Source organism: Rhamphochromis longiceps, linkage group LG7 (genome assembly GCF_057381845.1).
Source record: "Rhamphochromis longiceps isolate RC_006_pf linkage group LG7, R_longiceps_female_GT1.1, whole genome shotgun sequence".
NCBI classification, from domain to species: Eukaryota; Metazoa; Chordata; class Actinopteri; order Cichliformes; family Cichlidae; genus Rhamphochromis; species Rhamphochromis longiceps.
This window is the reverse complement of record NC_140563.1, coordinates 41,196,772-41,318,667: the sequence shown is the minus strand read 5'-3', so window position 1 is coordinate 41,318,667 and position 121,896 is coordinate 41,196,772. Positions and strand designations below refer to the sequence as shown.

The window sequence follows — 121,896 nt, the reverse complement described above, 5'->3', positions numbered from 1 at the left end:
TTTGTTCTTTCGGTTACTGACAGTGTTCTTGATAGCAGTGGTAATTTTTGCAGCATGGCAATTGCTGTAGTCTTCATGTTTGTGATCCCTGAGATTTGTATTCAACCAAAAACAAAAATCTTGAAGTCATAGGATACCTTTACTGCTTTTACAGTTGCTATGAGAGGTAAAAAAAAAACAAAAAAACAAAAAATAACACCAGTTAATGCGCCCCCCCCCCCCCCCCCCCCCCATAAAAGATATCAGAAGTTGGATAAAACACAAAGGAAATATACAAAACACACACACACACACACACACACACACACACACACACACACACACACACACACACACACAGACAAAAACAAAAGTAATGTTTCTCGGGTGACAGTAACGTGACTGAACAGCTGTGGAATTGATATAACCACAATATGTGAATGCTTGCAGTAAAACATGCTTAAAAAAGTGGAGCCTTCGCATAAAGTCACAGTACTACCTCAGTGACAACTTATTTTGTAAAGAAACGTCTCTGCAGCATGTTAAAAATTTGTACAACTGGATGGTCCGATGTCAGGCTGGACGAGTGGTCTACACACCCTGGAGGTGTGGATTTGAATCCCATTGTTGACATCATAAAGCTGGAAGGCTCTCAAAAGGAAACATGGAATAATAAAGATGGAGGACTACCTCTCCATTCTTCAATGTGGAACTTGAAAAGCTGGACACAACTGGATCCAACAGGACAGTGATCCAAAGTACACACATTCGTGCTGGTGTAGCTCTATCTATACTATTCATTTATCTTTGTGATTGGTCAGTGTAGAACGACGTGGCTGCTTTGCCTGAAACACAAGAAAGAGAAAGAGGAAAAGAGCTTTCAATCTTTATTTGCACAAAGTAAAGCTGTTCTCCATCCTAACTAGCAGTAACACTGACCTTTGAAGTTACCCACATATTGTAGGGCAATACATACTTTTGTTTGGATGGCAGTGTTTTCACTGTTGCTAAATTGTATTTGTACTTCCAGTGATTTCAAATTAGGAAACTGTGTTACCATTCATGCAATGATATTAATGTGGTGTAAATGTTAGGTGAAGTGAGGCCTCAGTATCCACTATGTCCTCCTTTTTCAGGAGCTTTTCAGAATCCATGCTCCCAATAAAAGTTTTTTTTCCAGTGCAATGTTTGCCAGCATCCGGTAGAAGGCCATCTCTGTACAATTTATTTTCTTTTTTCTTTTAAGCGTAACATATGACATGTACAGTGCTGACTCTGTGAAGAAATGAGCACATTGCACTTAGTTTTCCTACAAGAAGGGGTTAAATGTCAGACTTCTTTACACTGAAAGAAAGGGACACATTTGAAGAGCTTTGCACTGGTTGTTAGCTGTAGTTGTAATGGATGAAGCTGAGCTGTATTTGGCTCACAACCTAAAACAAATCTGACACCCATAAATTATAATATGATCATGACATGTGGAATGTAACTCTGGACTTACGGAATGTTGTGGACAGGAACCCAAGTCAGAAAATGGTTTTGTATTTGTGAAGTGAATTAGCAATAAGCTCATGCCTGAACTAATCTTAGTCTATTCTCTCGGTTAAGTTGTTTTGACATCTCTTCTTTTTTACCAGCAGAGGGTAGCACAATACAATAATAGGTGGAAGATTTTCAGGAAATCCTACAGCAGGTATCACTTAATTTCTATATCTTTTCTTTTAGACAGCTGAAAAAATAGAAGTTCTCTCACAAGCATTTGTATTGCTTATTCAGCTTTAAAACATGAATACACACACACACACACACACACACACACACACACACACACACACACACACACACACACACACACACACACACACACACACACACACATATATAAAATTAGGGAGACTTGACTGAGATGCAATGTTGGAAACAAACAGACAAGCAGAATTATGCGATCCTTATTTTTTATGTGATCTTTTTCTTTTAGTTTAGGAATAATTTGAAATAATAGTGTCAATATTACACACGTTTATATTTATTTTCCCTCATTGTGTTGCAATTACAGTAAAGGCTGTAATTCATAGATCACATAATGACAAGAGCATAGCTTCTGCAAAGATACACAACGCACATTTAGCACATTTCCAGCACCAATCTGGTCGTAGCCTCATTTTAGACTTCAAACTAACTGACTGACTGAGCTCAACCTACGGGGCCACAGTCAGTGTAAACAGGTGCAAACACCTTCTAGTGTCATTTCCAATAAAGATAACCCTCCATGGCCACCAAAAGAGTATCTTAGATATTTAAATACACAGTTAATGCTCATCATTTTGTCCAGCTTGCTGAGGGCGTGACAGAGATAGATATTAGGATTTGCAATTCATGAATCTTTCATGGTCATTTAAATCCAGACTGTATGTGCTGAATCTGTCTAAGGGGTTTTATCCTTTATAAAGGCTGTTACCAGTTCAAATGCCTTCCATGCAGATTTCCATTGTGGTTCCAAAGCAACTGCCTAGGCATTCCATTACCTTGTACCATCTCCAGTGACTCAGATGTTGTTCCCTGTCAGGTGTTTAGAGGTCTGTGTTGTGTATTCAGCACCTGTGCCTGATTCAGTGGCCCTGCTCTGAGCTCTTTGATGTGTGTGTGTGTGTGTGTGTGTGTGTGTGTGTGTGTGTGTGTGTGTGTGCGTGTGTGTGTGTGTGTGAGAGAGAGGACAGGCGAAATGCAAAATGGACAGCCCCAGGCCATTTTGCTGCTCCTCTTCCCCATGACCACCACCTCTGAGTCCACAGAGGGCTATCCTGAAAGCTAAAAACCTTCACACACACACACACACACACACACACACACACACACACACACACACACACACACACACACACACACACACACAGAAATAAGCACAAGCACATTTCTGTGTGGGCTTAGTCAAAAGCCGCTGGTAGGAGCCTGGCGGAGAATTTATAGTGAATAAGATTTCACACACTCTCCTCTCACACACTCAAATTAAACTCATAAAAAACAAAAAAACTTGCTTCACAATGCCCTTTTCTCCTTGCGGCATCTTGTCATAGATCTAACAACCAGCATCTCTTTGAACACAACCACCTATAGTTTTGAGGATGCCATTTAGAAATTGTGATTTTACAGGATGTTTCTTGTTGATTAGTACTTGGATCTTTTTGTTATGGGAGCATCATGAAAAAGAAGCTAAAAGGAGCAAAGAAAACACAAGAAATATGAGCAGTAAGAAGGAAGATGGTTAAAATCCCCAAACTCTCTGTTGTCAACATCTATTATAGTTCCCAGCTCCAGTTCTAAATTACAGAGTCACGATAGCTGTGCGTGCATAATTTTGCTGTCTGATGAGGGATTGTTGCCAGCATTGTAGATGCATCATAAACTGTATAAACGCTGAATGTAGCCCCTCATGTCAAAAACATACAGTCTATCGTCTGAAAAATGAAGCCAGTGTGAATATGCCCTAAATCTGTATTAATTTCTGAGGCCAGCAGGGGGCGACTCATCTATGAGATGACAACACGACTTCTCCTGGAACTCTTTCTGGCTGTTTGTTTGTCTGCAAACTCTTCCACCAGCATCAGGAGTTGGGCAACCAAGCTTGGCACACAGGTACATCTTAGGCCCCTGAAGGTTCTTATCTATATCAGATATTATGACCTCATCATGATCCCCAGCAACCACCTAGCAACTGGCTAAAATTACCTGCTTTTAATATTGATGTATCTACAACACAGAATTCTGTTGTTTTAATTTCACAACAGTAACATTTCATCTAACGCCACAAAAGCTGAATTATGAGATGATATATTACAACACATCATGTTGCCCAGCAACCACTTAGCAACAGGTTAAAGTGACCCATCTTTGGTACATAAACAACATCTGCCCTACGTGTTTGTGGTATGAATCACTAGTGTCAAGTCCTCTTCTGTACACATATTGTTAATTACACTTCCTTTTAAAACACAGCAGATTATAATGCAGGGTATGTTTGAGGCTTAGCTACAATGTGATTGAAATGGTGATATCACATGGGTGCTCCATAATTTGCTGTACCCTTTGCTCCTGACAGCAAGATTGCAATGGCCAAAATCCTAAAGACAAGTCTTCAAAGCAGGAGTACACAAATATCGCAGTAGCTACATACATTTTTTTTCATAAAGTCTGAGACGCACTCATTTTAGGTTTCACCTTCAACTTTTTAGAAAAATCGTCCATTGTTTAGATAAAATAGTTGAACACCTGGTTTATCACTCCTTTGTTTGTGAAATGAAAATAAAAAATTAGGCCCAAGTAGTAATTAACAGAATTGTGCTGCTTCTATGAACGACTACTGATGCAGATTATGTGCTAAATCGCTTCCTTATCTTTGCCATTGCCCCTCTGGATTTTAATTTTTCTCCCCATCTTAACATCTCTTTGTCTTTTCCTGTGTTTGTTGGTGATTATGATGTTTTTTCTGGGTGTCAGTTTGCCCTTTTCTAACCACTTTATCAGTCAACTACAGCAATCTGTCTCCACATGTTTCTCTTTTTACTGTATGTGCTCTTCCTGTAAATCAGACCGCTGCCAGGTCTCAGCTTTGCAAGCAGTTCATCCAGTCTTGAATATTTTAGTTACAGGGTTATTGATTGGTTCTGCCGGGCCCATCTGGAAGCTTAAGCAGTGAAAGTGCCATATCTCAACGGTAGAAGACGCTGCGTGGACGATAACTCCTAAGTTTTTTTAAACAACCATATTCCAATAATACTAAATCAAATACATCTGAATAGCCACTTTCATTGTTATCAGCCCAAATGGGACACACACACACACACACACACACACACACACACACACACACACACACACACACACACACACACACACACACAAAGTGACCCATCCCTGCTGCATTTGCCTGTGGGTGCAGGTGCTCTCCTAGTGGCTGGTGAGCCACACCAGTTAATTAATACCACTGGAGTGTGTCAAGAGAAGGGAAGGAAAAATGCTGTTGTTGGCAGAAAAGTGAATGAGTGACTTTTTAAACTTTTAAACTTCATTTTACCTCAAAACAGACTAAAAGTTACGGGTCTGCATTCTTTGGGGTTGGACTGCATCCGTAGCCTTTGGGGGGAATACACAAACAAACATTCATACAAATGGAAACCCTAACACAGGCGTGGATGTTTGAGCCTGCGTACTGTATGATGAGGATGCTGGTGAAATGCATGTACGTGTATGCGTGTGAGTCTTTCAGGACTAGACAGACTTGACATCCTGTTGACTTTGATCTCTTCGCTCGAAGTATCTGAGGTGGTAAATATTTTCGGATTTGTGACATTTTCTTCCTCTGATACTCTTTCCTCAAGAAACACGGATATACTGCGTAATCCTCTGTGCCAGCAGATCTCTTTATAAACCCATTTGGCGTAAGTGTGAGGTGTGATTTGTTTTCCTGATGAACAGCACTGACCATTACAAGAGAAGACACATTTAAGAACATCAGACAGAGGGGGAGCAGCTCCCAGTTGGTGTCTGCAAGCTGTCATGTTACCATCGTCTGTCTTCAAGCCTGGGCTTTCCTTCAAAAACACAAAAATAATTACACACTCGGTCCACACAGTAGCAGAAATAAGCACTCAAAATAACACAGGGCACTCGTGTGACAAGAAAAAAAAAGAAGTCATTCACAGATATGTTTTTTATTTTCCTATAAAAATATTTTACAATAGAAAACACAGCTTAAAATATACACAGTCCACTTAGTGATGCAACAGCTGCAGAACCCTTCAACTCAAATATATCAGTCTATAGGTAAATATATCTTTACAGCAAGAATAAATTCAGCGGGGCTACAGGGAACTGTCAGTCACCAAAAAAACCACTCTTTGAACTCTATGAGCTGATCAAAGTAATGTAAAAGATACTGAATTATAAACTGATTTCAATAGTAGATACAACTAAACTGAGTGGAAGGAATGCTTATAACCCAGAGGTGAAAATGAGCAGCTGTTCCTCACTTAGTCCGATGATTCAGGCATGGAAACTGGTCCGTCCACCTACTCATCCATGCATCCGTCTACCTCTCACAGCAGGAGTAGGAGCATTCAAACATTAATGCTCGTTGCAAGCACACGAGAGCACAGGATGTTCGTATGTGTGCACGCAGTGGGGTTTATTAAAAGGTCGGTTCCACAAATAAAAAAAAAAATCATGTTTACCTCTGGTGCTATGCTGCCTTGCAGGTAGTTTTGGTTTTATCTCTCCAGTTTGAGTAAAATAGAGATGAATGGAAAGCAGCAGTGCTTGTGAACACGCAGAAAAATGACTTACTTGCAAATTCAACAGTAGTGTATCTTTTCAGAAAGTGTTCCTTTTATTCTGAATAATTTACAGGTCTTGTTGCAAACTGGAACTAATTTTTAACACCAGAAAATCACTGTGAGTTCTGTAGGTGGTCAGAGCAACACCACCATTATTATTTTGGCATAGAAAATGTATTGTGGTACTAAAATCTGTGTGTGTGATGTTTGTTTTTGTCTCTCTGTGTATGGACAGACTGCTGCATTGTCCCCAATTTCCCATTGGGGACAATAAAGTTAGCAAAATCAATCCATGTACATAGCTGGTTATAATCTGAGTTTGAATATAAAAAGAAAACATGGTTTAGGTTATTTAAAACAAATTTTGGGCTGATAATGGATCAGTGCTCCTTTTTATAATGGGTGTATTCCTTTGCACTTGCCTTCAAGTCAAAATAAACTTAGTATGTTTGTCATGTGATGATTTGCTGCTGTAAACTTAAAAAACATTTCTATTCACTTACAATTTTTCCTTTGCAGAGATTTGGCCGTTAATCATTTGCTGAAGCTGTTTTCACACATGCACTGTGGCCCTGAACTGAGCACAAGCATTTTACATGGATCAGACAATAAACAGTCTGTACCCAGCCAGCTCACTAAAACAAAGTCCATGCGATGTCTGATTAGGTGCATGTGAGAATAGTACATGTAACTGACCAGTGGATTACAGTTAGTTGGCTTTATGTGTCCTGCTCCCTTTCCAAAAGCAGAGTACCTGAAGTATCTGTTTGCTGCATGAAGAAAAATTATGACAATGCACCGGATGAATCTCCTCACTTCTTCTCTTGTGCATGTATGAAAACAGCTTGTAAAGCACTGAAAGCTGGGTGATGCCCATAAGAATGACTGCTTGATGGCAGTGCCCCTTGAAAGTCATGATAAATAAATAACAGCAAATTTAGAGCAAAAAGATACTAAATTATATAAGAAGAATATTTTCCAGTTGTTGGTTTGTTCACTGGCCCTCTGTCCCATGCTTTAGCATCATAGCAGTTCAAAGCGGAGAGCCAGCGAGAGCGTCCAGAGAGGCGGCAGCAGCCAAACGAGGGACGGGGATGGGCGGACGCCTAAAGGCGAGGCGGTGTCAGAGGTGCAGGAGCACACCTCGTATCCGTTCTCTGCGTGGTCTGGGTGGCGGTGCACGTTGACTCTCGTCTCTGTGCTTTTGGGCTGTGTGTCCGGAGAGTCCGACTGCATCTCTGTGCACAACAGCCAGTCCGTTGCGATGAGGCGGGGGTATCCTGCCTCCACCTCCATGTCGCTGCCTGGCACTCGCCAGTACTCCTTCCCCTTAAAGAAATAGGACGAGCCTTCGGAGACACAGATTAGAAGGTGGGGATTAGTGTGTGTGTGCATGAACTACAGATAAAAGAATACAATACTAGACTTTATACTAATGGCAGTTCAGAATTGTCTTTGCTCTTCGCTCAAAGCTCAATAAGCAGAGAACACATTAAACACCAAGGGCTATAATTTGTACCCAGCGTGCTAAGTGTTTATGTTTAGCATTTTCACTTATTACCTTGCCCCACAGTACATCTGTTTGATAAACCAGAATGTGTGTGAACCAGGTGTCTACATCCATCATGGAAAATTATATCATTTAATTTAATATAACAGCTGCGTTTTCCACCAGTGTGCCTTGGAGAGGAAACTCCGCTGCAGTTTACAAACTTGCATGGACCGTAGCACAAAAACTATAAACCTGTCTCAGAAAAAATGACATTTATATACAAACTAAATGACCACAGCAAAAAACTGTGGAAAGAAATGCAAATTTGCTTGATTTTAACAAAAATATCCATGTGATATGAAAGACGGCATGCTTATTTATGCAAGTTGTCTCCTGGAAACTCTGGTGGTCATACTCCAGCCATCGCTCCGATTACCTTTGTCAGCACTGAAGTAACTGGTGAAACAGGTAATTTTTTAAATGTACTTTCATTTCAAATTTTATTTAAGAGTCATGAATCAAACCAGTAAAAATGGGACTCATTAAAATATACATGGAAAGTATATAAGGCAAAAACAGAGTTTGTATAATTCTAATGAAAGTCAAATATTGAAAATTTATATTTGGCATGACCACTTTTACTCTTCAACACACCCTGAAATATCTTAGGCAGCTTCATTCAGAGCTCTTCTCTGGATGCTGACTGCCTTTTCTTTCTTTCAAGATGATCCTATATAGCTACAATAAGAGATCTGGGGGTGTGGGGAGGCCAATCCATGACTGACAGTGTGTGTTTTTCTATCCAGGTATGCTTTTACTGTTGTAGCAGTATGCTTGGGATCATTTTCATGCTGAAAAATGAAGCTGTCAATGTGCCAATCAGATTCTCTCTACATGGTATTGCATGGTGGATCAAAATCTGATGGTACTTTTCTGGATTCATAACTCCAACACATTTGATCATCACTGTTGTACCTTTCTGTCCTCCTTCTGTAGATAATCATTAAGATTTGAACCAGTAATTACAAATTTGGATTCATCATTCCAAACGACCTGTTGCCACTGATTTCCAGCGCACTTTTTGCATAATTTGTCACACCTCAGTTTTTTCCTGCCTTCATTAAGAATGGCTTCTTTACAGCCAACCTTCCAATCTTCTATTTTTGATGAGGCTTTAGCAAACAGTACATGGATCAACAGAGGGGTCAGATGAATCACTCAGGTCCTCAGTCAGGTCTTTGATGGATTTACTGTTTCTTGGAGACTTTCGTTTACTGTTCATCTGCAGTAAAAACTCTGAAAGAGCTTCAGAAATCCTGGAGAACTGCTGCTCAAGATCACTATAAAAAAATTACAAGAATGCCTGGTTCCTTGCACGCAAACTATGTACTATACTTTCATATTAGATATTAACATGTGATCCTTTTGAAGAAATAATTAAGTAAAACTGACATGCACTGGGTATGTAGTATAAAGTGGATTTTGTATTTGCCTTTGCTGTTCAGACCATAGCAATGCCTTATGGGTGCTCTTGACATAATAATTGAACTGTCAGTTGATTGCTACTGATATACCCACCACTGTGCTTGTCTATTCACTACAAGGCACTTAAGTTAATTAGAGTCACCAGAATACCAAATGGGCATTGGCACTGTGCTTCTGATGTAAATGCCACTTTGCTGAGTGCCATTATGACAAATATTTTCAGGGTTTATCAGATGTGGTATTATGAATGATAATAACATACAAAGTTTGTGGGCAATATTTTCCTCGCACGTTCTTTTTTCTTGCTCTATTTCTGATGCGGCTATAGTGAATGCACTCATTGAAATTGTGTTCATTTGAGACAAAAAAAATTGAATTACAGAATTAAATGAAAAACTTAACACCTCCGAATGAATGCATTAATATGTGCTTAACGTTTGTAGTTTACAAACTCATAATAAGCTTCCTGATCTCCCACAGACTGAATTCGTTATCGTGAAGGCGCCCACCTCCTCCAAGGCTGTTCACCTGATTCCTATGAATTTTTTTTATTAACCAGTGACTATGACAAACAAGCAGAGGGAAGTAAACATGTGATAATGGTGTGGCTCATTAATAAGTAAGTGGCAAGAGATAAACAAGTGAAGGAGTTTGAGCAAAGTGAAAAATGTTTTCCCATTGTTAATGGCCTTGGAGCTCGCCAAGTGCAGAAGAGCTCCAAGAGCTATAGCTTCATAACTCCGGAGTGAATAGTGTTTGTCTGTGAATGCTTATTCAGACGTATATATACCTAAACCGCATCTTATTCTATCACAGTGTGTGAGGAAGTGTTGGAGGAAGTGGGGAAATGAGAAGAAAGACAATAACAACAAAAGATAAGGACTTATTAAGGCATATAGGACCTGTAGCCATAATAGAAAATGCTTGATATTGTCTTCAGAACTGCTTTAATTATTTGTGGCATAAAGAGAAAGTGCCAGAAACATTCTTCAGAGATTTGGGTCCATATTGACATGATAGCATCACACAGTTGCTGCAGATTTTTCAGCTGCATATTCATAATGTAATCTCTCGTTCCTTCACATCCCAAAGGTGCTCTACTGGATTGAGATCTGATAGCTGTGGAGGCCATTTTACTTCAGAGAACTCATTGTCATAATTGAGAAATCAATTTGAGATGATTTGAGCTTTGTGACATGGTGTGTTATCACCTCAGGGAACAGGTACGCTGTGCTCACAAAGGGATGGGCATGGTCAGCAACAATACTCAGGTAGGCTGTGCCATTCAAACGATGCTCAGTTGGTCCTAAAGGGTTTAAAGTGTGCCAAGACCATATCCCTCACAGGATTACATCACCAGGAGCAGCCTAAAAAAGGCAGGAATTTATCCATATTTTCATCTTGTCGATAACAAATCCAAACTAAAATTCACCAGTCAAGCTTCTTTCAATTTCCTAATGTCCAATTTTGGTAAGCCTGTCTTGGCCGACACGAGTGTGGTGTCGTGCTGCTGTAGTCCATCTGCTTCAAGGTTCGACGCATTTTCTGCATAACTTGGTTGTATTACTGTTGCTCCTGTTTTTATGCGTATACTCATTTTGAACGTCAGCAGCTCGTGTTGAACATGTACTGTGTTGTTGCCATGTGATTTGTTCATTAGATATTTGTGTTAATAAGCAGCTGAATAGGTGTACCTAAAAAAGTAGCCAGTGAGTGTATATCTGAAGTAATGTACTGCCTGCATTGCTGTCACTTACTGTATGTTTTTGGTTATTGCACTAATGTTCATATCCATGCATTGTCCTTAAAAATGCATGCCAAACAGCTTTCATGTCAAACACAATTTCTGAAGTGAAATAAAAGGATGAGTGTCTGTACTCCCAGGACGCTTTGCCTCCATTTTCTACATTTTCTCAGGTCGAAACCTAGATGGAAAAATGTGGCAAGACCCACAGCTTTTACAAGAAATCCTCATTCTTATAATAGTGCTGCTCCTGAAATAAATGCTTTTGCTTTGTAGTTTGTGTTTGTGTTGGGTAATGAGAACAATTAAAATGCCTAAAAAGTGCAACGCAAGTTGATGTGGCAGCTGTGCTGGTCTAGCAGTTTTCCTCTAAGTGGGTGAAGGCTCACAGCACCTAGTAATCCTTTTCCTGTGCATAATCATGAGGATGTATTCACACTTAGCTGCAGCATAGTACAATAAAGAGCCCAAGATGCACTATCGTGCATGGAAACACACCTATGGAGTTTAATTCTTCTGAGTACTCCCAATCTTTACCCTACCTACACAGCCAAATTACAATCCTAAAGCAGCTCTCTGTTTGCAAAAAGCGTAGGCAACAGGGTCTTCACCTTTCAAACATGTCCTCACTTTCTAACTTTAAGTATCATTTTGATCTTCACAAAGAGAATATAGTACACATTCTACTTTCTCCTCTGTCACAGTTATTGGAAGATCAAACTTGTACAGTAGGGCTTAATGTCACTTTGTCTTTTTCAACTTGTTCTTTCTTTCCCTCAGAGATCAAGCGTCCTACAGCTGTCAGAATCTGGAGAATACACTTCATGTCACTGAGTTCTGGCTAATAATACAGCTTCTTTGACTGAAGATGAGTCATGAGCTGTGCAGAACAAATAAAGTTCATGAAGACAGTGAACCCTTTAAGTTTCATCCACCGTTATAGGTTATATAAGCTTGTGACTCTATGCAGACTCGTAGTAATTTTCACCTATATAAAGGGTGTAAACTAATTAGGTGATTTATATGATATGTTATGCCAGTAACTTATCTTGAAGGACATCTTCTGAAATATGTGAATCAAAGGATGACGCTGTTATACTTTTGTAATTAAATCGTGTAAAAAGATGAAAACCCACAACACATTCCTCAAGCTTCCCAGTGAGTCTCTCGCCCCCAAGGCCATTAATGCTCACTAGGCATGTAATTTCTTTTATTAATCAATTAAAAATACTTTAACTTCCTTTGTGCTGCTTAGCAAATCTTTTCTGAAACAGGAATAAATAGTAATATTTATTCACAACCATTTTTTGCTGTGTATTAAAACACACTAATCGGCACTTGTGTACCTTCATAGTGTCGGTGAGGTTGATTAAAGATGGACTGCCCTGCCAAAGTTCATGATAATGATAGTGCACGTAATGGTGTGGCTCTCAATTAAAAACAATTAAAACAGCTCCATGGACCAAAGGAATGAAGCATGTCAGAGTGTCTTCACAGTTAACACCTTTAGCTACTATTGTTTCATTAGTTTTGGCCTTTTCATTAACAACAACAACAACAAAATAAATAAATAATGCATGTCTGACATTATGCAATGAACTGGCAAAACTGAACACAAATATAATTGGTCTCATTGGTCTCATATTTACCCTAATGACTGCTCTTGAGTAAATGCTGCTTTTAGTCACTGCAATTCTTGGCTGTGTAATAATCCACACTTATCAGCATTTATGTACCATGATAGTTTTGGTGAGGCTGAAAAAATAAAGACTGCCCTGCCAAAGTTCATACTCATATTCCCCTGATTGGCAAATGGTTAGTTACTTGGTGAAACTGCTTGTTAAGAGGTAGATGGGGTTCCATCAAAAGGCTCAGAGACAGCATGCAACACACCGACTTGTCCCTAAACACTTGCCGACTGTCTGTGAAGCCTGAAAGTTGAAAAGCGCACAACAAAGCAGAAACAGATCATTCGATAGTGACCACATAACAAGGCTTTTGATGAGCTGTTCAACAACAGCTGGGGAAAAGACAATTTTACTTATCCAGTGGTCTCTAGGCCTGTGCGACTAAGGCCTTAACTCAAGTTGATATTTTGACTCTACTAATTTGACAGTACTGCAGATATAGTGTTAGCTGGTTTCTGAGAACTTGAGTCTAAGATCAAATCCATAAAAGGCAAGACTATTCCTGAGTGCTGTACTGATGTCAGCAGCTATGATTGTTTTTAGAATTACAGAAGTATTTATAGACTTTATGTCCTCTTTCCCTCCATTTTTCAACCATTTTCTATGGTTTTACTGTCATTACCTGTTTTTTTAAAATTCGTATCACGTGAATGAATCTATATTTCTAACAACTTTAATATCTTTGTCCTGAAGTCTTATATTCTCTATTACTTACACATTCTTCGAGTATTTCTAAATAATTTTTATGGCAAGATGTCACCACGTGTCCTCTTTCCTCTTTGGTGTCGTATCACTCTCTTTCCCTTTGTCTGTTTCAATCTCTATTTCCTGTCTATTCACACTGAGATGGTGAAACAAACCGAGAACAGGCTTTGATGTGGCTTCAATTCCCAGGTCCCATGGTTTGTATATGTGCATTTAGGCAAATGGGTTTCCAACTTGACTGCTTTTATCTCAAAACGATAAAAACAACAACAACAACAACAACAACAACAACAACAACAACAACAACAACAACAACAACAACAACAACAACAACAACAAAAAACCCCTCCAAAACAATCTTCATCCAAGCAAGTGCTTTAGCACCATTTAAGAATTATGAAAATTGATCAAGGCACACTACTGCGACTATAAAAGCAAAAACCAAAATGGATTTAAATTTGGCAATTTTTGCAAAGATAGTTGGATCTTCTCCCCTGTGTCAGCCTTTCAACTTGAGTTTCAATTTTAGTAAAAGGAAATCAGAGAGAGCCAAATCTGCCAAGTAGGGTGGGTGGCAACCTGTAGATGCTTCACAAGGAGACAGCATCGAAGAGTATGGTCTGTTTTAGGTTCATAACCACCCCGTAAACTCTATCTAGACTAACCTGTTTACACGTGTGAACACCTTTCATTCACAAGTGTTCTTTCATGTAAACTGCACTTGCATGGGGTGGTGTAACAGGGAGCAGAAGGTTTGTTTCTTGTTGAAAATTCTGCAGAGGAAGAACAAGTACCCTTATGTGTACACACACACACACACACACACACACACACACACACACACACACACACACACACACACACACACACACACACAAATATACAAACATGTGGGTAAACTCATCAAAGAGCTCAGAGACCTCCGAGTCTACAAGCTTGGAAGACAGAACACAGACCACTGACAGGGAAAAGAGCTTTGCTGTATTTACATGCGCTGCAGGGTTGGTTAGAGACATCCTGGCTTCCACTGAGCATTCTCAAATTTTAAAAATAAGTGTCTGCTTTTTTGATGGATTTTCAAAATCCAAAAACACTCTCAAGCACCATCCAGAGCCTAATACACTGACAGAAAAGAACTGCTGCTTTTGTTTGAACACATGGTGTTCAGGCGATTTTACAACTCTTAACCAAGATGCAGGAGTGATGTGTTGTGACCTTGAGTCAGCTGGTACAGTGGAGCTATACAAAGTGATTACACTGGGCAAGCTCCAAGGTTTGACACTGCGAATATGAAGCAGTGTTGGCAGACAAGACCATGTGTGCAACGTCAATAACAGATAAAGGTTAAAAAAACAAACAAACTCCCAACCCTCTATTGACACATGAAAAAAATTAAACAAATTAATAAACAAATGCAAATGTTCTTCTAATCTGTATCCTACAGCCACACCAAAACAATCATGGATGCATCCAAGGAATGCCAAATATAAATAAACTAAAATCAAATAGGAGCAAATGGTGGAACAAAATGCATTGCGTGAATAATGAAAACTCTTAAAGGACACGTATTAGGCTTTTGATTTGTCTCGGAATCTGAACACTGAATCCCCAGAACATGCTTAAATTTTTAAATCCATGGAACATGCTTCACTTATTCTGAAAGATCCATGACAGAAATAATAGATCACAAATTGCACCGCAGGTTACAGGAGTCAGCTGGACAAAAAACAGCCTGGATGTTACAACATGACTGGCTGTGAGTACTCCAGAGGGCAGTCTTACATTATTCATGTAAGAATGAAGCATACATTTTAAGACTGAAGAATAAGCAAAACAAAAGGTTTTGGTAAAATAACCATATTCTGCCAAACGACACTTAAATTCAACGACAGTGTTGGCAGATGGCTGCCCCTCCCTGACTCTGGTTCTGCTCGAGGTTCTTTCCTGTTAAAAGGGAATTCTTTCTTCCCACTGTCACCAAGTGTTTGGCGTATTCTCTTTATTATTGTAGGGTCATTGTCAAACAATACTAAGTGTTCTGTCGTGGGATGGAACCATCTAAATAAAATGTAACTGAAATTGAATAGAATTGGTAATGCACACTTGCAGGTAGTTATTTATGTAAAATATAAAGATAATGAGGAATTTGAAGCTGATGAGGTGAGCTTGGAAACATTATTTGGGAAGGGTAAATTAAAAAAGTCACAGCAATTTGTCTACATTTGACTTAAAATGATAAATGTTAACATTTATAATGCAAAAGAAGAAGGTAAGACAGGACCAAAATCACAAGGATACTCTCTCTGTGAACTACAAAGCTGTACATTTGATTTTATAGCAATCTATAATATCTCTACAGTATTTTTTAAAAATTAAACAATGTGGTTTTTGCCTTCAGACAGTTCTTTGGGGTACAAATCCAACATGGGGCTAGAAACATACCTCAGAGATTTAGGTCCATATTGACATGATAGCATCACACAGCTGCTCCAGATTTTTTCAGCGCCATGATGCAAAATTCCCATTCCACCACATCCCAAAGGTGTCCTATTAATGGCTACGGAGGCCATTTGAGTAAAGTGAACTCAATGTCAAATTCAAGAAACCAGTCTGACATAATTTAAGCTTTATGACATTGCATGTTATTCTGCTGGAATCAGCTATAAAACAAATACCTACACTGCGTGTAAAGGGTATATGCTCAGTTGATATTAAGTGTCCCTAAGTGTGACAAGACATAAAAAAAAAAACATTACACCACTACCAGTCTGAATCATTGCTACAAAGCTGGATGGCTCCATGCTTTCATGTTGTTTGCACCAAATCCTGACCCTGCCATCTGACAGATCAGGATTTACTGAGGCTCATGACACTTTTTTTTGTTACATAGTTGTATTGAAGGCAATGCTAACGTGTTAAGAGTTTGCTTTTTGCATATGTTAAAGAAAAGTAAAGGGCTCCTAATAGAGGGAATCAACTAGGAACCACAACATTGCGTAAAAAAATCCCACGACGAACTATTCAGTGACATTTCAAGACATACTTCTGAATGGAAGTGGTGGAGTGACTGGCTCAGTGAATGACACTGCCATCCTTATGCCAATAGCAAGGCCTAAAATTTCATCCAAGACTTGAAGCTGCATTCCTAACTTGCCTAATTGTTCTGTTGTCTCATATTCTTCTCAAACTTTATTCCGGTCTAAGGACTTCCCCTGAGAACGGTGTTGCATAGTCTTGCCTTAGGCTTAGAAAATAGCACAGCAGACTACTGGTTTGATGCTGTGGTGGAGTGTTACGACTCTATTTTTCTCAGAGAAATGTAATCATTTTTCACTGAAAGAAACTGACAGGCAATTCATCATTTATATGTTGAATCTAATCAATCAGAGTGTCTTTATAATCAATCAATCAATCAATTTTTAATCAAGACAGAAGCGGTCAAAAATATGTCACTGGCTTTACTCTGAGGACATTCTGACTCTGGGTGATTGATTAAGGTTGTCAGGGTCCTGGGACTGGGCGACCCAGGATCCCTGAGCAGTCATGTATTATATTATTATTATTATTATTGCTGTGTATTTTGGTGTTGCTCCCCCTTCCCTGTGCTTGTGTATATGTGTGTGTGTGTGGGTGGCTGAGCACTTGTTTATAGGCGGCGTCAGGCCTGGAGGGTGTGGCCCTGCAAGGGGACTGGCCACACCCGAAGCCACACACCTGCTGCTGATCAGGCCTCGTCGGGGGAGCTACTTAAGAGAGTCTTGGAGCTCCCACCGACGCGGGATCATTTGCTTGAGACTCCACGTTAGTCGTCCCATTGAATTGAGTTAATGTGTGTAAGTGTATGCCCGCGGTTATTTGTGTCCTGACGGCTGCGTCTATTGTTTCCCGCAGGAGGAGCGTGGAAGGCACGAAGAGCAGCGAGCACCGGGGGGTGCTGACACGGGAGCGGAGAGCACAGAGACACGAACTATTCACGCAGAGACACGGCACGGGAGTCTGGGAGAACACGGGGATTTATTGTTGTTTTTGTTCCACTCTGTAAATAAACACACTGCTTGAACTTTGAGCTCCGCGCCTGGGTCCTCCTTCCCCACCTCCCCACGGTCTGCCAGCCATACCGTGACAAAGGTGTAGTTTTGATCATTTTTTTTGAGGATGATGTAAACAATTTGCTTTGCAGATTTATTATCAAACATATGGTTATTTCCTTAAAGGAAATAAACTCTTTAGTGTTTTTCTTAAATTTCAAATTATCATCACTCACTGTAAAGCACTGCAGAAAGAAATTTTAGGTTCTGCGTCTTCTACCTCTAGCTCTGTCTTAGAGCACACAACACTTCAGTGTCTAAAACAAAGTGCTCAGCTGACTTTGTTTTAGTTGAAACTCTTGGATAAGGACAAGATGTCCATGTCAAATTTCACAGTAAAGTAAATGGTTAACCAACTGGTATGCATACTGTGCTATGCAATTCTAATCAAAGTCACATCATTATTCTGTACATGCAATCCGCTATCTATCAAGGACATGCACTCACATGCACCCACACATACAACAGTGCATCCATCAGGGAAGGTCTGGGGTTCAGTATCTTGCCCAAGGACACAACTGTGCCAGTGTCAACTTTGCCTCTCTTTTTCATCATTTTATGCACATAAGATGGGCGGGCAAAACTGTGTAAAAAAAAAAAAGATTACTTACCATCAGACCACCTCATGGCATCATCAAGTTGTGATGGCAGCCCTTTCCAGAGGTTGCTGTCCTTAGGGTAGCCCAGGTCCATTCGTCTCAGGTGGTCATCGTATCGCCAATAGCGGTTGTCCTTAAAGAAGTAGGTTTTGTCGTTGTGTAGCCAAACAAAGGCAGCGTCCACACCCTCCAACGGTAGGCCAAAGTCACTGATGGGACGAGGGTAACCTTCCTCCACAATATTGTCTTTAAATACCCAGTATTTTAAACCTAAAGAAAGTTAAACATAACGAGTTAAAACCTACTTACCAATATGATGTTTTATAAAGAAAAGACATCTGAGAGGATACATTTGAAAAGAAAATAATGAAAGGAAATAATTAAATTAAAAAAAAAACAAAACGCACACATATGTTTTTTTGTGTAGTTTTTTTGTGTAGTCTTAACCACAGTGGTAGCTCAAAAGTTGTAGCTTGTTTATGTCCTTCTTTTCAATACTTTAAATGTCATTGCCTAACTCCTCTCCTACTCACATAGACTTACAAAATACACAATTTCCTTAAAAATCCCACCTGCTCTCTTCCAATGTTTTTGATACTGTACCTTTAAAAAATACAATTTTGTGGTCCCCAGGCCTCTCGTACACTGCGTCCACACTATCCAGATTGGTTGGGAGGCCCCGCCAGAAGCGATGGATCTGAGCAGGACGCAGAGACACCAGGTGCTTCTCTCTTGTTAGTCGCCAGAAGTATTTCCCTATGAAGAACAGGTTCAAAATAAGAGGAACAACACTATTACTTCTGCTCTAAATGTCCTTCCAGATTTAATCATGTAAAGTGTACAAGAAACACAACAAGCAATGACCTACAAGTGACAAGGAGCAGCCCTAGTTTGAAAGGTTTGATATTTGTGGCAGGAAGACATAATACAATTATTAAAGGCTGCTAAGAGCTACAGATAAATCTAAATATTCTATTAATTATCTACAAACGTTCCATGTCCTTGATTTTAAAGTGTGACAACAAAAACAAATTATATTAAAAAGTTCTATAAAAACATCGTTAAAATTCAGTAGACTTTACTAACACTGCTACTGCAGAAGGTATGCAAGTCTGTTTCTTGTTTCCGTTGTCAGTGGGAGGCTAGGGGTCATTCCTCCAGAGGGCAAGCATGAAAGGGTGATGTAATTTTTATACTGAAGTCTCTCAGCAGGGCTCAACTGGCTCAGTCGGGTATCTACAACTACCACCTCGCTCTCATTCTCTTTCCCTTTCTCACTTCTTTCATTTGACTCTTTCTCCACTGCTGCTCTTTTGGCTAATTTCTCGTTTCTTTTCTTTTTTGTTTTGGGTTATTTTCCCTCCCCTCATAGCTCTGCAGCTTTGCATATCTCTTTCACTGTTTGTGCTGTTGTACCTTTGAAAAAGAAGGCCTCTCCTCGTATCTGGGCCACTGCATCAAAGTGACTGGTGCATCTGTCTGGGGTATCTCGTGCCAGCCTGAGAGAGATGGGAAGAAAGTAAGAAGGGAAAAACAGCGTAAAATGAGCGATAACAAGGATCTGCTGGATTCTAAACTGGACATTTATAAAGCTTTAGACCTCTAGCCACCACAGAAAATGTTGTATCTCGGTTCTAATGACTCACCTCTCATTTGCAAAAATTTCCTCAGTTGTGAAAAGTGAAAAAATTATTTGACCGATTATATTGCGTAGCTTTTTACTGACATGCGTCGACCCCTTCTGAGAAATTTTGCACAAGCTGTTCCTGATATCCTCTCAGGTGCCTGTGCGTGAATCACTGAAACCATGCTAAAAGAAGTGAGGTAGCTATCAGGCTGACATGGTGAAATCCCTCGGTGTGTTTATCCCCAAGGTTTTTAAGTGATTTAAATCACTGACGTGGCCTGCATGCCAATGATGAAGCCATTAGCACCACAGGGCTGAGAGTGAGAGCCTGCCAGGCCTTATATTACCAACAAAGGTCTCTATTCAGAACTCTATTAGCGCTACACCACAGTGCAGTGGTCAGTATTGGTGCCCTTGTCGGGCCCAATCTAGCTTTTTCCACACATCATGACCTGACCAAGGCAGCAGGAAACAATTAATGAAGCTAGTGGACGTCTGAAACTGGCGAGCAAACGCTGCTAAATGTTCATCTGTGGTGTTTTAGCATTACCTCACTGTGTGTAGTTGTATTTGTACCTCCACCCATCTGAAACTAACTAAACTCTTTAGACCTTCAGACTAAAGTTTCTTCAGGTTTGCTTTGTTTTTGGGGGCTACCCCAGGCTGGGGTTGAGTGGTTAGGTTGTGTGTGTGATGTGTGCGAGAGAGTGTATGTACTCTCAAAATGTATAAATGGACAAAATGCAGTCTAATTAAGCTTGATAACCTAAAGAAACTACAGGTTGATAGCTGCCCAACTGTCTTCTGAGAATTGCTTAATTTGATGGGCAAGGTCCCATGCTCACTCTTGGCTAATTTGCTTTTTGGTACCTTACAAGTTCTATCAAGTCTCCCCCTCCCCGCAAGAAAATTCTTTTTTACAATGAATGTAAGCCTGCATAGATTCATTACACTACATCTCAGTGGAAGTAACAAAAACCTGATACAATTATAAAACAATCACAATGCAATTATGTACAAGGAATCATCCCAAAAACTGAAATCTCTTTGTAATGTGATTCAATCCAGTGAAATAAAACAAATGAATACCACCTGCATGAGGCCTGTGGATGTAAATTCATTTATTGTCATGACTTTAATAACACCATTTTTCCACAACTACTGTATATAAATAGACAGAATGCACATTGAGAAGATGGTTTATTTGCTTCTGCTGAGGCTTGTTTTCACTTCAATCAAAAAGCATTTCAATAAGTTGTGTCCTGAGATGAACTGTGCTTTGAGTTTTATTGACACAGACCCTCTGGCCATCATGCCTGCTTTACTAAATTTATGAAATTAAGATGAAATGAATACTGAAATTGGCTTTCCTTCTTCCAAACAATGCAGCTAATTTAGGTAAAAGAGACCTTAAAACAACTACTAAGGAATTAAGTGATTTTTATGGACTGCATTATTATTAGAGTGCCAGATCTATTTCTGTTGCATTTAAAAGATAACAGATACCTTTTATACTTCTACTTACATGACCGTGGACCTGTTTTCAGGAAGATCTAGCAGGACAGGAGGCTCGGCTGTCTGAGACGAACTGCCTGGTTGATTTGTGTGGGACACTGAGTCTCTAACACCTGGGAAAACAAGACAAACATATGTAATAACAATAAATCCCTTATACTATTTTTGATAATTTATTTAGTTTCTTTTGTTCTCCATTTGTGTCTTACATTTCATATGACACATTTTCAGTCCCATTGCCACAGGATCATAATGGCTTAATGCCATGGTGACCATATTTTGATTTCCAAAAAAGAGGACACTTGCACCAGTCATGAAGAACTTTAATAAAACTGTTTACTTAAAGAAAACTTTAACGTATTTAAACTATGCCTTCTCTGTGCAGTTAATGAATGGTGAAATAAAAAATGTCATATAGGCTTTTACAAGTCAGCAAGTGCAAAAAAAGAGGACGGTTGGTCACCCTATTAATGCCAATAATTTGGCATTAACATCAGCACAAAAATTGTGCACCGGGAACTTCGTGGCATGGGTTTCCAAGCACTTCCTGTGCAAGTGTGTGCAGGGATAGACAATTAGGTAACTAGATAGAAACAAAAGAAGACTCATCACTCAAAGTGAATTAAAACTGCCCTGAGGGCAACCTATGTGGTCTCATACTATTCTAGAGGACAGTTTAAAATTGTAAGATGTAGAAAAAGAATAGAGCCCTTGAGTTCAGTTTGCACTACTGAACTCTATGCCATCAGCTTGATGGTTGCAGCTCTTACTGCAGTACAGAATGTGGATCACAATGGATTTTTTCTTCTTGTTCCAGGTACTCATAGGTAGAACACAGTCTGAACAAAACGGGTTAGCTTTGATTTTAATGACAGAAAAAAGTTGCCAAATCATTCAACAATGGAGGAGTCAAAAGTATGTATGACTAAAATAAATATGTGAGGTTACAGTGCTATCAGTGCGGACAGAAAGATATTTGTAGGACTGGTCATTGGTTGGTTAGGAATAACCACGGGGGTTGTGATCACCAACATTTTTTTGGATCCAAAGTCATCTCAAAATGAGGTAGTTTGATCATTTCAACGTATCACAATATTCCCCTTCAGCAGGATTCAGCAATTCAAATCACACGCCACCATTATTTATCCCCGCACTTGATTGTGTTTTTCTAAAAGTCATCATTTTCTTTCTTTCTTGTCTCACTGTCACTTCCTGGATCAGGGAAAGGTTTGATGAAGTCACATGGCATAATGAGGTCCAATTAACTCCATCCATGTTTTCATTAAATCAATAACCTTGCTCTGCAGAGCTCATAAATTGGTGCCCCCTGCATGAGATGAGGCTGCTGTATCTTCAGTCTCCTGAGCTGTCACAGCCACTAGTTTACTGCGAGACAAACATAATTACAGCCAAGGATCATGACTCACGGCCAGCAGAGAAGGATTCTATGAAGGGTCGGAGACTTCACAGCATTGATCATGTTTGACACTGCTTGTTACTAATGATGATTCATCAGGTAAGCAGATAATTTTGTGAGTATTTACTGCAGCACATATTTCATATTAATGATGGGAAAAAGGAATCAAAGTAATTTACTTTTCTGGCTCATCTCCCTGACACACACACACACACACACACACACACACACACACACACACACACACACACACACACACACACACACACACAGGCGCCTTTTACATACCATAAAGCTGCCAAACTCTGACTTTGTCTTCATAGGGTAGATCATATTTTAGAGGGTCTCCAACAGGGCCCTGGTAGTACGGTCTCATGATGGACTCCATTGCAGAGGTGTGGACCAGACCGATGGCATGACCAAACTCATGGACTGCGACTGCAAACAGATCCATGCCGTGAGAGTCTGAAAGAGACAGAAAGGAGATTACACAAAAAATGAAAGTAAGCGCACTGTTAAAAGCCTCGTTTAGTGAAACATAAAGAAGAAAAAGCAAACCTCTTTAGAAATGCACTCTAAAGGTCAAAGGTCACTATACACAACACAAGTAATGCTCTGTAAAATTGCTACTATTATGACTATAGTCCCTGTATTTCGTGCATGGTTATAGCCATTATTTAAATAATATACAAACCACATTTTTCTATATGTAAGAACTCGCTTTATCGTGCTCAAACTATTAGTTAATTTTTGTAACAGTTGACTAAAATAATAATAGACCACTCCCATTTGTTTTTCAAGTACATTTGTGGAAGGATTTACTGCTGCTTTGCATTTGATTTTATGACGAGATAATCAATTAATGTGTAATGTCACAGCTTGCAGATTGCTATAAAGAAGTTGTTCTAGGTCTTCAGCTGCAGACACTGATCATGTGTAAATGGATAATCTGCTTCTTCCTCCATGGCCAACAGACTGTTTTGATTGGTCACACATGTTCAATTAGCATTAGCATTCAGTGACAGAGAAGGTGGCATGAAAGACTTTTTGGTAAATTGCTTTGGAGAGATCCACAGCGATGGTCGCCAATGTGACCTTTCTGCTATGGGTCTGCACCCTTAATTGACCCTTTTCTTTTTTTTTTGTCCAACTTGTGGTGCAAATTGAGAGGCATGACAGACAGCTCAGGAAGCTCTGAGTGTTGCAGGTGTGTGGTATAGTGAGATAACTATGGTAATACTGCCTGAGTCCCTGGGCCGCCAATCAAAATCTTAGTGCGGAAAGACACCTAAAGAGGCTGCAGGCTATTAAAGCACCTTCCCTCCATCTTCAGCTAAAACATAAAAAGAAAAATCCTCCCAAACCCCTTGTCTGACTCTGTGAAGCAAGACAGAACCTGGGGCTTAGAGATTTAGATTTCCAAAAATATGAAGAGGTACCGTGTCAAACCAAGCTAGCTCAGAGTTCCTTGGTGGCTATGTGCGCAAGTCTGCATTCAGTAAACCATAGGTCGGCCACGGCCTGGGACACGCACTCGTGCTTACAGTATTCACCTGGGGTGGTCAGGAGGCAAATGCCAACTCTAATCTACAGAAGCACATGTTGCAGGTGAACAATAGGAAGGAAAGAAAGGGAGAGAGAGTGAGGGAGAAAGGGAGAACAGGGACTCAGAGCACAGTATGTACCATGTCATCGCATTTAAGGTCCACGTGAAGCAGACATAATAGACATAATGACTGAGGACAAAGTCAGAGAGGCAAGGATTGTGTGAATGCACCAAATTATTTTAGAAAAGCAGAGACTGAGACACATAGAGAGAGAGAGAGAGAGAGAGAGAGAGAGAGAGAGAGAGAGAGAGAGAGTATTCAGTATGGCTCTTCAGACTGTTACATTCTTAGGGATTCAATCTTTGTTCTTCCAGATTCACCACTGACCCATTAAGCAGCTTTTTTATCAGTCCAAATGCTTTCATGGCATGGAGCTGAGAATAGAAATTAATAGCTTCATTTGGTAGACCTTTCAACCCTCTCCTGACTGTCAGTTCTCCAGTCCACAAAGATGAGGATCACAGGACTCTGTTGCTTTGATCTTGGTCAAGAAGATCCATAAAAAACATCACAGCTCCTTAGTGGATGCCCTAAAGTCAGCCTATGTCAATAGCATGAATATCTATAATCAGTACTTCCTGCTGTCTTTGCAACTAGTCACAAATCCCTCACTCAAGATTTAGTAATTAAGCTAATTTTACTCTTTTAATGACCAAAAATAGCTTGTAATAACTCAATCATTGTCACTCATAGCATAAATACAACTATTTGTAACTGGACTATATGAATGCACATAGGAGACGTGTTTGCCACAAAACAGTATGCAGTTTTAGGGTTAGCATAAAATACTCAGTGCTATTCTAGCTGGGTTTACTTTGATACGATCCTCTTCCCATCTTTTGCTAATTTAAACACGGTGAAGCTTATGCATAAGTTTAGTAATGAAAACGTGTAATCACTCACTTGCCTGCTTTCCTGGTTGTTCGACTGCTAGTCTGTTCTTTACACCACTTCCACTTTCCCACACTGTCAAAGTCAATACCGACATCATTACTCTAGCCCAATCATCCTCTTGCCCGCCTTCAGCGAGCCAATCAGCCTCCAACAAGTGTGCTTTAAATCTCAGTGCTCTTCTGTCACTATGAAAAGAATAATCTTAGAGATTCATTAATTTCTGTATCACAATAAATGTTATCTTTAAATACAGTTGACAATGTTTCCCCTTAACTTATCCATTTTATTAAGTGTCAGGTCAGTCTTTAGAGTTCAAACTGATTAGTTACATCTGGAAGTTGGGTAAATACCCTGAAACAACTTATTTTTGGAAAAGAACTAACTCATGTGTTAGCTACCTGTAACTAGTTGTTAACATCAACACAACTATCTAATCAGCACACACACAACAGCTCGATGCATGTCGACATGCAGACACAGTCGAGATGACTTGCTGAAGTTCAAAGTGAACAAGGTGATTTAGGGAAGAAAGGCAATTTAAGTGACTTTGACTGTGGCATGGTTATTGGTGCCAGACAGGCTGGTCTGAATAGTTCAGAAAGTGCTGATCTACTGGGATTTTTCCACAGAGCCATTGTAAGGTTCACAAAAAAGAGAAAATATCCAGTGCATTGCAGCTCTCCAGATGAAAATGCCTCGTTGATGCCAGAGGTGACAGGACAATGGCCAGGTTGCTTTGAGCTGAAAGGCAACTCAAATAACAACTCATTACAACCAAAGAAGGACAAAGAGCATCTCTGAATGCATGACATGCTGAACCTTGCAGCAGATGGGCTACAGCAGAGGAAGACCACTGGGTGCCACTCCTGTTAGCTAAGAACTGGAAACTGAGGTTACATTTCTCACAGGCTTTAAATTTTTTTTTAAAAACTGTTGTAATTATTGCTGTCACATTCAGATGGTAGGATCAGAATTTGGTGTAGACAAAGTAAAAGCGTGGCACACTTTGGGCCAATAGAAGCAGTTGAGCGTTATTAAATGCTACAGCCTGCCTGAGTACTGTTGCTGACCATGTTCATCCCTTTATGACCACAGTGTATCCATTTCCCTGTGGGTGATAAAGCACCATGTCACAAAGCTGTTTTGTTGAAAATGAAAATGACTTTGCTGGAGCAAAATGCCCTCCACAGCTACCAGATCTCAATCCAATAGAGCATGTTAGAGATGTGAAGGAGAGATTTGCATGATGGATGTGCAGCTGACAAATCTGCAGCAACTTTGTGATGATATCATGTCAATATACACCAAAATCTCTGAGAAATGTTTCAATCTTGTTGAATCTGTGCCATGAAGAAAAGGGGCCCAAGCTGCTTCTACAAAGTGTACCTAACAAAGTAGCATATCTGTATATGCCCCTCCCCCCCTCAACGCTTCCGTCATTTCCATGTTTTGCCTCGTGTTCTGTCAGTATGTTTTATTTCCCATCATTAAATTTCTAATATTGTGCTCCTAGGAAGTACAATCCTCTCTGAGGTTACTGACTTAATCACTAAAAAGGTTTTGCGAGGATGCACTTCATGCTCAGGACTTCCACACTGTCTGTAATGGTATTAGCTCACAGCCAAAATTCAGTCCACCCAGGCAAAATGCTACGCTTTCCCTTGTTTGGGCCACACCAGAAGAAAAAAATATCTCTCTAGCAGAGGTCAGAACGTTCTTCCAAATATCTGCTGCTCCTCAAGCTGACATCCATCACTGTAATCACACAGTGACATCACATTTAGCACAGAACACTGTAATCCCTTAATGACCTCCAATACGATCGGTGAGCCCCGAAAGCCCCGTCCACTGCTCCAGTTATTCAAACCGAGTTGTTAGTAACCAGACAAACTGAACACTCAGATAAGAGACACAACCACACGCAGAATGAAACGCTTTCTCGTGTGTTTTCCTTCTTTATATTGGTATGTTTTCTATGACACATTGAATTCTGATACAAATACATATATGAAGTGAAGCGGCTGCTTTAGAGAAGATTTTTAGTTATATTTTGTTGACTCTAAAGGAAAAAATAAATAGTGCAATACAATACTCCAGTGGACAAAGTTTATAATTGCTGAACTCTTTCACACCATCCCACTGTTACGTGTACCTGTTCTAACTTTATCGTTTGTTTATTGTCTGTGGAATTTGATCCTGTTTGTATTTCCCGGCACTGAATTGTTCCGCAGCATTGTTTGGTGGGTTTTTTCCATTTTCTTTTCAGTATTTTACTTCAGTAACATGTTATTGTTAACATACATCAGTCTGGAAATGTGGTTTGAAAACCAGGGCACAGATAAGGCACGCTGTAATGTAAAGAGCAGGTTTAAAGAAAAAAAACCCTTTAAATTGCAGTTTCAAATAATGCTCTATGAATGTAATAGCACAATGTAGCCGAGAGAGACTAGAGTTTGATATTTTCAATGATTCTTTCATGTTTTCTGTTCTCTTGGAGCTTGTAAAGTATACACTTCCCCTCCTCTCTGCTGCCAACAAAACAATAGGAGGACGGGTAAAATAAAGTGTAACGATCATTGGAAAAGACACAACAAAAATAGGGTAACATGCCCAATATGCCAACCATTCCTCATACAGAAACATAAACAGTACACAGAATGTGTGCATGTATTCCCAACACACAAACACACACACACAGAAAAAAAAATTGAATGTCATGAAAAATTCACCTGCCTAATGATGCTTTTGTTTTAGTCAGGGTAATCAGTTTGTAGAAGCAGATTGCTGGCTGAGTGATAATTAATACAAGCAATCTGCTGCCTGTCAAAGCAAAAACAGCACTTCCAGACCTCCGCTTATTTGATCTCACCGAGATTCCACCTCTCACGACTCCTAATGGATGCCAGAACCATCCATCTACACAGCAGGGGTGAACTGGCCTGTTAAATGTGGTGCTTAATTTCCACTATTCAGCAGCATCATACACATTAGGAATTGGCCTTAGCAGACCCAGATTTAGGGTCCCGCTGAGAACAATGCACCGGGAGATGGGGGAAAGGAATTAGCAAAGGCAATTACTCAGATACGGATTTGTCTGATAATGTTCATTTTTCTGAAGACAATTACATAGCTCCACAATCTGCTGAAGCGCCAACACTCATTTTTTACCTTGTGGGCTGACCTAACACGCTTAGATCTTCCCAAGGGATTATCACGCCTCTGAAAAAGTTGCTAAGAGCAACAATTTATGATTCTGATAGCTTTGCCTGTTGTCTTACAAGCAGACGGATATGTAGTTCAGCAGTGATACCGGCATCAGCTAAGCAATGCCTTGGAGACAAGCTAGGCAAGCTGATGACGCTAGAGCGGGATGCAAGATAGCAGCAAGGGGGAGACTGGCAGAGTGTGACGTGAAGAAATTAAGAGCTTTTTAATTAACTTTTTTCCCTGAGCCTCACAACACCAGCCTGGCCGCTTCAATGTGTTAGAGAAGGCAATTTTAACAGCTAAACAAAACATTAAAATCTGGACGTGAGCTGAACTGTGCACCCAGCACCACAGAAGAAAAGAGAATTCATCGACTCTGACTTTCTTTGGGGAGCTGATTAGAGACATTCAGGAAGAGTTTCCTCTTTAGATGCTTAAAAAAAGTAGTTTGTTGCTTTACAGATGAAAAATCTTAATGCACTAGATGCAAAGTTTGCTCTTGAGGAAATTCATCACAGTGCAGGAAAAAGGCCATTTTCTGTACACAATAATCCTCTCTGAATTATTTATTACAGGCAAAAATCAACGGCATTCCCAACATTAGCACGTAAAATATATTGTAATGCATATTTTATATATATATATATATATATATATATATATATATATATATATATATATATATATATATATATATATATATATATATATATATATATATTTATTTAATTTTTTTTACTGTTAACACCATTATGCTTTTTAACCAAATGGATAGTTTTTTGGAGGCAGGTTATGAGTGAATTTGAGTCATAAAGGTGAGGCCCCACTGCTGACCTCTCCTCCTGTTAACCAAACCTACATCTACGCAGCTGCTGATGCCTCTGCCATCATTCCACACACACATTCAAACACACGCTCAAGCCACACTACCAGCATCGTCTGCTTGCCTTGCCATTGCAACAGCCTGGTGGGAGGTCTAATTGGAGCAGATTGAGCTGCTGTCCTGCAACATATGGTTCGCAGCCCTGACAGCAGAAAACAAAGGAGGGACATCCACAGAGGTCCTGGCCCCATCACAGACTCACCAGCTGGGTTAGACAGCCTCACACACCAATCAAATCACCATTTAAAGCCTCCAGGCTGAGGTCAAAATGCATCCCGAGGGTGCTGAATCTTTTTGTTCTTCTTCTTTCTTGTGGACGACAGTTATGAGAATGAAAATATGTTAACCCAGCATTATGGGTGAAATAAAAAAACACTCCAGTATCTAAGTTCAGATTTATGATGTGTACGATTCAGTTCGTGCTTTTATGCAAGTCTTGCCAATGAATACAGCTTAATAAATTTCATATGGAAGCACAGTTATAACCCTCGTTCTCCAAACAACTTTTACTCAGACTTCCAAAACATCACAATTTTAGCCTTTAGCATCAGTCGCAAGTGATCTGGGAAGAGTCATTATTCCCTAGCAACTGGTATTTGCCAGGGCGATGCCAACTGCTTTCTAGGCCTGTGTGGCCAGGGCCTTATTTCTTAATTCACAACTACCGCAGTTAGTATGGGTTTGTGGACCACACAATGTAATGTACTGTAATGTAATTCAGTGCAATTTTTTAAACAGTTTAAAATTTCCATTGTGAATGCTCAAAAAAAAAAAAAAAGAGCACTTTTGGACGAATGAGTATCTGAAGTTAGATACAATTTATCCACCATTATATAACAAGTCATCTGACAGGGGAAGGTACACACTGCTAATGTGATCCTAAATGCGTGGACCAATTTTTGTGCTTAAATCAACAACTGCTTTCAGCTCCCTAATGGGTTCAGGGGTGCACATTTCATTATTTTTGACACTTATTATTCAGTCTAGAAGTTCACTCTCAGTATAAATGATGTCTAAACACACACTGAATTTTTGGACTCTCAACAATCTGCCATGACATTTGGAGCTTCAGTACAGTTTCTTATTTGGTTTAATAATATACCAAACATAGGAGTATGTTTGCATTGTGTATCTTTGATGTTTAATGGAAAACCTGAACACAATGTAAATGAGCAAGAGGTTATTTATGGAACAATTACAAACAATACTATCTAAATTAGTCAAGCACTTTTTATTAGTGCTATTGATTATAAGTACAAAGTGATTATTTTTGTGCTTGCAGACTGCTTGTTCCCAGGCAACAGCCCATAGGAGCTACCCGCATAGTGAAGCATCTTCACATAAAGTATTGGTTTGTCATGTGCATATAGTATAACTAACATTTTCTGTACAGTGCATTTCACAAGATAATGTATACATAACCCCGAGAAGCACACTGATCGCATCATTATCTCTATGCGGCAAAATCGCTCCTATTGTGAGGGCAGGTGCTTCATAAATTCTGTTTGCTTACACTATTTTGCTTCCAGCCTTGGAAGAGGTTTTCATGTCAAAGTTTGTCATGAATTCATCTTTCATCCAGCAGATACTCTATTTGGGAATGCTGAGGGTAAGGTGATAAAAAGTTAGAATAGGTAGAGGCTGCCAAGTTGTGTGATTCTGTTTCTCCTGGAAGGGAAAAGGCTTCACTTGGAATTAGAGGAGGAATAATAGCATCCTCACACATCAAAAAACTTTTGGCACTCTATCTATTGGCCTCAGGGACGTTTTAGCAGATGGTGGTATACACAGCATGGCAGTAACAATTACTCTTCCCCTGCTGAGGAACTATTTGCAATTTTATTAGAAACAAAAGACTAAATACAGACATCAAATACCCACAAGGAGCAGATATAATTAGACAAATCAAAGTTAATTTGATTCCTAACATTTCGCTGGAACAAGTGAGGGAACACGAGTCTTCAATAACACAATTTGATGGGAGATAGATCTGTGACGAACTAAACTTTTTACCACCTGGAAACCGCATTTCATTTAAGGTGACTGACAAGACTGGTGGATAATTCTTTATGTCATCACAAACACTTATAGAATTGCAGAGACTACACGCCAAAACAAAGCTGACAATTCAACATGCACTACCACTTTACACAGTAAGTGCGAGTTTGCAGGTGTGAAATAAGGTCATATTTGATTTTCTCATTAACTTCTTTTTTTCTCAATCTTTACACAGCTACTTCCGTGTAACACTGTGCCTTCACCAGAAAGTATGCACTGGTTGCTCCCATTTATACTTTTTATTAAGTGAACTACATTCAGCATTGTCCCTGAAGGCATCCTGTATATACATAGACACAGCACTAAAGCTGGTGCAGTACAAATGCATTGCTGTCACTACATCGCCTGTGTAGACATTGTATAATAGTTTCTATGTCAAAACAGCCTGTTCTCATTCCTGCGATGTCAAATAATGCTGCTTTGTCAAAGCTGCTTGCGTGTTTCAGTTACGCACAACTTGTCCTTCGGCAGCCGTGCATGAGTCAATGGATTATGGCATTAGTAAAATAGATCTGTCAATCCCAGCTCGTCATTTTTCAACTTGAAGGGTTTCTGTTTTGAAAAAGCATGTTTTAACCCAAACAATAATCTTCCCCTTACATTAAATAAGTAGTGGTTTAAGTGTAGTAAACAAGTAAATGAAAAGAAATTAATCTGCAAGTGGAAAAAAGCAAAACTATGTGCAAAACGCAAAGCTCTAGATGGGATGGATCTGGTTGAGAAAACTGTGCCACACCTTCAGCTACCTGACTTTAGCGGTCTCTAAAACGCTACACTGAAAAACAGACTTGTGTAACGAAGACACACGGGTGGCATTTGACAAAAAACCAGCATGTGATGCCCGAGGTAGCGAAAGTATTGGTCAAGAAGTTGAGAGCTTGTTTAAACCTAGACAATTACTAGATTTAGGGAATTTTTCCTCATCCCAAGACAATAGACACCAGTTGTGGTGAGTGACCATTGGAGAGTGCAACCAATTTCACCCAGTGACGACTGGCAAAGAGGGTAGTGCATCAAACTGCCAAATGGCCATTGGTAAATAACCACAGCAGCCCATAATTTTCATGGAAGATGCTGACTTGTCTGCAAACATTTGCCAACTGCTCACCAAGAGGAACCAACAATCAGTATTTTGAGTTTTGTGAGTTGATTTGTGTTTAAGTTCTGTTTAATCCTTTGTCATATTGTTTCCCAGTGCTTCTGAGTTTACTTTTGCTTTTGTTCCTCATTAGATTATATAATATTTAGCTGTCATCTTTTGAGATCCCTGTTTCACCAGTCAAATCCCTGTGTCTGTCTAGTCCCTCTGTGTTCTCTCTCCATGGCCTTTATTTAGTTCTGTCGAGTTTGCATGTCTTATTCCATGTCTCAGTGTTTGCTACTTCCTGCTTTATTTTGATAATCTTTTATTTTGGGTGTGTTATGTTCAGGCTTGCTTCCCTTATTTCATTAATTCAATTCAATTTAATTATATAGTCTCACATTAACATTTGCCTCAAGCCCCTTTATATTGTAAAGTAGAGAGTCTACAATGATAGGCATTAGTTAGATTCAGGCTACGTCCACACAAACACAGGTATTTTTGAAAGGCAACTTTTTCTGTGTGTTGGGTATGGAAGAGGATTAGGGCCACTGGGAAAAAAAGGGCATGTCTTTTTTTTCTTCTTTTCCAGAATTCTGAGAAAAAACTTACTTTAATCTTAGATTCTGAGATTAAAGTCAGAATTCTGATTTTTTTTCCTCATAATTCTGACTTTAATCTCAGAATTCTGAGAAAAAAGAATTCTGAGAAAAAAGTCAGAATTCTGACTTTTTTTCCTCAGAATTGTGGAAAAGATATTGATATTGAAGAATGATTCCACCTCACTGTCTGTCCACACGTAGGACTCATTTCTGTTTCTATGCGCCATCTTTGTTTACTCTTTCCCTCCCAGGCTTCTAGACTTCTGATTGGCGAACATTTCTACACGGTCAAGTCATTTTGGAGGATTGTGTGAAGCAATTGTGCCAAATATTTATCACATGTTTGCTACCCCCCCTTCTCATCAGTTTTTACTGTCCATTCATCTTTCATAAAGAAGGGACAGATGCAGGCATAGAGTAAAGGAGAGAGGAAGGTCATTTTAAGTTCAGTCATGCAGATGAAAGGACGAATAAAGAAAGCAAGTCAGAGAAAAGGAGAGTTAATGATTTATGCTGTCATTCGTGTGACCGTGCTGGGACAGTCCCTGCCTGATGATGCATTCAGTGGACTTGATTGCTCCATCCGCTTATTTCATCCAGATGAGAGGTCCTTTAATGCTTTCCCACTTGCCAACCTGATCTACTTTCTGTTTTTTTTTCTTTTTCTTTTTTTTTCAAGCTAAGGACGTTGGACGTAAAATGAGGATGATGCTAAGTGACTGGCATGTTTAGGGAACTTGACCTTGTGGCGACTATTTTGAAAAAAATAGTACACACAAATATTTAATTTGTGAGGGGACACACACACACACACACACACACACACACACACACACACACACACACACACACACACACACACACACACACACACACACAGCATAGAGTCTGAGGTTTACACATATTCATAACACAACAAAGACACATATGGTTCAGCAAAAGTGCAACAAGAAGAAAGGTGAATGAATGAACATATGAGTGAATAATGAAAAAGTGAATGTAAGTGGTTTTGAGACAAAACACTGGGCGAGATTTTCCAGAGCTGTCTAAGAATGACGGATATCTCTAATATGAGCTCATTTATTTTTGATTGGCAAAGCTGATTGAATTCCATTCAGAGCCACTGTCAACATGTCCTCATTTCAAACTCCCACATCTCCCTTGGCGGGTAATCAAGCACTTTGAAAACTGTTTGATGAAAGAAATTTGGCCAGATCATTCAAGAGGACACTGCATAAACAAATCTATTAAACCACACAATTCAGAGCAAGAAACACACTGGATGAACATGTTTCACTGGCTAAATGTGTGGTGGTGACAGTATTAACACATCGGAAAACAGCTAATAATCAATGTGACTCAGGTTAATAATCCATTTTGATAATGACTTAAATAGGGAGTGAACTGAAACAGGACAAACAAACAAATAAATAATGATGAAACACGATATACAGCCAGTAAATAATAGAGTGCCATTTTCTTTTCCTTTGAACTGAGGTGAATGCAGAAGTGTCAGAGTTCAAACAGCCAGTAATAAGCAAATTAGTTTGATGTTGATTTCTAGAAGGTTTACAATAACCAGCAAATTGCTAATCAGTTTGGCAATTATAAACAAGTGGCAACATCCAGAGCCCTGTACTACAATTTGATTTCAGTATACACAGGATGTCTTCTGCTATTTGGCTTCACTTACCCTAACATTGGCAATTAGGATAAGTGGTCACACAAAGCTGGTTATCAACTTGCTAAGTCAGTTGCTAAGTTTATTGGCAGGAGAGCAACTGTATAATATAGCGTTAAAAGGGTGCACTTTAAGCACCATGTTTGCTAAAACGGCTACTATGTTAATAAAGTTTAGCCTGTTTGAAGGAGAGTTTTAGTTGGTGCTCTTTCAGATGTAGCCTCAGTAGTGTTTAATGGTGTGAGAGCAATGATTAAATATAGACTTCAAATGTTGGGTTAATCTACAGCAACTTGAATATAGGTATCTTGCTTTATGATCATATATTAATGCATATAGGACAACAAAATATCTGTAAAATTGTTTTCTGCCTACAGAATAAATAAATATTGGAGTAAGGTTGTGTGTAAGAATCTATATTTAATAATGATGGTTATCAGGGGAACAAAGAGACATTAAAAACTCTACTGTGCAGAGAGATCCGTGTGGTCTTCCAGGAATTGTGACCTTGTTTTCCAGATAATTGATTGGTCAGTAGGTTCATAGTAAGAAGTGATCCACCTACGTAGTAGAGATTACATAGCGCTATCCCTCAAACTACTCAGATAACATGAAATCAAGGAAATAGAAAGTGGCAAGAATACCTCATACTGCCACTTACCCAGTGCTTTGTGTTAACCCCTTACAGAAGAAATAAAAACATTTAGGCCTGGTACAAAAACTGTTTTTTGACATCAAAGTAATTCCACAGTTTGGAACCTGCAAACACTGGTCACCTATGTTTGGCAGTCAAGATCTTGTAATAACCAGCAGAGATCGAATAACCAATGAAAGTAGACACCCAGGCACTGAAGGGGCCCTTGACGTACAGTACTTTGGCAATTTAAAGTAATGAGCAAGAGTACGATTTTAAAAATCAATAAAGTATTTAACAGGCAGGCAATGCAAACTGAATAGATAGATTTTTTAAAAAAAAGATCTATAAGTAATGAATTGTTTGCCTGAAAAGCCCCTTTTAAAATTCAAACATTAAACTAATTTTGAACATTAAAAAAGGAAATTAAAGTGTCTTATTTTGTGTTGCTGGCACCAAATAGTTTATAAATATAGCAGATGCCGCAATTTAAAATAGCATACTGCAACTTCACTTACCTGGAGATCTGAAGGTCCAGGCTTCGTCATCATCAAAGTGCGTATCTCCAGCCGTAAACCTCTCTCCAGGGAAAAATGCATGTGCCACTGTGCCCCCCGGCCCATCAAAGGGGTATCCATCATTGTGGTCAGCCTTGGTGAAGTCGATCTGAATGTCTGCATTACTTCCAGCCACCTCGTGAAAGTTAAGTGGTGCAATGTCGCTCCAGACCTTCAAGGCGTAGTACATGAGGGCTCGAACAGTGTCCCTGCCCAATAAGGCAGAATCCTTAGGGAAAGTCCGCACTCTGAGAGAGAGAGAGAGAGAGCGAGAGAGAGAGAGAGAGAGAGAGAGAGAGAGAGAGAGAGAGAAAGTGGAGAAAAGAAGTATATCAAATATAATGAAGGAGAGGGAGAAGAACTGTGTGAAAAAGGAGTTGAGGTGACTAATGAAGAAAATGGATGGGATGCTGACAAAAAAAGTTGATAATGGACAGGGTAACTGTGAGAAGGAAAAGACTAGACCTAGCCACAGCTATGTATATACTGATACAAGGGTGGATCCTCATTGGTACAAGTCATGCCTGTGAGCTAAAAGGTCAACCTTTTATTACTCTTGGGTGTTCATGACATATAGATGGGAGAGCCCTAATTAGGTAATCTCACACACATTTCTAGCTTTACACACAGTAACCTGCCCACCAGCTGTTCAAACCTTCAGTTTATGAGGGGCTACCAATCAAAACAAAGCTGCCTTTAAGGGAAAAGTGAGGTTGTTTCACTGGCTCCACTGAAATGCTGCATTGAGCTGTGACTCATAAAAAGCTACTCTAATGGAGTTCAGCATAAAAATACAAAACTAGAAACTAGCATAATAGGCCCCTTTTGAATTAAAACTAACAATCTTGTTTGAGATGGTATCCTCAGAAGTAAAATGAATAAAGGACTGGTGAGTAGGTGATTAAGCACACGAGGAAAATTCGAAAAAGGAAAAAGAAGCACAAGATGTAGGGAGCTCTGGACTGCCTAAGAGCATGAAGATCGACTAAATAATGTCTGCCACCTGCACAAAAAAATCCTGATTCTGTGATTTCACTGGAGTGCGTGTGTGTGTGTTTTAAACTTAATAAATAAATAAATATATATATCATGGTTAGATGCTGCTGCCACTTATTACGTCCCAATATCTGGAGAATACAATGTGCATTCGCGACATTGGCATCAGCTGTTGGGAACACCTTACAAGCCTTACCCTGTTCTTACATTTCTCTATTCTTCATTTACCAATCAGTATAACATCTCTGAAGTCATTCCTTTCTGATAGCTACAGTAGAAACAGCACAGAAATGAACAGAAAACCACTCAAATGTCAAACTAAGTTTGCCCACCTCCTCTCCACCCATTTCCCCTTTCCTCTTCATTCTCTCATTGTCTCTACGATCTCTTTTCTTTTCTTTCCATCCATCAGCCTTCGCCCCCTCCTTCATCTCTGCTTCTACATGATGCACTTACCCTCTTTGTCCCTACAAGCGCACTTTGTCTAAATACAAGAAGCCATTTTGCCATTGCAGGCTGCTCTAGGAAATTTAATCAGCGTGTGATACTGACAGAGTATAAGAAGAGTGAATGCCACCTTATCCTCCCATTACAACTAGCTTCAGACTAGTATCATGGATAAGTAAAGGAATAACATGCCAATACATTATTTATTTATTTATTTTTATTTGTGTGTGTGTTACTGCTGCATGTATTTTCTCTTACATCATTGTGGAGAAATTATGGCACATTCCTGTTACCATCCTCGACGCCCACAGCTTATGCACAGCTCTCTTAAGGTCCCGCCACAACATTTCAATCAGCACGGTGGTGCAGTGGTTAGTACAGCAAGAAGGTCCTGAGTTCAATTCCACTATCAGGCCAGGGTCTTTCTGTGTAGAGTTTGCGTGGCTTCTCTTTGAGTACCCCGACTTCCTCCCACAATCCAAAGACATGCAATTAGTGGGGTTAGGTTAATCGGCGATTCTAAATTGCCTATAGTTATGAATGTGAGTGCGAATGGTTGTCTATCTCTATGTGTTAACCCTGCAACAGACTTGTTGACCTGTCCAGGCTGTACCCTGCCTCTTGCCCTAAGACAGCTGGGATAGGCTCTAGCCCCCCCGCGACCCTGAATTGGATAAGTGGACTTTCTGTTGTAGATTTGCTGCTGTCCCTGGAACCCAGTTGAAGCTAAATTTTAGCTGTCAGGCAGATTGCCTTACATTTAACTCTTTAATACTTTGCACGACCATGAGCTACTCTGTATACAAAGTCAAGAGGTCCTGTGGCTGTAAAACTCCAAATCATCATCCCTTCAGAGTCCATGTGCTTTTTTGTGTGTGTTTGTTTTTGTTGTTTTTTTTTTTTCAGAGAAGAGGTTTTCTGTTGGCAAAAATTCGAAACAGGCCATAGAACAGCTCATGATCCAAAGCATACCACATCGTCTATAAAATACAGTGGAGGCAGACAATGGCTTGGGCATAAACATGTTATTGATTTCATTGACAGCGTTTATTGATGATGTGACACAGGACAGAAGCAGTAGTCAGTCACCTGATCTTAACTCAATTGAGCATGCATTTCACTTGAAGACTAAACTTTGGACACGAAGGCCCACAAACAACAGCAACTGAAAGCCGCTGAAGTAAAGGCCTGGCAGAGCATTAAAAAGGAGGAAACCCAGCATCTGGTGATGTCCATGAGTTCAAGACTTCAGGCTGTCATTGTCAGCAAAGGGTTTTCTGTCATGGTCCCTGTGCCTGCCCAGCCAGCCCAGTGTGGCCACAAATGTTTTTGGTCTGTTTTTTCCATCCCCTCTCTTGCTCGCCTCGGTTCCTCTCTCCTGTCTCTCTGTCCTGGCGGAGCTCAGATTGAGCTCCCGCCTGTGGCCCACACACCTGCAGCTAATCACCTGTGATTCCACATTTGTTTGCCATCTCTTCTTAAGGCAGGGGCACTGAGCTGTACGTCGCTGGAATATTGAGGCACTCTAGTTAGTATTGCCCGGTTCTGCAGAATGCAGTCGTTTCTTGTGCTTGCTGTGGAGTAACCCTCGTCTCTGTGAATAGGTTTCCCGGGTCTATCTCGTACCGTGACCCCTGGACCCCTGAGCGTGAGAGGAACTGCCTGGTGTGTAGGGATGGGTACCGGTATCATGATGGCACCGGTTCTGACATAAACGGTAGTAACCAGACCGAAAAGCAGCGCACATTTTGGTGCTTTATTTCGGTGCTTTTTTTTCCTGAGCTGTGATACACTTTAGATTCTTGCCAATCATTTTAGATTTCCGAGGATAGTAGGCGGGGCCAGGTACGTACGTTCTTGTAGAGCAGAGCTACAGATTAAAAATGCCCAAGGCAAAGCGGTCAAAAGTCTGGCTGTACTTCACAGCAAAATATGCAAACTCAGCAGCCTGCAACAAGTGCTTAAAGCCGCTCTTCTCTGCGTGAGTAGCTTAATATTGTTCGTGTGTAATTCACGTTGAGTAGGCTAACCACGTTATTACATTAATGCATGTAAGGTGAACTAGCAAACATCATCATAGCTACATGCGGCTGTCTTCTTGTTTGATGGCAGATACTCCCTTCACCCTGGCCAAAAAGGCTAAAATGACCAAAGAAAAAGTGGAAAACAGCTAAACATGAGAGGTTTTTGGACAAAGTTTGTGTTAATTTATTTATTTATTTTTTTCCCATTGTTTAAGCACTGCTTCCAGCCAAGAGTGATACCATATCTGCCCTATAGCTGCAGAAAAGGCTAACATTGTTATCTTTTTACAAAAAACAGCTAAACATGAGAGGTTTTTGGACCAATTGTCTGTTCTCCATTCTTTAAGCACAGGTTTGAGCACCGTTTAAGCACCGGCACCGTTTCAAAAGTACCGGTTTGGCACCGGTATTGGATAAAACCTAAACGATACCCATCCCTACTGGTGTGGAGTTGGTGTTGACAAGGAGCGGAGCGAATGTGAAGCCTTTGTGTTTCCCAGACCCTGTGGACTTTGAACCACAGTGTTTATAGGGCACCCGGTGTGGAGAAATAAAGAACTGTTTAAATCGCATCTCTCAGTCTGTGTATTAAAAAAGAACATTTTATTTTCAGTTATTTAATTTGTCGAATTACTTTTGAGCCCCTGAAATTTAAGGGATTGTTTAAAAAGGAAAAAAAATGCCTTAGTTCCTCACATTTTTATGCAATCTTTTTGTTCAAACCACTGAATTAAAGCTAAAAGTCTGCACTTCAACTGCATCTGAGTTGTTTCATTTAAAATTGGGGGAAAAAAAAGTAAAATTAGAAAAAATATTTAAACACCTAACTGTATTATTTTAGATAGACCTCTTGAATAGTTTTATATAATAAAGTCCCAGTTTTCCATGCTGGGAATTTCCTTGAGGCAGGAATGACATGTTAAAGAAGACGATTTGAAAATGCAGATAGGCACACATCGTCGTGTGAGACAAGCTCTGGGTAACACAACTTTTACACGTACCTGCGCCAAAGCAAAAATGACCATCTGTCAGACCACCTGCATTGCATTCATTTGTGCTGCAATTTACATGAAAGAGGAAACAGAACCCATAAAAAGGCAAATGTGGGTAAATATAAACCATGCCGGGGAAGTTGAAGGTGAACACCTTTAGAGTGAGCTGAACTTCAGCGGAGCTGTGGCTTTTCATTAAATCCTGGATAAACTGGCTTACAAATTAATTCTCCTTTACTCAAGGGACACCACACTGTTTTTCTGTTTGGATGATGTTTTAATCCACTCATAAAAAAAATCTCCACCACAGATTTAAGAAAATAGGCTCAACTGGTCCTATGAGGCATGAAATTAAAATTGCTTCTACATCACATACTATAGATTTGATCAACACGAAATGTCCACATAGGCAAGAGATAGGCAGGTGACAGGGTGCACAGCGAGGGAACCTACTTTACTGGCATTATGAGGGGAAAAATTTTTTTTAATTAAAATCAAAGCATTAGTCAGTTTGTTTAAGCTATATACTTATACTCTAGTTTTTCTTTTAATTTATTTCTGACAAAGTGGTTGCTCAAGAAAATGTCCGTCCAGACCAGCCTTGCTGTTAGTGCCAGTTATCTGGACTGCTGCAAGACACATAAAGGCTTAAATCTACAGGATTACAACTGTTCTTTTCCAGAATCTCAGTGTGTTACTTGCCCCTCTTGGCCTCGTCTGCCCTTTATGCTGCAAAAATCTAGCTCCACAACAAAATCCTTGGTATGTATGAACAGCTTAGACAAGCTGATCCAGTTATCGGCCTGCCAAACTCACAATGTGACAATCACTGTAAACATTTAGGTCACAAATAAATTCAGAGATGGAGCTTCTGTCACTACAAACAATTCCAAGAAAGAAAAAAAAACCCCTCTATTGTCATTCCCATCTCTTCTTTTGTTGAATTTGTCACCTTAAAAGCCAAATCTCCTGTCAAGCAAACCTTCTGTTTGACATTTGTTTCAGTTCATACTTGAATTCTTTATGATTAAGGACTTGCTGATCGATGATGACTCATTCCTCCGACTGAATCGTTTCCCCTTTGTTTTGCTATTCAAGAACGGATGAAGAACAGTGGTTCATTATGATCATTTTAAAAAGTTCATTCATTTTTCTTGTTTTTCTTTTCTCTACATTCTGGGAGCTCCTGGGGCAGTTTGTTCTGGCAAGTCCTTCGTAGCCACACTTTTCTAGTGATAATGGGCTTCTGGCATATGGCATTTTCTCACATTTAGTGATTTCAACAGCTTTGTCTACTGTCCATTTCAAGTATATCTCAGTCTCATTCAGCCTTGCTTTTAAATTCTGTAATTGCTACACCAAATAAAAGGCCTGCGGTGCTCTGAGCCCTGTGAATTAGAAAGACACATACTGTTTGTCCTCTTGTCTGAGCACTGAGGCTGCTGTGTGAATTCTTGCCAAACCTGACAGCTTATCACAGAAGTTTGAACGTTAATACATACCCTCTACAAATAAAGTTGTAATTCAGGTGAGCAATGCTGACTAGCAGCGTGTTTGCCAATGTGCAATGGGAGTTGGACAAAGACACTGCTCTTGTCTCCAAAAGTAAAACGTGTGCTTGTGGACTAAACTTTGTTAAGCATTAAACAACTTAAAAATACAATTCTACATTTTGTTTTTAGTAATTTCACAAAGTGACAAACTATTTTATTTCAGAAGTACACACTGTCCAATCTTCAAACAAAAGATACGATAGTGAACAGGATGAAGGGAGGGAGTGGATAGATGATCATCATCATAAGAAAAAACAGACACAAACTATAAGGGAGAGTGAGCAAAAGGGAGCATAACAAGCAAAAACACAGCAACTCTCCTATTACAGAAATATTTCTGACAACTCCCTGTGGCTTCATCTTCCACAGTTCTAACTTTAGTCAGAGTCAAGCAGCCTATTCTCTATGAGAATGACGAGTTCCTTATGTTTCAGCGTTTCTCGGGGCTACTACACTCAGAGGGATCAGTGATCACATAGACACATTTCCATCTCTGACAGAGATGTCTCCTTTCCTCATCCACCAAAAAATGTTCCTCACTACAAAAGCTTTTTAAAAGCTGCTTCTGTTGCAGGCTTGTAAGGCAGCACGGAGGTGCACGAGAGAGGGAGCGTGCATGAAAGAGAGCGAAAGGGAGGAAGCAGATTAGATACTATCCTCTTAATGCCGGCGATACATGGGTGTGAACTGAGGAGTAGAAAATTAGAGGTTTGAGGATGTTTCTTTTCTTTAGCTGGCAGTTACACCAACTTAGCACAAAATAATGAAGTCGTCACTGATAAATGGAAATATTTAAGAAAAAAAATGGTTCATGTTAATGTCTTTGTAATCTTGCAAAAATGACATTTACATTAACTGAGAACTGATGGTGAAATGCGAGTTCTGCACAGAGCAGACGCGAGCTCCACAACTGGCCCCACACCCTGCAAAATTAAACCCATTTTTAAATTATTTCCCTTTGAGGAACTGGCTAGTTCCTCAAAGCATTCAGAGAATAATGATGATAATCAATGAACCAAATTTAAATAAGGTAATCTTCCCTGGCATGTTCATACTACAGATGTCATGCTGCCAGACATTTAGTAGCTGGTCACAGTACACAGTAGACTTACATGGTTCTTCATATCCAATTCAATACCAAAACAAAATGATCATCCCATGTACTCAAACATAAACTCCTTTATTAAAAACTCATTGACATGATGGCAAGACAATTACTATAGTTGTTAACATTATATTTAGTTGAAAAGACAGAGTGAAATTTTAATGATTATGACTGGAAACATTTTATCCAATGGTTAAAATGTTGATTTCACAACGGCAGTGCCAGCTGTAGCAAACATTGGAGGATAACGTGAGAAGGAAAATATTTTGAATGTTGTTTCTGAGAACGGATACTTAGTCAACTTGAATTCTTTAAACACATCTGGATGGTGGTCTTCTAAGTGCTTCACTAAATTGGAATATTTTTCTCAGTTAGTCCAAGAAACGCAGTAACATCATTTGTACATTGCCTTTTGCAAATCAATTTTCACACCCTAGTTACCCCCACCTCAAATGCAAAATACTTCCATATCCAACTCTGGCTTTCTTATCAGCTGTACTAGCTGCCATCTTCCAGATGTAGTTTGTGCTGCGCCATTTGTTGTTTTTCTTTGTACAACGTTAGATTAGAGTACGTATGTTCACATTTTGGACAGAGAGGACAGATGGTTTGAAAGAGGAGTGAAAGAAGCCATCTATGTCCACTGTGAGCGACCATCTTTGAACAGAGGCGGGGGTTTACGACACCAACTCTCTGCCATCTATAATCCAGTTTTGAGATCCCGTCCCAGACGCCTTAACGCCCACTCACATCCTGGGCCATCTGACCTCAGGAATTCGCATGATAAGGTGGGGCCAGGTTTCACAATGAACACACCCGAAACTCTGGCTGATTGGGACCCACGCCCAGTTTCCCACCTTGGCTCAGGCGATTAGAGGATCATCAGGGGGTCCTTTTGTCCCTCTGTGGGGGGTCACTCCCACTAGGTTTATATCTGGGACTCTCCACCATTTGACCTTAGAACTGAAGAAGCTTTTCGGATGAGAGGTGAAACGTCTTCAAGCAACTTAAAGAAGTCCAGACGCTTTTCTTTGCAAGCTCCTTTGACTACGATGACCTGGATGACTGAGAACCTTCACAGACAGTACGTATGTAACAACTCTTTAGTTCCATGTATTGTTTGTTATTGTGTCTGATTGGCAAATTCCAGTTAGGTTATATTGCCACCTATTGACAGCTTGACAGCTCTTCAAAATTAAGTGGAAAATCTCTATTTTACAAAAATACTTTTGTACATCCAGACATGCAGTATCCTCTGCAAGCGCCGCTCTGACCACCCACATTGCACGCCCCGCAATTTCACTACAAGTATGTGCATTAACAGCAACTTCTGTATCAACTGGCTAAGATTTCACGTGGAGGACCATCTTCAGTGATGACAGCTGGTCTGTGGCTAAAATCGAGCAGTTTGCAGCAATTTTCTATTGAAGAGTCCATAGTTTCCAAGCCAGAAGGCAGTGTGTCAAATGTGGAGACTAGGAAGGTGCTCATCGGTTGCGCACTGTGAATTGCTGGCCACAGGGAGAGACTGTCAACGCGTTCTCACGTAGCAACCTGAGGCGTCTGAGGGAGAACATTCAGCAGAAACAACTACAACTGCTTTCCATCCTGCCATTGCGTGCCTGCACAAAGCACATTGAAAATGCAGGAGTTTTTTTTTAAGTTTTTTTTTAAGGACATCAGCACATACAGTAACTTAAATTTCTTTTTTTGGACTTTGTCCACTAGCAGTAAATTAAAAATAAGGTGGACAAAAGCAGGGGCCAGGTACTGCCTCTTTTTAACTTGGTAACCTGGGAGATTCATGGCCAAAGACTGGCCCATGTCATTTTCTCATGGTAGAGAAATGTATTTAATTTTTTTTTAACAGTTTCTATCATAATAGTTCACAGTTTATTTGTGCTGCACAATATAGGTAATTTGTCTTAATAGGCTAAAATTAGGCTGACTTATGAAATGACTTAATTCTGTAAAGACTGTCCCTTTACTCATGGCCTCTTTTTATCGGGATCAGAAGCATTGTGCGGGCATATCAGCAGCACTGATGCTCCAAAAACATGCCATTAAAAGTTGTTATGCAATATTACACAGATCATACTGGGACCTTAAAACAATGTTTTCCTCTTAATATCTCTGATTCATTGGTAGAACCCATCTGATCGACTGTGATGCAGGGGTTGCACTGCTAGAAGAATTGAAATTGTGAAGAAAATAAAGTAATTGTCAAAATAATTTTTCCCCACCAAACTGGCCCAAGAGAGAGGAGAACGTGAACCGGCCCATCAAAAATCTGACTGACTGTCCCGATTACTCTCCTGTCCCTGGATCAAAGTGTTGAAACACAGGAAAAGATTGTAAAATAGCAGCCATGGTGACGATCAGGGCAATCGTGGCTCAAGAGTTGGGAGTTTGCCTTGTAATCGGAAGATTGCCGGTTCGAGCCCCGGCTTGGACAGTCTCGGTCGTTGTGTCCTTGGGCAAGACACTTCACCTGTTGCCTGGTGGTCAGAGGGCCCGGTGGCGCCAGTGTCCGGCAGCCTTGCCTCTATCAGTGTGCCCTAGGGTGGCTGTGGCTACAATGCAGCTTGCCAGTGCGTGGATGACTGGATGTGTGAAGCGCTTTGGGGTCCTTAGGGACTAGTAAAAGCGCTATACACATACAGGCCATTTACAAGGGTGGACGAAAAAAAAAAAGAGATATTAAAAAACCAAAAATGGATGGAAAATCAGGTTAGGTTTTTGATTTTTAGAGGCTGATTTCCTGAACCTTTTGATCACACCTCCTCCTTTTTGATAATTCAACATAAGCCACAGGTTATTGGAAGTTTCCGGATTACTGGACTGTGGACTTTTAAGTCTCTAAGGTGGTGGAAGAAGATAAAGGAATTGGGACCAGAAGGAGCACATTGTGCTTATTGCAACGAATTAGGAATACCTGATTAAGGCTTTGAAATTTGTTGGATGGACAGAAGGCTGATTAAGTTGAGTTAACTTTCATGACTAGGTTAATTTCATGGCATAATTTGGACCTCCATTTGACAAATAAGTAAGCGCAAACTAGACTTTGTGCAGGGAGGTGTGTATCTGTGTCCATGCTGTGTGTGTTAACCCAAACTGATACAGGCAGGCGCGCGCGCGGGCACACACACACACACACACACACACACACACACACACACACACACACACACACACACACACACACACACACACACACACACTCTTATTACATTTCACCTGTTTGACTTTTAATTTCCGCATATTTCTTAAAGACCTTTGCAGGCAAAAACACAGAGTGATGATTCAGTTGAGGACAGGCAGGGAGGAAAGTGGAGCGCGATGGCAAAATGCAGAGTGAGGGAGAGAAAAACATGAAGAAACCTCTAACGCTCTTTTGCTGTCCCCCGCCTTCAGCCTCTCAGCAGGCTTTTACCTCCTGTGGTTTTGCTGCTCCACAGAGACATGAGCTGACATCAAAAGTGATGCTAAAAAGTACATGTGCACGCAAACACACAGGCACACACACCTAATATTCACCTCCTGTGCTCCACTACCCTCCGTAGACATAAGCTGATTACCCTGCAAATTGAAAGCTCATATAGCAGATGGTGATTCATATGCATTTTAGATGCACACATGTATAATGTGGCTCAAACACTGAGACACAGACTCACAAAAACGGGAAAATATTCCACAGACAGACTCAGACTGTGTATTAAACCAAAAAATTCTTAGATATATATCTCTTACACACACACACACACACACACACACACACACACACACACACACACACACACACACACACACACACACACACACACACACACACACACACACACACACACACACACACACCATGTCATTTAGGCTGAAGATGAAAGTCACTAAATTAAAAGGCTCTGCGTGAGTCTACCCTCTTCCAAATATATCGGTCTCTCCCCCTTTCAGTCTGCATCTCCCTCTTTTCTCATTCTCTTTCTTTCCTGTTTGTTGCAGTCACCGACTCTACGATGCTGATGTGAAATCTCAGTCCCTAATAGGATAACGGTGTTATAGTTATTCTTAAGGATCTACCAAGCAATTTCACAGGTTAGTGGCCTCAAATGCCAGGAGAGGGAAACAATTTCAGAGAACTTCGCAGTGCCAGAATTATGGCAGGTTATAGCTTTCAGTGTTGTGATTTCTTTCAGTCTCTTTTAACCAGCTTTTAGTCTAGATTCGATCAAGCTCTTTTCTATAATCATCATTATTACTGATGCTTTTAATCCTGTTTTTATTCTTTGTCATTTCCATGTTTATCTTTTCAATTTATTTTTTATTTCATTCTTTGGTTTGTGCGTCTTGTGTCCTGTGACCATTCATCAGTGAAGCCCTTTGAACTGTGCTAACCCGTATGACAGGTGCAATAGAAATAGAATTTTATTGATTCATTTGTTCTGGGAGGCACGTTTGCTCTACAGTATAGGCATTTCTCATATATGTATATATAAGACCAATGCAAGGTGCATTCTGCCTGGGCTGAGAAGACAGTTTATTACTGATGGCATTCATTCCGTCCAGCAGAGTAAACCTGTGTTTGTGCAAACACCATGTACAAACCCCCCTCCCAAAAAACTTTGTTTTAAATTGAGATTTAATTTATATGTCTTCTCGTCTCATACAGACTATCCGTGAATTGTGGTATGGGTGATCTGTGTGGGAAGAGAGAACGGTCTTGGATCATCATGCGATGAGTTCAGAGATCTTTAAGGATGCTTAAAATTGCTTAAGAAGTTTAAAGAGCCTTAAACTCCCACCTAACAGATTGCATGTCATGTTTTAATAATTTTCTGATAATTTATACATAGTTATATATATATATATATATATATATAAACTAAACTATAAAAACTATCTTATCTTATCTTAGTTTTTATAGTTTAGTTTATATATAGTTTCTAGCAACCAACCGCTTCTAGGAGGTCAGTGACCAGTCTCTAGGTCTGCGAGTCTGCAATCGATTTCACAGTGACTGCCAGCAATCTCCAGTAACCACTGACAACCAGTCAGGAAATAAACATTTTTCCCTAGCAACCACTGGTTATTAGTTGGTGACCTACTGACCTACTCCAAACCTGTGCTACTGGGGTCTTAATATGTAGAATGGAATTAAGTTTGCACATATTTCTCGCATCTTTGTCACTTTCCTCCAGTGCCACCACTGTTTGGAATCTCTTTTGTTTTTTTTCCATTCTCATGATGAGTACTGCCGATGAACAGTAGCATTATATGTGCAGATTTCTTTTTTTTTCTTCTTCTGGTTCCATTTATTAAAAGAAATAAAGATTTACTGCTGGCTGAGTTGTGAAGGGTGTCCGAGGTAGTTATATTTAGATGAGGAGGAATTCAACAGCATGGTGTCCTAAAAATATGGAGCTTTTCAATGCTTGTAATGTTAGTGAAAGCAAATCCTGTCCTTTTCTTTAATATTTCGAAGCTGAAATCCAACCACATCTTTATCTTGTATCTATCTTTTAAAAACACAGCTCTAAGAATCAAACAAGCTCTGTCCAGACTAGTGTTTTAGCACAATGTCAGGAATAATCTCTGTCTCTGAAAAGATCACAAGATCATTCACATGCACTGGGTATGCTGGTGCAAGAAAGCAGATGACTGGTTGACCAGATGTTGGTTTGCTTGATTTGGCATCATGGAAAACGTAGGTTAGGAGTCATAGCAAAGCAAATAGGGTGAGATTATCTACTGGCAGAGGAAGGCTAGGAATGGGAAACTGATCACCCCGAAGGAAGAGGAAAATCAGTAAAAGTATGTGAGAATAATTAGTGTATTTTAGCTATGAGACCCATTAAGGAAAAGTGAATGTGGGTGTCAGCATTTTCACTAGATCAGCACTGTTTCTAAAAGTCTTTATTTGGATGCTAGGCGTAAATGTATAAAAAGTTACACATTTTAAAACTAAAACAAATTAGTATGGCTGTACCCCAAGAGGACATAAATATAATGATGATACATCGCAATACGTAAAGAGAATGATGCCATTGTGGACCTACATTCATTTTTGTGGTCATTAAGGCTGTGTTTGGGCTCCTACGCCGCTCGTTCTTGTACTCTGTTCATTTACTTGATTAGAAAGATGATAGTGCAAGTCTAAAGAGATGGATGGGAGTTGGTGACTTTGCAATCCAATAAAATCTAGCTCCATGATTTAATGAATGTAGAGGGGGAAAAAATGCAATCTTGCTCTTCATGTTTGCCTCTTCTCTTCTTTGTTATTCTCATCATCCTCCCCATTTAGTTTTTTGTTTTTTTCTTAGCTCTGCTCAGCTCGCTACACCTATCTGTTTGAGTTATCAGTGGGACTGCTAATGACTGCCTGGCTGTCTGCTGTGATAATGGGCTAACAATATGAGGTAATGAGCTAACAGTGAGCTGTTACACAACTAGGCCGTTGATGTCTATAACATACTTGGGTTGAGTGAAGCGTGGTGTGTCGCCGTGTGTGCAACAGAAAAAGGAAAGAGGTAAGCAGGAGTTAAATTGGGATTAAGGGCTCACGCTTAGCAAAGAGGCTCTCAAAGGAAAAAAAAACACATAGCCAAAATCACTTACTCATTTCTATTGTGGAAAAATGCATTCTTTAATTCTAAGAGGCTAAAATAAATAGCCTAGCCCCTTATCTTTATTCCTTTGCATGAAGTATCTGACACCCACCTCTCATCACCTACTCCTAGCACATTTCCAGAACATAATGATGTGAATGATGTGTGTGAACAAGCAGGGGAGACTGTGAAGTGCCAGTCAATCAGATGCCGTCAATGTGCTGAGGTGAGCTAAATCAGGAGCGAGTGGGTGAGTCTCTGCTTCTCACTGTAACTTAATGTGACGTTTTAATTAAAGAGTCCATATATAACGGTGAAGACCTTAGCTTGATGAGGGACCCCGAAAGAGTCACAAATGAAATGCTGCATATAATGAACGTGTATGTCTATGAACACCAGTAGAAAAACCAAAGTTCTGTTTAAGCATTAACCGTGATTCCTTCGTTAAAACTTGAAAGGATGTGATTAATATTAATATAGTCTTCAGTAGAAACAGATACTGCACAATCATTGTTAACCAAGCTTATGATTTTGCAGAACATGAAACTCCTGGACATATCTCAGTCGTGGAACTTAAAAGCTATAACCATTTATCAAAACCATTTCTTTCTGTATGGTGATTTTTACTGTTTGTATATCAGCAATATCAATAATAACAATAATAATAATAATATTTATTTATTGATGTTCTGTTGCTATTACAAGCAGTTATTTCTTGCTTTTGCATATTGTATGACAAAGACAAAACTGAACCATTACAGTCTTAATGCAAGTACGGTAACTGTGCATTAAATATGGCAAACTTTACTATATTGTGAATCACTTTTAATTTAATTAAACAAAAAAAGCTATATCCACGCAGGAAAAAAATTCACAGCAATGTGGCGACTAGAGACTCTTTAAAAAAGAGAGAGAGAGAAAAAAAAAACAGAATCAGCATTGAGTGACTAAAGAATAAGGATCCCATATCCTGGGAAGGATACTGTTGACTAACATATAACCTGGTTGTAAATAAATTAGAAGGTTACCTAGGTAACTAGATCACGGAATGCCCAATTACGACCAGTCATCAGCAACAAAGTTATTTGTGGCTTAAGGAGGTACACACCCCAGCCTATCTGTTCAGTGTGTGACAGCTTTGGACCCGTCAAGAGGGTTCGTTTGAGTACTGTGATCGCTGGGTGCTGTCTCCTGGTGTTAAGTGAACTGTTTCCTGACCACTACTGAACCCTAATCTACAACTGCCTGGGTAAAAATCTCTTTATCAAGACCATCCATCCATTTTATTCTACTTATATAATTGAGGGGGCGACTGGAGCCCATCCCAGCTGTCATGGTACACTTTGCCAAGGTTATAGATTGTCACAGGTAGAAACAGCCATACACACAATTACAGTAAACTTAATCCCCTGCATGCCTTTGCATATTCTCCCCTGTGTCCCCACTTCCTCCCATATTCCAAACTCCACAAAGAAAGGCTGCAGACTGGATTCAAATCTAGGACCTTCTTGCCGTGAAGTGACACCACTTCATCCATACACCACAGTACTGGCTATTGTTAATGCCAAATATGTGAGATGGACCAGTGCTTCATAAAATAAACCCCAAAATGCGAGTATGAGAGAGGAGCTGAGCTGCGGGGACAAATTGATCCTGCTGATTACTAAGTGCAGTGCGAGCACAGGCCAGCGGGTCAGTGGTGAGGGGGGTATAGCCGTGACTGGTGTGGGTACAGGCTAATTTAAGCTTTCTCCTGAGGTAGCTGTACAATGGACCATAACATTTTGAGTTACTGAGGTAAGCCAAAGGAATTTTATAAAATATTATGTAATATTATCACTTTTATTTTATAATTGTACTGTTTTGTTTCAACTCATTGTTTGAAGTCCCTTAGACTCCAAAGCTGTATGTTTTATTTAATGATCAGGTTTTTTATTTATTTATATTTTCCCTTCAGATATCTTCACCTTTACTTTCTTCTTGCTTTATTGAAATGGAATATGTAAGAAGAACCACTTTGCCAAAAACACGATGTTCTTCTTCTAGGTTATTTTGACTTCTTGTGAGCAATGTGTATATTTATCCTCTTTATTTTTAGTCATCTGTGTGGTTAGCATTTTGTTGTTTGCTCTGCTCAGATTAATGTAACATCAATAAAGATTTCGCCCATACACAGTGACATTCTCACTGCATGATGAAATAATTCAAATTAACACTGCATGCTGCAACATGTAAATTTCAGATATATAAATATTATTCTTTCTTATTTCTTCTGTTCTTCTTGGCAAATAAACATTTTATATGACTGTCACATTACATCCAACCCATTAGCTGATAGCCACACATTCTGTTATTCACTCATGAAATCTAATAAAGCAGAGGTACAACAAATAATGTGATAAAAAAAACCCAACAATTTTCTAAACCAAGCAGACAGGATATTTCTGTGCAAGCATTACAGCTTCAACCGAAAACACCCAATAGAGGGCAGTTTACGCAGAATTTCAATACTTTGTTATGATAAATTACTAAAAATCTGCACCTTAAAATCTCTCTGGATCTGCACTGACTGCTGTGAATACAAAGGTGTTTTATGGGCTGAAGTCGAGGCTCTTATTTCTGAGTAGAGTGAGCTGATGTTTGATTGACAGAGGTGCAAAGAAGAGGCAAAAAGAAGAAAAAGACAGTTAAAGCCCACCAGGAGAGAGACATGCACATACACCTGTGAGTATGTGCATATTTTGTATTTTGTCTATGCTTGTGTGCTGGCTTTCCGTGTTTCAAATTTCATGTGTGTATTTCATATTATGCACACACACTTTCCCACACAAGAGATTATGGCAGCTCAATGTTGAATGAACGCTGATAGTGTGGGTAAATCACAGACCAACCATATGTTTCACTGCTTCCTCCTACACGGTCTAACAGTATTCTCTGGTTCCTCACATGGTCACGGATGACCAGACCAACTTTATTCAAAGGCAGCCTAAAGAAATACTCTCCTCTTTGCTTTCTTTACCAGTTCTAGGGTTATTGTTTATTTATTGGGTGGCTTGCAAGTAGGGATGGGTATTGATAAGATTTTAACGATTCCGATTCCATTTTCGATTCTGTTTAACGATTCGATTCCTTATCGATTCTCTTATCGATTCTCTTATCGATTCTCTTATCGATTCTTTTTTTTTAAAAAAGGAGAACACTAAAGTCGATTAGCTTAGAACTGTGTTTTATATCTTCTCTTTGAACAAGATAGAAATTTAGGAGTAACATGGCCTTACAAACCCAACAGTGAGATCTTAAGAGATCCAGCCTACGGCTCTTCAATGGGGTGTCACAGGGTCCCCAGGAAAAAAATGTATATGTAAAATAATAAAATAAATATTCTCCTGTAGCAATAACAAAGTTTAACATAAATTATTCTGTAGCAATTACACAAGAATATCCAGTAATGTCCCTGCCTACAATTAAACACATTCACTTACCAAAGTGAAATCGGGGGCATCTGCTGTGGCAAATGGGTGCAAGCCTTTGACCACAAACTTAGACACTGCTGGGTGACATTCGTCTATCCTGGCCTGAAAGGAGACGCTACCGGTAGACTGCAGCGAGAACTGCCAGCATCTGAGCCAGCCAGACTCTGTCTCTCTCATCATGGTTATCTAAATGCAACGCACAGTAATAGCAGGTTTTGTAATAAGGTAAATCGCGCTAACATAATATGCAATGCTAATTGATTAGTTACCTGCAGTATTAACGGGAGAGGACGTGGAAACGCTACCGCTGCTGCTGGGTTGAGCTTCGCTAGTCCGGAGCGGATCAAAAACACGACATTCGTTGAAAGCAATCGCGTGTTTTTTGAGCAAATGCTTTTGCATATTCGTAGTGTTTCCTCCCTTTGATGAAATCTCTACTTTGCAAGTATTGCACGTTGCCCTGTTGTCATCCTTTCTCATAAAGTGTAACCAAACTTTTGAGCGTTTGTGCCGCTCAGGCGCCGTGTTTCCTACTGGGTAAAAGACGCTACTCAACGTGATGACGTCATTCGGGGCGACTGGAATCGATAAGGGAATCGTTTTTAAAAGTGGCAAACGATTCCAAGGAATTGAAACAGTGGGAACCGGTTCTCAACAAGAACCGGTTTTCGATACCCATCCCTACTTGCAAGAACCCTAGCAAGACTCTGATGGGAGGTGTTATGAATTGTATTGCATTGATTTGGGACCCACAATGCAGACTTGAAGATTAACTTAAAGTGAACAAAAAGCAACCCTTTACTGAGGCTAAAGATAGCAAAAACCTACCAACAGAACACACACATCCAGACAACAATACAACATAACAAAGAACAAAGGCAAAATCAGGCTCCAAATGGAATCACATGGGTCACACCACGGTAATGATACACAGCTGAAACTAATCCCAAAAAACAAGACGGGAGAAGCAAAACAGAAACATTTGGTGTACGCAACACACGGTTACCAAAATAAAAGAGGATGTAATAAGACAAAGAAACACCTAACACAGAAAGAAAGATTTGGGGGAAACAAATAAAACAAGAAACGAAATACAAACTGTGAACATAACCCACATAACTAAAACTAATTAACAAAATAAGAGTCTAACTGAAAATGTTAAGTAACAGACATTGAAAGTCCAAACTCAACACTGAGTCAAAGACACAGGACCATGACAGCAGGTCAATGGTTACTGTTATCCTCAAAGCATTTGAAGTATTTCTGTTGACTGAAACCAGCATAGCTCATCACTTCTCCCATCTATAGCCATCCAAGTAAGGTTCCACTGCAGCTAGTAATTCAGTGAAAGTCACTCATAGGGTTTTTGACTTAAGATTTGCTCTTATTTACAACATTAAAAAAAAATCTAAAGGCTACATTGATCAGGTTCATTATGTTTCAAAACATTATTAGAAACCACTTCAATACCTTTTGGACTCAACACAAAAAAGCATCACAATTTAAACTACAGAATTTTTTTTTAAAGCACACCTAGGGCATTATCCACTCTTGTTGGATGGCATCTTCAAACAATTTTCAGTTTCCTGTTTACCTAAATACAATACTTTATAAAACCTCATAATTCATGACAACACAGGGAACGCCTGAATTTAGCAACAGTTAAAGGGAGACTTATTGAGCTTATTTCTAGAGTAGTCGGAGTGCAAAGGTTTGGTATGCCTAAAGCGATGACCATGATGAGGTAAGCACATAACTTAGGAAATCAAGTGTTCAGAGTAGTTTGAAGCATACACTTTTGGCTACTAACATTTCCATTTCTAAATATACTTTGGTTTCCTTGTTATTTTGAAAAAAAAGAACAGCAATTATACACTGACCAGCCACTTTATCACATAATTAACAAATCACACTGCAGCAACTCATTGTATTTAAACTTAACCTAACCCAGACCTTCCCAAAGTGTGGGGCCCGCCGCAGAGCCATGGCACCGTATGAAAAGGAAAAAAACAAAACGCTTGGACACTGCTAGCACAGGGCGCCCACAGAAATGCAAAGCAGGAGATGAAGCATAGCTGAATAGGTTTCCAAACCAATTTCATTCTAGCCAAAGACTAGAAAATATGGTGAAGCATATCTTCCCTTTGGTTTCACCTGCACAAGTGCCGAGGTAGGTCTCCACTGCAGAATTGGTTTTCCCTTGGCTCTTCAAATCACGGACAAACAGTATCCCACAGTTGTTTATGTTTTTAAACCCATTTTGTACAGAGAGGCATTTTTAAAAAAAATGTATTGATAGCAATGTTGAATATTATTACACAGGAAAACAAACAAACAACTACACGTAAAATAATCACACCGTGATGCCTCTGCCTTTGTAAATGGAGGGACAGTAACTGCGTGTAAAACCTGAACACAGCCAGATTAACAGTAACAGTATTTTGTCTCTATCTGCCATTCTGCAATTCATCTCATGTAAACAAAAGCACAGCGTGACGTGAAAAAAGGCACATACCTTTGACGTTGCCTGACGAACTCTGTATTCCTCGTCCACACGTAAATGCAAAAAATGAGTTTAAAAAAAAAAAATCGCAGTTTTCGGTGATTCCAAACGCTGTTCACGTGTGGACGAAACAGCTGCGTTTTCAAAAATACCCGTGTAGGTGTGGATGTAGCGTAAAAGAGTTAGTAGTTTATTTTCTTTCTACCTGTAAGTTATTGCAGATTACTTGTATTTGCATAATTGTTTACTAAATGTTTGAGGTGTGAAATAAACCGCAATGGAGCAGAATATGGGTGTGTGTGGTTGGCGGATGTGTTAGTGAGTGGGGGGTGGGGGGTGCGAACATTTTTCATGTAAAACAAAGGGGGGCCCAGCAAAAAAAGTTTGGGAACCACTGACCTAACCTAATTAAACACTCACACTCAGATGTATGCAGCGGTGGAAACTCACTATCTTGGCCAAGGACACTTCAACATGCAGGCTGAAGGAGCCAGGGATAAAACCCACCAACATTATGTTTGGTAGATCGCCCACTCTACTTCCTGTCACACAGCCCAGATCATCTCATACCAGTTTCTTGAACATGACAATGAGTTTGAGATCTGGTGACGCTGGAGGCCTTTTGAATACGATCTAATAGAGCACCTCTTAGATGTGGTGGAACAAGAGATGTCCATCATGGATCATGCCAGTATGGACTAAAATCCTTAGGAATATTTCCAGCACCTTGTTTAATCTATACCATGAAGAATTTGGCCAATTCTGAAGGCAAAAGTGGTTCCAACTGAGTACAAATAACGTGGTAAGTTTGGATTTCCTACAATTTGGTTCTGAAATTTCTGTGGTTTTAACTAATTAATTAATTTGCAGTGACTCTTGATCACATTTAAATCCACATAACTAAGTCTAACTACAGTTAGACAGATATAAGACAGATTTTCAATGGAAAACTCATTTAATTAGAGCAGCACTACACGGTTAGACCATTTAATGTTCTCTTAGTGGAGTTTAGTGTCTGTATATACAATTTTTATATTAACTTGTGGTATCTTGGTGCAATACTGAGAAAACACTTTAATTGAAACATCTCATGACAAATTCTGAGGAATATGTGTGCATCTTCTGAGAGGACAGGCTTGTTTGATGTTGGTTCAAGGTCTCTAATAAGAATGTTTTACAAAATGAATGTGCCTTCAACTAAATTTAATCTAAAGTGTAGAAGCCTTTAGATCACAAGAAGCGTCCTGTAATCTATCAAAAGATGCACAGATGGAAGAAAATGTTTTTTCCCTAATGTAGCCTAATACTAAACACTTGGTCACCCATCTATGTATGAATGTGTGCATAGTACCTTGTATCGCTATAATAATAATAATTTTGATGACCCTTACCTCCAGGACAAATGTCTCTTATTCCATTTATTCTGAGGAGTCAGGCTTCGTTTCCTGCGCCCCATTGTGCCCTCAGCTTCAGACACATCTGGGAGAGAACATCTGGGTGTTTTCATTAGGCCCAGGGTGGCTTGGTCTAAAAACAAATAGAGAGAGAAAGAGAGAGAAGGGAGAGAGAAAGGAGTTTGATTGCATCAGAGAGGTGCTGATTAGGGCTGGGCCATATTATACCGTTCACGGTAATACCGGTATAATGTTAGGCAACGATAGGAAAATGAAATATCGCGATAGAATGGGAGTAAAACGCGCATGCGCAGTGCCTTTGTTTTCATACGCACATGGCCGATTGTTGAGTGAAACAGATGAACCAGAATTGGTTTGTAAAAATGGTGCAACTTCCGTGATGTGGAACTGGTTTGGTGTTTGTCCGTCAGATACACAACAAAGCACATTTTTTTGCAGAACATGCAAGCGGCCGTTGTTATTGTCGTATTTGTCGGACTAAGATGCTCTTAAATCTGGGAGTAATCTGGGTCCTAAACTCCGTATATTCAGGTCAAACAACACTGCAGCATCACTTAGAGTTAAAAACTGTCTAAATTCTTTCATCTTTAATAAAACGATCAGCATTGCTGCTTTACCAGGTGTAACTATAAAGTTTAACTTCCAGGCATCCATGAAAACAAAAGTTATTACATTTAACGGAGTTAGAAGTTAGCAGGAAGCTAGCGGAAGTTAGCTCGCTAGTTTCGCTAGTTACCCAAGCATGATATTGCATGTTCTGACTGAGAGATTTCTGAAAAAATTCAAACGTACAGCTCTGCTATCACTTCCAACATAAATGAAGACAGGAAACTAAACAGCAGTGACGTTTGTAGGGTTACTGAAGTTGGGCTAGCTGGTATATAATGATGTGATACGTGATCGCTAGCGACACAGCTATGTTAGCATAACATAAACAGTGAAGCTGGAGGACGAACACTAACACTTTTCCACTTATAAAAGTTAACGTGAAGGTTCTTCATGGTTAGAAACAAATGCAATCGCATGGCAGGATGCTGTAAACGGACCAAACTTCAGTCAGGAGAACAACTGAGATAATCCATCCACAATACGAGGTTAGTCATTAATATACTGCAACAACATGGGAATAGAGCAGCTGCCAGAGAATTCAACATTAATGAATCAATGGTACAGAAGTGGAGGAAGCAAGAAGAATGAGTTTAATAAAGTTTGATTTATCTGACTGCTTTGTTTCGCTTAATGTGCCTTATAATCCCGTGCACCTTATGGTCCGAAAAATACGTACTGCACACTGCAGTTTAATGTTGCAAAGCACCTCTTTTTAACTTCAGTGGATATTATACATGGTTATGCTCAGGACATGTCAGCCCATTTCTACTGGAAATGCCTTTTGGTTAAACTTTCAGCAAGGAATTTGCATTTGCACTGTTACATTTTTATAAAGCTTTAATGTACATAAAAACCAGCTTCTTGTTTAAGTGAAAATAAATGGAAGGTTGTCTTTTTGCGCTAGTAATGTTGTGGAGTTGTATTTTGTCTCGCATCAATTATATCGTCGGTTATATCGTTATCGCAAATTTTCAAATATATATCGTGATAAATATTTTTGGCCATATCGCCCTGCTCTAGTGCTGATTCAACTATATGAAAAATTCTGTGGTTTTCTTGATTGGATTGCATTACAGGATGTCATTAGTTATTCAGTGCATGCTGCCTCCATCCAGCAAATGTGACAGATTTCACACAGCCGCTTCAAACAAACACAGCATCATACCCAACACTCCAGTCTCTCTTAGCCCTCCAAATTTCTGCATGGCTTTGATAGCGTTGGTCAGGGCCTCCTTGGTCTGAAGCTGGCCAGTCACGGGATCAGGTGGCGGGAGGTACCCAAACTTACTCAGCCAGTCCTGGAAGGGAAACAGAATACATCTGAATACAGGGTACATCGGGTCAATAGAGTTTACTCCAGATACTTCACAGATATTAAGTATCCTAAAGCTGCTATGAAGGTTGGAGGCTCTTTGGGTTTTCTGCTTTAGATATTGCACTTTGATATACAATCCTACCTGGACAATTGTTTTGCATAAGTTATTTTTTTGTTCCTCCATGAGCATGTATATGTTTTGGTAAACACTGATCAGTGAAAGTCTAATATGAGCAAAAAACTGATCCACTTTCTCAACCATTCACCATTGTGCTTTAAAGATGTTGAAATATGATGGAGTCATTACGATATACCTCTAATTATTTATTACATACTTGTTGCAGTCCTCTATATTTTGCAGTAATGGAACTGAGTAAGACTATCATAATCACAACATGTTATGATAGTCTGTATCAGTGAGCTGCATATTGATTTTGATGTAGCTGAACAGTTTCATCAGCAACTATAGTCAAAATATAATATATACATATATACTAAAATTTATGTATAAGGACATAATAAACAAAACATCTGGTCCATAACAGGTCTTAAAATTAGCCAAATAAACCTGAGATATACAATAATACAACATATTACACCGTGTCATTATTTATTTGAGAAAATTATGCCCGTGTGTGAAATATTATGTACACCCTTATTGCTTCCATATGAATTAAGAGGTTAAGTAACAGTCAGGTGCTGCTTTAATCAAATGCACTTGATTAACTGATCATTAGGAAGTGTTTACAAAAGCAGTTTGCTGGTCTGGAGCAATCAGGTGTGTTTTATTACAATGCCAAGCAGGAAAAACACCTCAGCAACGATCCTAAAGAAGCAGTTGTCAGTGCCTATAAATCTGGGAAATGTTATGAGGGAATTTCCAAGCAATTTGGAGTCCATCATTTTAAAGTGAGAAAGATTATTCAAATGTTGAAAACAAAACAAAAAAGTAATGGACATCCAAGCATATTCACCCCAAGCAAATTCCCAACTATAAGACTTCTGGAACGGATGAGAGTCAGATGTTTAATCATGATGCACAGAACCACATTGGGTAAAAACCAAACATAATATATCAGCAGAAACACTCCATACTCTATCAGATATATTGGTGGAGGGGTGATGATTTAGCCTGCCACAGGAGCGGGGGACCTTGAGCGTTTCTATGCATCATAGTATTCAATAGTCAAAAGTGAAACTATCTGTATGACAGCTAAAGCTTTGACCTAAATTGTGTCACACAACAGGACAATAATCCCAAGAACAGCAGTAAACCTCCAACAGAACGACTGAAAAAGAAAAGAATCAATATGTTTTAATGGCTCTTTCAGTGTCTAGACCTAAGCTGTGGTGGGACTTTTATAGAGCTTTGCATAAATAAAACCACAAACCACAATGACCTGATACAACATTGTAAAAAACACAAAAACACAAAAACAAAAGACCAGAATCCCTCCAGAATGATATGAGAGACTAATAAAGTCAAACAGAAAACAATTACTTCAAGTTATTGCTGATAAAACGGTTACAAGCAACTGACACTGGGGTGTACTTAATTATCCACACACTTTCTGCATTTTGGCTAATTCTTGTTAATGCATCTCTATTTATCTTGGGGACCAGTGAAGTGGCTGCCAATCAGCGCACTCCAGTCAATTTGAATAGATTTGAAACATCTAAGATGTGACAGATGAAAGCATCCGAGCTACAACTTGAGTACTCCTCTATTCCCTTCTCTTTCGCTTACTTTCCCACCAGAGCTCTTTTGTTGTCTTGGCACCTTGATTTTTTTTTAAATTATTATTTTCCTTTCTTTTGTCTTATCTCCACTAACGCCTCCTCCTCCATTCTTCTGTCCGGACATACAATAAGAGATGGCAGATTTGAAATAGGTTTTTGATCAGCACTCATCAGAGGTGAGTGACAGAGATCGATAGCGAGGTATCTTTTCTGTACCGACAACACTGGGAAAATCCCATTAACTGAATGACTTCGCTTTAGTGAAGCACTTTGCTCCCTGATTACTTCCCTCCTCATCCTTGGCTTTGCTTTCTGTCCAGAGGACTTGGAAAAAGTTTACAGGGGAATTGAGCTGACCCTCAACAACAGTGCAGAAGATAAGAAACAATAACAATTTCCCGAAAGGATGTAATGTCATGGGTAAGTGGAAGAGGTCAAAGAATTTAAAATAGTTAAATTGACTGTGTGACTCAAGAGACAATATCAGTGGTGATTTTCTCCCATAAAAAAAAATCAACCCCATAGGTCTTTAGTGCAATCAGCTTATGATTGCCTATAGTTACCTTTTATTTCCAGTGGCCTTGTGCGAGGCAGGATGAGTCACTTCTACAATTGCCCCAGAATAAAATAAACGTATTTATGTTCAAGTGACAAAGCCCCCTAAGGGCCACGGTAATTATGATGGGGCAAAGAAAGTAGCAGAAGGCGAGGAGAGGTTTCTGGAACAATTTCACCTTCATCTCATGTGCAGCGAGAGGAGGATAAAATCTAAAGGGGTTAAAGCTCCAGGAAAACTTGTGATAAATAGAATAAATTTATAACATGACCAAAAAATTTTGGTTTGTGGCCTTTTTTATGACCATGAAGGGCAAAGAAGGTACTCAGATGCAGTAGACAACTGTTCACTTTCAGTTTCAGATGAAAAGTCAGCATTTTGTGATTTAACCACGACAGTAACCTATTATAACCTTAAAATAACTATTAAAATTAAATTTAAATTAATAAATGTTTGGTTAACTGACAACACAACCTTTCCCTAAACACAAGCCGACTAGTTTGTGCTTAAAACCAGCTAGATTTATAAACACACTGTTTTAACTGCCAAATTATCTGTAGCACATCTGTTGTCATCACATGAGTCCTATCAGGGGGTGTGAACAAGCAGTTCTTACCTCCAGTTGAAATATATATCCAAAACAAAACCTGCCAAAAGCTACAGATTCTTTAATTTGTCAAGGCTCACACCAAAAGAAACAAAATCCCCAAAAGAACCACCGAGCTACAGCTTTTAATGACAGCTGTATTCCAAGTAAAAGACACAAAGAGTTCAATTGCTCATTTGCAGTTTCTTGTGTAATTCTTGCATTAAGCCTGTTTTATGTTGATAATATCCTCCCAAGTGGTACCAAATAAATGATTTGCTAAAATTGCAATGTAGTTAGTCCTCGCCTTAGCCGATAGGGCTTACGGCAATCTTCCAGATGTCTCAATAAGGCAAATAATTTTAAAAAGAATAAATAGTAATCAGTAAATAATAAATAAATATGTTACAATGTACAGGTTTTAAAGGTTTTACAGGATTTAAAACTCTTGACAGGTTAATTCAACTTTATTTCAGAAAGAAAATTCAGATAGTTGGTATTGACCTTAAGTGCAAGCGACAAAAATGTTTTACGCTTTTGTTATATACTAGACACCAAGAAGTTGAATAATAAGCATATTTAAAGCGACAAAAAAAGGGTAAAACTCAAATTCAGCAGTATCCATAGTACTCCACAGCTCTAAAGCTAGACACAACAGGAATAAATTCATGTAAATTGTGGCAAGTGGTGGGACATCTCTTTGCAAACAATGCAAAACTACATACCAGCAAAAATCTATTCATAGCATAAACCTTGGGGATACTTTTTTTTCTTTTGATTGGCCAAATGCTTCAAGCATATTTTGCACCCAAATGTTCTACTGTAAATGACTGTGAGTGTGCAGAACACTTACTCTTCTCACTGTTAATAAACTAATATACATCTTCTAAATAGTTGTGTACTGTAAATACACTCTTGAAGGTTGCACCTAACCTGTCCAAGTTACCTGTCCAAACAACAACAATGACAACAAAAAAAGACACACACAAAATGAAACTGTGTAAGGACTGGATAACAACTTTTGCATACAGAAAAAGAAAATATTCAAAGCTAAAAGATGCAATTGCAGCTGTAAAAACAATGAAGGAAGACAGAGAACAGCTTAATTAATTTAAAACACATTTCAAATTTAATATACTGAAAAAACAATCACGCTACTTCAGCCTTAAAATAAAGAATCAAGTGTGGGAGAATAAGGGAGAATCTGCCATGCTCTCCAAATCTCTGATTAACTCTAAAAGGACAGATGACCCTTTTCTTTAATATCTAATGAAGCTTATGCACAAGTTCAATAAGGAAGATCTCTAATCACTCATCCGCCTGCTTTCCTGGGTGTTCAGCGGCTAGTCTATTCTTTACATTGCTTCCATTTTCCCACGCTGTCAAACTTAGCGATGACACCAATGAAATAGTCCAATTATCTTCTTGCCTGCCTTCTCCGTTACATTCTGCGGACTTTAAATTTCAGTGCTTTTCTGCCATTCTGACTCTCATTTGTTCCACTCGCATACTGCCCATTTCCACCTCGTCCTGGTCACTGAGAGCTCCATCCAAGCCTCCATCATCTTCACCACCACCAGCGTATAGACTCCAAGCAGTCCTGCCCTGATTCAAGACAGCTGGGATTCTGTTCAGCTGTGGTTGGTCGTCTAATTGACAGTTTAAGAGAACTTGGTATCCCAAATAAATCATCTGCAATTCTTCCAAATGATCTCTCCTATTAAAATGAAGTTGAACATAACATATTGCACCTTATTTATGATGCAAACAAGGTGATTACAAATGAAAACAGGAGGTGTGATCTTGTTTTGCATCTTTTTGATGAACAACACAGAAGAGCACTTGCACTGGTGGAAACTGCCACATTACAAGGTAAAAACAGCAACAACGGTGCTACCCACACTATGTCACTGCCCAGGCAATCTTGGTATTGTAGTCCTTGTAACAACCCATCTTAGCTACACCCTCAATTCTGAAGACTGGCAACACTATTAGTTTTAAGCCTAATTTAGCATCAGATTTGACAATTGCAATTATGACAATTATTGATCTTGCAAGCAATCGTAACATCACCTCACCCTCAACTTCTTATCATTACTTAAAAAGTAATGATAAAGGTTATATTACCGTACTATACCAGCGTTGAATATAGACCTGCAGTCTTGGGTGGTCTCATTATTTGTCCAGCTAATGCAGTATGCTTTGAATTCTTGCATTTGTGAGTTCTACCTCTGAGAAACTTTCACCATCATTTCCATTTCAGGTGTCCTCTGGTTCTGACAATTCCTCTTCTTGTTCCATGGCACTGTCAAAGTCTATGGTTTCCTCAGGGATATCCCTGTACTTTGTTCTGTCAGATCTCAACTATTTTATTCTACAACACGCTCCCGCTTGTGTAATGATGTTATAGGATCTTGGTTCCTCTCGGACTCTCACAAATAGAATGCCATATGTTGACTGTTCCCATGAATACTTTAATGCATACCTACCTCTCTGAAGAGAAAGCACCAAAGCTGTTTTATTGAAGCACCATTTCTGCTGTGCCTGTCTGCTCATCTGAATTTGATGGGACCACTGGTGTAAGTGTAACTCTGGACCACAGAACGCTGCTCACAAGGAGCTTTGCAGGTGAAAGAGTATTCCAAAGAGTAGCCCAGTGGACTGGTACCTTCCCTATAGTGTGTTGAATGCACACATGTCGGCATGTTTCTTCTAGCTTTACTTGTGAGTATCCCTCTTTCTTACTGAGGATTATGATGTATGCAAAAGTGCTGGCTCTGCATGACTTTGTTCATGTCTTTTGAGTCCAAGCACAGCTGATGTGGACCTTTTTGCACACACGTCCAGGCTGGTAACCCATTGTTGACTTTGTAACGTTGTGTATCAGACTCCTCTTTTTTAGGTGCTGAATGTCTCTTTCAGTCTATCCATGAGTGAAAATGGTATTTTCTGGTGGCAGCGCACAACTGCTGGGATGCTTATGTGTGCACAGGTCTGATTCACACCAGAAAACTCACCTAGGCCCTCAAACACAACTGCATCAGCTCTTTCCTGAGGGTGGTGGCCTCTGATGTACCATGGTGTTAATTCTTTTGATGAGACCTAATTTCACATGTCTGCACCCAGTAGCAGTACAGTTGATGCCGTTGTGGCAAAACTAAACCTAACACGTAGCACAAGCAAGCACAGCTTACCTGGAGACTCCTTTAAGTCTGCTGTGTGCCCCTCCAAAATCTATGAGCACTGTGTCAACCTACTGTAGTTCATACTGCACTTCCAGTCTATCTGCAATAGTCCGTGATAGCACATTAGCGTCAGCACCAGTGTCCATCTTAATGTTGACAGTCTGTTCTCGTATGGGCAGATTTGTGAACCAGCAAGTTTGAGGCCAATTTGATGAATTTTTCCTATAAACAATGACTGTGTTTGGACTGATGGCTTTGCCTTGCTGACACTTTCCTCTATGGCAGGCTTTCTCGTTTGGCTCTCGGCGAAGGCAGTTGCACTTTTTCTCCTCTCCTCCTTCCCCTTATCTTCCCTGCTTAGCCTCTTGTGTCCTTGTCTTGTCTCGTGTGTATTACTTTTCCCTGGAACAGTCTCTCACAGTCTGTTCTCTAAACCTAAAAGAGAATTATGGATTTGATCAACTTGTCTCTTAATGCCATTGACACCCTTTTCTCAACGAGAAGTCTGGGCTCGGGAGAGCCCGAGTGCCCTGGAGGGACTTTCCCTGCCTGATACACGATGGACGGGTGGCAGAAATGGAGGATCGTGTGCCTTGCGGGACTGTCGATCGAGGATGCTGAAGATATCTACCTATTCGGAACCATGATAACAGGGTTCTTGCTGATCAGAGCTGGCTTGGCCCTGACTTATCGGAGAATTAAGAAAGCGGAACCGGCTGTTCAAACCCCCCCAAGGCTGCCCACTGGGATTGAAATGATGGGACGAGGCGCTACTTCTCAGAACGGGCTCATTGAAAGCAGCATGGTTAAGACCTTGGAGACGCTTACAGCTGCCGTGAATACTCAGAATAACACCTCCGAGCGTATAGTGGGTTACATCAAGGAGAGGCCTACGGTGGCCCCTAGAGACAAAGCACGTACAAACTCCAAAACACATGCAAATTCCAAAACACTCACAGGGTGAGTTAATAAGAATCCGACAAGCTAAACATGGCAGCCCTTTGTTATTTACAAAGAAAAAAGTGTCATGTATCGGTGTGTGGCAGGCAGGAAATAGGACCCAAACGCAAACTCACGGGAAAACAGAACTGAACTCAAAATGCAGCTTTATTGCTGACAGGTGACAAATGATAACAGAGATACAAAACTAAACTGGGAAGAGCTAATTGTAACACATACCAGAAGACAAGGGGAGACTCACACACAGCATGAGGGACGACACGACACTGACTCAGAGAAACACAGGGTTTAAATACACTGGGAAGTAACGAGGGGAATGAGACACAGAAGGAGGGCACAGCTGGGAGAAATCAGGACTGACGAGACAAGCAAAGCAGGACACATTTACATAAGACACGGACCTTCAAAGTAAAACAGGAAGGATCACACAGAGACGCGAACTTGACACAGTGGAGACAGCAACTAAGAAACACAGAGACATAAACCATAAGGCAGAGGACTCTAAGAACAGAGGGGACACAGAGGGGAACTCAAACATGCAGACACAGACTTACACAGAACAGAGGGGACACAGAGAAACATGAAGGGCAAGGGATTGAAACTAGAAACCATAGAATAAATCACACACATAAGTACAAGAATACAAAAACCACAAAGAACTAAAAACGCTGGGTCAGGAGACCCAGGACCGTGACAAAAAGAGCTTGCCTGGTACATATGCTTTTATATTTTCTACCCTGTGGTGCAGAAGCACACGCACACACGTGCTAAATGTGAACAAACCTTTTTTTTTGTACATTTTTGGAACATGAACAGAGCATTGATGTTCTTTATTAATGTGACCAGAAAGTCATTAAAATGTATTATGTGGTATTTGTACTTATTCACAGTTTTGGAGGCGAGAGACGTGCTGAATGAGAGCCAGGTGTCACAGGCTGGGTCTCTGACCCAGCGCTCTGAGTTCATGTTTGTATTTGTCTCATTTTGTTATGTGATTAGTTTTTGTGTCATTTCCTATCTGTCTTTAGTTTGGGCAGTTATTGTTTATTGTTCCTCTGGTTTTCTATGTTTTGGGTTCTTGTATTATTCATCACGCATTGTTAAGTTTGTATTGTCATGTCTAGTTTTAGTGTTTCCTGTTTTATTCTGACAGTGTCATGTGTTCTTTGTTCATTGTATTTAGCTTTCCTCTCCTGGTCCTGTCATTAGGTTTATGTCAGTCAGCTGTTCCCCCATGTGTCTCCACTTCCCCTGATCACCTCATGTATGTATTTAAGCCCTTTGTTTTCTGCATGCCATTGTTGGGTCGTCTGTTTATTTTGACCTTAGTCTTAGTTAGGTTTCCTCACCCGCACCCATAGTCATGGTTTTCGTCTGTCAGTTCTACATTAGTCATAGTCTTTGCCTGTTATTTTCCACCACAGTTATAGTTATAGTTTTTGGTCTTAGTACCTCTTAGTGTTTTGACAGTTTGCTTTGGTTTCCTGGTTTTCCCTTGCCGTTATCATTAAAGGATCACTTTTCTGTTCAAACTTACAACTCATCGTCCTCATCTGCTTTTGGGTCCTGTTTCATCATACATCGGCGCACCCTGCCGTGACACCAGGAGCCATGTGACTCTTATGTTAAGGTATGTGCTACAGAACAGAATGATGAAAAAAGCCATTGTGGAAACTCTAAGACAGTAGTTAGTACTGTTTTTTTTTTTTTTTTTCCTCTTCTCCTCAGGTTGGCTTGTTTCCAGATTCTGATCCCTTAGAAAGACAGAAGACTCAGATGGTTCCCCGCTGTAGGAACCCCATCTTCTTACGAACCTTTTACTTGTAAGACTTTATCCAGTTGCTCATCTTGCATTCCATCTTCCACCTTGCATTCCATCTTCCACCTTGCATTCCATCTTCCACCTTGCATTCCATCTTCCACCTTGCATTCCATCTTCCACCTTGCATTCCATCTTCCACCTTGCATTCCATCTTCCACCTTGCATTCCATCTTCCACCTTGCATTCCATCTTCCACCTTGCATTCCATCTTCCACCTTGCATTCCATCTTCCACCTTGCATTCCATCTTCCACCTTGCATTCCATCTTCCACCTTGCATTCCATCTTCCACCTTGCATTCCATCTTCCACCTTGCATTCCATCTTCCACCTTGCATTCCATCTTCCACCTTGCATTCCATCTTCCACCTTGCATTCCATCTTCCACCTTGCATTCCATCTTCCACCTTGCATTCCATCTTCCACCTTGCATTCCATCTTCCACCTTGCATTCCATCTTCCACCTTGCATTCCATCTTCCACCTTGCATTCCATCTTCCACCTTGCATTCCATCTTCCACCTTGCATTCCATCTTCCACCTTGCATTCCATCTTCCACCTTGCATTCCATCTTCCACCTTGCATTCCATCTTCCACCTTGCATTCCATCTTCCACCTTGCATTCCATCTTCCACCTTGCATTCCATCTTCCACCTTGCATTCCATCTTCCACCTTGCATTCCATCTTCCACCTTGCATTCCATCTTCCACCTTGCATTCCATCTTCCACCTTGCATTCCATCTTCCACCTTGCATTCCATCTTCCACCTTGCATTCCATCTTCCACCTTGCATTCCATCTTCCACCTTGCATTCCATCTTCCACCTTGCATTCCATCTTCCACCTTGCATTCCATCTTCCACCTTGCATTCCATCTTCCACCTTGCATTCCATCTTCCACCTTGCATTCCATCTTCCACCTTGCATTCCATCTTCCACCTTGCATTCCATCTTCCACCTTGCATTCCATCTTCCACCTTGCATTCCATCTTCCACCTTGCATTCCATCTTCCACCTTGCATTCCATCTTCCACCTTGCATTCCATCTTCCACCTTGCATTCCATCTTCCACCTTGCATTCAATTCCTGTTATTTTGTCAATTCCTGTTATTTTAAACACAAATGCAAGAACAATCATGCCACTGTGCGATGTGTTCACAGCAACAAAGGACATACACCCATGTGTGTTGATTTCTCCCTAAGATGGCAAACTGAAACACTCCAAGTTGGTGACTTTTGGAGATTTATTTCCCTGGATGATTGAGAATGCATCAGACGAACACAAAAGGAAGTTCACAGCTTTTAGCAGCTCCCCCACCCCCTCATTCACACACCCCCACTCCCCTCCCTCCAGAATTCCCAGGTAACAACCTAATATACATATGAATGACTAGCCAATTTAGCTTCCACTTGGCTGAAGCTAAAACCTAGCTAAAAGCCATTTGGCTGGTAGGAGGGTTTTAAAGGTAGAAAAGCCAAATGGCTGCTCTACGGGGCTTTAAAGGTCATACAGAATAGATATCAGAGCCTTAAACAGGCTGGCTTCTGCTAAATGGGTCAAACTGGGCAGAAAGTATACAAACACATAACATCCTTATAGAATATGATGTAACACTATAGATCAACTTACCTCAGAATATATAAAGCATATAAACAATTACAGCAATATGATGCAACAAACACAGCAGTGCTACTAATCCAAAATACTCAAAGCTTCATAGAACTGGAACAAACATTTATTTTTAGGTCCATTCTGCTGCTGATACATACTTTAGGTTTCTGAACATTACACTTGTTGCTGCCTTTCATAGTGTGTAACTTGAAGGCCCTGAGTACTTTTTCCCACACTGAAAACACTGGAATGATAAAATGATTTGAACATTACCTAATAAGACTGATTCAGGACAGACAATTAGTCATTTTAAACTTTTCTAGCAGTACTTCACAAACAGGGAACAGTCTGTCTATTCTCTCCATCTGTCAGCTGCTGCTGGCTCTTCCTCCTCCTCTTCCTCACACACTGCTGAGTTTGTCCTGGTGGATCATCAGGGGTGCAAAGCCTCACAGATGATGTGCAGCAGTGTGTCCCTCAGTCTGTCCTCACTCTGGACACTTGCAGTTGTCACACATGGAAATCAAATGTGTGATAAGCTGCAGGATTCAAACACAAGTGTGACTTATAAACTCATGTTCATACTTTTATTACACAATCAGAGAGAAAGAAACAGAGAGCGAGTGCAGGACAGACAGACAGGTGAAAGTTTCAGGTGTATACACTGCTACAAAACAGCACAAAAGAAGGAGGATTTAGTGTTTGTGTTATTACGAAACAAGAAGAGTTCCCAGATGGTACAGTGAACACATGTGTGACTCCTGCGATTAAAGCATCTTTCTTTCAGCTTAACGAGTGAACCGTCAGCTCGTTCAAACACACGTTAAAGTTCGTTTGGCTCGACACCACCGAACAGAGGCAGCAATATAACATAGCTAACATTAACAGTGCAGTGAATCCTGCTTGTGCCGTGATATTCAGGACTGCAAACCGAGCAGCATCACTGACTTACAGCTTGTTGTGTTTGTGGATATATGACTGACTTTAATTATCCACAAAATCATCACAATCTCTGTAAAATTAAGGTCGACTATATATATATTTTTTAAAGTGAAGGCTTTAAAACCAAGTTAATTCTGAAAGTACAGACATCGCTAATGTCACATAACTTTCCCGACATGTGGCCAACAATAATGGTTTAATGTTCTTCATTAAAAAAATATTTGCGCATAAATAAGTGACATAATATTCAGTACTTACTTCTGAAAGTTTACTCTTCCTCCGCTCCGCTTCCACCGTTTTTTTTCGGCAAAATTATCCACACCACCACCGCACTATGAAGTCTGGGATATGTTGGGCCATGAAGGCTACACCGACCCATCCTTAAAATTCAGGGAAATTAAGGATGCATTTGAGGGCCGCATGTAGAGCAGCCTTTGAATTGGGACAGCCTTCTCTTGTCACTGTGACGTAATCGGCCTTAAAATGCGTGTCACTACCCGATCCGTACCGGAAACCTGACCGGTACCCCGCATGCGCGAAAGGCGTCTACTTCCGGTCGAAGCATTTTACGATAGTTACATGTCAGAGTATCTGTTAAGATGTTAAGAATAACAAGTATCTCTTAAAATGTTTCCGATAATGAAACATTTAATATAATGTAGACAAAAACAAAAAAATAAAAAGATAGTGACAGATCGGAACTCCCGATCCTTACTGCGCATGTGCAAAGTCGGGCCGTACAAATCGGGTCTACCCGATCCATACCGCGCATGTGCAGGGGTTTTCTTCTTCTTCTGTTCGTTTAATGGCAGTTTACTCCCCAGTGTAAGAGGATACCGCCACCTGGTGACTGAGCGAATGAACCCTATTGTAAACTGAATTAGCGTCATTACAAACGTGTGTTGAATTTGATTTAGTGATAGTCGAGTGTGTTTATGCTTGTCTGTGTGGAGAGGATTGTTGGAATAGTTATGATGATGTCCGCTATCACTGTCAATTGCCAGTAAACACTTCATCTGGCTGCTGAATCTTCACGTGACATATTACAAAGTCTGTATTATTAACTCTGTCATTAGGCACCATTCTTCTTATTTTATGGCGCTGTTGTTCAATCGGGGGACGCTCTCTGTTGAGGAGAAAAGCAAAAATTTGTTGCGGATACGGATTATCCATTGTTTAAATGTCCCGGTAGTCGAAAAGGAGGCAGAGCTGCTGAGAAATGCTAAGAGCTAACTGGGCGCTAACCGTGTCAGTGAATGTCGCAATGTTGGCAAAGAGAGGAAGTGATGTAAGATTTGCGCATGCGGGGTACCGATCGGGTTTCCGGTACGGATCGGGTAGCGACAATGCGGCCTTTAAGGCTGCAAACCCCAAATCCGGTCATTGGTACTTCCTGGCTTGTGTAGTTATTAGGTAACAAAAGCTCAACACTGCCCCTAGCGTCCTGGAGCACTTCCGTTGTGTTTTGGAGTTTGCAAGTGTTTTGGAGTTTGCAAGTGTTTTGGAGTTTGCAAGTGTTTTGGAGTTTGCAAGTGTTTTGGAGTTTGCAAGTGTTTTGGAGTTTGCAAGTGTTTTGGAGTTTGCACGTGCTTTGTCTCTAGGGGCCACCGTAGCGGCCTGCTCAAAATGACACCTTTGAGTGAAAGTTGGATTACATCGTAGAACAGCTCACTGCAGTTGTGAGTTCTCAGAATCGGCTATCTGAGCAAAAGATTGACAACACCACGGAACGGAAGTTTGATACCATCATGGGGAAGCTCGCGGTTCTCCAATGGGAGTTTGAGAGACCAGTGTCGGAGTGTTAAAGAACAGCTTTGAAATTCTCCTGAGCTGCTCGCATAAAAGAAAAATCAACAACATCAACATCATAATGCGGATACCTCCTTGGCGCCAGCTGTGGGCTGAAGGCTGGAGCCGAACAAAAACTGCCTGATAACGACTGTGTTTTGACTGTTCTTCCCACTCTATGCAAGGCCACCTGGGTTGGCTGGTAGACTGTTTACTTAGCCTGATAGGGCAAAGTGTTCTTCGCCCTAAGTAAACAGACTAAGTAAACAACACAGACATCCCCATGTGATGTCTGTGTTGTGTGTGTGTGTGTGTGTGTGTAAGGTCGGGGGCGGGTTCATTCCACTGCAGGGCAACCTGCCACTGCATGTGGCGAATACAATTTGAACTTGAACTTTACTGCTTGTACAGTGCTTGTGCCACCTGACGTGACTTTCCTGTGTTGTTGTTGACGTCCTTCTGCACAATCTGCAGATTACCTTTGTCAGGTCGAAACAAAGGTGGTGGCCAGTAGCGGGTAATGTAGTCTCCTGTTTATCACACTAAACACAGGTTTGTCCGTCATCGTTAGAGCTTCAGTTTCTTTAAATTCAGTTTTGTGCTCTCTGTCACAGTTCAGTCACAAATTTGTCTATTCATGCCCCTTCCTCAAATTGATGAAGCTAGAATTAATGTCTTTTAAATACAGTGTTCCTCCTTGAAATACAAAAAGCTTAAATAGCTTTCAAAATATTGACAAAGCGTCTGGATCTACGTACATGATAAATGACCAGTGTGTTGTATATCCCACCTTCTTGGCAGTGCAATGAAGAAGGACAGCTCTTTTTGAGATTCAGACCTGTCACTGAGCCCAATTTTTCCCCAGATTCCCAGTCGAATCTTACAGCAAATCCCAAACAAGATCCAGAACAACTGCAAGATCTCCATGCTATCATTCACTCACTGGCTCAGAATATTGTGTAGTTCTTCATTTACCATGCTAAAGCAAGGAGGCAGAATATATCTTTAGTTCTACTTTATGAACAACACAGAATGGTAGTGACACTTTAGTGGCCCCCTACACACACTTTACACGGCAACAATAATGGAAAAGCCAGGCATTCTGGGTATTGTAGCCACTTTTTAAAAAAAAATACAGAACATAGACAGATAAACAATACACATGTAAATATACACTTACACAAGCATTGTGTCTAACACCGTTGTAGCAGTGTGCTGCATCACAAGTAAGAGACCATTAGTAAAATCTTTGATGCTATGGCTGTAACTCGTTTGCCTCATGTTTGCAGCATTGTTTTGATAGCTGTGTAGTGTTCTGCATAAAATAGGAGTGTGTGCTCCTACTTTTCTTAAAAAGGAACTGTAAACCGTATCTGAAGAATATTCTGTGTGTCATAAAGTTCAACAAACTGCTTCAAGGGGCAAAATCTTTTAGAAAACTTCTATTTTTTCACTGTCATTATAGTATTCTTGAGACTGTGGAAGCAAAACAGTGGAGGCAAATAAAAGTTGTCAAGAAAAAGGCTTCTAAGATAAGATAGAACTTTATTAATCCCTCGGGTGGGTTCCTCTGGGAAATTCGACTTCCAAAAAAAAGCACAGCAACGACTGAAGTTACAGTTACAGAATTGTTATATATATACACACACACACACACACACACACACACACACACACACACACACACACACACACACACACACACACATATATATATATATATATATATATATATATATATATATATATATATATATATATATATAATTCCAAAGACAAATAAAATATACAAAGGGGATAAATAGGAATAAAAATACAAGTGAATTGCACATTTCAAGTATTGAGTCTATTGCACTGTTGACTATTTACAAAAAGTATTGCACAAGGTATTGTACAGTGAGGTGAAGAGGCACTACAGCTTAGTTGTTCCCCCCTCCTTTGTCCTCCTGTTTCCTGTTTCCCCTCCCTCTCCCCTCCAGAGAGGAGTTAAACAGTCTGATGGCATGTGGGACAAAGGAGTTTTTAAGTCTGTTAGTTCTTGTCTTGGGGAGATTCAAAGTCATCTTGCGAAGAATTTAATCTCTCTGGCAAAGATTTCTTAACTTTATTAACCATTTAACCTTGAGTCACACTTATTTGAATCACCTGCCTTATTGTATGCACACCATGTCTGTAGGATAAAGGCTTTAAAGTGACAATTACATTGGTCTGATGGCGTGTGGGACAAAGGAGTTTTTAAGTCTGTTAGTTCTTGTCTTGGGGAGATTCAAAGTCATCTTGAGAAGAATTTAATCTCTCTGGCAAAGATTTCTTAACTTTATTAACCATTTAACCTTGAGTCACACTTATTTGAATCACCTGCCTTATTGTATGCACACCATGTCTGTAGGATAAAGGCTTTAAAGTGACAATTACATTGGTTGAGATCGAACAAAAAAAAAGGTTTTGCAAATCTGTGTCTGCCTTTTAATCTGTTTATACTTCAAATGTGTTTGTAAGTCAGGTTTTAGTGGAAAAAAAAAAAAACATCCTGAAAGTGAAGGCAAGCTCAGCTTTTGCTCAGATCTGCCTATGATCAGCAAACTCAGATAATCAATCAAAATGAAAGTCAACTCTGCACAATAGAGCTGGGACAAAAAAATCACCAGGCATCCCGTTTTGATCTGAATTATGTAAAATTAAAGAAAGAATTGTAGCCGTAATGCAATACTGTTAATTAAACACACTACAAAGATCAGTGAACACCACAATCAAGTAAACGTGATAATGACTAGACGGTCACAACAGCACACCATGTTCCTATTTTAAATTCAAAGTTGATAAGATACAGTGTTCTTTTGCTATCCGACTGCCTCAGTCATTCTTCAGATGCAATAAAAGACAAGAGAGACACACACTCCATTGCATACAAACAAGCTGCTTTTCAGTGACAAAGAAATATGATCATCAGTGTTGCTGTGTGATGAGTCGAGTGGGTCGCACGCAAGATAGTGACACCCTTAAATGATGGGACAATTTCTTTTCTATGTGTAATCTGAGAGCACGTACCGAAAACAGTGACAGTACATTCCACACCCAAACACAAACAAACAAAACGTTATCTGCTTTCTTCATGTAGTGAAGTCACAGCACCGGCTCTGCTGCAGTCCAGCAGCACTGGAGCTGGTATTCATTCCCTTCAGCTGGACAAATGGTTGCTGACGTGGGGGCTTGACCCCATGTCCCAGCTCAGGCCCAGGAGGTCCATATCACTTAGGCTCCTTGCTTCTCAAATAACCTACTCAGTGTCATTATTCACTTTGCTTCTCCAGACCTTTCCAAAAATAAAGTATTATGTGCTAAGTAATTGTAGTAAGTGCTATCTTTTCCCACACTTTTCCTACACTCTGGCCACTTTACAAGCATAAAGTTTAATGCAAATATCTAATCAGCCCGTCATTTGGCAGCAACAGCAAATTGATTTAGGCATGTAAATATGTTCAAGAAGACCAGCTGAAATTCAAAAGGAGCATCAGACTGAGGAAGAAAGATGATCTCAGAGAATCATCCAAAAAAGAGAAAATATTCCGTGAGCAGCAGTTCTCTAGGTGAAAATGCCTTGTTGATGCCAGAGGTCAGAGGAGAATGGCCAGACTGCCTTGAGCTGAGAGGACAGCAACAGTAATTTAAACAACCACTTGTTAGTGGCAAGCTATGCACAACATATTTAATTCTCAAGCAAATAGGCTACAGCAGCTCCTGTCAGCTAATAACAGGAAACTGAGGCTAGAGTCTGAGTATTGATTTCTGCAGGACATTTGGATGGTAGGCTCAGGATTTGACTCAGACAACAAAAAAGCATGGATCGATCCTGCCTTGTATCAACAGTTCGGGCTGTTGGTGGCGTAATTGTTTTGGGGATTCTTTTTTTTGGCACGCTTTTCTTGGCTGTTTAGTACCAACTGGGCATTGAATACAGCCTACCTGAATATTGTTGCTGACCACAGTGTACCCATTTTCTGATGGCTCCTTCGAGCAGGATAAAACACTATGTCAAAAAACTCAAATCATTTCAAACTGCTTTCTTGAACATGACAGTGTACTCAAATGGCCTCCTCACTCACCAGATCTGAATCCAACAGAGCATCTTTGGGATGGGAGAGCTACATCATTTATGTGCATCTGGCAAATCAGCAACAAATGTGAGATGCTATCATATCAATGTGGAATTTCTCTTAATTTATTCAGAATAATATGCCATCAAAATTTGAAATGAAGTAACATGGAGCTAGAGTGGGAAGCACTTCCTGAACTGAATTCAAACAATACTATGCAGCTTACACAAAATCATGTATTTTCTGCTTAAAGTCCTTGTAAACAATTTCTTAATCAGCTCCTTACCGTGAGCTTTTGGGTCTTTAAACCTTAATTGTTGAGTCATTTCAGTTTAGTAGTTCTGTAAATTGTGCAGACAAATAATCAAAACTTTAAAGGAGTCGGTCTTCAGGGTTAAACTTTATATAAAAAATTGCCATTTTGTGCATCCACTACTGAGCAGAAAGATCCAAAAACATGCACCCAGTTTGTTTTCTCATTTCGCTGCATCAACATAAAGTATTATCAATCTAAGCAACACTTCCTCACTGTCAGTACGACATATACTTATATCAGCCTCTATACACTTCATGGGAGATGGAGCTACACTGATGTACTTCACAGTGGTGCAATTAACCAGGCTTAGACTTGTCTAATGTACCATCTACTACAAGAGCTGTCAGTGCTCCCAGCTTGTAACTTGAATGAGTGATGTGACTCTCTGACTTCTTTAGTCTGTGCTTACTTCTTACGTTTTTTCACATCATGGATACCTTGAGTCCAGTGGGTGGCTGGTGCAATCATATAATGTTAAACAATAGAAGGCTCACAAATTCTACTGTTTTTATTGGGGTTGATTCTTCTCTATGATATCGCTTGGCATTGTTTATAATTAGTAAGCAGGAAACTTTTTCACAAAATCTGTGGCATGAGATAATTTTCTCTTCTGTTGATTTTTTGAAATGTAATGCTAACTGAAGCAAACACAATACTTATGACCCAGCATGTGAGAGCCCACAGGCTCATAATTCTAACTGCAATTTGCCAAACATTTTTTAAATGTGTCACTAATTATGATCAATGCAAGTAGCTTCTGAGAAAAGGCCTCTAGTCATTTTTTATTGGGCTGGATTTTGAAGTTGCATGTTGATATAAGAAATTTGATACATGCTAGAAATGAGGAGTGGCTCAAAACTTTTGCACGGTATTCTATTACTAAAAGACTTTAAACCATACTTAATTTATCCATGGTTTAAAAGTCAATGATCTTTGATTAACTTATGTTTCTATGTATATATAAATATTTGCACTAACACATTGTACATTTTCATACATTTCATATAAACAAAATAACAAACAGAACTTTATTTAGTACTGCTGTTCCTAACTACACTTGCATATTATGGAATTAAAAATTAAATGATAACTAAACAGAAATATTTGTATGCATGTGAAAAGAAATTTTTGATAGAGATGCAGATCCAAACTCTCATTAAACTTCCAGCACATGTGCTGGTAGTTTAAGACCCATGACAGAAAACAAGATGAGGTACAATGTATTAAAGGATTCTGGACATATTGAACACATGTTAATTTTGAACCTAAATTATCTTCCCATGACGTATGGCAGGAAACTGCAGAGTAAAAAATGCTTTGAGATTAAACAAACACATAAATCCACAAAACCAATGTTGCAATTATGGATCTAAAAAGCATTTAAGGTAGTTGATTACCTACCGGAGTATAGACTGTCTCCAAGCTGACGCAGTTCATTAAACCATGTATGCACATTCCTTACTTAAAGGCTCATGCATGCATTTAAGCCTCTTATTTGTAACTACATTAAAACATTAATTTAGCAGACACTTATCTTCTGCCATTACAGGATCTGACACACACTTAGTCTGTGCTAGAGAGAGAGAGAGTAGTGAGAGAATGTTGCATTGAGATCAAAATAGCCAACATCTGTTCTCATCTCATTAAAGTTTATGTCACTAGTGTGGTATTGACAGGATATTACAGCATGATGTATTTTTAGTATTTATGTTTAGAGCTTGTTGGAGATGGGAGTCTGTACAGTCTGACACAGAAAATAACCTAGATGTAGCCTAATTAAATGACTGCGAACAGAGAAAAACAAAGTGAGACAACTGCTCATTGTCTTCCTGAAACTGTGCTGCTTGTTCAAGCAAAGCAAAAGTTGGTGCTGCACTAAAAGTCAAGATTCATGCGCGTGAGGAATAATTTGGGCACATAATTAAAGCGCAGCCAAATTGCTGATCTGTCAGTTATTAGTGAAGTGTTTGAAACAGCAGGGGGTTGAGACAAAAAGGCTGTGTGGAAAGATGGGAGAGGACAAGTGAATGATTTTGACAGGAAAGCTATTTAGCTGGTTACATGTGATTTCACTTTCATGTGTTTTGCAGCAGAAAGACATTCGTCTCACCCTCTAGATGGATGGACGAAAACTAAATTCTCAAAATAAGCTGGCTTAATAAAAAGGTACTTTTCTCCTCCCTCAGTTTGGACCTTTTTCATACAGAGCACTTTTTATCACCTCACAACTAAACATTTCTATTTCCATTTCCAATGTTTGACTATGGTGGATAGCTGTTAAAATGTGATTTTGTGTTTGTGTACACAGAAAAATATTGATCATAGCTCATGCCTCATGCTGATTCTGTACACTGTTGGCGAGTCTCCTATGGGGCTGGCTGTTTAACCTTCTTTATGGCTCATGTTTGCTTCCCATTCCCCACCTTGTGAACGGTGCTGGTCGACAAATATGACGCTTTTGCAAGGCACGCTTTGTTGTTGTTTGATTAAGTTGTAACCTCACATAGGCGCTGCTGTTGCCACAGCTGGGCTGGAGACATGAGTTTACAGTCTTGTTGGTTTTTACTGCGACTTTAATGATGTATCAGTACAGAAGCTCAGAGACTGACAGAAAGTACAGCAGGAGATGTTGCAAAAGCTTAAAAACATAACACTTTCTTGGAAAAACTCAAATTATTTGCTTGCGGTTTTGACTTCTCCAGTGCTAGCGGAGATATTATGTTTTTTTGAGTGTGACTGCTATCGTAGTGCAACAAGTACTTACACCCTCAGTGCTTGTATAAAGGGTACAGTACTGTGGCGACTTCTCTGTTTGCATGCAAAGCAATCAATGTGGCAGCTATAAACGGGCCATTAACTGCCTCTCCAAGGCGCTCTGGAGCCCACCACTACCTCAGCTCCTTGTTTTCATACCGTTTTTCATCTAATTGTTATCATACGTGCTACCATTTATGCCATCTATGAACTGTCCTGGGGGATCTTGCTGCTTTTAAATTTCTATATATATATATACACCTGTGGAAGGCCAGAGCCATAGCACTGAATATAAATTGGTACAGAGGGAATAACAATCTTCTTTTATCTAATATGATGAAAAAGAGAAGTGGGGGGAAATGGACAAGCTCAGCAAAGTAAACAAGCTTTTGAACTCCTTACCAGATGTTGGCTGCAGTGTGCAGCATGTCTGCTAAACAAAAAATGTATTTTTTTTTTGTGTGAAAAATCTTTTCATCGACATCCTGGAAACACAAGTGTTTCTGGACTATGATTGGCCTGTGACATCACATCCTGTTTTTTTGCGCCCGTATCGTTAGGCTGTCAGCCAGCAGTCACACATAATGAGTTCTGTGACGATGGTATCATCGCAACAACCTCTCTCCAAGCAGAATCCGTTTTGCATCAGTGCATCTGATCTCCTCTGCCCCACAATACCTCCCTGTTTAGCCATGGTGAACAGCTGCTGAGTCCCTTGATCTTCAGCCTCACTGACAGGAAATGAGTCACTGGGAGACATTTAACCCTTCAACCTTATGACACTCGAAGGGTCACAAAGTAGCACAGTCTATTAATGTGTTTACATTGTTTCTTAATAGCGTGAGGATGAGGTCGGATCTGTGGCACACCTCTTGGACTTTTAAAGGTTAGAGAGAAAAGCGTGAATTTACACTAAATGTAAAGTGTTTTTTTTTTTCAGATACGATCATGCAAGTCCATTAATAACTGCCAATTAAAAATGTTAAAGTAAGCATCTTCTTGGGTTCCTAATTCTGCAGCTGAATAAATAAGTAGACTTAGTGTTGTTTGTCAGAAAAACACGACAGAAAATGTTTCATACACACGATGCAAAAGTCATAAAAAGCAGAAAAAGGACGTATCTACTGATGTTTGAAGATAGTGATGTGGATCTTCTTTAAGCTACAGTCACACTAGGGAAAAGAGTGATTGGAGACTGCTGCACGCCCAAAATTATTGCAGCTGTGTGCAATTAACTTGCAATCTCTTCACCTTTTAAATGGCCATTTCAAAGACAGGACCAAGTCTCAGACTACTCGCAGTCAGTTGGTTTCTTCAGCTTTGTTTTATTGCCATTTTATCGCCATCTTGACACAACAGAGTCAGTCTGCTATCAATTTTTGATTGAACTGGGACAACTTGGCACTTAAATGCAATCTGTTTACGATAATACTGCAATTAACTGTGAAAAATCTCAAATCTGTTGCAAACCTGTTGCCCTCTACATCAGTTGTGTAGTTTTGTATTGGAGCCAAGTGCGGACTCACCACCAGTTGTGACTGTTTCAGTCAGACTGGCCAGAACTTAACAGCGGGCTAATTTATAATTCCTAAATTTCTACACAGACAGGCACCGGCGGTTCATTTCCTTTATCACCAAGAGCAGTGCAAATTTTCAGCTTAAAAATGAGGGCACATGTAAGTTAAGTGCAGGTTTTAAGCATTTGTTTCTCTTTGAAAACTATGTGGCTGTTCAGAAAGATGAGAAGAGGCTGACAGAGAATCAATATGTTTATAATATAAGAGTGAACTCCTCTTTTACAAATTATTGGGGGCTGTGTGTGGTCCTGAGAACCAAGACTCATGTGGAGCGATTTATGCAAAAATGTTAATGTAAAATCTGTGTGTAACAGCTGACATGTATGATGTGTAGAAGAACACAAAACATTTGATGTCAGACCCCAAGCTGTTAAAATGCCTTGCTATGAGGGGGTCGCTGAAGAAATGTCACGTGTGTGGTTTTTTGGCTTAAATGGTGATGATGTTGCAGCTCCTGTGATGGACAAACAGAGCAACCACACTCCTGAGTGAAAAGATTAACCCTAACCTGACTGTCATTCACTGCATCATTCACAGATGAGTGAAGAGCATCACAGAACCGAGACATTTTCACACATTTATTAACTTATAAAGAACAAATATCTGCTGCTGATCTCAGTGGAACAACTTGCCTCCTCGTCTGTATGGAGATTTACAAATGTAGGTTTTAAAAAATAGGTAATGTACTGAAGACAACAGCAGGAAAGCAGAAGAAAATCTGTTATCAAACCAGATTGTTTTCTTAGGAACTTACTGTAGTCTAATATTAATTCTTTCTGAAAACATTCTGTGCTGTTGCATTAAGTAGCACAGCTGGTCAAATAGCACTGAGTGGATGGGGAATTTCATTCTGGCATGTTAAACGGGTTTGTATTGTTGCGTTTGTAAGTGTCTGAAAAGCAAAGGTTGAAACTGGGAATATTGCACATACTAATTTAACTTAAACTTACCCTAACTTCAACATATTATAACATTCAGACATTAGTCAAACACATACCATGTAGTCACATCTATAGCTACGTTTCGACTGTGTGCGTTTTGACACATATGAAGTAACAGAAAGAATAAAAAGAGAAACAATAGTGAAAGATCACTGTGTAGAAATGTGACTAAAAGCCTGAAACAGAGTGCAACGTGCTCAACCTCTGAGTGACCACTTTTAATTGCAAGAAAATTACAGACAATCATGTGTTAATTGCTGGTGATCATAACTTGTCTGCAACTCATTTGTCTGCAATGCTTGACTCAGCTGGTTGCCAACTGGTTCTATTCCTATATAAAAATAAGTCTACCTAGCACCTATGTCATTTTGCAATTAAATCATCCTGCAGCAGCAAAGTAACTGTGGAGGACAATTTTTCTTTCTGTTTTGAATCTACTAGACTGGACTAAACATAAGCAGCTAATGTAAATTTTTATATGTAGAGGTTTGTTTTTTTTTTTGCCAATTTGGGATTTTACCAATTTGTGGCAGTTAATCCTGCTAATATACAAGATACCAGACTCCAGCACCCTCTTTTTGTCATTTCATTGCCATCCTATCGCAGTGATCGTTGATAACAAGTGATCGTAGACCTGCTTGTTGTCTTCAAAGTAACCATTTAAAGGCAACAAGATCGCAAGTTTGTTGCATGTGGTCAAAAATATTTTTGGTCATGTAGTAGCCAAAAATGATCAAATTCACTGTACTCCTCGAAAGCAAACTAGTTGCTACTGGCAGCTTTTAAAGATGTGTTTTATTGTATCCCTTTCTTTTAATCTTGATAGGTATGTTACCTTGAATTGAATCATATCATGATTTTCTTTTGCATTGTCTACTGTGTGATCAAAGAGTAATGATTTGCTATAAAAGTTATAGCACCTACACTGAACCAAAAATAATCACAAAATACGTTGTACTGGTAGTGTCTTTATTTTAAAATGACCCCTTTCTCGATGCACATCCATTGCCCGACCGGGCTTATTTTCACACTTCCAATTCAGAGAGAATCTCCACAGACATGGACATCAAATGTGGTAAATATGGCCATTATGTGCAGTGTAATTGCATACTACAAGGGCTACATATTGATATTTGATTGGTAGCAATTTCAAATAACTGGCAAAGAAATACATGCACAGGTATTTAATATCATTTTTGATTTCTCAGATTGTGCTCCCTTTCTTTAGTGCCACAAAACATTTTCTACAAGTCCCAAACCACATAGCAAAAGAAAATTCCTGATGCGTGTAATTATTATGAATATACAAACATTTTGCTTGAGAAGAGAAATCTACAGTAGTTAAAATCAGGATCTGGGAGGTAAGTTCTGAGAAAAAAAAACAACCCAAAAAGATCTATAATCAAGAAACAGCTTTGACTAGACAGAGATGCTAATCTTTCCAGTCTGTAAAAAAAAAAAAGTCACTTAAAAGCAATATGAGACTATAAATGTGTATCACACAGATGTGAATGTCTCACATCAAACAGTCTTCTGCCTCTAATGTTGCTCTCCAATGAGGACATTTCTTTCAACTGAATTTCATCAGAACATCTATGGGTTCTGCAGCAGGCGCTAAGATGGTATCATTATTCAAAGCAGTTGTAACAGCTTTAGCGTTTTATAGCAGGAGCTTATACTGAGAGATAGTTTACTTAAAGTATTACACTGGGATGATGTAGGATCCAAGGAATGAGAGCTTGCTTAAGTGTATTTGACTGAGAAGCTCCTGAAACCATTCCAAAGGCATATCCTGAGTGTAAACACAATTTACTGACGAAATTAAAGATTTAGTCTCATTTGTGCAAACAGATAAGATCAAAGAGGGAGAATATAGGGGGATAGAAAGAGAGGGAAATTGGGGATGACATGCAGCCTGAATGACACATTTAATTGAACAGAAAATTGAGGCTGGATTGCCAAGCAAGTAAAGGAGTGAGAATTAATCCAGGCCTGCAAATCATCCGTCTATTTTAATGCATTTTTTTCCTCAGCTCACCTTTCCTCTCAGTGAGCACTTACCCCTCTCATCTTTTTGCATGTTTCCATGAATATGTTTTCAAGGTTTATAGCTTGTTTAAAATCCTCGAAGTGAAGCAGCATTTTTAAGGGCCCATGCTAAAACTACGCATCGACTGCAGTTTTCTTGGCCAATTACAATTTCAGATTTCTCCCTAAGTTTGACCTGCTGATAACGATTTCTGCAAATTCCAGTTTCCTCTCTAAGATATATAACTGACTGTACATATAAAGAAGTTAAATAAAAAACCAACCAAACCAAAAAGCAAAACAAAAAATAAACCCAACCAACCAACCCCCAAATTTTTAATAGTAAAATAAATTATTACATTTTAGGGGGAATGACCCGCCAATTTCCGGGGGCGAGGTCACTGAGGCAGTTAAACAACTCCTTGGTGGCAGAGCCCCTGGTGTTGATGAGGTCCGCCCCGAGTTCCTGAAGGCTCTGGACGTTGTAGGGCTGTCCTGGTTGACACGCCTCTGCAATGTTGCGTGGAGATCAGGGGCAGTCCCTGTGGACTGGCAGACCGGGGTGGTGGTCCCCATCTTTAAGAAAGGGGACCGGAGGGTGTGTTCCAACTACAGGGGGATCACACTCCTCAGCCTCCCTGGGAAAGTCTATGCCAGGGTGCTGGAAAGGAGAGTTCGTCCGTTAGTCGAACCTCGGATACAGGAGGAACAATGCGGTTTTCGTCCTGGTTGCGGAACACTGGACCAGCTCTTTATCCTCTCCAGGATACTTGAGGGTGCATGGGAGTTTGCCCAACCAGTCTACATGTGTTTTGTGGACTTGGAGAAGGCATTCGACCGTGTCCCTCGGGGTGTCCTGTGGGAGGTGTTGCGGGAATATGGGGTGTCTGGCCCATTGCTACGGGCCATTCGATCCGTATACAACCGTTGCAGGAGCTTGGTTCGCATTGCCGGCAATAAGTCGGACTCGTTCCCGGTGGGTGATGGGCTCCGCCAGGGCTGCCCTTTGTCTCCGGTTCTGTTCATAATTTTTATGGACAGGATTTCTAGGCGCAGCCAAGTGGCGGAGGGCTTTCGCTTTGGTGGCCTCAGAATCTCATCTCTGATTTTTGCAGATGATGTGGTTGGACATTAGTTTAATTTTTTTAGCTACATCTGGTGAAGTTGTGGTAAAATGCTGGTATTAGCCTATTCGTCGTAGCAAGCTAGCCTGAAGCTAATATTTGCTAAATTTAGGGACACCCGTGTCTCTTCAGGAGTTGGAGGCCGGTGTTCTAGGAGCGGATCTCAGGATCTCAACAGGCAGTGTTGGGCAGTAACATAATACATGCACCGGCGTTACGTATTTAAAATACAAAATATGAGTAAATGTATCCGTTACAGTTACTGTTCAATAGGTGATATTGAGAATACAGTTAGTTTGTTGAAATAAATGGATTACATGGCGGTATTTTCCTGTTTCATATGTTAGGCTATGGTCTCTATTTTTGGTAATTCCACACCGGTGGAAACCCAAACAAAACACGCAATAAGAGCCTCTAAAAATTATTATACAAAAATTATTTAATATGAAGGCAATAGCAGAGTGTTACAGGCAACGCCCTAAACAATGTAGCCTCATGGGCAGTGTATTCCGTGCTGCAGGGAGAATGGACTGCCATACCCGTTATGTGTCTGTGAGCGAGGGAGGGAGAAAAAGGAAAAGTACGAGCTGTCACGGAGCAGAAACAGGAGCTGGAAGCATGTAAATATAATAATAACCACTGCAGCCAAGAAGAGAGCCTGACGAGCCCAGCTGTAAGTAAGCTGTTAAGGCTCGACTGTACACCGTGTTCGTGTTTTCCTCCGAAACAATAAGCAGCCTTTCAACGCCTCTCTCTGTCTCTCGCTAGCAAACTTGACCCAGACAACAAAGTAAAGCTAGTTTTCAGCTACGAGCCCGACACGAACCGGACATATTAGCCAGAGGTCCCTTTACTACGGTTCGGAGCCGCTGACCTGTTTTATATACGCGCTGAATAGTTTTCTACACGAGATCGCTGCAAAAAGTACAGCCTTACCTAATGTCCACCTACTGTTACTCATTTATATTAAGATTTTAACATCTAGTTGGTACTTCTATAATCTTTGGTGGAATACATTTTAAAATTAACCTTCCCAACACTGTCAACAGGTTAGCACCTCATACCACAGTGCAGCAAAGCAGTCTCATGAGTGCTGGGAAGGACAAGCCCAGAACCCAAAACAGACAGTGCAGGAGATGACAAGGTTAGTAATTGTATGGTGAAAATTATACTTTGTTATCTTGATTGGCAAAAGAAAAGTAAATACAAAATCTGCTTCTCACATTTAGGGCATTTCCAAGATTTTTTTTCCCCAAAACTTCTTCAATTTCTTTTATTACAGCTGTCCTGTGCCAGAAGTTCTGTTGACCCACAGTGAGAGGCATCATTTCAGAAACACCAGGAAGACTGAAACTCGTCGCCGGGATCAAGCAGGGCTCGTGATCTTCACCAGCAGCTCCCTCACAAGAAGGATAAACCCAGCATTTCATGAACACTGATGGAGACCTTTGCTTTGTGTAATGTTAGAAGTACTCAGATAATCCTCAGAGGGTCTGGACTTTTACATAATATAATAGAATAGAATTCAACTTTGTTGTCATTGCACATGCACAGGTACAGGGCAATGAAATGCAGTTTGCATCCATCCAGAAGTGCTTTAGCCATGATATAGATATATTACATATCTATATTATTGCTAATATATATTGTAAGTATATTACAGAAATGGGTCTATTATGGTATGTTACAATGTACATGGTATGAAGTATGTACAGGCTGTAGTGAGTACAAACTATGCACAGGCTATGAACAGGATATAAATATGAAAAACTATACAGAAATCTGAGATATACAGTTATACAGAAATGTGAACTATGCAAGTTATAAACAGTTGTAGGATTAAAAATTATATGTACAGAATGATTATTTACACAGAACTATACAGTAGTGCAGTTAAATAATAGCTATAGCTATAAGCTATAGTAATAGCTTTAAGTCCTGTAGAAAGTTAAATATATGTTGTGCTCACTGGTTACTCTGGTATGAATGACTCTGAATTACTTTATGATAAATAACACACCATTGTCAAAAAACAGTGAAAGAATTCCAGATCACAAGTTTTTAGTTCAAATATAAGTAACAACCATTGACTTTAATCAGGTTTTATTTAATTGTGTCAGTGTTTAAAACAGAAGTTGTGCAGGTCTGAGATCAGCAGTTTTCTGAAACACCAAACTGAGGTACTGTTAATGCTGATGTATAGTGACACAGTTACAGGGGTGATTAATCCTTTTGACTTTTTGTCTTTAAATTTATCAATAAAACAGCTGCAGCTTTCACTGACAGCACATGTGGTACTTTAACCTTTGTACTGTTTTCTTCAGTTAATTTTGGAGTTACTACAAAGATTGAAGATATAGGATGATCTGTCTGCTGTCACTGGGTGGTGCTGAGGTCTAAATCTGAGGACAGCTCCTGTAATCACAAACAGAACAGAATCATCACAAACTGAAATATAAAGTTTATCTCTCAAATCTGAAATAGAGCTGATCCTTCTCCGTCCTCACACACTCGGGATCTGAAGTTGTTCAGTCCTACAGTTCTGCCAACAGCTTTTTATTTGTTTTATTTGTTTTAAAGGCCTTACTAACACATTTTCTAATATCATGTTTACCTTTGAGTTGTTGATGCTTTATAAATGGACATCTGCAAAGATGAGATGATGGAGCAGGTTTCAGTCGAGGTTCAGTCTGCTGCTGCATCCTGGTCACAACATACAGAGGTGTTATCAGCTCAGTATTGAACAAGAAATATTAATGTTTCAAATTATTTGTCCTAAAGGATGCAAGCTGTACAGAGTACTGAACATGTGACTTTGTGAACATAATTCATTAAAAATAATTTGGACAGTTTTTTAACCTGAATATTTGTAACAAACTCCGTAAAAAAAAAAAATAAAAAAAAAAAAAGCTAAAAAAATAACCAGGTGAAAAATGTAACATTTTAACTAAAGCTGACAAGCGGAAGTAGTTGGTTTCAGTACATAAGTATCGGGCTTTGCTATTTAATCCGTAGCTATTGACTAATGAGGGGAATTTAAAAGTTGGCTTTAATGTCCTTCCACATGTGGAAAGCGACAGAAAACATGCTGCTGTTTGCACATATTTAATAATCAGCTCTGCACAGGAGCAGAAGCAGAGTCCAGCCCGTTGCTCTTACAGTATAATACTCATAATAAAAGTACAGTAACCGTGGTTAGTCACCGAGCAGCCCGGTGCGTTTCTCTTGATTTCTTCAGTCAGGGTAAATTCATTCACCTGCACGGGGTAGCTAAACGAACTTTACAAAACATGTTTCCCCGACAGCCGAGTGCTCATTTTAGCTAGCTAGGTCCTCAGGTAGCTAGCTAAGGACCTAAATTACGGATTAGCTTACAAACACATTTAACTTACCAAAAATAATGCGGTGGGGCCTCAGGTCCTCCTGTCCGGTAGTCCAATTTACTGAAGAACACCTCAGGCTGTCACTTTGAAATAGTCGGTAATGTAAACGCTGGACCTCTCGGCATCTGCCATTCCCGAACAGACACGTGCGAGTTTGTCCGTGACCGCAGTCGCGTCGTCAGTGTTTTCTCCAGTCATTGGTCAGCATTATAATATATGCAAATACATGCGGGTCGGAATCCCCGCCCCCCAGCGCGCCCCCGTACACCAAAACAGTGCCAGCAGAGTGAAACTGAAAAATGGTTTGAAACCGAAAAAAAATGGATTGAAACCGAAAAAAAAAAAATTGTAAGCGAAAACAAAAAAATTACAGTTTCAATTAATTGTTTTTCACTATCAATTTTTTTTCGGTTTCAATACAAGATTTTTCAGTACATTTATTTCAGTTACAATATTTTTTTTTCGGTTTCAATATTTTTTTCGGTTTCGTTTCAAGGTGGCATCGTTCTGATTCCATAAGAGCGTTGGATAGCTTTAGCTTTTGCCTTTGTCTGCTTCTTTAACATTAAGCTAGGTGAAGGAGATTTGTTGCAGGTGGTCCACCCCACGGTTTACTTTGGCAAACTTTCTGTCTTCATTCACAACTAAGAGTTTCCTTGCTAAGATCATGTTAGTGTGTGGAAATGAGTGTGCACATGGTTGTTTGCTTCACCGTGGAACGCTGACAGGCCATTCAGCTGACCACGAACATTGGAAATCTTCCCATTTCAGTCCATGGCTGGTTGACTTTTACATCGCTAAACCATTAGAAAATAAAGATTTGCTTTGTCGTTTGGTAGTGCTAATACTAATCTATCTGAGATAAATTTATCTGATAATTTTTATCTGACATAGGTAATAGCACAAGTGCAAAATTTCATGGAAACAGGACTTTCTCTCAGCAGAGAAGGACGGCCAATTTTATGTATGATAAGCTTCACTTAAAACAAGAGGCAGCCCTACTTAAACTGAATCAGTGAGTCAGTCATGACTCGAGCAGTTTGAAGTGTTGCTCTGGTCACCTCTACCAGTGTGCTCCTGGTGCTTTGTCAAAAATAAATGTTTCTCAAACATTGGGTAGATCTCAGTGCCGTTATCCCAGAGATACATTGTCACAAGACACTAAATATACTTGAAGTTGCTAATTTGATTGTAAATACAGAAAATACAGAAACATTTCAACAAAGAATTAGATTTTTCTGGATTGTAATATTTTTTGTATAGAACTATGCATGCCTTCATTTTCCTAACCACTGATGCAAGCCTTCTTGCGGGGAGGTGGGAGTGCACGAGCCTTTCCCATTTGTCATATGGAAAGAGACGGGTTACACACTGGACAGGCTGCCTGCCCATTACAAGCCCTTACAGAACTATATATGAACAGTTCATTTGTAAAAGCCTCTAAATGTTACCTCCTTCAAAAGTGAGAAAAGGCTATCAAGCAAAAGCTCTCACTGCGTAGTATACGATAAACAAATGTCATCATTTCAAATCTTACTAAATCTCCCACTGAGTCTCTTCCAAAACATGTTTTGTTTTTTCCTGGCAGAAACTTCAATTCCCTTTGTCAGCCAAAGCTACTATATCGACAACACCACTAATCAGAGGAAGCACATTAGATTGTGTGACACTCAAACAGGTCAAGTCCCATTTATCAGCATGTTCAGGCTTTTATCATAATGTTGCTTGACAAGTTAATGTATAAATTTGTATCTTAGCTCAATTGATATGACAATAGTACACTCATTTTTAGTTACTCATACTGGTTATTTGTTTCTCAATTATTTTGACTCCTATCATTTTTTTATATTAATTTAATATTTATCTTTATGAATTTTAGGCCCAGGGGGTGGTGCAGATTTTGTGGAATATCTTTAATGCCTACGTTTAGCAACAAAGTGTGCTGTTATTTTGTGTCATTCGCGGTTACTGCTAATCTGTTTGTGATTATTTCTTTCATTCTTCTTCTTTCCAGCTGCATCTTTAATTTTCCACCAATTTCCTATGTGTTGTGCGAAGAGCTGGACTTTAAAAAAAATCATAAAATAACAACAACAACAATAATAGTAAATTTAAAAACAAAGTTCTGTTACTAAAGACAATCAAATTTTTTAAAAGCCAATGAACAGACTTAAGTCACATTACTGAAAATAAGAAATTTAAATTAGTTACTAACAACTTTTTCAATGAAAAAAAAAAGAGCTTGATTTAAACCTTATTTAAAACCAAATACGTCAGCCTTTGAGGTTTTTGCCGCTCCTATATATGCTCGCTAATTAAATGTTTCCCATAGGAAACTGCAGTAAAAGTCTTTCTTTATTTCAGTAGTTTATGAACACTGGGACAGATGTTCACAGACCAGTGGTTAGGTAATTAGACAGTTGTGACTGTCGTAAAACACTTTAAAGCTATTGTGAAAATTTCATTATTAGCTACTTTTATTTGATTCTGTAAGAGTATGTGTGATGATTTTAGCTGTAATGAAAAGCATTCAATATCTTGTTGCAGAAGTAAAAGGAGCGAGATATGTGGTAGCATTAAATTAAAGTCCAGCTTAGACCACTCGCCTCTTTTAAAAAGCTGAGCATTATTCAGTGAAGATCACAAGAACCAAAAACAATGAGGCTTATATACTGAATGGACCTACATCCACGCCATGACTTTCTTTGTATACCTCAAATTATCTGGCCCACTTGATATATTTAGCACTATTTATCCATATACTATGTAATTTCTCCAAGGGAGCCACAATGGATCTGGCACATAGCACCACCTCTGCTAAGAAGAGATGTGACAAAAGCTCTATAGGAAGTAGGCGTCAAAAAGATTACAGTATATATAAGCTCTTAAACCCTTTCGTAAGTGGATGCTAAAGAACAAATATTAAAAACAGATTAGTAAGTACAAATACTTAGGAATAAATTGTCCTTTTTTATTTATTGTAATTCTAGCACTGACCTCTTTTTAACAAGATCCATTTTTGCTACAGAATATCTTTCCTGCAAGGAAAAAAGAGTAAAGAAGAATCCAGAGTCAGAGGGTTACGGCTCTGATCATAGCCTGGACGCTGCTGCCAAATGTCAAACTTGAGCTTGAATGATTTGGACTCTTGACTAAATGGCTAAAGACAAGCCATTCATTTAATTTTATTTTTATTTTTAAAAAGCAAGTTTCCTCTTAGAAACACAAATACCAAGTCCAAAATCAAAATTAACTGGCATATTTCTTGACATTAGCACAAGAAGGCACAAAAAATTTGAAGAATACTGCTCCACTTTGTTTTCAGTTAAAATGGTTTATAATTGAACTGGATTGCAAAAATTGTATGCAGTGAACAGAAAAGACTGAAAATGGAGGCAAGGATGGCATTCAATGTAAGATTCCACAGCTACACACTATTTTGCAAGCAGATGGCACACCCGCTACCCTGCTGAAACACTCAATCACTTCACTTCAGGAAGTATTTTTGCTCTGGTGAATACACAATGTGCATATAATGGGATACAAGTCTGACTAGTTGAAAGAATGTGGTACATTCTGATGGATGAGCTTATTCTGACACCAAGTTTCCATTCAGTTGGAGGTGTGAATGTCATTTTCCCAGACACTTGGGAGGAAAATCTGTCCTAATTTGCATGTTTGTATGTGTGAGAGCATGGCAACAAGGATTAAAATGTGACTGTAAATGAATCATTTAATCCCTGGCTTAAGGACAGCTCACTATACAAAAAGATGAGACTGAACCACTGTCTGTTCCTGGAGGAAGAAACAAGAAGGGTGCAGAGACAAGAGTTGTCTAGAGAAAGAGGTATGGAGACAACAGTGGAGAATACACAAGAGGAAAGACATTAAGAGGCACAGAATGAGTCAACAAAGTCACAGAAAAAGTAATACAGAACATAAAAAAAGCAGACAGTATAGATGAGAAAAGACTTAAACGAAATTGGACCCAAAATGTGATATATTTTCACCCTTCTGAATCTGTATTCATGAAGAAGAAAATACAGGTGATTGGATGGACAAAAGACTAGTGTGATACATTTATATGAACTGCAATATGTTGGGTTAGTTAGACAATAATCAAGCATATGTAAACACAAATCTATGTGTAAATTATAAGCAGAATTAGATAAAAGGCAGCACAGTCTTGCACTGACGTCTGGTTCAAATCCACTGGTGGGCTCGGGTCTCTCTGAGGAGTTTGCATGTTCTCTCTGTGTCTGCGTGGGTTTTTTCCAGCTACTCCAGCTTCCTCCCACGATCCAAAGACGTGTATGTTAAGCTAACCGGTGAGTCTAAATTGAATGCAAGCATGAATGGCTGTTCATCTATCTATGTTAGCAGTGCAATAGACTGGCAACCTGTCCAGGCTGTAGTCAACCTGTCACACTATGGCAACTGGGATATATACAGCATTCCATTTGAAGATGGAAGTTGGAAATGCCAATGTTTTTCAGGGCCAAAAAAAGAACAACTGCAATGTGATGTATTGTTAATGATTGATGAATGGGTTGACTGAGTGAGCAAAACAAATCCTGTTTTCCTTGCTTTTCTGACTACTAATAATGGAACATGGTCAACCCAGGAGTCATGGAATGGAAAATGCATTAATGGGTTGAGAAAACACAAAATCTGTGTTTACTATACAGAGTTTACTTGAGATGGGTGCTTAGGTACATGTCACGGCGGGGTGCGTCGATGTATTTTTTAAACGGACCCAAGAGTAGACACTGCAGGAGACGGAGCTGGTTTGCAAAACAAAAGCGAATCTTTATTAGGGCTAAATGAAGGCAAACAAGAAGAATGCTAAGGGGAAAAACAGAAAACGACAAAACTACACTGGGAGCAGACTATGAACGCCTATGAAACTGTGAAACCTATGATGCCTATGGTGTGGAATAACAGACAACCTGACAATGAGTGAACGGAAACACAGACTAAATACACACTATCAGGGGGAGTGGAAACACATGAGGAAACAGCTGACACAAATGAACCTAAGGACATTACAGGAGAAGTGAATCTAAACACAATGATAAAGACACAACAGACTATTTTAAAATAAAACAGGAAACACTGAGAACATTCAACAATCAAAGAATAAAACGAAGATACACAAAACATTGAGTTACAGACCCAGTACTATGACAGTATATTAACTTGCATGTTTTTTGACTTATTTTAAGCCCAAAAGATCAAGATCTGTGATTTATTTCCTAGCAAATAACGCCTTTATTTCCCCATATTTCCCATCATGGCATCTTATCTTCTGGCAGGCTTGCTGGCCAGGTTCCTGTGGTTGCAGTCCCTGATATCATTCAGTTCCTTATGCAAAAAGAAACTTGTAAGGCATCAGATGGACTCTAACTTCCACTGCAGCTATTTACAACTGACCATACTTTTGCTCCGGAGATCTACTTTTGCTTGAGTGCCTCTCTAAAAAGAACCTGCAGCACATGGATATTAGTTCACGTGCCAAAATGTCAACGTCACCGAGGCAGCAAAGCAGAACAACGACTACTGTCATCAACTGCAGTCCAAGACTGTGAAGTTTAGTGAGTCTGCAGGGTCAGGGAAACTCTGATTATATTGCTTAATGTTTTATTTGATCGAGTTGGTGTCCATGTACACACTGGAGAGAATGCTAATTATTGCTTTATAATTTACTGACAAAGTCACAATATAAGGTGCTACTTAATTATTTCTATAAGAAGGTATGGGGTCTGCCTCCATACATGTGCTTGCATGAATGCATATCCACCCTCATTACTGCAACAAACAGAAACAAATTCTGTGGGAAATGCTTTAGTTTCATATGATAAATTATAAAAGGGACACCTACACACTGTTTGGAATGATGCCCACAATGGCTTGCAGTTTTTTTGCATTTTGAAGAATGCTTTTTGTCAGAGAGTGTGTGTAAACCTCCTTGCTGAGACAGCCACCGGCTTGTCACAAAATCTTGTTTACTATGAGAAAAATGTGCTTAATTTGTGCAACTTGTACCTCATTTCTGAGAGGCCAGAAAGATGCACCTGTTTAAACACAAGTCTCTGCATTCTTTTTTCCCAAAATGAGCAAATTTCAGTACAAAGGGTATTAATGGCAGGCCTAAAAATTACAGTACAAATTAACCTTCACTTTATGGCAGAAGACAGACGGTATGTACTGAGTGATGCCAAAGTCAATGAAAAATCCAGCAGAGTTAAAGAGGAAAATCTACTCAGTACCCAAAACATTTAGTGTAATATGTGTCTTTCTCCTCACTTCCGAAAACAAATCTATTACAGTTTCACTGTTAGAAGTCCACTTCTCATGTTTTTTTTCCCTAATATGGACATGCATCAGTAACAGAAGGGTAGATAACCTTTGTGACTGAATGGGGTAGTGGGAGATGGTAAAACGGGGATGCCAAGTAGAAAGAGGACTTAAAATGTCAGCAAGAGATTAAAGATAAACAAACTGATGGAGCCAATTAAAACAGCCCCCCTACAACTGGAGCCTAATTTAATAAGCATGAGTTTAAGTGTCTCCATTGAGGGTAAAAAGCCCCCAAACCTTCTTTGAAGTTCTTCTCTCTGTGGGTGCTAATGTGGCATGGCAATGAGAGAAAGCCCAACAGACACATGGACTGAATAAAGCTTAGCCAGTGTCCCTTGATAGTGGGGATAAAAGAAGGTTACACACAAATACATAACAGACCTGACAGAATTAGACTTTGACTTGTTTGTTTCTATGGGTTAACCTATACACCAATTATCCACAACACTAGAAACCCACTGGAAGGTTGAGTGTACAGCACGAATCATATTACAAACAAATGTTCTGCTGGGAAATCTTGGATCCCGGCATTCCTCTTGATTTAACTTTGACATGCAATATCCACCTTAATATTGCTGCAGACTCTACACGAGGAAGCCAACATGGAAGTGCCAAAACTGCAGCCCACTGAGGCTGACTGTAAAAGTAAGCCCCAAATCAACAGTGTTAAAATGCATGTTTACAGCCTGGTACAAGACAAGATTTTGGATAGTTTCCCACTTTTAAAAAACTGTTTGGTCATTGGATTTTTTTTTTTTAAACAACTCACTTGTGTTCATTTTGTTCGAGCTTAAAGATGGAAGGTGCGGCTGCTTTGATTGACGGGACAGCGTCTGTGATGCTGTAGCCTTTTGGAGTATTTCAAATGGAATCTCACTCAATAAACATGTCCTCTCATGGCCTTACTCCAGTTTATGCTCCAGATGCTAGGTGAAATTCGAGTATTTGATCTGTGTCACATGGCACTTTTTAGCAATTATCTGTCTCTATGCATTGCACACATCCAGTTGATGGATGTTTAGAGAAAAACACTTCCTCATCTGTGCAGCCGAGTGATGTAAACATGTTAAGTTAAAAATCTGAAAGCAGCCTTTGTTTTTGTTCCTTTTGCTTGCATCAACTTTGGGAAATCTCAAACTATAACAGAAAGGTCATACGGTGATATGTAATTGCCTGTCATTCAAATAATCAGCCATCAGTGTCACATGTACACCATTGTTAATCTCTGTGACCTTTAATGGTATGGAAAATTGTCAAACAAATCCACTTTACATGAGCTAGGAACTGTATAATAGAGTGGCATTGCATCAATATGTTTGCTCTATGAGCAGGTAGTATGCAAATTCATCTATGTAATTCCATTTTAAAGTTCAATTCAATTCAGTTTTATTTAAATAACACTAATTCAGAACAACAGTTGCTTCAAGGCAGTGTGTACAGTAAAGACTCTACAGTATTAGAAAGACACCCCAACAGTTACCAAACTGTTAGTATGTATAGAAGTTTCACAACAATTTTGTGTCTGAAAAATTCCGAGTTTCATGTCACTTTTCTGCAACTTGCTTGGTGTGTAATGGCCTTATGCCTATTGTAGCAGTTAAAAGGGATGGTTCATAGTCACCTGACTCAGTCCTACATTTAAGCTTTATCAAAAAGGAACATTTTTAAGCCTAAGCTTGAAAGTAGAGAGGGTGTCTGTCTCCTGAATCCAAACTGGTAGCTGGTTTCACAGGAGAGGAGCCTGATAGCTGATGGCTCTGCCTCCCATTCGCCTTTTACAAACTCTAGGAACCACAAGTAAGTGCAGTCTGAGAGTGAAGTGCTCTATTAGGACAATAAGGTACTATGGCGTCTTTAAGATAGGAGGGGGCCTTAATAAGTTCAGAGATAAAGGAGTGACTATGTATGTAAGGATGTATATATGGACTGCCCTGGTACACAATTCATAAAGCCATGAAAGAGCTGCCGCATGTTTCTATAGTGATCCTTGCAGTGATGTCTGTTTAGCTTTAGCTGAGGAATGTTGGCAACTGGCATGTCTACATTAAGCATGCTCATTCAAAAATACACACAGAGCATGCACACACGTGCAAGTGTGTCCATATCGCTGTGTTTGACTCTATTTTTAAACTTGAGTCCGAAACAGCAAAGCTCTGTTCTTACCATAAACCCAAATGCAAAATTAAGCCCACTTCAGAATGCGATTCAAACAGTCAAATAAACTGCAATTTACAGGATCACGAGTGCCTCTTAAAATTCTGCAGATTGTTAATGGCTCATTATATTCACTTGATAGGAGTTTGAGTATCAACAGTGGACTAGAGAAAGTAGGTCTAATTGCCAGTGATATTTGGATGGAGACGCAGCTTATCTCTGCCACCCACTCAATCTCTCTTGGTCTTCTTCCTGCTCCTGTAATTCTCCTCATTTTATTTGGACATTCAGACGAATAGGATCATGAACCCATAGCGGTCTTGAAGTTGACTGCAAAGATGACAAACATTTGTCCTCATCCAGTCCCTCACCTTTTCTTTATTTCAACCATCTATTTCACTTGTTCAGAAATGACAACTGCTTTGTAACGACAAATAATGAGATCACTAGTGTGGCACTGACCAACACATACACACACACACACACACCGATCTATACACATTTTATAAAACAGAAACACACAAACAAGAAGAAAGTGGCATTCACATACAGACATAACCACATTTATTATAATTCTGCCAATTTCTGCAAGCAATTTCAGAGAAGCTTTGTTGTTCCTTTTGGGTTTTCTTGATCGTGCTAGTAAAGCCGTCTATTGGCAGTTCAGTTGGCATGGCTATGGATTATTTTAGGTTTTAGCATGTGAGGCCAGCATAACACCAGAAACCACTGTAATTACAAGATGTAGTCGGCCCTTTGAATAGCAACAGCAACCAAAACCTTGATCCGGTCAAAGACAAGAGGGAAGGCGAGGCCCCCGAAGTTAAAATAGAACTGTCCACATGGAGTTGATTTGAGGTTTTCTATATGGGGAGCCCTGGAGAGTGCCTGCACAAGTAATGAAGTCAGTTCAAACCAATCGCGTGCAGCTCTGTTGTGGAAAACATCACTCACTTGCCCACAATATTAAATCCATCACTACTGTAAAACTAAACAAAAATAGATGGGAGAGAACTACTGTGTTGAGACTAAGATATCCACCCTTTTCTGCTGAAATAAAAAACAGATAAACTGATAAGATCCAGCCTGGAGTGCTTGTGCCACCAACCAGTTCAATCATTTTACTGTTACATAAAGTCAGACGGCAGAAAAAGAGTGAATTTGTTTTGGTGCATATAAATCTGAAATGCACATGCAACCCACAAAAACACATCCCAGAGCACTAGAGGCTTGTTTTACTAGGATATTTTAGACTCGCCAGTATAGTTAGGTAGTCATAATTTAACTCAGAGAGTTACACAGAAATGAGCACTGGTTTTATGGACTCGCTTCCATTTTCTGCTGGAGTAAATAAAGATAAGTGTTTTGATGTGGTTGCATGACCAGCTGTGTCTTAATTTTCCCAAAATGTGTTGCAAATTATTCCACTGATATCTGATTACTTACATTTGAGCCATTGTCAGAGTCACTCTTTGTGAAACCAGCCAAAGATCAGGAAAATTCAGAACTTCATTATTAGAAAGGGATTTAGCAGTTTGAACAAACAAGGCAAGACCAACTATCACATTCATGGCTTAAATAATACAGACAAATTCATTTGCTGGCTGAAAACATTATGCAGAAGTGCTGCAGCTGCCACACTTAACTCCCACACCAGCATGCTACAGCGCAGCCAACAGAGCACCAGGGCCCTTAAGATCCTTGCTGAATTGGGCTCTAAGGATATTATGAACTCTGACAGTTTCCTCAGAAACTTGCAAGTCCCAAGAGAACTTTTACACTTAGCAAAGCTGCAATGACAGATTGGAAGGGGGCAGATTGAAGGACTGGTTCATTTCCACAGTATCTCCCTCTTCCCGAGAAGCCAGGAATGTGTTATATATTACATGATGAACGCTCTCTCTCTCGCTCTCTGTTAATCATGACACAATGCTGCACAGAAATCTACCCCTTGACATCAGAGAAAAAAATGCCCTTGTCCTGGATATAATCCCCATGGCGCAGTAGTACAGACATAAGGGTCACACGTCAAGATAGAAGTGGAACGGTAGTGCTAAAAGTATCCAAAAGTCGGGCATGATAGAAATGAAGTAGCATTTTACTTTTTCCTGCTTTTCATTCGATATCTGCTGTCTTTTCTTTTCCTTCTTTGTTAGTTTTTTTTGATAATATATAGCTGATTAGTCATTTCGGTGCACAATGCTTCCATCACTCCTTCCCTTGACTGTTTCTGCATCCAGCTTTCTCTTTGAGCTGCCTCTCTCCCTGGGCCTCTACGTGTAATCAGAAGAACCATGATGTGCTGGTAGAAAGAAAGCATCCTATATCTGGGTTGGAAGAAGAAAATTGAAGGAAGGAGACTGAATGACTGAGGGGACAGAATATAATACTGGTGAACTGCGCACTCATGAGAGGCAAAGAAAAAGCTAATGAGGAGTGTTGGGGCTGGGCACGCCGGTTGCATGAGAATTCAGTATTATGAGGTCTAGCAGTGAAGAGGAAAAAAGGGAGCAGTGGTAAAGAGGGTGGCGTCAACCAGGGTTTCCTTTTTTTCCCTTCTTTACTCAGTGGACAGAAGACCAGATGGTGCTCTCATTAAAGGAATTATGAAGCAAAATGAGAGTTAGAGGCAGTCTGGTAAGGAATGGTTATCCCATCAGGCATATACCACACACTTATTTGGTTTTATTGCTTAAAGACATGAAAAAATAAATAAGTTAACATTTTCAGCATTAAAAGATTAAATGCAGGAAAGTCACTTTTTCCACACTTTTACAGCATTAAAGTGTACTTAAGGTGCTTTTATCAACAACTTTTACGCTCACCACACCTAGCTTAAGACAGCTGCAATAGCAAGTACAATATTAGAGATGAACAGTTCCCAGAGGAAGTCAGACATTCAGTACTGGAGTAGAAAGCAGCCATCAGGATTAAAATGACATTATGAGTGGAAAACATAGTGCAGGGACCATTATAGCTGTTGTGTAGTAGTTCCCTCTTATGCTGAAATTGCAAATTGGTGCTCTGCAGTGATGTACTGGACTAGATAACAGCAAAGCTGAAAACTGCATGCCTCAGAGCTGTGCTTAAGTTTGTGGTGCAGTTAATTATGGTCACTGTGTACAGTGGTTACAAAGAGAGATGGATACATTCAGCACTACATTCAGCACGACTAAAAGCCAAGAAATAGCTCTGAAGTGTAATGGGACTGTGGAGCAGTAGAGCAGGGGATCAGGACACGCTTCTGTGGGTAGATGGTTGTTTTTGTGGACCGAGTCCCAAATGTATAGCACTTATGAAAACCACTGGGCTGAGCCGGGGAGAAGCTATACTCAGACCCTCAACAACTAATTATCCACCTGTTTTTCAGCAGCTCAGGGTGATTTCATTCAATTCAATTCAATTCAATTTTATTTATATAGCGCCAAATCACAACATAAGTCGCCTCAAGGCGCTTCATGTTGTGATTTCATCAATGCAGGAGAAGTCTTATTTAAAAGTTAATCAACCAATCACAGGGGAGAACGGTGCTCATCTGTCCATCTGCCTACCCATGACCATCCTGAAGCTGCTTTCACATACTGAGAAAAAAATCCTGGTATTGCACACATGCTATATGCTGAAACTGTTGAGTCTATGGCGCTAACGTTACGATAGGGAATGACATGGTGTCAGAGCGTCGATAAAGGCCCAGCTTTCAAGCAAAACTTCTCCAGTGTGTTAATTTGTGTATTTATTCTGCTTCATCAAATTACAAATTGGAGACTTTGAGGTTCTGGAATGTTGATTAGAAAAATCAAGAAATGTGTGGATGTCACCTTGGGTTCTGAGACACTGTGACAAGTATTTCTTCATTATTTTCTCTAGACTTTTAGACATAACTAACTGTTTCGTTGCAGAAATTACTCCATTAATCAGCAATGAAAACAATGTGTCTAACCACTCCTGTCAGTGATGCTTAGACATTACCCCCACTACTATTTATAGGCTAAAAATTACGTAAACATTATAGTCAAACCCATCTAAAGCCACTCGTAGTGAAGCAGCTAACACAAACCTGAGGAGAGCCAATGTAAACACATGACTGATGAGGATAGTGCTTTAAGTAGCAAATATTAAACCCAACCAGTCATCCCCAACTCAAACCAGGATGGTTTAGTGGTAAGAAAAACTACTTAAGTCAAGGACACATTGTTCTGTTTCTCCTGGCTACATAAGAGACCAAGTATTTGTTGAGTATCAAGATGGCTTTAAGGTATGGCGACCAAACATTTGCAATTAACCCACTGTATTCTTCAAACCTGAGAAACTGAAGGTCAAAACATGTCTGTAGGTCTGAGTATTGAAGACCAAGGAAACAAAATGTTGTCTCCAAAACATCCACCAGGTAATATGTGGAACTGGTCGAGCTTGAAAACCAACCCTGAAAGTTCTTTGATAACAGACTTAATGTGCAATCTTCTCCATCACAACCACCAACAGCGACAAAAAAAGACAAACAAGCAGCTGGCAGAGACGAATGCAGGGAGACACAAGCTGAATGAACAGCAATACAATATGAATCCATCAAAGCTCGGAGGGATGAATCTCTATGGGGAGACTGATTATGATTTTATATTAGGCAAAACAATGTGGAGATAACAAGAAATAGTAAAACCTAATGAGACAGTTAAGTTGATCTGTAATATAGCCATTAATGTATACACTTAATTAGAGTGTCTCAAGAGTTCCTAATTAACAGATACTTGTTTAATTTGCAAGTCCGCAGCTCATTAAACTCCAAATATAAAGTGGAAGTATTGTGAGCCCAAGCTGCTGATGAAAATATTATACAATAGCTTTAATTTGCTGAATACAGTTCACTGAGAAGAATGGAGTGATTTTTTTTTTTTGACTGTACCATGGCTTATTCATAAAACAGAGTGTAAATAGTAAAATTCACATTACAATTATGGACTTGTTCCACACTTTAATTCCATTTATCGCCACAGTAAACTAATGAAAACTATTAAACTAGCAGCTCACGCCAGTAATAGGTTTGCACTTTATCTTTTTTTTCCCTCATGCTGATCAAACTCAGCATGAGGAAAATATACTGAAGTAGTCTTTTAGAGGCATTACTGAGGAAAGGAAATAATGTCCTATGGCTGAGGTTGTCATCGCGCTGGAAGGGAGCCCCGCTTGCCATTCATCAGTGGAGGATATACTTTGTCAGCATGCTGTGGAGGAGGTCGATATGCCGCCAAGGCAAATACATTTACATTTATTTATTGAACACCATTACAGGGACTCTGATTCCTGCTTTGGCAACAGTCTCCTATTTTTCTCCATTACACCCAGTCTGCAACGCCAGGCTACCCTAGGGACACTGGACCGCTTCGAGGTGTTACAGTTTCGATCAAATGGAAAGGACGGCATTCCTACATGCAAAAGTAGGGTAAACTGCTCATTTCCGAGAGTTGGTATGCCCACGGGAGGTCTGAAAACTTTCCACTCCCCATGCATGTCTAAAAACGTTAATGTAGCAAACTTCCTATCCCCGTGTAAAAAGATGGAAAACTTACCACCCCCATGTCCAGCTGCTCGGTACTCAGAGAAGGAGCCGCTCCAGCCAGAGGTAAAAACCACAATACCGGCATCACCACCACCAACAGCAGCATCTTAGGAGAGATATTCCTCATCCACTTGTGAAGAACCAAAGAAATCATGATGCCCTATGACAGGCTGATCCTGCAGGGCTCAGACATCGACCCCGGCAGCCGCATCCATTGGATAAATCGTACGCCGACACTCTGTGAAATGTGCCCGAGTCAGTCTACCTCACTGTTGACCGTAAGCACATAAAACACATTAAACCCGTTTTTTTCTCTCTCTCTTCGGTAGGGACGTTAAGGAATTTCAAGTTTTTGTTTTCTACGAAATAACACTTGTGATCACCGCCTAAGTGGTCACAACAAGAAGTAACAAACTGAATATTCTCAGTCTGTATAAGAAGTCCTTCACAGGTTATTTATTCCAGCAGCAAGACACCCGAGGTCCGCTCCGGATCGTGCACCCTCGAACACTGTGGAAAGAAAGCAGCTGTGTGCGGCTTTGTCCCGGGCAGGAGAGGAGATCGCACGTTGACAGGCACGCTGAGAGAGTGGATGAGTATTTGGCTCAAAGGATTCTGGGGAAGGAGGGAGAAGGGGGGAGAAGGGGAGTTCAGCGCCTTTCTCAGCCCACTTGGACTCTACTTAATGTTTGACGCGCGTCGTGCGTAACGTGAAGGTCTCAGGGGTGGTTTGGGTTAAGACATAAAGCACAGTTTATCGATTTTGCTCTTTTATCCTTACACGAGAAATGTGTCAGTGTTAAGTGTGTATATTTCTTGGGCTAAATCCTGTTATGAAGCAGTAGCGTGAATTTGAGTTTGTCTGTGTGTTACACAAACAGGAGATCGAAGAAAGATGCAAAAGAGCGTATTTTAACCATGCATCGTGGTAATAACATTGCAATACCAGTATGCTTGTTGTTCCCTGAAACGGAAATACAGCGATATATACTGGAAGGGTCAGACAGAATCTTTGAGATATTCGTATTTCGCAGTTGGTAAATCCTCTTAACTTCATGATTGCTCGAATTTCCTTTGGTGCCAGTGGATTAAAAAAAAAGTGAATAATTTATTATGGATTAACTGCAAGTGGATGCATCGATACACCCGCCAGGATCATTTGCCTTTATTGTCATTGTCACAAGAACAAGACAGTACAGGCTCTCCAACAACAATTAATAATAACTAATAAATGATAAATAAATAGTAAAATTAAAATAGTAAATACAAATTAATTTTATGTAATTTAAAGCCAGGAAGAGTTGTGTATGCGAGCCATTAAGAAGTCTGATTGCTTGTGGATGGAAACTGTTTGTCATTCCACAAGTCGTTGCTTTAATGGACCTGAACCTGTTGCCTGATGGGAGCAGCTGGAACAGGTGATGGGCAGAGTGAGAAGAGTCAGTGAGGATAGGTAGCTGCAAACAGCGGGAGGAGATGGTTGTAATATATGGAAGCTCTGCCCCAATGATCTTTCCAGCAGTTTTAATGATCCTCTGGATGGCTTCCTGTTTTTCCTTTTGTGCAGCTAAAGAGCCAGGTAGCAACACTCGCAGCACACAGGCAGAAACTGACCAACAGTCTCTGTGGTAGCTTTGCTTTCCTCTGTTTCCTGAAAGAAAAGAGGCATTGTTGGGCTTTACTGATGGCCAAAGCTGTGTTGGAGTCCCAGGATAGTTTCTTGTGAACATTATCCCCAAGAACTACAAGCTGGTGACACACACCATCTCCTTACTCTTAATGTAAAGTGCGGGATGGTTACGCAGACCTGACCTCAGGAGATCCACAATCATCTCTTTTGTTTTGCTGATATTCAGGCAGAGTGTGATCAGAGCACCAGACTGTCAATTTATCTTTCTTCCTGTAAGGCCAAACACTGTGGTCTCATTCCCACTTTGGGGACTCTATGAATTTGCGGTAAGAAATATGACTTTTAATTTTAAATTTCAATTTGTCTGTTTAGTCTTAATCTTAGTCCTGAATTTGTCTTAATTGACAAAGAGTACATTTACAACACAAGACTTAGAGATAAAGTAATAATTAAGACACAAAGTGGGTTGGGGTTCACCATGACACATTTTGAATTATCTTGCTACAGGCCATTAAGATAGTAAACTTGGAACTCTTCCAGATCTCCTCATTGTGCAGTTTTAATCACTGCTAATTAAGGCTAGGTGATCCAATTTTTAGTCCTTATTATTCCCTAAGTGTGACTTTATTCAACTAATATTTTAATACATGGCAGCACAGCAGTGTGGTGGTTAGCACTGTCGCTGTACAGCAGGAAAGTCCTTGGTTCAAATCATATCATAGTGCTTCTATGTGAAGTTTGCATGTGCTTTTTTCTGTGTCTGTTTGGGTTTTGTCCTGGTACTCTGGCTTTCTCCCCCAGTAACAAAGACATGCATGTATTAGGTTAATTGGCACATATAAATGATTGACTTATCTCCCTGTGTCAGTCCTGTAACAGATTGGTGACCTGTCCAGGATGTAGTCCACCTCTCATTCTGCGACAGTGGGTATAAGGTCCTATGACCCTGCATTGGATAAGTGAAAGTGAATGAATGGACAGATTGAAAATGCAATGGCAAGGAATGAAGGAACTTTGAGTTAATTGGCACATAAAGAGTTTAAAAGGGTTATTTGATTGGTGTTGGACAGGCAGACGTCATGGTTGCTTCTTCACTGCATCATCCATGGGAACATTTCAAAGTAGATCACAGCCAAGGTTATTCAGTCAGCTCTTTGACGCCACTGTGCCCTTTCAGGACGCCACAGTGGCAGCAGTCGTAGTCGAAGCAATCATCTAAGTAGTAATATTATTGATGCAGATTTTCAATTAAACCATGAGCAGTAAGTGTTCAAAGAGTTAAAGAACATGGGACTCAATAAACATATCAGCAGAAGTTAGGTCAGTGAAGTAGAGAATCTGCATATGTCTCTGAAATGCAAAGATGTTTTATTTTGTACCCCTCATTACACTTCTATTTTCACCATTTTTGAGAAAACATCAGAGAAAACACAAAACAATTTGCTGCGCTACAGAGATAATTATTATATGAAACAGAGGTATGAGGCAGTTCCTTTCTTCTAAAAAAAAGGCTAATGCACTAATTTATTTCCTTTGTGTTGCATAATATTTAAATCCACCAGGTATTGTAGGTGCATTATTGTAATGACCAGCATACTGAGAGCACATTTAACTAGTTCATATGCAGCCTGGTCACTCGATGTAAACAGAATAAAGTATTTGAACGCATTTAAATGACTGATGCTTGTTTTTATTTTGTCGTGCTCTTGTTCTTGGTAGGAACGAACACACTTGCACATATACACACATTTATTCTCATCCATTACAGCAGTCATTCGTCAACGGTCCAGAGGGGGAAAGACATGAAAAATATATTTTTGCTCAGCTGCATTAAGTTCTGCTGTGTTAGAGCTGCTTCCAGTCCCAGTCAGACTAGTCATATTGCCACAACATTATGATAATTGTAGCATCCGAATATTGTGTCTCACAGCATGCCTGCTGGCAAAAAAGAAGCTTCAATCATCTGGTTTTATATTAACAGAAGGTTAAAACATCCATTTACTCATCTCAGTCTGCTGTGCACATTTTACCTGAAGTGTTTCGCCATCCTCAGACTCCTTCCCAGAGAAATTTAGCTCATTTCCTTGGTCAGATCGCATAATGATAGGAAGAGCCATTGCCCACTGCAGACGTGGACTGAATTGAGTTTTTTGGCCGCTGCTACTGTAGCGTGTGCATTGTAATATTTATTGTAGAACATTGTGCCAAATGGCCGCAGACCTTTTGAATTCCTCAGGATAAAACTCAACAGACAAGTGCATTGTTTGATGGCATTGAGCAGCGAGGCGATTGTTGTTGCGTGCCTTACTGCGTTGTTGTGTGATCAGAGAGACGACATTTGATCATTCTTATTAAGTCATGTAAATGATTTATCTTTGTCTATTGCGTGTGTGTCAGACCCTCTGTGGTCTGTTTCATAACCTGTTGCAGAGATATTTACGCAAGAGTAAACTACATTACAAAAAAAGCAACATTTTCAACATTACCATAATCCAAATAATTAAACAAATTATGCTTGATTTGTTTCAGACTTATAAAAAAATACATCTTTTGATCTGCTGTCTTTCTAAATGTTTACCATTTTGTTGAAAATGGTTAAAAATCCACAGTAATACTTTTTCCCATCTCCACTGACCCGCCTGATCTATTTAAAGTTCCAGAGCCAAGACTGGAGTTATACTCGGAAATCTCAATTTCATCTAAACAGCATCCATTTGTCACATTTTTGTTCTCATTCTGAGCAGGTTCTGCTGCCTTGCTCACAGTAATCCGGAGTAGCAGTGACGAGTACAAGACTGTGGCCCTTTTTGAGTCTTAAAAATTATTTTATGTGGCATTTAACACATAGCTTTTGATGCACCACAGGAACACTGCATAAATAATATACACACGTAATCTGGTTAAATGTTGATATTCACCCCTGGGAAGGTTGAATGTAGTAAACTCCATTTAGCCTGCCAGAGTGCATGAGCTTTACTGTAAATAATGCTTCTGATTACATTTATTTAGTTAACAATATCTCCCTGGACAGTAAAATCAATCAAGGATATGTTATAATTAATCAATCATTGTGTGTTTGTGTGTGCATGTGTCGTTGATTCAAATGCGTCTCTCTCTATTTCCACATCTCTCTTTTTCCTCCTCCCCTTCAAAGTCTGCCTTACCCAATCTTTCTGTCACACTCTCGCAGACTTTGATGTATAGTTCTTGTAAGTCCACAAACGCTGGGGGCAGCCCACCATAAAATCTACAGTGAGAAGACATGAGGGATCTCCCGCAGACTTTCTCAGCCCTTCATGCCCGCTTTCTGTAAGATGCTTGAGGACATGCTCCATAATTCATATGATTGTGTCTTTTAAAGTACGACTAGTAGGAGAAGCCCAGAAGTGTCCAAAAACAAATAAGCATAAAGGAAACAGAGTTCAGGTCTGCATGTAGATATATACAGCAGACACAGGTCTGCTTTCAGTGTCACGGTTGGACGGCCCTTTCCGGACGACCCTGCTTGTGTTTATGTTTTCTGTATATGTGTTTGCTTCTCCCTCCCTGGCCCTCGGGGTTGTTTACGGAAGTGCGCGCCGTGGGAGAGGCGTGTCCTGGCGACTGTCGTCATTGGGAGTCCCTCTTCGCTGTTGCCGGCCCACCTGCAGCTGATTACCTGACCAGTGGTTGGTAATCATTCCTCCAGGCTAGAAAGGGGTATTTAACCTGGACTCACGGCGACAGTCGACGTGGGATTATTACTCCGAACTGGTATAGTCTGTGCGAGCAGTGTGAGTGTGTTATTCGGCTAGCGTGTGGCTAACGCTGGATTTTCCTTCTTCCTCCAGGAGGGGCGAGCGGAGAAGCGAGTTGGGGAGCACACACACTAAGGGAGTTACTACACGGAACGCACTGGGAGCAAGGGACGAGCACGATTGGAAAATTGCACTTTTGAATGGATTGTTGGACTTGTCTGTTTCACTGTAAATAAACGCACTGTGTTTCTGTGAGCAAGAACCGCGTCTGGGTCCCTCTTTTCCGTGACATTCAGCTGCTTGGCCTGTGTGAAAATATTTTCACCATATTGTGAGCTGGCTGGTCTGCACACATGCTCATTGACGTTTGCCGATGGATGATTACTGACTCTCTTTGCTAATCTTCTCTGTAAATTCTTCTTCTGAGTTCTTCTGTAGTCCTATTGAGATGGGTTTTCTGAGCTAGGATAAAAAACCCCAAAACAAAACCAAAAATAATAGTTCAAAGATACTTTTTTAAATTATTTTAAAATTACAGTCAGAATGCTGGCTATATAGTACCAGGAAAAAGTTGTGAGGCTACTGCGTATTTTTAAATATTTTGCTAGGAAAATGGAAAGGTTCTCCATACTTCTCAAGGCTTCTTGAAGGACATTCAAAGTAATGTTGAGGTCCTGGCTCTGGGGAGGCCAGTTTGTGGCTGATAGTATTCACTTGTGTGCTTTTCTATCCAGTTATGCCTTTATTGTCATACAGAAAAATGAAGCTGGTGCCAATTGGATGCTTTCTAGGTGTTATTTTTAACAGCACTTTTCTGCATTTATAATTCCATCAATTTTCCCACACCAAACCATGAAAACACCTCAACCATGTGTTACATGTGGCTACAGATGACCTTATCTCTCTCATGACCTTGTCTGTATATACTGACAATGGTCAGTAAAACTACTGTTTTCAAATTTGGATTCATCACTCCATCAGATCTGTTACCAATGATTTTCAGTCCAGTTCTTGTGTAATTTGGTAACCTCAGCCTTTTCTCCCTATTTCCCTTCCAAAGAAGAGTGACAGCCACCCTTCCACTGAGGCCATCTCTTCAGATGAGCCTTCAGCAAGCAGTAGATGAATCAACTAAAGGGCCAAATGCATCTCTCAGGTTCTGTGTCAGGTTCTGTGTCAGGTCTTTGTCGGGTTTTCCCCCCATACAAGTACAACGACTGAACTGAAAATAAGTGAAAAAGCAGCCAATGTCCGAAGAAGAACCTGAAAGATCTTCCAAAATCTGAAGAAACATTGATCTAGACCACTTAAAAAAAACCCAAAACAAAAAACAGCAAGAAACTCTGGCCTTTTGGAAGCAGAATATAAACAACATGGGGTGCCACTCTCCTGGAAAGAGCTGAGGAGAGCCCCAGATGAGGGGTCACTCAGCAGCCGCATTGACATGCCTGTGAGCCAGCTGTGCCAGAGTGACTGAGCCCCAGGCCGAGAGGCCAAGGGCACCCCACCCCCGAAGGGGCCAGAGCAACCCCCAAATGTATTAACTGACTAAATAAATTGAAGTAATTGTATCAGAGAGTCAAGTTTAAGCTCAACATTACCTTCTCTGTGTTTAAAAGTTTGAACTCCAATATGACCTTGAATTGGGATGCTACCAGAGAGAATGTGTCAATGATGCTGGGGTCAATCTGTATTTACTAACACATGTTGAATCTATATTTTTAAACATTTCAGAAGGTTTAAAAAAAATGCAAAATTTGTGTTTTTTGGGGTTTTTTTTGTTATCACGAATTTAGGCATTATATATCCCTTCCAGTGCTTCGTTCCCCTGCTAAATCTCCCTGCTATGCATATTTTAGGGACTCTATTGATAGATTTTGAAGATTGAGTAAGCAGTTATAGATAAAGGAGATTACACTCCTTCTCAAAGGCTCAGCAGGAATCACACACACAGTTTCCCTACGAGATTCTGCAGGTGTCACAAAAAACAAACAAACGTAAAAAAAAACGTGATTATACCAAATTATTATTTCAATTTGTGAAAGTGCCTAAATGTTTCTTATGCCATTCTGTTTCCAAGTAACAAAAGAGTCATTCAAAATTGACTGGTAGTTGGAAGAAACTGGATAAGTAGAGAGTTCTTGGCCATTGTACCATTCCTTCAACAGACCTTGGGTTTTGCAAATACAGTATACCTTCTTAACATGTGTTTTTTCTTATTCCAGATAAAACAATAAATGTCATCGGATGTTAAAAAAACAACAACAAAAAAACAAATCAAAACACAAAAGAGGATTTAAAAAACAATAATAATAATAGCAAAATAGGAGTATTTTGATATAGAAACAAAACATTCAAGAGAATCTTCATTCTGATGGGATTAATTTTGCTGGCCCTGCCCAGTTTCTTGTTTGGGCATTTATATTTTTTACATTTTCAAACTATTCTTCTTCTTCTATTAATTGCTGTTAATCTCTATAAAAATGTTGTCTTAAATATGATTAACTGTTACGTAAACACATTAAATACACTGAGAAATGAAACTGAGTTATTGTAACAAGAGGACAATATAACAGCAATAGTTAGTAATTAAGTAAGCTTTTCTTAAACACTTACGTAAGCCCTATTCTGTTATTTAAAACAATTAAAATAACTTGCTTAACTACACTTGTTATATATACTGCTACTTTACATAGAAAACTATTTTGAATACTTTATACTTTTACATAGCCTAGACATTATTTGAAGGGGATTTACCTGCATGCTTCGATTTTATTGTCTCTCCTGTTATATCCCCAAGTGATTTAGAATAAAGGTTTTGGCTGGGCCCATGGATGTGTTCTATCACCTGTAAATAGTTATGAGGTCAGCCAGGATGTAAAATAAGTTGATGATTCTGTACTGGACCCAAGAAGGCCCATAAATCGTTTACTTTTTAATTTGGTTCTCCTGCAGCTCTACCTTGCTCTAAAAATGCAGTGTTACATTATTTTCTGTTAAAAATCCTGCATTAAAAATACACAAAAAATATATCTGAAGATATACTTTCACTCATTTCCACTGATTTTTAAGATGCTTTAACTAATTAATACCGGCTGGTGGTTGAATCCATAACATTTTATAATCTGACTGCATGTTTTATTATGTAAATTAAAAATCAACAAAGTAATTAGTGATAACAGCTGTTAAACTGATATAGTCAAGTCTCTCACTCTTATCAGTACTTGAGGAAATGCTTCTTCTGGAACTGGTATTCACTGGAATAAATCAGGCTTTTGGGGGTTTGGGGGAGTAGGCTTGTTCTAAGTAATAACAGTGCAAACACCTAATTTAACAGTCTTCAAAATGCTGAATCAATCTTTAACAGACATTAAATTGTAATCGAATTTTGATTCCAATATTGATTAAACACCATTTAAAAAATGACACAAACTTAATTTTAAAACTAATTGTATGAAGAAGAGCTGATTGTTGTACTTTTTGGTCCTCTGTTCTGTTCTGCTTGGGAATCTAATAGATGATAAACGGGGGAGCACTGATTGACTGCAATTGAGTTACAGAAAAGACCCAACAAATGCATGGATGAATCAGTTTGGCTTTACTTAAGATTTACTTAAACCCTTTCATGTAAAAAATTGTTGTTGTTAACAATCATAAACATCGCTATTGATTAAAAGCCAAACAAGATAAAAAACAAAACAAACTAAATGATGGCATATACAATGGGCTCTAACAATAAGATATGGCATTTTGCCACATGGTGTTAACTCCAACTCTGCATTCATCCATTCAGTTTCAGGACAGCAGTGTAGGCAGAAATACCCAGACCCACTGTCTCCAGCTTTTCCAGAATGACACAGAGATTTTCTTAAGTGATCCCTGGAACATAATATCTCCATTTGCTGGGTTTGGCCCAGGTCTTTCCCCGGTAGGAGAATGAAACACTCTAACACTAGAAGGCATCGGGCATCCTAGTCAAACCATCTCAACTGTCTCCTTTTGATGTGGAGGAGTAGTAGCTTCTCTTCTCCTGTAGGACCATGCTCCCATCTCAGAAACGCTTCAGTGGAAACTCATTTCCAGTTCTTGCATCTGCATTTCTATTCTTTCACTCACTATCCACAGACCATGGCATAGATCAACCAGCAATACCTTGGCCTTTAGGTGTAGTAGGCAGAACAATGCTTTGTTCTCCTGAGCGTTTTGACTGTTTGTCAGTTACTTTAAGGCTGACTGAAGTCTTCAGGTTATGACCTCAAGAACATCTCCTGCACAAGAACTTTTGCTTCAGATACTACCTATTAGCTAACTAGCTAACTATAGTAATTAACTAGCTAACTAAATCTGAGCTAATTCCATTTGCTGGAAATCCAGACCTTAGCCAGACTGCTTAATTTCTATTCCACATTTTCATTTGAAGTTAAATTCATCACTCAAACAATGCAACATAAATGGTAGATAGATTTATGACAGACTGGCTTAAAATCATGTGGCAGCTTTTCAAGACAGAAACACACTCGGAATGTTCCCTTTAATCATCCCGTCTTAATTAATGACCAGATTAATTCAGTTAGGGGCCTAAATTGGCTTTATAGCATTATCCTACAGTATTCAGTATGGGTTACATTTCATGTGAAAGAACAGGGGAGGTTTCAGTTGTATGAATGTGATATTCATATTTAATTTATGGATCTCTCCAGCTGGTTGGTTTATACATGATGCCACACACTGTGCAGCTTTTTCTCCTGAGAGATTCTGCATGTGTGAAATGTATATTGATCTCAATAAGTATTTGTAATTAGTGGCAATACTACGATTAGACGATTGATTAAATCTGTAACAGGCCAGCTGTAGCACAGTATAATGAAATCTGATTATGTTAGCTGAAAGAGCTGCATGCAGACAAGCTACACCGCTGCTGTAAAAAAGATGAATGTCAGAAGGTGCAACGTGTCCGCCTCCTTCTTCTTAGTCCTCCTGAGTGTGAAAAAAAAGGAAAAAAAGAAAAACAACATATATTGGATAGTGAAATGAGAGGCCAAGAGGTTGGGCATGCAATACATACACATCTTTCCTTTCTTTTGTCCATATTAATCAGACTGGAGAGTAATCCTGATGGTTCCTTCCGCCCGGAGGTTTTGTGAGTGTGTCCTAGATTGGAAGTGGTTCTCTGAAATTGTGCCTGGGGCTCATCTACACCTATCCTGAGGTAATCTTTTTTCTCATCCGCCATGTCCATCCAGCTGCACACGATGGTACCATGTCCTGCATGGAAAAAAACTAAAAAAAACCCCAACTTGTTCATATCTTTCTACAAGTAAATAGAGATTTTTGTCTCAGCACACCTCTGATTTTTATGTTTAATTCTAAGGAAGCGTTACTCTATGTTCTCTGTGTCACTTTCCTGCTCTCCTGTTGCACAGGAGTAGGGTCAGTTCCGCTTTTCCTTCAAAGTTAATAACTGTCAGCAAAGGAAGGAATAGTTAGCATTAACTGGTTTGTCACAATTGAGTGTTGCCGTGACTGAAGGACAGAAATGCATTCATCTACGCCTTTAATGTCCTCCACACATCTCTCAAGGACATTCTGTCAGGCAACATTTGTTATTGCACATAGGCGTTGCTCTGGCGGACTCTGCTATGGACCACCAGCGCAATACAACAGCTGTCTTCCCAAAAGGTTGTGTTAGATTTGTTGCTGAAAGAAGCCTGTAAAGTTGTTTTTTTCTTCTTCTTTTAATTGCTTTTATCTGTTATCACACAATAACACACAGGACAACAAGAATCATTTTAATGTGTTTTATTGAATGTGAAAGAACATTGTGGAACTACTGGGATTTCTCATACAACTGATACAACAGTTAAACACTGTCATCGCTGCTGTGTCATTAAAAAAATCCTCATAACTACCATCCATAATTATCAATGTGAATATAATATTGATTTAGATTTAGAACACAAAACATAAACAACTGCTTTTTGGAAACTAGTCTGTGCATTCGAAACAGTGACAGGAAACCTTGCATGTGTTTCCCCACACTCATAGAAATGGCAGCTCATGTGCTTTTATAATCATATTATCCCCCGCCCATTAATCTCTGTTTTAATCTCAGTAACCTTGGAATAAATGGATTCTGTGATTTTTATTTTCAGATGATTCTGAAGTTACATTTCAGGTGCAATGAAATACAACTGCATGTATATAGAACTTTTTTAGTCTTACTGCACCCCCTCAAAGCACTTTTAAATACAAGTCACACTTTAATTATACATTCATATACATTAATTTCATATTAAAATTGTGACTTAACATAACCTAATCTAACCCAGTGTCTTTGAATTGAGAGAAAGCCAGAGGAAACCCATGCAGGATTAGAAAGAACATGCAAACAGGCACCAGCTGGGATTTGAACCAAGAACCTTCTTCCCATGAGAAAACACTGCTAATCCTGCTGCCCTATTAAAGAGTGTGTGTCTGTGTTCAGGCAGCATTTCTCAAGACACCCTCTGACCTCTGTTCTTCATGTGTACTATATACGTATTATCACTCCTACCGTATTTTTCGGACTATAAGGCGCACTTAAAATTCGTTAATTTTAAGCTACGAAGCCACACCGCTTCATGGATTGTCGGAGCATTATGGGTACCGTAGTCAGGAGCCTCGTGGAGTAATCCAGGAGAAAACTCTGCTTCATGTCCCAAAGTCAAACGAACACTGTGGCATCACTGAGAGTTAAAAACTGTCTAAATTCTTTCATCTTTAATAAAATGATCAGTGTTGCTGCTTTATCAGTTGTAACAATAAAGTTTAAGATCCAGGCATCCATAAAAACAGAATTTATTAAATTTATCGGAGTGGAAGTTACCAGGAAGTTAGCTCGCTAGTTTCCACCTAAACATGATGTACCATGTTCTGACTGAGAAATTTCTGAAAGAATTAAAAGGTACAGCTCTGCTATCACTTCCAACATAAATGAAGACAGGAAACTAAACAGCAGTGACTTTTGTAGGGTTACTGAAATTGGACTAGCTGGTGTGGTAATGGTGGTAATGATGTGCTACGTGATAGCTAGCGACACATCTATGTTAGCATAACATAAACACAGTGAAGCTGGAGGATGAACACTAACTTTTTTCCTCTCGATGAATGTTAACGTGAGGCTTCCAGATGGTTAGGGACAAATACAATCGCATGGCAGGATGCTGTAAACCACAGGTGTCGAACTCCAGGTCTCGAGGGCTGGTGTCCCGCAGGTTTTAGATGTGTCCTTGATCCAACACAGCTGATTTAAATGGCTAAATGACCTTCTCAGCATGTCTTGAAGTTCTCCAGAGGCCTGATAATGAACTAATCATCTGATTCAGGTGTGTTGAAACAGGGTGAGATCTAAAACCTGCAGGACACCAGCCCTCGAGGCCTGGAGTTCAACACCTCTGGACCAAGCTTCAGTCAGGAGAACCACTGAGATAAGCCATCCACAATACGAGGTTAGTCATGAATATACTGCAACAACATGGGAATAGAGCAGCTGCGAGAGAATTCACCATTAATGAATCAATGGAACAGAAGTGGAGGAAGCAAGAAGAATGATTTGAGTAAAGTTTGACTTATCTGACTGCGCATTATAATCCGGTTCACCTTGTGGTCCAAAAAATACATTATGTTGTTTTCACTGATTCAAAATTCCCTCATGATCATTTGAAGACCATTAGGTTTGTCTCTCTGCAGAAACCTGGGCAAATATAGTAGAAACACAGACAGTTCTCATAGTGTCAAAGTACCCGGTGAACTCTATCCATAGAAAATGCACAGACATGGCATATACACTTTCAAGATTCCATAAAAAACACAAATGTATTTGATTATATTCATCCTTGTAATCCTAAATTTCATCTGAACAGATGTGGGTCAAATTTAACAAAAATTAGTAGCACCTGTACAAAAGAATAAAACAATTTTTTGTGTGCATGTTGGATCACTTTAGGAAATCCATCCATCCATCCATCTCTTTCATTTATGCAATTCAAGGTCTCGGGGGACTGGAGACCCCATCTGTCATGGGGCAGGAGGCAGGGTACGCCCTATACAGGTTTCCACTTCATCCTGGGCTTGAAACCACCAGCTGGGGCCTTTGTGTGCCGAGTTTGCATGTTGCCCCTGTGTCTATGTTGGTTTTCTCTCTGGGTACTCTGGCCTTCTCCCACAGTTCACAGAGATGCAATTTGTGATTGCATATCTCTGTGAAGTGCTTTGAATGTATAGATTTGAATTTTTAAAATGTGACTTGTAACTTTTGAGTTGCCAGTAAGACTAGAAAAGTGCTATCTATGTACTTTACATTGTTGTTCAGTGCTGTGATATGTAAGTTTTCATTTTTTCTGTACTTTATTGTACCACATTGTGTTACTATTGCTTGATATTTTCTCACACAAAAGGTAAATAATAGTTTTGTCTGTGTGTAATGTAGAATGTATCAGAATATAGAGTATTCACTCTGACACACCATCTAAATAGGTCGACCTCCTTGGTTTTACACACTGTCAAAGGAACTTGTCATTTTGGTGGCGACGGCTTTTTCCAGTGATACAAAAAGGTTCTGGATGAATTACAGCAATCTGCAGCACATGAGCTGTTTGGAGAAATCCAAAAACAATGTTTTGAAAAATGTGCCAAAGCATTTGGGAGCATTCCAAATTTAAAACCCCCTCTCTCATTCTTATTCGCTTGTTTTTTGTTTTCAATTTTATTGTGCCTTAACATCAAAAACAGTTATGAAGTAAGAAATCAAGAAACTACTTCTAGAAACATGTTCCATTTGCAGCATTAGAGAGTGACCCTCATTGCACGTAGAACTGGGAAAAAAGCAAGCTGTTAGGGTAAGACTATTGTATTTAGAAGATTAGTATTTAGGATTTAGGATTTCATTCTTGAGTTAATCTTCCTTAAATCCCATCATGGCCATTCAGTCTAAATAACTGTTTGAACTGGAGATCTCAAAGACATCAGTTCTCCAAGCAACTTGCTGCTGTTTTTACTTAGGGTCTACTAAATCAAACACAGTAGATTTAATTTTCCCCCAACCCAGAATGAAGCTGTTATCATTAACCCACTTTAATGATAGAAAGCTCAATCCTAAGATGTTCTTGTGGACATTTTAGGTCCCTCAGCCCAGCAATAATGGCTGAATAAGCATGAAAACAGCTTATATGGACAGTTTGTGATACAAAGGGGGGAAAGTCCTCCATACATGAGCATGGGGTGCCTGAAAAGTGAAAGGTCAGCAGGTAGTGAACCATTAATTTCTTGTCTCTGGTAGTTTTTGATGAGATAAAAGAGGAAAATTACCCACAGGTAGGATTCATCAGTATGACAATCCAGAGGTCATAGGAATAACTATGGTTATGCACTGTTCTTATGTCCTCTTTATTTGGCATTTTCTAGTGTTAGATTGACAATATATGCAGATTTTCTGAGCTACTGGGAAGTCAAAGCCTATGCCCAGTCAGTCAAACAGCTATGTTATTCTCAGCTGATCAACGACATTGTTCATATATATATATATATATATATATATATATATATATAAAAACACCCAGCACGCCCCTGCGGGCGGTTTATCCTTCAAGCTCGGGTCCTCTACCAGAGGCCTGGGAGCTTGAGGGTCTTGCGCAGTATCTTAGCTGTTCCCAGGACTGCGCTCTTCTGGACAGAGATCTCCGATGTTATTCCCGGGATCTGCTGGAGCCACTCGCCTAGCTTGGGAGTCACCACACCTAGTGCTCCGATTATCACGGGGACCACCGTTACCTTCACCCTCCACATCCTCTCGAGCTCTTCTCTGAGCCCTATATATATATATATATATATATATATATATATATATATATATATATATATATATATATATATATATATATATATATATATATATATATATGAATAAAATAGTAAAACAGGGTCAATGACTGTTTTTCGTTTTTTGAGTAAGAATCTATTGGGCACGACAAACTGTTTTGAGGCGTGTTTGCTTCTTTGAGATGTTCACAATGGCTTAGTTTGAGATTGCATTCTTTTGATTTACACTTTATGCAAATGTTGTTCCAACTTTTGTTTTTGTTTTGGAGTTTTGGTTGTAGAACACTGAATGTGTGTGAGGGGTTGTTTGTTACCCTTTCATTTAAGAAAAGGTCATACAAGTATGGCTCAGATGCATAAGCTTGCTCACCTGCAAAGGCAGTTAGGGACTCATTCACTGGTAATTATACGATATCGGGTTCAGCTGGCCCTTGGCTTACTGCAGATAACAAGGTATTAGAGATGATGAAAGGCCCAAGAGATTGTACGAAGTCATGCATAAGAGTACAAGTCCAACTGCCAGACTTGTGCAGAGACACTAATTGGGTGTAAACATTAGGAACTGGAATGGAAGGGTGAGAGATGACATTAAAAGGATTATCACAGCTGTAGCTTTGGTAGGAATTAACTAGTTCTTATTACAGAATGTAATTATGCTTTGTCAGGTTTAATGCGTATATCTGTGTTAACCTTATGGTCACTGCGGTGAAAATACCTCTCCGGAAAATAAACAGAAAAAAAAACATACAAAATTTCAAATGCTACATGGTTAAAAACATTGTGTTTGATTTGATCGGCACAGCCCTCTTCAACACAGTAAAATAAGCAAACTAGATTCCTCCCATGACTTTTAATATCTTTTAATATATGACTTTAATAACGACTTTTACCTTTTTTCCTGATTACTTATTTATAGAAACATAGCACAGATGAGTGTGCTCTGCTTTGAGCTTTCAAAATATTCAATTTCTCCCTTTGATTCCTCCGTTAAATTAACATTAATGGAATAATCAGAGTGCAAGTAAACAAACTTCACAGCGTTTCTCTGCTGCTTCAGAGAACGAGTATTTGCAAGGGTCCAGATTGCGGCTGAGTGACTTCCTTTATTTTTGAGATAATTTTCAATCTTGTAGAAAGGAGTGACTGACCAGCCATCTGCTACTTTTTTAAGTGTGCCAAAAAATATTTATTAATATGAGATTTTAGTCAGTTATAGCTAAATATTTCTTTGCACAAGTTTTTTTAATAATAATTTTGCACACAAAACATTTCATTGGGTCTGCACAGTTGTCTCACAACAATAAAGTCCTGTGTTTGAATCCAGTGGCCAGCTGGGATCTTTTATTGTGACAGTTGCTCTGATATGTAGAAAACCTGCATTTGATGTTTTTCAAATTCAAATTCAAATTCAAATTTTTATTTGTCACGTACACAGTCATACACAGTACGATATGTAGTGAAATGCTTGGACAACTGCTCGTGACCTAAAGAAAACAAAAAAGGAAAAGGCTATGAATAAGATAGAAAATAAATATGAAAAATTAAAAAGGGTAAATTTAACTAGGAAGGAATAAAATATAAATTAAGGTTAAAAATGAAATAACTGTACAACACAAATTAGAATGAAGGGTAAATTTAACTGGGAAAGAATAAGATAAAATATATAAATTAAAGTTGAAAATAAAATAACTGTACAACAAAATACACAATATAGAACTATATAAGAATGTATGAAGAAATATAAATATAAATAAATATATACACAATAACAGCAGCTGTACAAGTATTAACCGGAAATGAAGAATATAGTGACCAGTGTTGTGCAAAACCAAAGTCCAGAAAGTCCAGTGTGTGTGTAAGAACTGTATGTGTGGGTCAGTACTGTGGGGTGGTGTGATTGAGAGACCGTATCGCCTGCGGGAAGAAGCTCCTCCTCAGTCTCTCTGTGTTGGTCTTCAGGGAGCGGAATCGCTTTCCTGACCTCAACAGAGAGAACAGTCTGTTGTTGGGATGGCTGAGGTCCTTCACGATCTTCCTGGCCTTGGTCCAGCACCGCCTGCTGTAGATTGAGTGCAGGTCAGGGAGCTCGGAGCGGATGGTGCGCTCAGCTGACCGCACAACCCTCTGTAGAGCTCGTCTGTCCTGCATGGTGCTGTTCCCGAACCAGGTTAAGATGTTTCCCGTCAGGATGCTCTCCCTGGTGCACGAGTAAAAGTTCCTGAGCACCTTGGAGGGCAGCTGAATAACATCATGGCAAGCAGATCGTGTGCATGACTGGCCTTTGCGATGACATTTTAGAACTGTTTTCTGTCACAGGTCACTTGAACATTATTTTTCCAGGTGTAGCTGAGCATATAGCAAAGTGAATGCTTGTAGTTTTGCTTAAAAAATCACTGGGAAAAAGTAGCACACTATGGGACCCTGCTAAAAAAAATAAGGAAAATTAATCATGTATTTGTGTGTAAATGTGTACAGTCAGAAAAGTGACCAACATTGCAAACTTTCAATACCACGTGAAAACACATAGTGTATCCATTGTGTATCGAGGAATACAATACTAAAGATGGTTAAGAGCCAGATGAATTTCTTGCAAGAGAAAGAACAAACAGAACTGAAATAATGTATTATGCTGGGACCAGTGTTCAAGCTGCTGGTCTCTTAAGAGGAACTACAATATCACTTACCTTGGAATCTTCACATACTTGACGTATAATGTTTTAAACAGACAAAATTTGTTTGAATCATGGTTCATAACTTTGTACATGCGGTAACTGCATGTCCGTGCTGTGTTTATTGGTACAGCTGACAGCTCTTGCTAAGTGTCTGTTGGAGCTAAATTCACAATGGGGAGCTGAATGAATGAGGATTATTTTTATTATTCTTTTTTTGGCACTTCAGCACGGCAGATCTAGCCAGCAACAATGAGCTGGGTTTTTTTTTCCCCTTTTGCTTTGAGAACCTGCAGTCCCTCTGGTTCCACAGCCAACAATGAAAAATATCTCCCTCTGTTTGCTTTCTTTGGTTCCAGCAGATAACCTCCTCATCAAGTTTTCTGTCTAGACCTTGTAAAACATCAGTAGTCCCTTTTGTGTGCATCCTTGTTTGATTTGCTTCAGCCCTCTAAATCTTATTGTCCATCTTGTCTATCAGACAGAATAAATCCTGACATTTTTGCCCTACTTAATTGTCTGATTAGTCAGGGCATGTCACCCTTACTTCCACACCTGTGTCTGGGCTTTAATTTTTTTTTTCCATTTTGGTCTCTGCTATCACATAAACTGACACAGACAATTTATTTTGGTTTTCATGCGGTCTTGGTACAGTTTGAATTCTTAGAGTCTGTACATTACTTTTTTTCTCCTCTGTATACTGGGTCTTTGAATTTTGTGTTTTTATCTTCTTTGAACATCCTGATAGGAAATGCTGGGGTCAGAAATCAGACAAGCCTGTTATTTATTTGTAGTTGTTCACCTTCTCTGTTTAAGAGTCGTATTGTACATACACAAGCTCTCATTGTGAACTGAAAGAGCTGCTTGAGTGAATTAAACATCTGGATCACATCCTTGCTTCTCTTCCCCACAGTGTTCATAAGGAGCTAGTTCAATTAAAACTGAGTATAGTATGTATTTTGTTACAAATATCTACTGACTATTGCCCTCTTATTTACAATGGGTCTCCACAGCTGGTGCCTCTGTGTGTCTATTTTAGGAAGCTTTTTACATCTGATGTATAGTGGCCCTGAGAGGTCAAATCCACTGTAACCTAAGAAAATACCAGCAAAAAGAAAAACACAGAAACCAGGACAAATCACAAGGAAAGTTTGATAAAATGCAATGGAAGTTAAAGCAAAACAGAACAGCTGCACTAAACACAATGAAAAAAACAAGGAATTTGTCAGTGTTGTGAGGGAGAAATAGATGCAGGGTAATGTGTGTTTCAACTGTGCAATTCATACGATACTGTAGATTACCCAGTACTGCTGACCTATATGCACTATGTGAGTAGTAGTAGTAGTCGTTACATAGTGGAGACGTGTGTTTGCTCATTGGGAAGAGGTTGTGTCTCTGTTGCTTAGGGCTGCTTTGCCTACGTTCTACCTCTCTCTGTGCGAGAGGAATTTGGTAATGTTATTGCAACTTTCTCATTGGCAAGACATCAGGACAATGTTGCTTACCTCTACTTCACCCATGGGTTTTCTCTGTCTGCTTGTTCCTACTAGGGAAGTATTATGTAGTATGGACATTGTTTTCCCACTGAAGAATGTAGCACTAATGTAGCTTACTGCTAACATAAC

General features: G+C 39.6%; 1 protein-coding gene and 1 long non-coding RNA gene across 2 annotated transcripts; both read right to left on the bottom strand.

Annotated features, from left to right (window-relative positions):
* Positions 1–5,679: 5,679 nt before the first annotated feature.
* Positions 5,680–102,969, bottom strand: LOC146665882 (matrix metalloproteinase-17-like). Its single transcript, XM_085413667.1, has 10 exons — positions 102,391–102,969; positions 58,757–58,889; positions 56,959–57,094; positions 35,834–36,120; positions 22,957–23,133; positions 21,262–21,364; positions 19,526–19,608; positions 18,713–18,865; positions 18,122–18,379; positions 5,680–7,657 (listed from the first exon to the last, which is right to left on the bottom strand). The coding sequence occupies exons 1-10, from the start codon at positions 102,532–102,534 to the stop codon at positions 7,332–7,334; spliced, it is 1,800 nt and encodes a 599-aa protein (XP_085269793.1). The 5' UTR covers positions 102,535–102,969; the 3' UTR covers positions 5,680–7,331.
* On the bottom strand, positions 87,036–88,499 carry LOC146665883 (uncharacterized). Its single transcript, XR_014912417.1, has 3 exons — positions 88,322–88,499; positions 87,544–87,632; positions 87,036–87,344 (listed from the first exon to the last, which is right to left on the bottom strand). It is a non-coding gene; the product is annotated as an uncharacterized LOC146665883 (long non-coding RNA).
* Positions 102,970–121,896: the final 18,927 nt, after the last annotated feature.

What these genes read in the sequence shown, in the direction of transcription:
- LOC146665882 (XM_085413667.1), bottom strand. Translation starts at nt 102,534, where the DNA reads ATGATTTCTTTGGTTCTTCACAAGTGGATGAGGAATATCTCTCCTAAG. An exon ending in AAGAGAGACTGGAGTGTTGG is followed by an intron (nt 57,095 to 58,756) that starts GTATGATGCTGT and finishes ATTTGTTTTTAG; the next exon opens with ACCAAGCCACCCTGGGCCTA. An exon ending in CTGGACCTTCAGATCTCCAG is followed by an intron (nt 23,134 to 35,833) that starts GTAAGTGAAGTT and finishes TGTCTCTTTCAG; the next exon opens with ACTCTCACGGCATGGATCTG.